General features: G+C 38.3%; 3 protein-coding genes and 1 non-coding gene across 10 annotated transcripts in view; 2 read left to right on the top strand and 2 right to left on the bottom strand.

The window, feature by feature from the left end:
- PROKR1 (prokineticin receptor 1) overlaps positions 1-11,697 on the bottom strand; it is a 13,400-nt gene extending 1,703 nt beyond the window's left edge. Inside the window, exons 1-2 of one of the 3 annotated variants that reach the window (XM_019440572.2) lie at positions 11,631-11,697; positions 8,442-9,084 (exon numbers count right to left, since the gene is read on the bottom strand). In XM_019440572.2, the coding sequence (XP_019296117.1) occupies positions 8,442-8,926 (485 nt within the window). In that variant the 5' untranslated portion in view covers positions 8,927-9,084; positions 11,631-11,697. The other 2 variants (XM_019440562.2, XM_019440568.2) reach the window with 2 other exon arrangements.
- Positions 11,698-41,486: 29,789 nt separating this feature from the next.
- On the bottom strand, positions 41,487-124,330 carry APLF (aprataxin and PNKP like factor). 3 transcript variants are annotated; one of them, XM_019440534.2, is made up of 10 exons: positions 123,993-124,330; positions 110,117-110,188; positions 99,611-99,783; positions 90,212-90,359; positions 89,755-89,887; positions 82,112-82,257; positions 70,353-70,711; positions 69,574-69,699; positions 51,453-51,499; positions 41,487-41,926 (listed from the first exon to the last, which is right to left on the bottom strand). In XM_019440534.2, the coding sequence occupies exons 1-10, from the start codon at positions 124,086-124,088 to the stop codon at positions 41,796-41,798; spliced, it is 1,431 nt and encodes a 476-aa protein (XP_019296079.1). In that variant the 5' UTR covers positions 124,089-124,330; the 3' UTR covers positions 41,487-41,795. The 3 variants fall into 3 exon arrangements, with proteins under 3 accessions (XP_019296079.1, XP_019296062.1, XP_019296073.1); XM_019440517.2 differs by having other exon boundaries at positions 41,487-42,001; positions 123,993-124,328; XM_019440528.2 differs by lacking the exon at positions 110,117-110,188 and having other exon boundaries at positions 41,487-42,001; positions 123,993-124,329.
- On the top strand, positions 92,011-92,134 carry LOC128773569 (small nucleolar RNA SNORA28). The gene has a single exon (XR_008417932.1). It is a non-coding gene; the product is annotated as a small nucleolar RNA SNORA28 (small nucleolar RNA).
- Positions 124,331-124,512: 182 nt separating the features above from the next.
- Positions 124,513-129,638, top strand: FBXO48 (F-box protein 48). 3 transcript variants are annotated; one of them, XM_019440553.2, is made up of 4 exons: positions 124,513-124,620; positions 125,166-125,405; positions 126,679-127,020; positions 127,503-129,638. In XM_019440553.2, exons 3-4 carry the CDS (start codon positions 126,715-126,717, stop codon positions 127,662-127,664), a joined length of 468 nt encoding a protein of 155 aa, XP_019296098.1. In that variant the 5' UTR covers positions 124,513-124,620; positions 125,166-125,405; positions 126,679-126,714; the 3' UTR covers positions 127,665-129,638. The 3 variants fall into 3 exon arrangements, with proteins under 3 accessions (XP_019296098.1, XP_019296091.1, XP_019296106.1); XM_019440561.2 differs by having other exon boundaries at positions 124,552-124,620; positions 125,260-125,405; XM_019440546.2 differs by lacking the exon at positions 125,166-125,405.
- Positions 129,639-144,179: the final 14,541 nt, after the last annotated feature.

The following is a 144,179-nucleotide window of genomic DNA, read 5'->3' as shown; positions in this document are numbered from 1 at the left end:
TACATGAATGTTTTTTTTTTTTTCAACCACAAAGCACCAGACAGTGAAAGATATTGCTTTTGTTCTTTCCCAAAAAACCACACTGCTGTTGCCACAGTGGTCCAGGAACGAAGAAAGAGCACTTTCTGGGGGATGTGAGTCATTTGTGTGGTATGAAAGCCTCCTTCCCAGAGAGAGAGCACATACTTATGCAGAGAGCTCTGGTTTCCTGGAAGGCTTTCCCTGTCTGGCAGGGGGTAGAAGTTGGAGAAGGAGAAAGACGAGGAGTGAAGTGGGAGGGAGTGATAAATAATGCTGGAAATAAACACATTCTCACGTGTCCATAGCTTATCCCAGGTAGAGCCAAGAGCAAATGTGAGAGAAGCCTGAAGGAAAGCCAGACCAACTTTATTTCCTTTGAAACTAATCCCTTTTAAGTCATCATTTTTAGGATTTTGATTGGAAGAGGAGGTTCATTCCTATTTTTTTCCTGATTATATTCCTGATGTGTCTGTCCCTCCTCCCCCCAACATAGGCAGCCAACTCCATTGAGTGTCATTTGGAGAGTTTACAGGAGTGAGATTCCTGCTCTCTTCTAGAGATGTCAGATTAAGTTGGATGGGTTGTGTCCACCCTCTGGACACCTAGCGGGCTGCCTGACATGCTGTGCCACCAACAGAAATCTCTGGCCTCTTGCCAATCTCCCAGTTGCTGAAGGGTGGAATGCGAATGTCTGCAGGGTGTTGGCAATGCTTCTGTCAATGCACATGTATGGACCCTTCATAAAGACCACAGTGCTCCTGCTATATTAAGTGCACCAAACTTGCTCAGACTTATAACAAAAACTAAGAGTTTAGCACCTTTGCTCTCACTCACTCTCTCCCTCTTTATCTGCCCTGCCATGTTCTATTGATTACTTTGTCAAAGAATATTTCCATATTTATACTTGTTAACTATATGAATTTTCACTATATTAATTCTATTCCTTCCTTTCCCAATAACAACTTCCTAAGTCTTTGTGATGTTTCAAGGTCAGAGTGTTTTTTCAATGAACAAATAGGAAAGAATGCCAATCTAGCAGAAGACCATGAATCCAGTCCCAGCTTTGCCACAAACTTGTTATGTGATTTGAGTCCTTTTTCTTAGCTCTGTGGGCTCAATTTCCTCATCTGTAATATGGAAATATCACCGGCCTTGCCAACCTCACAGAGATACTACGAGGCTCTAATTAGACACTATGAGGTAGGGAAATTGAAAGACTCCATAAAAATCTGCTTTTTGCTCCTTTTCTTGCTTCTATTCTTGCTAGACACTGCACCCCCACTTTACATGTGCCTCAGAATGCAAATAGTGTATGTCCTCCTTATAAGGGACAAGGAGTTAATGATTTCTTCAGACTAGATAGCACCTAAGGAAGGACCAGGTGAGAATGACCTGGCGAAGCCATCATATACATATTCCAGACCACCGGCTCTAAACATCCCGATCCATCATTCGAATAACACCTGGGCCCTGGTCTTTGTTCTAACCAGTTCCTGGATGCCTGACAGGGCACGTCCAGCAGACCACCATCCCCAGTAAAAACCCCAGACCCTAAACAAAGGAAAGACTCTCTTTCCTTTCCTTTCTGAGTCTCCCACTCTGTACCTGCATTCTCTCTAAACCTTCAGTAAACTCTTTCACCTCCTTCTGGCTCACATTTGCTTTCTGTCCCATGTGCAGCCAGGGACCCCCTTGGCTGGTACTGCAGGACCCCTTCTGGGTCCTCAGACCTGGTCTGCTGGCATTAACTGCACATAAACAACCACAGACTACTAACATACAAGAAATGGTTAGCAGCCTAAAATGTATTTTTTCAGGGGCACCTGGTGGCTCAGTCAATTAAGCGTCTGACTCTTGATTTTGGCTCAGATCATGATCTCATAGTTTGTAGGTTCAAGCCCATGCTGTCAGCACAGAGCCTGCCTGGGAATTCTCTCTCTCCTCTCTCCGCCTCTCCTCCACATGCTGGCGTGTGCGCATGAGCACGCTGGCTCGCTCGCTCTCGCTCTCAAAATAAATAAATAAACAAAAAAATAAAATAACATGTATTTTTTCAAAGCTATTCTGTATACACAGCAACTTTTTTTACCTGTTATTAGCAAATACTTCATTTTCAAGTTCTCTGCTACTTTTTATTTCATTGAATCTATTTATTTTTACATAAAAATTAATCTTCAGGGTAATCTGTGACTCCCCATCAGAGGTTTATTTCATCTTGGCTCTCCCTGCCTTCACCCCAACTCCATTCCCAGGGTTAGAACCAGGAGCTGTGCAAGAGTCCTTCCAAATACATTTACCAAAAGGAAAATTTCAAAAAAAAAAACTGTTTCAAGGATTGCCACCAGTCTTGGCTTGTGCTAGGATCAGAACTCCAGAGCTCTAGCATTAGTAATACTTGCTTATGTTTGTAAAACAGCTTGTAATTTACAGAGCATTTTCAAATCAACTTTCTCATTACATATCCCCAAGTCTATTGAACAGGTAATACAGCAAAGATGGCCATTTCACAGATGAGCAAACTGAAGTTTGCAGAAGTTAAATAACCTGCCAAAGGCCACACAGCTAGAAATTGACAGAACCATGGTCCAGGATCATCCATATCTTGCTCCAAATCCAGTAGGGTCTCTAATATGACATTTGTCCCCTCCCTTTCCAATCAGAGCAAGCAATACCCCTTTTTCCTGGCATCCTAGCAGAATCGTCGCATCCTTTTCCTCTTTTCTCTCCATCACAGTTGGTTTCTGCTTATTGATGTTCCAAGAAGGAGTCGGGCAACTGGCAGCTACTTTCTCTGCTTATGCATATGCCCTTGGCTTGCCCTGTGTCTACCATTATAATGGCTCAGGTCCAGATCTACTTAGAGCCAACATTTCCCAGAGAACAAAGAATAAAGGCTGCTGGACAAAGAAATATCCAGGCAGTGATTGTGTGACGATGGGGAGCTTGGTGATTAAGCAAAGAATATTTGGGCTCCCTCTGTGCCCAGGACCCAACCCCAGATCAAACACGGAAATGGTGTTTATAGCAGCTTCTAAGCCAGTCATGAAATGGTCAGGGAATTCAGGACCCACTCCTCGGGCTGGTCAGCCCCATCAGTGAACTCACTGGGGAGGATTTGTGATTTCCTAAAGCTGAGCACAAGTACTCAAGCCTTAGCTGGCCCCAAGCAGCAGAACAGAAGAGTGGTCAGTGGGCAGGCTGACCAGCCATTTCCCCTGGATTTTGGATAAAGAAGGGAGTGTCACCCAGTATCCCACATGCCCTGAGATCTATGGGTTCACATCAAGGCCAGTGCATGTGTCTCCACATCTAAGGGGAAACCCAGACCTTGGGGAACACAGTCTTCTGATAATCTTTTTCAGCTCCCTGCTTTATCAGGTTTGACTTCCTATATGTAGATTTTGAGATCTTCTGAAATTTGACCCTATCTTTTGTGATCTCTACTCGGCTTATGTTCCTTGTCCCCAAGGGTCCCTTAGATCTCCCCAAGGGACCTCATACCTCAAGCATTCCCACCTTATCTTTTGCAAACACTGCCCCACTACCCTCCTGGAAAACTTTTCCTGTCCTTTGCTGATTACCACTTGTTTAAGGCCAGTTAAATGTTCACCTCCTCCTGGAAGCCTCCTCCACCTACTCCAGTATACAATGACCTCATGCTTCTGTAAATCCCATTTAAAAAAATTTTTTTTAACGTTTATTTTATTTATTTTTTTTTATTTTTTTTTTAACGTTTATTTATTTTTGAGACAGAGACAGAGCATGAACGGGGGAGGGTCAGAGAGAGAGGGAGACACAGAATCGGAAGCAGGCTCCAGGCTCTGAGCCATCAGCCCAGAGCCCGACGCGGGGCTCAAACTAACGGACCGTGAGATCGTGACCTGAGCCGAAGTCGGACGCTCAACCGACTGAGCCACCCAGGCGCCCCTTAACGTTTATTTTTAAGCGAGAGAGAGAGCATGAGCAGAGGAGGGGCAGAGACAGAGGGAGACACAGAATCTGAGGCAGGCTCCAGGCTCTGAGCTGTCAGCACAGAGCCCAACACGGGGCTGGAACTCACAAATGATGAGGTCATGACCTGAACCAAAGTCGGATACTTACCCGACTGAGCCACCCAGGCACCCATGTAAATCTTATTTAAAATTTGTCCTTTACTTTATGTTGTTTCCTAAGTGTTATCCACCGTCCCCCACCCCCTCCAGATGGTAAGCTCCTCGAGAGCAGGGATCGCCTCTTACTTCTGTTATAACTTTTTGATGTCAGTGAATTTGGGCACCTAGGATTCCAGTAAAACTTCACTCTCAGCAAGTGCTTGGCACCAGATGAATAGGAATGGAATGAGTCATCGTGACAATTCTCAAAAAGATTGCAACCTCTTTTGGAAACAGGACACAAATGTGTTTACCTAGCCTGAGACTGGGAGGCAGTCTGAGGCTCAATAATAAAAGGTTGAAAGTGCAGGTGAAGAGGTTCGAGCCTCATTTTGCAGACAATGGAGTTAGTAGAGGTCTTTTGAGCAAGAGTGGGGAGACAAGCAGAAGATTAATTTAGCTGCAGTCTTGCTTTCTTCCCTCAGGCCACAGGAGCCTTTTCTCTGTTCTTAGAACACTTCATGTTTGTTCCTGTCTTGGGGCCTTTGCACTGATAATTTTCTTTGTCTGGAATGCATTTTCCCTATCTTCCTAAGGCTGGATTTTTTTTTTCTTTTTTTTCCAGAGTTCCCTTCAAATGTCTTCTCCTCAGAGACACATTTCCTACGTACCTGGAGTTAACTCCCACCCTGCATCATCCTCGATGTTCTCATGTTTGTCTTTTTTGTTCAGAGTATTTGTCACGCTCTGAAATTACCTACTTTGTTTGTGTGCCTGACTGTTACCTCTCTCCAAGGCAAGGGGCTTATTTTTCTTATGCACTGTCATATCCCCAGTGCTTGGAATGCTATCTGTCACATCATAGCTGCTCTACAACAATGCTCCGTTTGAATGAATGAATGTTTAGCATGGATTGTGAGGGGTGGAGCTTTGGCAGAGGGGCAGAGCTGAGAGACACTGAGGCAAGGAGCCCAAGAGGAGGCTCTGACAGCCAGGCCTGAGTGAACAGGGAGGAGGTAGCCATGAGCATTAGCAGGTCCTATAAAGGAGCTGTGTTAGCGCAGAGGGAGAGCCATGGAGCTAGTCACAGACATAGAGAAGATAGAAGATAAATAGTTCTGTTGCGCCACATCTTCATAGCTGCATGTCTTAGAAACTTTTATCATGTTTTTTAATATCACATCATAAAACAACCACTTCAGTGAAAATGAAGAGGTCAGCCAATCGAAAACATTCATTAGTTTACCTGAGTTTGTTTTGTTGTTGTTGTTCCTTTAAGGATTAATTTAAGAATTATACTATCCACTTTTTATTTGGTGCTTACTCTGGCTTATGCCTTGTTCTAAACAATTATATATTATTTCACTTAATCCTCAAAGCAACCCAATATATTAGGTTTTCTTATTATTCCCTTTGTATACGTGAGAAAATTGAGGCAGAGATGTTAAAGAGCTAACATGAGGTTCTAGGGTTAATAGGTGCTGCAGCAGGAGTTTAAACCCAGCAAAATAACCACTAACGCTACCCCTGCAATTTCATTAAATAAAAACAAAGGTATTTTTATAACTGTAGTGTATTTGGTATATTGAGATAAATATGAGTTGCTCAAGGGGGTGCCTGAGTGGCTCGGTCGATTAAATGTCCAACTTTGGCTCAGGTCATGATGTCATAGTTCTTGAGTTCCAGCCCCGCGTTGGGCCCTGTGCTGACAGCTCGGAGCCTAGAGCCTGCTTCGGATTCTACGTCTCTCTCTCTCTCTCTCTCTCTCTCTCTCTGCCCCTACCCAATTCGCACTCTGTCTCTCTCTCTCTCTCTCTCTCTCTCTCTCTCTCAAAAATAACTAAACACTGAAAAATACTTTTAAAAAAACGAGTTACCCAAAACTAACCAAATAGAACATGAAAATCACTGATCAAATCCTGAACAACACATGAGGCCAGACAAAAATCAGTGAAGTCCTGCACTGCAAAACTGAAATTAAGTGGTAAAAACACATAAAAATAGTGGGAAGCAAAGATCAAAACATCAGTAAGGGAACTTCACACCTTGGAGCAGCTGGTTAGTTGGTCAAGGCCACTGGATGGCCTGTGCAGGCAACACTGCTTTCCTCCAGTGTCTGGGTTCAAGTTTCTAATCACAACCCCACTGTAAACAATCGCAGTCCCAAGATACAAAGCATGTTCTCCAATTAATCTTTCTTATTGTATCTAAACTGCATTACATAAACTCACAGTGCATGAGAAGTGCCTGTAGGATTTCAGACAGCTGAGTTTGATATAAAAGTAGTGTATTAATGTGAAAAAGTTCAATAGAACAAGGTTGATTCACACAGATATTACCTCTTACATGTTCAGAAGAACCTAGTACCCCTTAATTTATCCTGGCTCCTGTCCCCCTTGAAGCTACTCCCTTCTGCAGTGTTACCCCTTTTGACAAGTGGCCCCCTACATCGTAAAATGGATGGCACCCAGGAGTGGGAGCCTGCCCTGTCCAGGGAACAAACACTACCATACCCCATTTTTAGTGGCTGAGAGCACCCCCTCTGCAAATATGTCTTGCTGGAGTGAAACTTCAGGAAAGGGTCCTCTATGCTTTCAGCTTCTACTTTCAGAAAGGTCAGAGACAGGGTTCCTGGAGCTCTTCCTTGACAGCTCTAAAGGGCACTTAGAGCTGTTTGACTGGGCCCCTCCTGATTCACCTAAGGTCTGTCCCTGGGTGGATAAAATACCGTGGGGCTTCCAGACTGCTGTGGAGGACCCTGGCCAAAGTAGCCCTCTGCAGGGGTGACAACTCTGAGTACCTTCTACAGGTGACAGAGCCAGGGCTCTTTAAGCTGCTAACTCCTTGACATTCCTCCTGGGAGAAAAGAGGCTGAGGCCCCAGCTCACAATGCTTTTAAAGCCAGGTTCCTTCTCAATCTCCCCTGGAGAGTGGCCTGTTTCCAGGTTATCCAATCTCTGGTTATTCTGACTTTGGCTTCAGAAAACAGGTTCTATCTGCTGTGTTCCTCCCCGGAACACTGCCCGGGATGTCCTGATTGCGGGGGCAGGCTAGACTCCACCAGAGCCCTGAGGCCATGAAACAGGTTGAGCATCTGTGCTCCAGGCTCTCTGGGTTAAGGGAGAGAGACGTGCTGTTCAGATCCAAGTACACGGAGGCCCTGACCCTCCAGGTAACTGGCTCTGGACTGTACCAAGGTGCTCTGGAATGAGAGTCAACTTTGGGCAGAGGAGCTTGCAAAGTTTTTCCTGAGGGAACAAAAACTACCCTGGTTCATTGGCACAGATGATTGTCCTAAATGAAAAGACTGAACATAACAGAAGAAAGATTTTCATAGACTGCTCTTATTGCGTGTATTTCCCATCACAGAAACAGATCTACATTGTCACATGCAAACGTATGTAAAGGAGCAAAGTGATTAATGCAACAACCAAAAAGAACAAGTAGACATTTGTTCTCTTTTTCTTTCTTTCCTTTTTTTTTCAAATCAAATCTGTCAATCTTATTTTAAAATAAACCGGTTTGCAACAACATGGATGGAACTAGAGTGTATTATGCCAAGCGAAATAAGTCAGTCAGAGAAAGACAAGTACCATATGATTTCACTCATATGTGGAATTTAAGAAACAAAACAGATGAACCTAAGAGAAGAAAAGCAAAAATAAGATAAAAACAGAGAAGGAGACAAACCATAAGAGGCTCTAAAATACAGAGAACAAACCATGTGTGGAGTTGCTGGTGGGGTGTTGGGTGGGGGATGGGCTAAATGGGTGATGGACATTAAGGAGGGCACTTATTGGGACGAGCACTGGGTGTTATATGTACGTGATGAATCACTAAGTTCTATTCCTGAAATAATTATTACACTATATGTTAACTAACTTGGATTTAAATTTAAAAAAAAAAAAGAAAGAAAAATTGGTGTTTGGGGTTGTGGTTGAGGGTGCTCACGGTTTAGTAGAGAAAATCTTCCTCAAAATTCCCAACTTGACTCAAGAAGTACTTGCCTGGAACTTAAACTTGAGCCTCCACATTTCTTCTTACCTATGTACCTCTAGACCTTGAATATCTAGGATACATCTAGGAGCACATCCATAGCAGAGGGACCACAGGCCCTTCCCCCTGCCCAACTCTAGGGAGCTCTGCTACCTGTGCCTGCCCACAGCTGGAAAACTAGAACTCTCCTTACAGTCAATGGACCAACTTTTGAACCTCCACGCATCCACACCTATAGGAATACAGATACCTCTCATCAACCCACACCTACAGTAAAGGAAAGCACAATTCCAATGTTCCTTTCCTTGTTGTCTCCGGCACCCTCTTACTCACCTGTCAATGGCGATGGCCAGCAGGGCATTGGTGGAGACATAGAGAGAAACGGTGCGCAGGTAGTTGACAGAGGCACACATGACATGGCCATGTTCCCAGGACAGCTGGCGCACCACATAGTAATCCATCTCAAAGGGGCAGCAGACAATGGCCACCAGGAAATCAGAAATGGCCAGGTTGGCAATGAGCAGGTTGGTAAGGTTGCGCAGCTTCTTATAGCGGGCCAGGGCGGCAATGAAGATGAAGTTGCCAATGCCACAGACCAGCATGATGCCCACTAGGGCCATGCCAATGACGATCTTGGCAGCAAAGAAAGTCCTGGAATTGGTCACATCCTCATCTTCATCCAAAGGCATATCATAGTCACCATAGCTGAAGTTGAATGGGAAGGAAGCAGCTTGGGCTCCGTGGGGGGGAAACACAGAAAGGAAGTTGGTGGAGGTGTTGGTGGTATTCTCATCCATGACCCCTGTGGTGATCTCCATCTGGCCAAATAGTGCTCTGAACAACACTGCTTAGAATTCCTCTGGGATGATGTGTGGGAGGCTGTCTCCCCTCTCTGCTCACACTCAGTTCTCCCTTAATGAGTCAGAGTGTCTTTGCCAGCATCCTTGGGGTACAGTATCCAAGCTCCATCCTAAGCCTTTGAAAGACATACAAACAGTTGGCTACATATATGAGTGAACTTGGCCAAATGTAAAGCCATCCTGTAACCCAAGCAGACCCATTAGCCACCTGCTCAGAATGAACATTGAGTGATGGAGTGGAAATAAAGGAACCAGGGAGAGAGAACAAATGAATAAAAACCACATACCCACTCATACAGGGAAGGCTGGATTGCTATAGAGACAACCAGGTACTGGCTCAGTTTATTTCATTTCCACTGAAGATCTGAAATGTTGCAATTTTGCTCAAGGACCTAAGTTGAGGGTGGGGAAGCTATGGAGAATGCAAGCGACCTGCTCCAAATGTCACTCCCTGTCCTAATAGCTTGAACTTTGTCTTTGTGAAATTGTCCCATTCTGTGACTTAAAAGAAATTATTCTGAGGATCAGCAACCCTGTCTGAGACAACCCTGTCTGCTCCCCACGAGCTGGTCTCCCTCCTCTGGCAGAACACTTCCTCTGGCAAAATCCCAGAACCTATCTAGTAGCCCCCTTTCCCTCTCCTCACTAGGTTTCCTGTCCCCACATCCAAGTCAGCTATGACCCTGGCAGACAGGCACAGCATTTACCAAGGCCTGTCCCCAGGCAGAGGCTGCAGGGTTGAAGTCACAGCCTAGTCACTGAGTGGCTTAGAAAGGGGGCTTTGGAGCAAAATCCTTCCTTGGCTGGTTGTGTGTCCTGAGGTAAAGAGCTTAAACACTCAGAGTTTCAACATCCTCCAGGCAGCAGATCAATAACATCTGTAAAGTGCAGAGCTCCCTAGAGAGGGAGGCTGTTACACCCTAAGACTGCAAAGAATTACTCTGGAGTGCTCAGGCCTCCTCAGTCAGCTTCAAGGAAGGGGAGGGAAATCCTGACCCAGATGACCCCACCACATCACATAAAGGGGGTGGGAGTGTGGTTAGCTGCACTGCTGGAGACCAAAGCCCAAGAGGGACCCTTGCCCTCTCCCTGCAGTCCTACTCCCTCCCAGAGCCTGAAAACATCAGACCAAGTTGCTGGGATGTAAGAGGGCTGGAGTCTGGAGAGGGCAGGAAAGTATGGAAAACCTGAGGTTCCTGGAACAAAAGACACATAGCAGCCCCCCCCACCCCCCCGCACTCCTCAGCGGCAACGTAGCCAGAGCTTGTCTTTGGGGAACCCGCACTAAAATCCCTCTGCACCCCGATGAGGCCCAGCCACTACCTGCCTCTCTCCCCCAACTCCTCACCCCCATTTTTCTCCCCCTTGTATCCCTTCCTCTGAGCCATCAGTTCTGTCCTTCTCAGTCCCTGCCCTTTGTCCCTGTCAGGTGTGAGAAGCACAACCGTGGTCTGAAAGGTCAGAGGGGGCCAAGTCTTGGGGTCTGGACAGGTACAGCTGCAATCCTGGTGAGACAGTCCTCACTCCTTGCAGGCCCTGTGTATCTCGGAGGCACGCCCCCTCCCCCCCCCCCCCACGTCTGCTCCCGGAGGGGTACCCTCCGAGCATGTACCTGGAAGGCTCCAAGTCAGGTTTTAAAAACAAAAGGTAATAAAAACTTCTTGGGGCACCGGGGGTGTTGGGAAATTTAGCACTAGGGGAGAAATTGTCCAGCGCTCTTTTTTCCAGTGTTCTGGAGAGGTGTCTCAAAGACGAACTCCCTTCCGTTCCCACCCAGTGTCCTCTGGGGCCCCTGTGGTTTAGCGCTCGCCCCGCGGCCAGACCCTGCCCAAGGCTGGAAGCCTCTCTGCAGCCCCTGCCGAGAAGCCCGCTGGGGCTCCCAGCTTTCTCCTCGGAGTCGCGGAGGCTACTCCAAGGGCAGAGGGACGGGTAACCGCCCGGCTCCCCTGAGGAAATGAGCGCGAAAGCGAGTCTCTGGAAAAGCCTCCTCCCCACTCAAAAAGCCCCCCCGCACCCGGTGGCCGCGCGAACCGCGTAGGGTCCTCAGAGCATCTCTCCGGGAGGGCGCGCTCCCTACCTGCGGCATCCCGGCGGGCGGACCAGGTGCGGTTTTTTATCCGGGGACGGAGACAAGAGCCCCTGCGCCCAGAGGCCCGCAGGCACCGGAGCGGTCCCCGCTCTTCCTTCTCTTCTCCGGGTTCGCTCCCTGCCCGGGCGGGAGTTACGCTCGCGCGCCGCCGCAGACCCCAGGAACGCAAGCCCAGCGGCAGGGCCACCCCCGGCCCGGGCCCGCCCCGCACTGGCGCTCCCCGCCCCCGGTGGCCGCGGGGCGCCCTGGGCACCGGCGGCTGATTAGAAGAGGCGTGCTCGGGCCGGGGAGCCGGACACGTCGGGGTCGCTGCGCGGGCGCGCGGCTGGCGACCCCGGAGTCGCCGCCGGGCCGGAGTGTCGGGGAAGCAGAAGCGGCAGCTGGCAGCGAGGACACGCGGGAGGGAGCCGGGCGCCGGGCGGCGCGCGCTCCCCAGGCTCAGGCTCCAGAACGGCCGCCACGGGCAGGAACGGGGGCGCTGGCGCCCAAAGCTGGGCTCAGCGCGGCTCCGAGCGAAGTACCACCCGCCCGCTGTGCCCGCCCCCGGGGCACGGGACTTGTCCGCCGGCTCACCTGGTCAGCCCCGGCCGCCGCCGGAGGGCGGACACGGCCGGCTTAGCTGGTGGGATTTCGAAGAACCCAGAGGAGGCTCCCCTCCCGCCCACAGCACCGCCCTCGCTCCACACGCTGGGACCGACCCAAACCCCGCTCCCTCGGGCAAGCCCAGCTGGACGCCAGGGTCAGCTTCATTTCAGCAGCTTGGACCTTTGTGTAAAAGAAGCTCAGAGAACGAACTTCCAGAAAGCAATGAAGTGAGGGGATACGGACAGTGTGGATGCTAGAGAGAAGGAGAAGTCCCCCGCCCACCAGGGATATCTGTTCAGAGGAAGGCTAGGATGACCAGAGTCAACTTAACAGAGCACAGATCTCCTTCAAGTCTAGATTTCTCAAGAAGTTAAATATAGAATTACCCTATGATCCAGCAATTCCACTTAAAAAAAAAAAAAATTGAAAGCAGGAACCCAGATACTTGCACACCGATGTTCATAGCAGTATCATTCACAATACCCAAAAGATGGAAACAACCCAAAGGTTCATCAACTGATGAACAGGTCTTTTTAAACGTGATATATACATAACTTAGAATAGTTCTCATCCTTCAAAAAAGGACAGAAGTACAAGTGTTGGTGAGGCTGTGGAAGAATTGGACCCCTGGTGCACTGTTGGTGGGAATGTAAAATGATAGAGCCACTGTGGAAAACGGTATGGCAGTTCCTCAAAAGTTAAAAAATAGAATTATGTCATCAGCAATTTCACTTCTGGATATATACCCAAAGTCATTGAAAGCCGTCTCTCAAAGAACTATTTGTACACCTACGTTTATGGCAGCATTATTCAAATAGCCAAAAGGTAGGAGCCACCCAAGTGTGCATCAACAGATGAATGCATAAACAAAATGTGATATATACATACAGTGGGATATAAGTCAGCCTTCAAAAGGAAGGAAGTCCTGGCACATGCTACAACATGGATGAATCTTGATGACATTGTGCTAAGTGAAATAAGCCAGGCACAAAAAGACAAATACTGTATCATTCCACTTATATTAGGTACCTAGAGTAGTCAAAATCATAGAGACAGAAAGAAGAATGGCAGTTGGTCGCCAGGGGTGGGAGGGATAAGGGAAGGGGAAATTATCACTAAATGGACACAGAGTTTCCGTTTTGCAAGACGAAAAGAGTTCTGTAGATGGATGGTGGTGATGGTTGCACAATAATGTGAATGTGCTTAATTCACTGAACTGTACACTTCAAAATGGTTAAGATAGTAAGTACTATGTGTATTTTACCACAATAAAAAATGAGGAAAAAGGAATAAAGTATGAATTCATGCTACAGTATGGGGGAATCTTGAAAACATGTTACATGAAATAAGCCAGACACAAAAAAACACAAATATTATATGATTCCATGTATATGAGGTAGCTCAAACAGGCAAATCCATAGAGTCAGAAAGTAGAATGTTATGTACCAGGGGAGGAGGAATGGGCAGCTATTGTTTTGTGGATACAGACTTTTTGTTTGAGATGATGAAAAAGTTTTGAGTATGGATGTGCTTAATGTCATTGAACTATCCACTTAAAATGGTTAAAATGATCTACAGAATAGCTCAGACCTCCCTTAGCAAGGCATCTAAGGTCAATCCCAGTTTGGCCTCCAATTATCCACAATGGAAAGGGGGAGTTCAGGTTCTGGATCTCTACTCCTCTTTGCTACTTTCAAACCTCAGGCAAGTCACAAAACCTTTCTGAGGGTACCTTTCTCCATTTACAAAATGAGTTGAGCTTACACCAGGAAGTCACTAGCAGGTTCCAGCACTTCATGCGGTATCTTCCCCTGGCCTATATCCCTCTCTGAACACCTTCTCCTATCATTTGCACAAAACTCCTATCATTTGCACAAAACTCCTATCATTCACAAAGATGTCACAGCCCTTTCACAACTCCAAGTCTCCTGTCCCCTGGGACACGGAACATGATGGCTGTTAAGAGCATCGCATATGGAATCAGCTGCCTTTTTTCCACCTAGCTCTGTACAGAGGAGCTGTGTGACCCTGGGCAGTGTGGTAACCAAAGCTTAGTTCTCCCATTTGTAAATTACAGATGACAATAGCTCCTATTGCATAAGGTTGTTGTGAAGATTAAATAAGATAAAACAGGTAAAGTATTTGGCACAATGCCTGATGCTTAGCAGGCTCCTGATAAATGTCAGCTGTTACTATCACTCTGTGATTCTTTCTGTACCTTGCTCCATGAGATCTTAACCAACCAATTTGCTTTCCACCTTACACTGTTACCTGAAGAAGGGCTATGTCTTGTTCATGTTTGAATCCTTTCTTGCAATACTTCTCAGACTTGCCTGATGTAGAATTATGTGGGGTCCTAAACATACTGATTCTTTGGTCACACCCCAAACCCAGATAATTCTACAAATTAGGTGATTCTTACTATCAAATAAATTTGGGGATCTAGGGACCTAGAACAGAGCCTGGTACAAGATAGACAAATACTGATTTGTCATTCCACACAGCATATGCGGTCATTCCATATAAGCAAATGTCTTCTTGATGTTATTTATTTCTACTCAAAAATAAAAAGCAAAGCCCACAGTTATCTATTGCTACAAAGCAAATTACCCGGAAACTCAGCACCACAAAATAACAAACATGTATTATCTCACAGAGTTTCTGAGGGTCAGGAGTCTCCAAATGGCTTAAGCTAGGTGGATCCAGGCTCAGGGTCTCTCATGAGATCGGAGTCAAGCTGTCAGCCACGCTGCAGTCTCATCCGAAGCCTCAGCTGCAGGGAGGATTCACTCCCAAGCTCACTCATGAGGTTGTTGTCAGCCCTCAGTTTTTCCCTGGCTATTGCTGGAGACTTTGGTTCCTCATCATGTGAACCTAGCGTAGGCTGCCTGAGTGACCTCACAACGTGGTCGCTGACTCTCCCAGATGCTTCTGTTATATATAATTCACCAACAACAACAATAACCCTGGTACAATATGGGAAGGGACCACTCAAGTGTGTGAATATCAAGAGGGATCACCGGGGACTGATTTGGAGGCCATTTAGGGACCGGCTGCCATATAGAACTTAGAATTTTTCCTTTCAAAGACTTGACAAAAGATGGTACCTGAGGCAACCAAGGAGGCTAGCCACAATGAAGAAATTTTTGAACTTCAGAGTAGGGAGGTCCTGCAAGACCTGTGAAGTTGGAGGGCATAGTAGGATGATTTACTGGCCCAAGAACCCCACGAAAGAAATGGAATAACAGAAGTAGATACAGTCTGGCACGTCATGTTTCGCACTCTTTTGGAGAACCGGATCCTTACATGCCAGTTTCTGCCAAAGACTTCAACAGATCTCCCTTCCATCTGAGAAGCAGACATCCACCAGATGCCCTATGTTAACAGTTTATCTCTGTGACAGAGTTAAACCAGGGTTACTTTAGCCCCAAGAATGCCAATAGCCTGGAAAATTTTTCCTGTGATGTCTACCGCCAGGAGGAGCAAAAGTACCTGGCCTCATCCTACCTACAAAGGAAGCCATAATATCTGAGAGAATTTGCCATCCCAGGGACCCTCACCAAACAAGATCAAAAATCTCATTTATAAAGCACTTTCTTTGGAGATAACCCTCAGCCCTAAATAATGTCCTTAGGCTACTTTAGATTTCTTTTCTTTCCTATTCCACTGGCAGGAATCATCCCAAGCACACTCCAAATTCTCAATTTTTCATCATTTTCTATACTTATGTCCTTCAGTTTAGACATGGACGTTTGTAACATCTTGGGGCATTTTTCAGTCATGCAACTCCTGTGATGCTCTAGTAAATACCACATAGAAACTCAGCTCAAGAAGGCCTCAGTGAGCTCAGTGAGCAGTCTTAGGTCGAGCAATGCTCAGGAGGGAGCCCACTCACTGAAGAGAACAGAGAGGGCTGATTTCAGAGTCCAGACTGGAATCCAAGTCTGACTTTTAGTCCCGCCTTCCATCTCTGGCAGCCACACTCACAACACCTATTGCTACCTGTCTTCATTTGCCCCTCTCTCCATGATCCTTGGCACCATGGGTCCTTGGCTCCAGTCACAATTCCCCCTGGCTGGCAAATTTACCAAATCAGCTTATTTTCTGCTTTCATCAGATTTGTTCTCTCTGCACACACTCTCATCCATCGCTACACAAAAAAATCAAGGATTCCTGGAAGATAGCCAGAGCTGGCTCAGAACCCATCTGCTTCCTTTTCCAATTACCTCTGTAGCACTCAGGCCAAGCAGTGTTTGATGGGCTTACCAAAGCCCACTCAGCGGGTCATTTGGACTGCTCTTTGCCATTCCTCTCCACCTCCCCAAATCCCTGTGGAGGAGATGTGAAGGAAGATTCAGATAGATACAGAGACATGACCTCATGCTTGATGGAAACCCAAACACTTCAAAGATGTCAATTCTTTCATTAATTTCATTGGTTTAACACCTTTGCTAACAATTTCTTAATGATTGACAAAACTATCCCTATATTTATCTGAAAGAATAAACAGTTAATAGCATACATGGATTTTTTTTAAAAAAAGAAGAGTAATAAGGGGAAATTTGACTTATTAATATTAAAATACTATGGAAAAAAATAAAATAATAATAAAATAAAATAAAATAAAATAAAATAAAATAAAATACTATAGAGTTTCAAGAAGACAGCACACAATGGGTTTGAGCATAAGTCATCCCCACTCTTGAGATCTGGATATGTCTTGACATGAAGTCTGATAACTCAGTGGACTCACCAGTCTGGCATATTTCACATGGGGATGGAGAGGGGAGAGCTGAGGGCAGGGATGGAGCTGATGCATGGTATCTGACTCAGATTCTGGTCTTCCTGACTAAGCCCCAGGGTGACAGGGCTAAAGGCAACGGGACTCTGGAAAACAGGGGACTTTGGTAGTGCTGGCTTGGGACCCCTGATATGGAGTGGGGAGAAGAGCCTTCTCTCCTTGTTGGAGAAATGTGGCCTGGTTCTAAAGCAATGAGTGCCACATAGAATGTCATAATGGCCTGGCACCATGCAGGTTCTGAGACCCTTAAATGGGTCTTTTCCATTAACATGGTGCCCTCTCAAGAGAAGTAGCACAGCCAGGCCCCCAAAGTCTTTATGGGTGGATGTGTTGAGGGGTTGGGCAAGAGGGGAAGCATGGGAGAGGATTATTCAAGAACCTCCCCACCCCAGAGACTTCTAGAAATAAGAGTCTGGGATTTTCTGCTTTACGCAGATGGAGTCAGTTATATTGTTATGTGAGCCAGTTGTACCCACAAGTTAGGGAATCCTGGTGAAACTGGAGTTACATGAGAACACATTACAAAGGAAGCAGTCCGTATCAACCATATCACCAAGTACAACACTTAAAGAGAGTGCTTTGATGGTTCATAGCCACTGTCTTACTAATATTCCCTATTAGGGGTGCCTGTGTGACTCAGTCAGTTGAGCATCTGACTCTTGATTTTGGCTCAGGTCATGATTCCAGGATCATGGGATCGAGCCCCAAGTCAGGCTCTATGCTGAGCATGGAGCCTGTTTGAGATTCTCCCTCTCTCTCTCTCTCTCTCTCTCCTCTGCCCCTCCCCCCTGCTTGTGCATGCACTCTCTCTCTTTGTCTCTAAAAAAATATTTTTTTAAATCCCTATTAATATTCTTTGATACAGAGTTCACTTTTGTAGTTTCTTCTAAGAAAAAAAAATTAAAGGAATATTCATAATAGTATAAAAATAATAAAATGTTAAAAGACTCCAACTCCATCAAAATTAAGTTAAGTGTCTATGAGTTTCCTAGGGCTACCAAAAATCTAGGTGTCTTAATACAACAGAAATGTATTCTCTCACTGTGCCAGAAGCTAAAGTCTGATATCAAGGTGTCAACAGGGCCAGCTTCTTCTGAGACTATGGGTGGGATCATTCCTACCCTGTCCCCAGCTTCTGCTGGTGGCCCACAACCCTTGGTGTCTTTGGCTTAAGCCATGTCGCTCCCGTCTCTACCTCTGTCCTCACATGCTGTTCTCCCTGTGTGTCTCTGTCTTCATACGGCATGTCCGTCTCATAAGGACACTAGTCATACTGGTTTAGGACCCATCTACTGACTTCATCTTTACTTGATTACATCAGCAAAGGCCCTACTTCCAAATTACATCACATACTGGGGGTTAGCATTTCAACCTATCTTTTGGGTGGTCACAATTTAACTCAAAACAAGCATGTTATGATACATTTATGCGTGACAGAATACTAGGTAGCTATCAAAAATGGGCTGTGAAATGAATCTATGCTGTTAGAAGTCAGGATAGAAGGATAATGGTTACTCTCAGGGAAGGGATATCACTGGAAGGAGCCATTTGGAGGGCTTTTGGGGGGCCAGTGATATTCTTTTTCTTGTTCTGGTAGATGGATACATGGCTGTGTTCAGTTGGTAAAAATTCATCCAGCTGTACACTTATGCAACATGCACTTTTCTGAATGTATAGCACATTTCAATGAAAAGTTAATTAGGACACAGTGCTGTAAAAGTATATTGATTGACATGGAGAGATAGTCATGATATATTACTGAATGGAAAAACATCAAGTTACAAAACCATATTGCAATATGATTCCATTTGGAGGGGAAATATATAGGAAATATCTGGAGGATCAAAGTAAATTGCTAACATTCAAGTCAGAGTAAAAAGAAAATATAAGTTTTTTCCCTTTATTTCAATTATTTTTATTTTCTGATTTTTTAGGATGAAACTATATTATTTACATGACACTTTAAATTTTATAAGTGAGAAAAGAGTGAATTAATCAATAATAATGAATAGATTCAACTCTTAGGGGAAATGATTAATTTAGATCTTTATCTCATACTACATTCTAAAATGCAATATGGAAGAATTAAAGAGTTGAATTCAAAAAATTTTAAACTAAAAAAAATTGATAAAATTTATCTGATTTCAGAGTAGTAAAGGCTTTATTAAGCAAAAACAAAACAAAACAAAAAACACAATAGATGATATCCCAAAGGAAAAGATGAATAGATATTTATTTCTACATTAAAACTCAAAACATTTGAAAGTCAGAAAAATCATAAACAAAGCTAAAATATAAATGTCAAACCAGGGAAAATATTTATGGTAAATATTGCAAACAAAAGGTCAACATTCTTAATATATGAAGTACTATTATGGTGTAATAAGAAAAACACTAGTACTTCAGAGGAATAATGGACAGATACACAAATAGGTAATTCAAAAAAAGAAATGTTATCTTAAAACAATGAGGTACCATTTTGCCTATCAAATAAGCCAAGATCGCAAACTGTAAAAATTGAAATGGAATCAGTAGCTGAATTTAAAAATTGAAATAAACTCTCTAACTTTGGAAGAATCTTGAGCTTTCTGAGATTCTTCAGCCTCTACTGCATTGTGTCAAGTTGCTTTGTAATGAATATGGGTTATTCAGTTGATCTCACATAACCATTTTCTCCTCTTCTGATTTTAGTTCTGCCTGACATTTACTTGAGCTGCAGCCAGGAACAGACCCAGGCACAGGGCCAAGAAGATGATGTCATTTGAAGTAAGGTCAAGTGTCAGAGTTCTGTGCCCCCTATACCTATAGAGAAACCCACAGGAGAAGGTTGAACTCAAATTACACCTAAAAATGTGTGATCAATCTTTTGCATGGTTTATTGAAAGAGTTACAACACTGTCTTATATTCAGACCATATCCAAGTTGTGTGTGTGTGTGTGTGTGTGTGTGTGTGTGTGTGTGTGTTAGACAGTGGGAGACAAGTGATATGCATGGCAAAGCCCCAGAAGCACTTTATCCCCAGCCAAAGGCCAGACTGTGGTGACCCAATGGACCTAATGAAACCACTTTTAATGTTGATTAACCTAAAGCACACTGGGGGAGGGGGCAATGAGAGGAGGACAAATATGGAGACAAGGGACTAGGACTTTCTGTAGAGCAGCTGAAGTAGAATGGAAGCTACCACTTAGTAAAGCAGGGTTTTAGAAGAGTTGAAGGTGCTCAGACAGAAATGCCACCTTGTATGGCAGCACCTTCTCTTTGACTCCCTGGCCTCCACATCAGCCTTTCCCCATTGATGACATCACCTCACCTATGCTCAGGCATGTGTCTTGGGCTTGTGCTCACTTGTACCTGCTCTCTGTCTCAATCTCTCTCTCCCTCCCTCAAATCAAATACTATTCTCAATAACAAGAGGAGATATATATATATATATATCTGATATATATATCAGCTACTGATTATATATTATATATCTTATATATATACTACTATATATAATATATAATATATAATGTTTAATTATATATTAATTATATTAATTATATTATATATTATATATAATAATTATATTAATATAATTAATTATATTAATTATATATAAATTATATTAATTTAATGTATAATATATATTATATATATATAATATATAATGTTTAATTAGGAATAGTACATGAAGTATATATTTTTAACATCTTTAAGTTCTGTCTGATCACAAATGTAACATGTGTTGCCATTAAAAGTTTTTTAAACTGGGGCACCTGGGTGGCTCAGTAGGTTAAGCGTTTGACTTCAGCTCTGGTCATGATCTCGTGGTTTGTGGGTTGGAACCCCACGCCGGGCTCTGTGCTGACAGCTCAGAGCCTGGAGCCTGCTTCAGATTCTGTGTTTCCCTCTCTCTCTGCCCCTCCTCCGCTCACTCTCTGTCTCTATCTCAAAAATAAATAAACATTAAAGAAAATTTTTTAAGCTTTTAAACCATATTAAGTATAGATAGCAAAACCTCTCACATTTACCTTTTTTTTTTATTTTTTATTATTTATTTATTTATTTATTTTTGGGACAGAGAGAGAGCATGAACGGGGGAGGGGCAGAGAGAGAGGGAGACACAGAATCGGAAACAGGCTCCAGGCTCCGAGCCATCAGCCCAGAGCCTGACGCGAGGCTCCAACTCACGGACCGCGAGATCGTGACCTGGCTGAAGTCGGCCGCTTAACCGACTGCGCCACCCAGGCGCCCCTCTCACATTTACCTTTATCCCTAATCCCATTATTAGCAATTTGATATAGATATTTTCCTAAATATAGAGTGTTTTAAAATAACCATATACAAAATCATTAATGTGATATTACTGTATGTTAATGTATATTTTAACAAATAGGATAGACTATAAAGTCACAAATGTTCAAAGTACCTGCCTCAGTGTCAGAACATTATTTTTTTTCAAGGGTTTATTTATTTTGACAGAGAGAGAGAGAGCGCACACACAAGCAGGGGAGGAGCAGAGAGAGGGAGAGAGAGAATCCCAAGGTGGCTCCACACTGCCAACGTAGAGCTGACCCAGGGCTCAAACCCACAAACCATGAGATCATGACCTGAGCCGAAATCAAGAGTCAGACACTCAACCAACTGAGCCACCCAGGCACCCCGTCAGGACATTAATTTAACATTCTAATGGTATATGTGGTTTGTTAGAACACTCTCTATGTATACATATCAAAGAAACTAGATGGAAAACTGAACAATCCGTGCTTTGGTAGAATTTCCAACTCAGATTATTTCCCTCCAGGGAGACTGTCTCTCGGAACCCAAGAGAACAAGACAATAATTCAGTTATTCTGCAATTCAGTCATACCCAGGCAGGAAATGGATGGGCATTCAGCTTGTGGGAGGGAAGGACTTCTTGGAATGGGTGGTGGGGAGGCACAGAAAGGCTGTATGGAAGATTCAGTAGTAGTAGTGAACTGCCCTGGTTTTATTTATTTAAATTTTTTTTGAGGCTTGTAAGAGCAAACTTTTTTTTCCTCCATTTAGTTGTTGTTGTTGTTGTTGTTGTTGTTTAATACAATTTATTGTCAAATTGGCTAACATAAGGTGTGTGAAGTGTGCTCTTGGTTTTGGGAGTAGATTCCCGTGGTTCATCGCTTATATACAGCACCCAGTGCTCATCCCAACAAGTGTCCGCCTCAATCAATGTCCATCACCTATTTTTCCCTCTTCCCCACCCCAGCCCCATCCACCCTCAGTTTGTTCTCTGTATTTAAGAGTCTTTTATGGTTTGCCTCCCTCCCTCTCTGTTTATAACTATTTTTTTCACCCTTCCCTTCACCCATGGTCTTCTGTTAAGTTTCTCAAGATCCACATATGAGTGAAAACATATGATATCTGTCTTTCTCTGACCGACTTATTTCACTCAGCATAATACCTTCCAGTTCCATCCATGTTGCTGCAAATGGCATGGATTTCATTCTTTCTCATTGCCAAGTAGTATTCCATTATATATATAAGCCACATCTTCTTTATCCATTCTGCCCTGGTTTTAAAGAGGCAAGATGATCGTGTGGCTAGACTCTTCCTCCACTGTCCTAACGGATGATGGGAATGCCCATGAGAAAAGCCCTGACAGTGTGCTGGAAACCCCTTCAGTCTTGGTCCCAAAATGAGAAGACAGAGCAGACCTGGATCTTTCCCACATGCTGGAGCCAAGTCCAACACATCTCAGCAGCATTTAACAGAGCCACAGCCACAGACCCATGAGTGAAACATAAATGTTTGTGGTTTAAGCTGCTGAGTTTTGGAGTTATTGCACCATTATTGCAGCAAAGGCTGATTAATATAGCCTGTAACGGTTCACAAAGACCAGACTCATGGAATGCTGGAGTATCCAGAGATACTCCTAGAGATACCATTGAGCTCAGTGCTTGTGTCAGTTTGCTAGGGCTGCTGTAACAAACACCACCTGAGTACTTCAAAAAACAGAAATTTTTGTCTTACGTATATTGTCTTCTATATCTTAGAGGCTAGAAATCCAAGATCAAGGTGTAGTTAGAGCTGGTTCCTGCTGAGAGCCGTGAGGAAGAACCGGTTCCATGTCTCTCCCCACTTCTGGTGGTTTGCTGGAAATCTTTGACATTCTTTGGCTTGTAGAAGCATCACCCCAAACTCTGCATTCATCTTCACATGGTGGTCTCCTTGTGTGCTTGTCTGTGCCCCAATTTTTTAATAAGCATGAAATCTTTTAATAAGGATATTAGTCTTATTGGATAGGGGCCCACTCTACTCCAGCATTACTTCATCTTAACTAATTACATTTGCAATGGCCCTGTTTCCAAACAAGGGCACATTCTGAGGGACTGGGAATTAGGATTTCAACATATGAATTTGGGGGGACACAGCTCAATCCTTAACAGTGCTTTTTATACTTGTGCTCCTTGAATCAGGGGAAGAAAAGAGACCGGATAACACTATGGCTTACCTTCCCCACCTGGTGCCACACTGGCCCCTATTGTAATGATTCTCATTTTGAGAGCAGTGAACTATTCATGGCACGATATGTGTTTGGGGCTTAGAAGTTCTGGAACCAGGATGATCTTGGTATCTTGATATTAGAACATTTCCCCCATTCCAACCTGCCATTTTAGTGGCCAGTGATTCAGGGTGGTAGCCAAAGCAAACAGAATAAAGCAAATAGGGGCACCTGGGTGGTTCAGTCGGTTAAGCATCCCACTTCAGCTCAGGTCATGATCTCACAGTTCGTGAGTTTGAGCCCTGCATACGGCTCTGCACTGTCAGCACGGAGCCTGCTTCAGATCCTCTGTTTCCTTCTGTCTCTGCCCCTCCCTATGGCCCCCTCTCTCTCAAAGATAAATAAACATTAAAAAGAAGAAGAAGAAGAAAGTAAGTAGCCAGGTACTGGCAGGAAAACAAAAACAACAATCATACTCGGATCACCACAAACTCCATCCACTATTACTACAGCAAAGTTTCAAAGGCATGAAACCTCTGAAGGAAATAAACAGATCAGTTGTAAAGAGTAGCTTTAGCAATCAAAAAAAGGATATCAATATGGTTGCATAGGAGATTTTTATGATATGAAAGTAAATTTTTCTAAATTTGAAATGTCTGATTTTATGGAAATTGTAAAAATTGACTCAAGAAGAGGTGTAAATCACAGTAATTATAGATAAATGAGAAAGTAGTTAAAGGTCTCCTCTTGTAAAGGTGCCAAACCCAGATTTATGCAAAAAGTCCATCGAACTGTTGAGGAACAGAGGAGGGAATTCTCCCCAAATATTTGTCCATCACCATTATGAACAAAGATCAAAAACTTTTCATAAATATTACCAAAATAGAATGCAGCAGGAGAATCATCAGCAGGGATTTATTCCAGGAATACGAGCATAGTGCAGTATTAGAAATATATTATGCAGTTCATTACATTAATACATGAATGGCAAAGAAATATATGTTGTAGATGCTAAAAAATTTGATATATTCAAAACCATTCTTTTTTAAAAAAAATTCTTTATAAGGTATGAATAAAAGTAAACTTATTTAACTAGAAACCTATTTGCAGAAGAAAGCAGACCCAGTAATCAATAAAATATCATGTCACATATTCTAAATGTTAACATCTCAAAGGATTACTTAATATTTTACTCCTATGGACCAACTCTGGGATCTCTTCATAGATCTTCCATGTTTGACTCCCTTAGAAAAGATGTTGTGGTGCCTCTCAAATACTTCCCTGGAAAAATATCATGTATGTGATCAATGACCTTTTTTTTTTTTTAAATGTTTATTTATTTTTGAGAGAGAGACAGAGAGTGAGCTGGGGATGGGCAAAGGGAGAGGGAGACACAGAATCCCAAGCAGGCTCCAGGCTCTGAGCTGTCAACACAGAGCCCCATGAGGGGCTCAAACTCACAAACCATGAGATTACGACCTGAGCCAAAGTCCCACGCTTAACCAACTGAGCCACCCAAGCACCCCCCCTTTGAGTGTCATGTGTCATCTCTTTCCCACTTGATGTCATAAGACCCCTCTCCTCCTTGCTTACCTTGAGGCAATTCTTTTTTTTTAATTAAAAATGTTTAAACAAAAATTTATTGCACTCTAGAGAGCTTCTATTTATGTCATTTTATCTTTTTTTAATGAAATTTATTGTTAAATTGGTTTCCATAGAACACCCAGTGCTCATCCCAAAAAATGCCTTCTTCAATACCCATTACCCACCCTCCCCTCCCTCCCACCCCCCATCAACTCTCAGTTTGTTCTCAGTTTTTATTTATTTTTCCAATATATGAAATTTATTGTCAAATTGGTTTCCATACAACACCCAGTGCTCATCCCAAAAGGTGCCCTCCTCAATACCCATCACCCACCCTCCCCTCTCTCCCACCCCCCATCAACCCTCAGTTTGTTCTCAGTTTTTAACAGTCTCTTATGCTTTGGCTCTCTCCCACTCTAACCTCTTTTTTTTTTCCTTCCCCTCCCCCATGGGTTTCTGTTAAGTTTCTCAGGATCCACATAAGAGTGAAAACATATGGTATCTGTCTTTCTCTGTATGGCTTATTTCACTTAGCGTAACACTCTCCAGTTCCATCCATGTTGCTACAAAGGGCCATATCTCGTTCTTTCTCATTGCCATGTAGTACTCCATTGTGTATATAAACCACAATTTCTTTATCCATTCATCAGTTGATGGACATTTAGGCTCTTTCCATAATTTGGCTATTGTTAAAAGTGCTGCTATAAACATTGGAGTACAAGTGCCCCTATGCATCAGTACTCCTGTATCCCTTGGGTAAATTCCTAGCAGTGCTATTGCTGGGTCATAGGGCAGATCTATTTTTAATTTTTTGAGGAACCTCCACACTGTTTTCCAGAGCAGCTGCACCAGTGTGCATTCCCACCAACAGTGCAGGAGGGTTCCCGTTTCTCCACATCCTTTCCAGCATCTATAGTCTCCTGATTTGTTCATTTTGGCCACTCTGACTGGCGTGAGGTGATATCTGAGTGTGGTTTTGATTTGTATTTCCCTGATGAGGAGCGACGTTGAGCATCTTTTCATGTGCCTGTTGGCCATCCAGATGTCTTCTTTAGAGAAGTGTCTATTCATGTTTTCTGCCCATTTCTTCACTGGATTATTTGTTTTTCAGGTGTGGAGTTTGGTGAGCTCTTTATAGATTTTGGATACTAGCCCTTTGTTCGATATGTCATTTGCAAATATCTTTTCCCATTCCATTGGTTGCCTTTTAGTTTTGTTGATTGCTTCCTTTGCTGTGCAGAAGCTTTTTATCTTCATGAGGTCCCAATAGTTCATTTTTGCTTTTAATTCCCTTGCCTTTGGGGATGTGTCAAGTAAGAAATTGCTACAGCTGAGGTCAGAGAGGTCTTTTCCTGCTTTCTCCTCTAGGGTTTTGATGGTTTCCTGTCCCTTGAGGCAATTCTTGATGAGCTCTTAGATTATGCTTACATTATAAAAAAAGACCCTGTGGTTTTAATGCATAAAGGACCAAGCTATTGTTTTTATTTGCTTCATTTCTTCCTCTGTACAATTCTTTAGATAAGAGACAAAAGCTCCATTTGTAAAATTCTAATGCTGTGATTTTTTTTCTATAATGGCAGCAGGTTCCATACCTCATGGTGAAACATTAGAAGCACTCCCATTAAAATCAGGAACAAGAGGGGTGCCTGGGTGGCTCAGTCAGTTGAGCATCCAACTTTGGCTCAAGTCATGACCTCACAGCTCATGAGTTCGAGCCCCACGTCAGGCTCTGTGCTGACAGCTCAGAGCCTGGAGCCTGTTTCGGATTCTGTGTCTCCCTCTCTCTCTGCCCCTAACCCACTCTCATTCTGTCTCTGTCTCTCTCAAAAATAAATAAACATAAAAAAAAATCAGGAACAAGATAAGGATTCTGGCTGTCACTCCTACTACCAGTTCTATCCTGGAAGTTCTAGCTAATTCAATACAGCAAGAAAAATTAATGAAGTACAAATATATATAGCTGGCAGATTACATCATTGTTTGACTAGAAAATCTCTAGAATATGTTGAAAGAAATATTAAAACTAATAAGACAGTCCATTAGATTGGTCTGATAAAAGAGCAGCACAGGAAATGGAGTTGTTTTCATATTTATGGCGATAGCAATAACCAATGAAGAAAAGGCAAAGAAAAAAAATATTCCACTCACAGAGGCAACAATAATTATGAAGTACTTAGAAATAGGGGCACCTGAGTGGCTCAGTCGGTTAAGTGTCCCACTTTGACTCAGGTCATGAGTTTGAGCCCCGCGTTGGTCTCTGTGCTGACAGCTCAAAGCCTGGAGCCTACTTCAGATTCTGTGTCTGTCTCCCTCTCTCTCTGCCCCTCCCATGCTCATGCTCTGTCTCTCTCAAAAATAAATAAACAGAGAAAGAAAGAAAGAAAGAAAGAAAGAAGGAAAGAAAGAAAGAAAGAAAGAAAGAGAAAGAAAGAAAGAAAAGTGACAGGAAATATGCAAGGCCTATTAAGAAAAACACTAATACTAAAGGTCATAAAAGAAGAACAAAATAGGTAGAGGGCTGTTATGTTTCTGGATGAGACTGAATTTTGTAAATATGTTAGCAGTCCCCAAGTTGAATTATAATGTGGTGTACTCCAATTAACAGTCTTTCAGATTTTTACAGAATCTTTTAGATTCTGTATTGAATTTGGAAATTTGATTCTAAAGTTTATCTGCAAGAATAGCTGTGGCAATTTCAAAAAAGAAGACGGAGGGCTGTGGTAAGCAGCTTCTATGATGACCCCCAACCACTCCTGGAACTGATGTCTCTGGCCAATCGCCGGTGGGGACCTAAGGCCTGCAACCAGTCACACGAATGAGTTTGGAAATGGATCCTCCCCATCTTAGCATCGAGACAAACCCAGCCCTATATGACAGCTTTTCTTGTGAGAGATCCTAACCTAGAGGCTCCCAGCTAAGCCACACCCAGATTTCTGAGCCACAGAAATGTAGAGAAATAAATGTTTGTTGTTTTGTGTAACATTTGGGCAGTAATCAATAATAATATACCTATAAATATTTGATTCCTTTCTTTAACCACCACCACTTCTATCTCATTCAGCTTCTACTGAAACTTAAAACAGAGAACAGAGGAGTCATGGGCTCTGTGGATTCAAGGTTCCCCCCAACCCCATGAAAGTTAGGCTCCTCAAGACTCCTACTTACTCCCAGGTTGCCACATTGAAGAGTTTTATGTCAAAAAGCAGGCGCATTCACTGAAGGAATGTTCTGAAGGCTGTCCCACCCTCCCAGGGCAATCATTAACTTCCCATGTTCACAACCACTCAGGGTATGGCCAGCAGCCTCATGGGCTCACCAACCTGATTTCGCAGCCAAAACGAGGGCAGGTCCGTCTCTTAAAAGTGGACTCCTGGGGCGCCTGGGTGGCGCAGTCGGTTAAGCGTCCGACTTCAGCCAGGTCACGATCTTGCGGTCCGTGAGTTCGAGCCCCGCGTCAGGCTCTGGGCTGATGGCTGGGAGCCTGGAGCCTGTTTCCGGTTCTGTGTCTCCCCCTCTCTCTGCCCCTCCCCCATTCATGCTCTGTCTCTCTCTGTCCCAAAAATAAATTAAAAACGTTAAAAAAAAAAAAAAAGTGGACTCCTATCATTTCCAGCAGGTGAGACTGAAGAATAAAGTCAACACTTTCAGTGACAAACATTAAAGAAAAGAAAAGAAAAGAAAAGAAAAGAAAAGAAAAGAAAAGAAAAGAAAAGAAAAGAAAAGAAAAGAATTCTAACTCCCATGGGATCTCAGACAAGCAGATCCCCAGGAATCATCTCTCTTTGGGTTAGTTTCTTGGATGGCAGTGGAAGCTAAATTAAGTTTGGTTAGTTGGTTAAAGGAATCGAATTAAACATTAATTACATTAATTATCGATCGCTACATAAAAATTACCCTGATTTAGCAGCTTAAAGCAACAACACTGAGACACTGAAGTGCTCCAGAACCTAAAATGCTTACCACAGACCCTGGCGGCTCTCAACAGCGACAATCGCACTCATCCATCATCTGTGTTCCCACCAGTGCGCAGGTGCAAGAGGGGCGGTGAGGAGTCTTGGACAGAGCACAAGCCTTGGAATCAGTTCCTGTGCTGCCATTTATTAGCTGTACTTTCAACTTGCACTGCAGGCATGGGAGGGGCACTTGGCTTCTGTCAGAGGTATTTGAGAAAGTAAGAGGATGCCGAACAGAGGTATTTGAAATCCTCTACATGCAATGAGTACCGAACAAGCCCTAGAAATACAATGCACCATCCAGTAAACATAGACAACAATACCATGTTATAATCATCGAACTTGCTAAGAGACCGGAACTTAATTATTCCAACTGCTGAAAAGAAAGGATAATTACGTGATGTGTTAGAGGTGCTAATTATTGCCACAATGACAATCATATTACAATACATAAATATATCAAATTAACATGCTGTACACCTTAAATTTACACAATGTTATATGTCAAATATATTTTAAATATATGCCAAATAAAAAAAAGTAGATAAAATTTAAAAGCTAGACAAATCTAGTTACGTAATCATCTAGAGAACCCCAAGGATTATAGACAAAAATACACCTTAACAAGGCTGGAGGGCAAAACCATTTTAGAACTAGGGAATGCAAAGTCAAATGTCTGCCTGGAATGCAGTGTAAATAAGTGAAGCCTCAAAGGGCAGATAAAACCAGACCTGAAGGTCATCTAACTTCTTCAGCTTTTCTGGTGGGAGAGGAAGTCTTCAGTGCTTCTGTTTATGCTGGCTACTTGGTGAAGCAGCCAGCCAGTGGTGCCATGGCCCCAATGCCATGGCCTGTGAGATGCTCCAAGCTTCCCAGACAGCAGCTGACAGGGTTCCTGGGAAACATGGGAAATGATAGGATAGGAGCTGGGAGCAGAGGCTGAGCTGCCCTGCCAGAGTATATAGAGGAGACTGAATGCTTGTGCTACAGTGCTTTGATCATTTCCTGTGTAAATCTAGATTTGCCCATTTATTTTTAATGTTTGTGCATTATACGGAATAATTATGTTATTTAAAATGGTGTTTTGGGATAATCAGTCTGTTATGGATATGGAATGACAGAAGGACATATGAAAGTCAGAGAGATTTATTATACTCACAGGTCCTAAAAGAGAAAGGCACAGTGCTCCATGAAGGGGGCCACCGACAGGAGTGTCTAGGGAATGGGCTCAACCAAGCAAGTGGGGAGCCAAGAGAGAGTGAGGACATGTGGACAAGTGACTTTATTGGGGTCAAGGTGAAGTACACAAGCAAAAGGCATGAGGGGATTTCATCAATGCAACTGAATGCCACCAGGTCACAGGGAGGGCAAGAAGGGGAACCTGTGGCAGGGACCAGTGCTCTCATGCTGGTGCAACTGGTCACCTGGGCAGGCTGCCCTCAGCCAGTTTGTGTAATGTTAAGGCATCAGAAAAATATGAAGTTTTAAAAATTTCCAATAAAGGTTTAAAAAAAACATTGTGCAATCATCCTCTTGGTAGAAATGAACTTACAGAAAGGAAAGTACTAATTCTCATTTTTTTTAAGGGAAGTTGATGATACATGTCCACTCTGGGGTTCACGGTGATATCACTGACCACATGAAAACAAGAAGATACACATCTGCCAGAAAGCGTCAGCATCTACTATGAGAATTAGAAATTATTTTAAGAAGACTGTGGAATTTTCTGTCTGAATGCAGAAGGTGCATTTAGTTACATTCTGTGAAGTAGGACTTTCCATTTAGCTCAAATGACCATTCTTTTAAGTTAATTAACTCTGCTTTAGTTCAGTTCTTTTGGTCTGTGCAAACAAATGAAGCAATAGCCATTAGTGTTCTGGCTCCATTTATAAAAGAAAAATTCTATATAAACATTTCATATTGGTGTCTTCAAATGATTCTAATTAAAAGTCAGTTGAGCTGATTCCAATAATGGTTTGATCAGTTTTTTTCAATACTTACAAACTCATAGTAAAACTTGAGGAAGTTCATTCTGGTAGACATTTGACATTATAGTAAATGCTATTATAAATCCAAGTAGTAAGTTCAACATTGATGATAAAATTATTTGGGGTGTGTGTGTATGTGTGTGTGTATTGATAATCAGAACTTCAATGCAGCACAGTATTGTGATAAAAACTATGTTCTTATTAAATAAAGAAACTTATGGAGCAGAATTCTATCTCTAGAATTAGTTTTGTTGCATGTATAATTCATAGTTCTCAAACTTCAATATTTTATAAAACCACATAGACACTATAGTTGTCAACATTTATAAACATTATATACACAGAATAACAAAATTTTAAAATTAATTTACTGTTAAATACAAAAATAATCCCTTTAGTTTGGTAGAATTTCTCTGTTTACTTCCTGTTATCAATCAGATTTTAGAAATGTCTGTGCCTTTGAAAAACAATTTTGTCAATTGAAGTGTCTTACAATTACATAAAACCTTTTTAATAGGCCCTCTAAACTTTGGCTGCATTTTGAGCATAAACATTTCAGAGCTTCAGTTAAAGTATTCAATACTGTAACACCAAAACAACTTAACTTTTAAAGCTTTTAGAAAATTGGATTTATCGAAAACAAAGCCTATAGGCAGAAATGTTGAAATTTATCCCTATAAAAGCTAGAGGATCTAAAAAACTTATATAGGAGCTTTAATTGATATTCTCTAATTGTGCTTTGGAACATCTCCACTTGTCAGAAGAATTTCTTTTCTTAAATTGTGATAAATTACATATAATATTTACCACCTTAGCCATTTTCAAGTGTACATTTCAGTAATGTCAAATACCTTCACGTTGTTTTGCAAACAATCTTCAGAACTTTTTCATCTCGCAAAACTGAAACTCTACACCCATAAAACAACAATTGTTTATTTCCCACCTCTTCCCAGCTCCTGGCAAGCACCATTCTGCTGTCTGTCTCTATGAATTGGACTAGTCTACTCCCTCATAGAAGTGGAATCTTACAGTATTTGTCTTTTTGTGACTAGCTTATTTCACTCAGCACAATGTCTTCAAGGCTCATCCATGTGGTAGCAGGTGTCAGAATTTCCTTCTGTTTTAAGTTGAATAATATTCCGTTGTCCATAATACAACATTTTGTTTATCCATTTATCTGTCAGTGGACATTTGGGTTGCTTCCACCTTTTGCCTATTGCGCATAATAATGCTGCCATGAAAATGTCTTTGAGACCCTGCTTTCAATCCTTGGGGCAGATACCCAGAAGCGAAACTGATGGATCATATGGTAATTCTATTTTTAATTTTTTGAGGAACCACCATGATGTTTTCAACCGCAGCTGTACCATTTTACATTCCCACCAAACAGTGCATTAGGTTCCAATTTCTCTGTGTCCTGACCAACACTTATTTTCTAGGTTTTGTTGTTGTTGGTTTTTGAAAGTAGCCACCCTAATTGGTGTGAGGCAATGTTTTCCTGTGGTTTTGATTTGCATTTTACTAGTGATCACAGATATTGAGCATCTTTTCATATCCTTGTTGGCCATTTGTAAATCTTCTTTGGAGAAACGTCTATCCACGTCCTTTGCACATATTTTAATCATGTTATTTGCTTTTTCTGTTAGAATTGTAGAGGTTCTTTATATATTCTGGGTATTCACTTCTTATTAGATATAGGATTAACAATTATTTTCTCTCATTTTACAGGGTGACTTTTCACTGTGTTGGCTATGTTCTTTGACATGCAGAAGCTTTACATTTTTGTGTAGCCCAATTTCTCCAGTTTTTACTTTTGTTTTCTGTGCAGCTCCGCACTTGCTTGGTTGAGCGCACCCCTTTGGCACTCCTCCCCAGGCGGCCCCCTGCATGGAACGGAGCTGCTGCACCACCCAGTCTTCCCCAGTAGAGGGGGATAGAGAGCAACAAGGAAACAAAAGGGCCAGTGAAGAAAGGCAAGAAAATCAAGGCTACAACTTGACAGACTTATTTGTTCATGTGAACCAGCATCAACAAAGACCTTAACACAATATGAAAAATCGAGGGGGTTCAAAATAAATAGGTTTTGGAGGCTCTTGAGAACAGCGATCAGCTAGAGCCTTCATTCATTCCATCAGAAACAAACATGCCCCCTTTGGGGTGACACATGCACAGAGAGACAAAGCTGGGCACTAATTACAGTGGGGCTCTAACTACCAGGCATCCTGCAAAAGTCCGCTGTGAAGTGGAATGTAGAAATAACACAGGTAATCAGATCCACGGATTGCTAGGATGATGCAAACACATTATTCTCTTCAAATTAAAGCACTTTATTCATGTCCAGAGCTTGAAAATCCATTTCTCAGTAAAGGTCAAGGAACGCAAACACAGCTTGAATTTAATTAGTAAGCCAGCTGTCAGTCACTGGCAGTGACAGAGGCCGGAAGACATTTTGAAGCAGGAAATGAGCTAACATTAACATGACAAGGTCCTTGCATCTTTAATCATGAACTCCTCTTTCAGAAATACTTTATCACGGAAAGAATGACACGATTTGGCATGTATTTTCTCTCCTGATTTATTTCCTGAGTTCTCATTCTTCTAAGTAGCAAATCTAGCAAATAAGAATTTAGTTCACTAGAAGGGGGGATTCAATACAGCTGGTCCTTGTATTAATATGCTGTCATTGATTATCCATTCTAAAGTAGTGCCCTGAAGCAAGATCGAAGCAGGAGATAAAAATCAGACCACTTGGCACTTTGTTTTGTTTATAAATTTAGGTGTGAGAGAGTTGGTCCAGGCATCAGGTGAACTGGTTCTATCCTTGAACCCACCACTACTAACTAGGGGCAGCTTCAGAAGGTAGAAGGGACTCGGTAGGTTGGAAGGGAGTTCTTGAACTATTGACGTAGAGTAAATGTGGAGAAGGCCTCAGTCACCTGCCATCCCCCTTAGAACCACTGCTGCTACTAATTTTTACTCTGCAACTTTGGAGAACTCACTTAAACTCTCTAATCTTTAATTTACCAATTGCAAAGCAGGAGTAGGATACTCAGAAAGGGAATTACTAGTGATGGTCTGAAGGTGGTGACTGCTATGGGTGACTTTTCTGTTGTTCTTTCTGCTTGTCTATTTTCTGTGATTTTGTTTTAAGTCTTATTTATTTATTTTGAAAGAGAGTGAGCAGGGGGGATGGTGGGCAGAGAGAAAGAGAGGAAGAGAGAGAATCCCAAGCAGGCTAAACTCTGTTGGCATGGTTTGTCAACTCACAAACCATGAGATCATGACCTGAGCTGAAATCAAGACTCAGATGCTTAACTGGCTAGCCACCCAGGCACCCCTGATTTTTTGGAGAAAAAAACACTAAGGGCTGTAATTCATTATGAAACATTAAATAAATACAAATCTGAGTACCTAGAGATACTACTGCTACTATTACTAAATAGGTATTTTTAAAAAGCAAAAGAAAGAAAGGAAAAGCTCATTTCCACTAACTTCTTACTCTGGAAATTTAAAGAAACACTTATTCTGCCTTTGGAGAAGAACTATATTTCATCTCCAGTACATGAGAAAAATTTCTTCTTTATAGTAGGATACCAGCTAATACATGGGAAAGGAATGAGAGAATTAGGAAATAACCATTATCTAACCCTCCAGTGTAATAATTGATTCAGGTAAGGATCATCAATAGATCCTGAAAAGCCTCCTCCCACAGATAATTTACACATGAGAAAACATAACTTTATAAAGGAGATGTCAGGTGCCACCCACCAATAGTGGGATAGCCTGACATGTGCTTCAATGTTCTTGCCAAAAATGTTTTACTGAATTTAATCAAGCTTTGAATTTAACTTCCAGGATACAAAAAATAGTGGATAGAGGAACATGGTAAATGACACCACAATAAGATAACCAGATAAATTCAAAATGTGGGGCATTCTACCTTGTCTCTTCTAAAAAGACAGTATTCTAAAAAGATAGGTGGGGACCACTCTGGAACTAGCATAAAGAATCTTAACTACCACATGCAATGCATGAATCTTGATTTGATCCTTGTGAAAAAAAAAAAGAAAAGAAAAGAAAAACAGCTATAAAAGATATATTTAGGACTATTGGAGAAATTTGAATATGAACTAAATTTGAATATTAGGTGATATTAGGAAATCATTGTTAATTTTCTCAGCTATGATAACAGTATTTGGACTGTGAGGGAGAATGTTCTCAATTGTAGGAGATATACACTGAGGTATTTATAGTGGAAGTGGCATAATAAATTAAGCTTATTTTCTAATGGCTTTGTTTATACACACATACACACACACAAAAATGCAAATATGGTAAAAATGTTAATTTTGAATTTAGTTGGTGAGTATCCAAATACTCATCATACTATTATTTCAACTTTCTGCATTTTTGAGATTTTCCTTTAAAAATATTAGAACAATTTAAAGGAAAAGGAACATGGGGATAATTTCTTAAAAGATTTCTTTAAAAAAAAGATTTCTTAAAAGGAAGTGTTGAATAGCTCTATCTTAATCTGAAAAGAATCCTATGTTAGCAAATATTATTTCGAGTTGACCTCATCCTTTTAAATTTTTTATTTTGTGTTTTATAGTGTATATAATATATTAATATAGTGGCACATATAAATTTGTTATATAAGGATTTACATAAATACTTCACATTTACATAAATCCTTGATATAAAGAAATATGCATGCTCAAAATTTCTTGCTCATGTACTGTGCATCAGTAATATTTGGAGACTACTGCCATGCCTATAATTTCTCATGTTTCCAGGTCAACTTTTAAACTGCTACCAAGGTAGGTAAAATAATCCCATTGCAGATTTACCAAGCAGAGAGGATGTAAGCAAAGTGATTAGGATTTGCTAGGGAGGCTTCCATCAGGATTGAGTGCATTTTGGCGGGGGGGGGGGGGGGGGGGGCACTTAAACATCAGAAGTTATCATTGTGGCTGTGCCAAGATTAAGTAAAGATGGAGAGAGCTCTCTAGACTGCATTTCTCTGCCTTCCAAGACTTTCACTTTGTCTAGGAAAAATTTGGAATCTATGAAATGTAATCAAGATATCTCCCACAACACAGTTCCCCTGGCCTCAGCCTCTGGCTGCAGTGTTCCCTGGAATGAAGACTGCACAATGATCTTGGGGGGGGGGGGGGGAGTAACAAGTTGCAGTGGCAAGCAGATACATCCTCACTCCTAACAGTGTCCTCCAACCCTCACATCCTACAATGAGGAGGACAGCTTGGTGTTGGGAGGAAGCTGGAATGGGGCAAGATTGGATGATGCTGTCCTGGAGGTTTCTGTGATCTATGTGAGACAAATTTGGGTGTCACATTGCTGGTTACCATGTGGCTCTTGGGGTAAAAAACTCCCATCTGAGGATCACCTGGGTGTCTCAGTCGGTTAAGCATCTGACTCTTGATTTCAGCTCAAGTCATGAACTCACAGTTTGTGGGTTCAAGCTCCACATCAGGCCCCAAGCTGACAGTACAGAGCCTGCTTGGGAGTCACTCTCTCTTCCTCTCTCTCCCCCTCCCCCTGCTCTCTCTGTCTCAAAATAGATAAACACACACAGACACACACACACACACACACACACACACTCCTGAGTGGCCACCAGCAGACTTTTTTCTTTCATGGGAGTCCAGGTTGCAGATGCTCAGACTGTGGAGAGTGTTTTAGCAAATTGGAGGCAGGAGGAGAAAGAAAGGGAGCAGGGGATTGCCTGGAAGTCAGAAGATGTCATTCTCCTCCTAAAATATCCTCAAGAGATTTCCATAGCCAACAGCAGCCTTTCCCAAATGGAATTCTGATTTTATAGGATGTTTATTAGGTGAGGCTCAAAAAGGAGTAGAGTGGTGATAGAAGTTTGTGAAATGCTGGATTAAATGTGCTTCTCACAGGGAGACATGGCATAGCCTTTTTTAAGCAAATTTGCACCGTGAATCTTCAAAATTGGGTTCATAGTATTTATGGCTTCTGAGACTTATATAAACATGATTTTTTTTTTTCCCTAGAGCATCCTGGAAATTCTAGAAAATTCATTCACTCTTTCATTCAACAAATATGTGTTGAGTAGCTGTACCCATGGCAGACATTGTTCTTGGCACTGAAGATGCAGAGATAAACAAGACAATGTTCTTTCCCAAATGGAACTTATATTCTAGTGGGATGACAGCAAATAAACAAACAACTGGGACAATGAAGGCAGTATAATAGGTGCTATGAAAATAAAGCAGGAAAAAGAGACAGTGGGGTGGGGGCTTGAGGTAGTGGCTATTTTAGATCGGTAGTCAGAGAAGGCTCCCTGTGGAGTGATATTTGAGTAGAGGCCAAGAGTGAATGGCAGTGGCCATGTGAAGATGCAGAGGAAGAGTATTCCCAACAGAGGTACCTGGTACAAAGGCCACAGGGCAGGAGGGGGAGCTTGGGGAATTCCAGAAACATGAGTCTTAAGGTAGAATGAGCAAGATGGGGAGGAAGGACAGGAGACCAGGAAGGGTAAGAGAACTCTCCCTTTAGTAGAGGTAGGCAGGAGCCCATCATGAAGGAGCATGTCATGAGAATGTTCAGGGAAGAGGTGATCATTTAGGAGACTTTACGTATCACAGACTGTGAGTTACAGAGGGCAAGTTCCTGACATCTCTCTTCTCTAATTCCTTCAATGAATCTTATCTTTCTACTCCTTAAATAGTGAACTCAAGCTCTTGTTCCCATATCTCTTTTCCCTAATATCACCCACTCCTTTAGTGACTGTGGTGGCCAGGACTAGTCTTCACTCTATCTGGTTCTCATCTTTTCTGGGCACCCCTTTCAGTGGGCAGGGCCATGTGACTACTTCTGACCAATGGTCTACGAGCAGGAGTAATGAGTTCACTTTCAGTCTGCAGCATTTGATTAGCAGGGCACAAGCCTCAATTTCCCCTATTCCCCTTGCAGTCGTGGTTAAGACAGTTTCAGGTTCCAGATGGTACAACTACAAGATGATGGAGGCTCTGAAAGCCTGGGCTACCAAGTTGCCACATGGAAGTCCATGCCCCGGAGAGTCACCCAACACAGGAAATCTGGGCATAAGAAAATGCACCTTTTGTTAAAGCACAGAGATTTTAGGATTATCCCACCGTAACTGAATGGTACACTGATATAATTGAGTGGCTCTCAAAATTTTGAGCCTTAGGACTTCTTTTACTCATAAAGATTAGTAAGGACCCCAAAGAGCTTTTGTTTATGAGGGTCATACCTATAGTTACATATCATTTTGGAAATTATAATTGAGAAATTTAAAACATTTACTAATTCATTTGAAAACAACAAACTGATTTATTTTGTATTTTATGAAATGTATTTTATGAAAATGTATTTTATGAAATGTATTTTATGTATTTTATGAAAAACAATTAGGTTTATTTTTTAATTTATTAAGATGAGTGGCAATGTTTTATACTTTTGTAAATCTCTCTAATGTCTTAAGAGCATTATATGATATTACATTACTAACAATACCATGATAACAGTTTTTAAAGCTTTGGGAAGCTACCAAGCTCATAGTGACAAATATAGATTTTCCAAATTTCTAATTTTTGCTTGAAAGCTCATATTTTACAATTATAACCAATGCTGTTGGTTGTTTTCCTTGAAAAACAGGCCCACTTAGTACATTTTTGAGGAAATGTCTGTCAAATACTCAAGTTTGAATAACTGTAGTATATCTGCCTATAATTCTTTCAAGTAAAAATTGTTTTCCATGAAAAAATCTACCAACTCAGCTTGCAACTCCATCATACAAAGGCTTTTCCTCAAGATTGAAACTATATTTCAATATGCAGCAAGACAGGATGCTTAAATTGTAATCCAGCATGCCCTTCTCTGACTAGTCGCATTCTGTTGTTTTTTGGGTAATTGTCTCACTGCCTCTGTAAGCTCTGTGACTGCAGATCCCATGGTCTTTTTCTCCCTTGTAACCTCCATATTATTCAGTAGTCATTACTGAATGAGTATATTCTATCTTTCCGAATAGACCAATGGTAAGCACATTGAAATAGGGATTCTATGCTATTCTTCTTTGAATCACCAACACCTAAGACAGGGTGTTGGGCCCAACAGAGCACAACTGCGGTTCTTTATGATACTAAAGTTTATTATGTACATTATATTAGGAGAGCCAGTAATAATGCCAGCAGTAATGAATCTTTATTTTCTTTCAATATCTATTGTAGAGGAGCTGAGTATGGTTGCAGATTGGCAGAAGCACGCACACACACGCACACATGCACACACATGCGCGCACCCACACACCCATTAGAGATTCCTACTCAAGAAAGAGAACTTTATAGGAACAACGTGGTCCCACAGAGCAGGGTTGGATGCAGGATGTCAGTATGCATTTCCTCCCACCATGGGGTATGTTGGTGACACTGAACTCTGCACACATCAACTGGAAGAAAGTCATCACCCATTTATTCTCAGCTTTATGTCATCATTCTGGAAAATTATGCTCACAATCTATTTGCTCTCACTACATGTAATGAATGCTTACAACCACTAGGATCTTCTAGTTCTAGAAACCAATAGTATCAACAAGGCCATCCTCTACCTGGGGCAAAAACAGAATCAGTGTCCAGGGGTCACTGAAAATCTTCATGTCTCAGCTTCCCAAGGTCCCAGAAATACCCCACCCTCACCAAGAAATCAACAGAAAACATTTGCTTTTAGAATTAAGCACGTTGGTGAGAAATGTATAATGTGAGACACAGATATAGCTTAAATTCTGTGAACCCACATGATAGAGAGGGTTAGCTCCTATACACTGTTTGGGACAGCAATTATTTATCTATTTATTTATTTATTTATTTAAAATTTTTTAATGTTTATTTATTTTTGCAAAAGATAGAGACAGAGCACAAACAGGAGAGGGATGGTAAGAAAGGGAGACACAGAATCCAAAGCAGGCTCCAGGCTCCAAGCTGTCAGCATAGAGCCTAACATGGGGCTCGAACTCACGAACCGCGAATCATGACCTGAGCCAAAGTCCGACGCTTAACCGACTGAGCCACCCAGGAGCCCTGGGACAGCAATTACTTTTAAAGAACCAAGTTTTTGTTAACATTGCTCTTGCTCCTGAGCCCACTGACAAGCTAATGTCATCAGTTTTCCCTCTATTTTGTAAATCACAAATTTAAATATTATCCAATTGCGAGTGTCAAATTTACACTACACTCTAGTCAACTGAGTTATAGATAGAGAGAGAGACAGAGAGAGAGATATGTTATACTCAATAGTGTCTTCAGGATGAGTAGGTAAGCCACATCAAATTATCCTTAAAAAACAGCCATGAGCTACTACACTATTGCCAAGAACACATTCTGACATTAATGCTTTCTTCTTTCTGAAAGACTAGTGTCACCTCTTACATTCTCTTTTTATAGCAGCTTTATTGAAATACATAAACCCCACACCATAAAATCCACCTTTGAAAGTGTACAATTTGGTGGGTTTTAGTATATTTATAGAATCATGCAACCATCGACACTAACTTTAGAACATTTTTAACAACCATAAAGAGACCCTGTACCCATTAGCAGTCACCCTCTATCCCCACCTCCGCCAGCCCCTGGCAACCACTCATCTACTTTCCATGGATTTGCCTGTTTGGGGTATTTCACACAAACAAGTTCATATACTATGTGGCCTTTTTTGTCTGGCTTCTTTCAATTAGCACAACATTTTCAGGTATGTTATAGCATGTATCAATCCTTCAGTTCTTTTTCATAGCCAAAAAATATTCCACTATAGAGATATGCCACATTTTGTTCATCCATTCATTAGCTGATGAGCATTTACGTGTTTCCATTTTTTGACCATTATAAATAATGCCTCTGTGGACATTGCGTACAAGTTTTTATGTGAACACGTTCTCAATTCCTTTGGGATTTATCTATGAGTGGATTAAAAAACACTTTAAGGATTGAGTCAATGCAGGGATGAGAATAAGTCAAAAGGTTTTTTTTCACAGATCTGTCAAGCTCCCGAGACTAAAGGGACATTAGAAGGGAAAAATGAGTTATTAAATAACAAAGGCAAAGTCAGAATAATAGGTAATAATAGCCTAAAGAAACATTTATCTTGTCCTGGTCAGTTTAAATTAATTTTAATATTACATAATTAACTTGGAAAGACATTCAAAAACACTAAGAACAACTATAAATCTGTCTTGCTTTTTTAAGATATAAATTTCTAGGTTCTTTTAGAATAGAAAATATTAGTATTTAACAAGGATACTTTTGGCTTAGTGATTTATGATTTCAATACTAAGCCTACTGCTGTGTTCGGATACCCACCTGCTATTAAAGATTCTAAACTGTATTTCAAAAATTCTAAGTCACCTAAAATGAAGAGTACTACAGGGCTTAAAGTCGTTTGAGAACAGAGATATACTTCATAAAACTGGAGAATAAGGGGGTTATTCTTGAAATAAAAGGCCAGAATCTTGAACACTAGCAGACAACTTGCTGCTTTCATCTGAGGAAAAAGAACTAACGTCATCTGAGAAAATTATGGTTAAAAATCATTTCTATATCTTTTAATGTAATGAAAGAACATTGAGAGTTAAAATAATCAGGCAGGACTTCAGGTTTGAAAAAAAACCCAAAACTGTCAAATCCTTTGGGTTTTTCTACTTTCAAGTTCAGACATACAGTAAATTACAGATATGGGGGACAAAATAACATTCCCTGTATGGTGAACATTTCGATAGTCTAGTTGAATCTATTTTCAGTATCCATTTGGTACTAATTTCCCCAAGTTTCAAAGCATAAAAGTAGTAAATGAAATTGTAAAGCTCATATGCAGGGTACCAGAAAAAATAACAGCCATTATATGATGGCTGTCACTTTTTAAAGCCTGGTTCTGCTTGAAGAATTACTGCAATAGCAATGAAAGAGGCATGCTTTCCCACCCATGATGTAATTTGCCTAGTTATGCTTGCCTAGTATTCTATAAAGATAGAATCTTTGGAAAAAAGAAACAAGGCCAAACTTTGTGCAACCTATGGCTTTTACTTTTTATTACCAACACACAAAGTAAATGAAAAAAATATCAATTGTTTCTCTTTAACTCTCGGCTTCCTATTTCCAGATGCTTTAAATAGGATAGAAAAAGCAAGGCAACAAAACAAATTCCATCCACTACATGAAGGTTGACCTATCAATGTTTCATTTGCAAAGAGTCAATAATAAAGTCATAACTATAAAAAGAAGGAAAACAATTATCGCTTAAGTGCCTCCTTAGTTCCTGAATTTTTTCCAGAAAGAAAAATATGAGCCATATATTAGCACAGCAAAAAAGTTACTTTTTCCTTTTCATAAATTTTTTTGCTTCTTTCAAAAGCTCTTCCATATCTTCCTTCTCTTGGTCTTCCTGCCCTGGTTCCCAGTCAGAATCTTCATCTGTTGGCTCATATTCTTCTTCCTCATCATCTAGAAAATGGTCATTGAGGTCATACTCATTGGATTGCCCAACATTATCACTATCTTCATCTGATATGCTCCTCACTGGAAAAAAAAAAAAATTTTTTTTCGGTACACAACAGATCAATCACCACTCAAACCTGAGAGTAGAGATATCTAACTATAAAATGTCTTTCTCTGACAAGAAGTATTGTTACTTAAGACATTGCTAACCACCACAAATTTCTAGAAAGAGGGCTAAAATTATTCTTTGTTAGAATTCTAACTTTTTAAAAAACATTTGTTTAATTTTAACTCTTCCTACCAAGAGGATCCTGAAACTAAAATGTCCTGTGAGGGCACCTGGGTGGCTCAGTCAGTTGAGCGTCTGACTTTGGCTCAGGTCATGATCTCACAGTTCGTGGGTTCAAGCTCCACCTTGGGCTCTGTGATGACAGCTCAGAGCCTGGAGGCTGCTTCAGATTCTATGTCTCCCTCTTTCTCTGCCCCTTCCCCACTTGCACTCTCACTCTCTCAATAAACATTAAAAAATTAAAAAATAAATTAAAAAAATTTTAAATGTCCTGTGAGATTCCTAATAATGGTTCCTTAATAATATAATCAAGCGTGCCTGGGTGACTCAGTCGGTTACGTGTCTGACTCTTGATTTCGGCTCAGGTCATGATCTTATGGTTCGTGAGTTCAAACCTTGCACTGGGCTCCATGCTGACAGCACAAGCCTACCTGGGATTCTCTCTCCTTCTCTCTGCCTTTCCCCTACTCTCTCTCTCTCAAAATAAATAAGTAAATAAAATAATAATATGATAATCATATTTATGCTCTCCTACCCTCCGGGGCGGTAGAATGTATTTTTGTCCCAGTTATTTACTATCCGTCCCTGTCATATGATTATATTTAACCACCCCACTGACATCAGACTTGGCCAAAGAAAAGTAGGTGGAAATGGTGTGTGTCACTTCCAAGGAGAAGCTTTAAGAGCCTTTCTGTAGTTTCTGCTGCAGCCATTTTCCCTCTGCCACAGTCTCCCTCATCCTAGATACAGGCTGATCCTTTAGTTCAGCTTCCAGGATGAGAACACACATGGGACACACGAAGGAGAAATACACCTATTTATTGTTGTGAGGCGCTGAAATTTGGGGACTGTTATCACAGTAAAGCTGGCACAATCTGTGATCAAATAAGAAAATATGAGTCTACACATTTTGTAAAGTTTAGTTTTATAGATCTTCCAGTTCATGTTTCAGTGACTGGGATTATTGAAAATATCAGGATGACTATGGTAACACCATTAGAATTTATAGGTTTCTAAATAATACTAGAATTATAATAGAATTTTTCCATCTCGAAATCCATTTCTTCCCTCATCCCACTTTTTTATTTTCATTGCAAGCCAACAGGCTTATTTTAAGATAAGCTCCCTAGGATGATGTGGAGCATTTAAGAAACAAGTAGGAAGATTCTCTCTGGAAATCTATGAATGGCAGAGGACAATCCCTGCGTGAACACCAAATGTAAGAGTTAAAAATATTATTGTTTGTACTTCTGTATATGCTTTACTTCACCTCTTCCTAAAATGTTCACATGCAATAGACAGTTAAAAAACACAAAAAAACACAAAAAAGTAAGGTAATTTATCTGTCCTCTTAATTGCCATAGTCCGGACATTTACATTTTTCTTAATATCGCTATTCATTTCCAGAGAGGATTTGAGCCAGCTTATATTAATGACGTCATAAAAAATACAAAGGAAAGTAGAAACTAAGAACATAAAAACCAGAATGTAAACATGTCAACCTTCATTTTTAACATAATTATTATAAATTGAGCATCAGGTTTCTCCCCAAGTTTCTTGGTAGCCAAAGCTAAAAAGGCTACATAATGATTTGCACAGTGCTCATTAGCATAAGAAGCACACTAGTCCCTTAAGGGAAATGTAGCACTGTATTTATTTGTATACATTTCTCATCTCCTGTAAGTATCCTGAGGGCATGTTTTACATCTAGCTAATCTCAACTCCCCATATAACTTTTATGACAGAAAACATTTAAAAAACATTTAGAGGGCAGTTTGCAGATGGCAAAAGGAGGGAGGGAGGAGGGAAGAACATCAATATTCTTCTTGGCCATTCTGCTTTGGAAGTATTTCATATACATAACTAGTGACATCTCAGCAAAGCATTTCCTTTCAGATTCAGAAATTACCCTGAAGATTTATAAGAGAAACATACATAAAGCTGAAACAACTTCAAGTTCTCCTCCTGCTTTATTGGCTGTTCCACTTCTCTAACATACTCCAGTCTTATATCCTAAATTCCCAAATGTATATCCTAAGCCCTGACCAACACCTGAATTCCAGACTCCTTTATCTCACTGCCTATATACTCTCTCTACTTGCATAACTAACAGGCATCCGAAACATATTCCCAGAACACAACTCTTGAGGTGCTTCACCCAAAACCTTTCTCTTATCAGTCTTAGTATATGACTTCTCCAACCTTGACCTTCTCCAAGAAATCTTGGAGTCATCCTTGAATATCCCCCACTGAAAACCCAATATCCAATATCCAATATGTCAAGAGATCCTGTTGACTCTGCCATCAAAATCTATCTGCCACTTCTCACTACATCTACTCCATACTCTGGTCGCCATACCATCATCTTCTTTTTTCAACCAGTTCCAATGTTCACCCAACTGGTTTCTGGCTTCCACTCTTGTCTATTCTCCACAGAGGAGCCAGAAAACCTTCCAATAGCTTTCTATCTCACTCTGAATTAAAACCGAAGTCCTTACTTATAGGTCCTGGCCTCTATTGCTTCTTGGCCTTTTGACTAAGATCAAGTGTATAGGTCCTGGCCTTAAGACCCTACACAACTGGCCCACAGCTAGCTTTTCTGATCTCATCTGCCACTCTTCACTTACTCGCTTTGTTTGAGTTCTACCCTTTCTCTACTGCTCCTTGAATAGTACAAGCAGGATCATCTCCAGGGCTTTTGGAGTCACTCTTCCCCTTGACTAGCATGCTCTTCCCCGAGATAATCACCTCTCTTACTCTCTCCTCCAAGTCTCTGCTCTAATATCAAATTTTCAGAGTCTGTTTACCATCCTACCCAAAATGGCACCTGCCTCCCACCACACATACCCTTGTCGTTCTGTCTGTCCTCTTACATAACTTTTCTTCTTAGCAGTTTTCACTACGTGACGTCATATAGTTATTTACATGTACATTGCCCACCTTTGTAAAATTCTACAAGAGCAAGACTTTGCCTCTATTGTATCCTCAGCTCTTGTAACAGTGCCTAACATATAGAAGACACTTAATATGTATATTTGTTGAATATATGAATGAACAAATCAACTGCTGAACACCTTTAGTTTTACAGAAATCCTTCATATTATAACCTACACTTTTATCACTAACCTGTCTATACAATGAATTACAATAAAGACTTTTATTTAAATCCTGCTAATTGAAGGGGCTTTAAGCTTCAATGAACCCTGGAAATCTTTAGCAACTTATTGGGCAGGCTCATTTCTTGAGCAATAGGCCATATTATTTGTTTCCTCAAAAAATTGTTTACATCTATCAAATTGTCATTTACATAAACATTACACTCATATTCTTTTAATAGGAGGTTCAGAATCTAAAAAAAAAAAAAAAAAAAAAAAATCTATAACAGAACTCCAAGTAGCTGGTAGTCAAATTTCATCCATTTTACTTCACATGAACAGGTATTTTGTGCTTTAAGTAAAAGCACCTGAAGAGTCAAACTCAGCTCTAGAATCCAGCTCTATGTCCTTTGTTAGTAGTGTCATGTCCATACTTCTTAACAGGGTTTTAAATGCTGACATGTGATTATCTTTCTGGAATCAATTATAATGGACCCTCCTTAGCCAATTAATGCATGACTTTAAATATTCCATAGTGTAGGGGCACCTGGGTGGCTCAGTTGGTTAAGTGTCTGACTCTTGATTTCAGCTCAGGTCATGATCTCATGGTTTGTGACACAGCCCTGCATCAGGCCCCATACTGACAGCTCAGAGCCCGCTTAGGGTTCTCTATCTCTCCCCTCTCTGCCTCACCACCCCCTCCACTTGCACACATGCTCTCTCTCCCTTTCTCTCAAAATAAATAGACATCTAAAAAACAAATAAAAATAAATATTCTACAGTGTAAATGCCATCTAGATGGGCACCTACTTTTTTTTTTTTTTAATTGCTGAAGGTGTTTTTACAAAACGTACAGTTTCTGCCTTTTGATGTAACCATGCAGATAGTGAAACTTTACTTATTTGGAAAATGCTCTGAATCAGCACACCTATTGATGTGAATTATTATATGATTTCCTGAATCATGGAAACAATCTCAACAAGCCCGGTTCTTAACTAAACATGGCTACCACCTAACCTAGGAATAAAATGCCTATCTTTACCACACAATTAGTAAGTTTTTATACAAAAGGGATATGAAGAACACTGAAATCAAGGCGGGAAAAAAATCCCATGCATGTACTCTCTAACTGGGCAAGCTGAAACACAGTATAGTATCTGGATATCTGGATTTAAAGTGATGCAAGTAGTCACGTTCACATAAACCTTGCTAGTAGCACTGTTTGCTATACAGAAATTTCAAAGAAAGCTTCTCATACAAGGAAGCTTGTTACTAGAGAACCAAGCAACATTCGATGAGGAATCCCATCACAGAAGATCCCAAGCCAAGACTCCAGTATTGTCCAGAGAATGCCGTGGTTGGTGAAAAGCTTATTAACATGCTAAACTAAACTAAACTAACAGGAGATACAGCAGTAGCTGTTTAACTGTTTACTCTACAACAAAACATAATTTTTTGTAGTGTTATTTTTTGTAGTTAAATTTCCACAGAATTAAATAGCATAATGCCATTTTTGAAAAAATAAGTGCCTATATGTAGCATTTTCTTGTATTACAACTACCTGATTTGAAATATAATTCTTGAGTGTGTCTGAGAAATCAGAAGTGAGCTTGTTTAGGGGCTCCTGGGTGGCTCAGTCAGTTAAGCGTCCGACTTCAGCTCAGGTTATGATCTCATCTCATGGCTTGCGGGTTCGAGCTCCGCGTCGGGCTCTGTGCTGACAGCTCAGAGCCTGGAGCCTGCTTCGGATTCTGTGTCTCTGGCTCTCTCTGTCCCTCCCTACTCACGCTCTGTCTCTCTGTCTCTCCAAAACAAATAAATATTTAAAAAAAAAAAAAAAAAAAAAAAAGAAGTGAAGTTGTTTCTTCCAAATCAAGGCGAACTCAGAAGTCATTTTTTCCCCTACCTTCACTTAGAAGCTTCTTGCTGCTAGTTTTCTGTTTTTATGTGATAGGCCATCCCCTTCATTCAACAAAAAGTCTCTTTAAAAAGCAGCATGGTAAGAGAAAGAGGCTAGACAGATGGGAGGGTAGAAGTCCAAAGATCTGGGTCATCAACAAGCCCATAAAAAATGAACAAGTCATTTAACTTAATGGCTTAATGGAATTTATGTTTTTATCTGTGAGTCAATGGATGTTGATTAAATTACTTCAAAAATCCTTTCTGAATTCTGATTTTAAAACTGAAGTTCTAATTTTAAGGCCAAAGTAGAAATCTTCATTTTCTCTATAGATCAGTGAGTAATATGAAATGTAGGAATGGACTGACAGCTTGACTGCACGAAGCAGTACAAGAGAAATAGGCTGCCACTTATTTTTAAAAATTGATGGGTAACATCAGACTTCCATGATGGAAAATAACCACCGTTAGGGAAGAAACAAACTCTTAACACGTTTAAAACAACATGGTATTAACTGGTTGGAATTAGGCTACAGCAATTTCTGACTTTTCTATTTATGCAGAGGAAAGTGTGATATGAAACTGACAATTCCTAAATTTGTATCTAATCTTTCTCTTACAGTTTAAAATTTCATTGTCAACTCTTACCCCAAGAACATAAGTCTGAAGAGTACAGTGTCAAATACATGTTGGAAGAAATGCTGGTTTTACAGAAAGAAAAGATTGTTCCAAACTGCTGATTTTTGCACACAGATTTCGGGTGTTAGGATCTAAGATGCCAGATGCCTCATAGCAGATTTACAGCTTAACGTCAATAATTTTTCAGATTTTATTTTCCTTTACCATTCTGATCTACTTTATTATATATGAATTTCTTTTTTTAAATACCATTGCACTAGCCTTTTTCATATCCCCAAATCTCTCAGCTTTCCCCACACTAAGCGGCAGTTTATATAATCTCATTTAAGTTCCATTAATTTTCACAATAGCTTTTAGAGCTTTTGGGTTCTACTTCTGGGGAAAAAAGCATATATAAGCAAATGTGCGCATACAGTGGCAGAACTAGAGAAATATTAAAATAGCTATCAGTAGAAAATTCTAAATTTCCAGGCATGAATGGTACTGACAGCACGGAATAATGCATATCACATAATGATAAAAGCCAGAATGACTTCAATAATCAGACGACAAAATGCTAATGATAATTTCTTTTAAATATCTCAACAGGTAAGTTAACTAAGAAAGTATAAAATAAAATTTTCCTGGCACTGATTACTCTTGCATTCAGTATCTTGTGCCAAAACCCCAGCACTTTAAAAAAGTGTGGGAAGTTAGTGAAATTTTAAGCCAATTAGATATGTAAGAAGTTTAACACATGGTTGCATCAAACCTACAGAAAATAAAATGCACTACATAAATTGTTACGTGTGTGGAAGAACTCTGCAGACAGAAATGTTCTAGGAGTGCTACAAATCAGAAGTTAAATAGTAAGAGTTCAACGCAGTTATTTTAATAGTGGTACTATATTAAATTTTATTGTCTTATTGTGTAGTTATGATACCCCCACCTCAAATTCAACATGCTTAAACTTTAAAAAAAGGAGACGGGGTGCCTGGGTGGCTCAGTGGGTTAAGTGTCCGACTCTTGATTTCAGCCCAGGTCATGACCTCACAATTGTTTGATGTTCTCTTTCTCTCACTCTGCCCTTCTTTTTTTCTCTCTCTCAAAAAAAAAAAAAAAAACGCAAACAAAAAACAAAACAAAACAAAACTACCTGGTTCTTCCTCCTGATCTCTACGATATGTAAATGTCATCCCCAGTCACCTGATAAACTGTATCATAATTCTGAGTCATCATTATTTCCTTTATGTCATCCCAGCTCCCACACCATAACCAATTAGTTGGCAGATCTGATTTTTCCTTCAAACTCTCACTTGTATCCAATTCTATTTTTCCATTCTCATGGTGGCCACTCTAGTTCTGGCCCTTTATTCAATTGCCTAATTAACACCCAGAAGACTTCTCCCACTCTAATTCAGACTGTTCATTCTCAGAAGCTTGATTTGGATAAAATACTGCCTCACCATTATTTGCCAATGCACCCACACCTTTGGTCTAACTTTCAAGAGCTTCTATAATCTGGCTTTGATATATCTTTTCATTATCATACACAGTAACTACAGAGACTCTCCACATTAGTTAAACTGATCCACTTACTAACTCCACACACAACTTACCATTTCTACCTAGATGTCCTTGATTGATCTATTATTTACTTTGACTGGGATGTCCTATACCTACCAGCCACAAAGTTAAGAGATAAAGATGATTTAAATACAACCAAGACCAATTTCAAGAACAACTTAGCATAAATTCCCACATCATGGTCTGCCCTGATAAGTCCCACTAGAAAGTGCTCCTGCCCTTTCCTTGGAGATTTTAGACCATCTCATCACAAGCATATAGAGCCAGAACTGGTTCTCATGGATCTCTGTAACTCTGCTCACTTGGAAGACATAATAAATGAATAAGCAAGTGTACAACAAATTAGTATACAAACACGATTAAGAACTTGGGCTATGTTAAACTTTAAGGATTTGGGAGATGAGAAAAACAAGGATGTTAGAATTCAGTGTTAAATATCTCTAAGTTAAGAAATACAATGAGACCCCCCAACATTCAATTTAATATTTGAAATACTCCAGACAACCTAATTTGTAAGTTTTAGAACAGGAGGAATGTTCTGACTACATTGCCATGTAACAACCCTTGAAAGTAGATTAAAAATAAAACTATCTATACTTTAAAAAAAAACTGTCTTTCCAATGAAAAGTTTTTCTTATAGCTGTTGCAAAAATATGCCTTCCTCCAGAAGATTCTCTAATAATAATTCAAAGAGACTTTTCAAAGAAAATTCAGATATTTTTAACTATGCCATCTGATGCATATTGATAACTTTTAGGAAAATGGTTCCCATTTCTATAAAAATACAGATGTGTCAAATGCCTTTTCATGGGACAGTGTTAAACTTTGTCAGTGAAATATAGCTCTAATTGCTATACATTACATGACTCCTGGAAGGAAAGTTCATTTAACCACCATACATGCTATATCACTAGATATAGCCCCAGTAAAAAAAAAGTGTAACATATAACCTCTGTACCCTATTAGCTCAGATAAAATGAGTTATTTGTGTCTGGAGTACTAAAGCATGAAAGTGTGTTTCAATGAGAAATTTCAAGTGGAATTCTCTTATGGCGAAATTCATTATTTTCATCACTTGGTTACAAGGTGGTTATGTTTACGCACACACAAGTGCATGGGGTCATAGCCTGTATAGTATGCATTTTATTCTCTCACTCTGTGAGCAGAAATACTGTATGCTGAATTGGCCTCTGCACTATATAAATGATATGAAGAAGCCAGAATCTGTTAAAGGTAAAAAATATTAGGGTTTGGAAGCAGGGGAAAGAGAAGGTAAAATAGAACTGCTGTACCTAGGACTGAAGGACACTTGATCATTGCTTCTCTGGTATCTGTCCTCCCTCCCTCTCCTTCTTCCAAAACTTTAGTTTCTGTTGGGGATCCCTGCAGTGACCCTACCTTGGTTCCAGGGATGGTACAAACTAATCAGTGGTCATAGTGATTGGTCCAAGAGTAAGATGTGATCTAAACCAGTAAAAAAAGCGAATTTCCTGATTCTTCATAGGAACAGTGAGAGCTAAAGTTATTCATCCTCTCTCTCTCCTTACATATAAACATGGGTGCTGAATAAGGATGCACATAGTTCCTTCGTTGGGACAGGAGCCAGTCTTAGGATAATAATGACGCCTCTCAAGACAGAATGATGAAAGGATATTGGGTCACTGGTGACAATATTGACATTACTAATGAGTCAAAGCAGTAAATCTTATCTAAATCCATCTCTACTTCTGGATTTTTCACTTAAAGAAGTCAGTAAGTTCTCATTACCATTTGGGCTAGCTTGAGATCATGTTTTCAGGTACTGGGAAACAAAAGAATCAAAACAGATACAAGGATACATATACATTGTTATGCAGTGATTGTAGAAAACCTCTGCTACATAAAAAATTTATCACTATTTTTCATCTAAGAAAAATCATTAAAATCAGCAAATTCATGGAGGCAGAGATAAAAAAAAATTCACATAAGTGGAAACTACATCTAGGTTCAACAAGAGAATCATTTGACAGTTTCATTTTGAGTTTACTCAAGTAAAATTACTTACCTGGATGTGTACTATGTCTATATTCTATCTTGTGCTGGGGATTCTTCCTAAAACAAAACAAAACAAAGCAAAAAAAAAAAAAAAAAGGCAAATATAAGATTTTTCCAATCACTAAATATTAGTAAAGACTATTTAAATTAAACTAGAACACTCACTAACCTACAAATAAAAATTAGGTCCCAATAAGTGTTTTATTGAAAAGCATTTGCTTTTTTGTTATTGTTGTTAACTATAGTCACTATGTTGTATGAAGCATCTGCTTTTTAATTACAACATTTAATAAGTGCCTACTACATGCTGGGCATATTTCTGGGGAAATATCTTCTGGGCAGATATCCTGTTGAACCAAAATTTTTACCTCAAGACTTACTAGAGAAAAACAGTATAAGACAAATAAAATACAACATATCATATTCCCAAAATACAATACTGTATTTCTAAAATGTCAATGCCATATATCATATATAAAAATATAATGTAAAGTAGTGTATAAAACTTAGAACACAAAGTATCAAATATGTGTGTCTATGTGTGTATGCATGTAATGTCTAAGAGGATACTTTTAAGGCTCTTCTTGAATCCAAAGACCAAAGCACTTAAGTCATATCTCTAAAGATTTCCAGTTGTTATGAGGATACAGAAAAGTTAATTTGCATTGAGAAATTCATATGACATATTCCAAAGTCAAACGGAAACTACTGTTTGGATATCTATTTTTTATTATACGTACTCATGATCTCTTCTATTATTTTATTAGCTAAACGCGAATAAAATAGCATTTAGCTAATAAACTGCCCAGGCAGCACAAAATCCAAAGCAGTAACTGGTCCATCATTACCAGCTTGATGAGTACCTCTCTATGGTGGGCTAATGTGGGAGAGCTGGGGGACACTGACAATAGGTATGTGCTGAGGTGCACCGCTCATACGAAGCTGTTGTGAGAATTCATGAAGAATACGGAGCAAGTCCTTAGTCTAAGGACGCAATAAGTTGTAAGTAATTAATGTTAGCCATTGACACATCCATCACTGGTTCCAGAAATAGTCATGGGGCACCAATTGCATGTCAGTCTCTGTGTCAAGTGTCAGTGACATTGCTTATTGCTAATATCTCTTTTTAGGATAGCATTTAATACAGTATAAGATTGCAACCACACAGTTAATTAGGGCCATAACTCAACAGTTTTGAAAAGTGGAAAAAAGATTCTACAAAAGACTGTGTATTTGGGATAATTAACCTAAATGTGACCTTTTAATGGAAAAGAAACTTCAAAGTTGAGAGAAATAAACTGGACAACTTAAATGCGGCGAAGAGAAGTGCAAATGAACAAAGCTGCTGTGATGATTTGTGGGAAGACCTTTCCTTACTGACGTGTTTAATTCAGACTGAATTAAAATTCAATTAATGCTGGACAAGTCAGGGGAGGAAGAACAGACACATGAGGGACATTAATACCAAAATTATTCTTCATCAATAATCTAGAAAAAGACCGTTGGTCATCTGAGATTATTTTGGGTAACCTTTTAAAAACTCTGTGTGTGTGTGTGTGTGTGTGTGTGTGTGTGTGTGTGTTAAAATTAAACACACTGGTAGCTTTTTGTTTTGAAAAAAAATATCAAACATACTAAAAAGTAGCAAGATTAGTACCCTGAAATTCCATATACCTTCATCGAGATTCTTCAAATGTTAACCCTCTACACAGATGCTCCATTGTTGTTGTTGTTGTTGTTTTTGTTACTACTTATGGTCTTTTGAGATTTAAAACTTTTTCTTTTTTTAAAAAATTTTTTAAAAGTTTATTTATTTATTTTGAGAGAGACAGTGCAAGTAGGGGAGGGGCAGAGAGACAGAGGAGACAGTGAATCCCAAGCAGGCTCCATGCCATCAGTGCAGAGATTGACACAGGGCTTGAACCCACAAAACTGCAAGATCATAACCCAAGCCGAAACCAAGAGTCAGACACAACCAACTGAGCCACCCAAGAACTCCTCTCCTTCTTTTTAAAATGTATTTTTTTTTCAGGTCTTAAGCAGTCCTGTCTTTTCCCACTTTGCCTTTAATAATTAAGAAAAGAAATATTAAAAAGTTAAATACAGTCTTAATTGTTTGCCACCAGAGCCTCTTCCAAAACGGTATGGAGGTTCATCAAAAAATTAAAAGTAGAAATACCATATGATCCAATAATTCCACTACTGGGTATTTACCCAAAGAAAGAAAAACACTAATTCCAAAGGATATATGCACCATATGTTTACTGCAGCATTCTTTACAATAGCCAAGATATGGAAGCAACCTAAGAGTCCATCGATAGACAGATGGATAAGGAAGATGTAGTGTGTGTGTGTATATATACATATGTGTGTGTGTGTGTGTGTGTGTGTGTGTATGTGCGTATATATACGTATATATGTATATATATGTATATATATATATATGTATATACGTATATATACGCACATACACACACACACACACACACACACACACACACACACACACACAACCAGAATATTACACAGCCATAAAAATGGATGAAATTGTGCCATTTGCAATAAATAACATGTATGGCCCTAGAGGCTATTATGCTAAGTGAAATAAGACAGAGAAAGACAAATACTATATGATTTCACTCTCACGTGGAATAAAAAAAAAACCAAATGAATAAACAAACAAAATCAGAATCAGACCTATAAATACCAGGAACAAACTGACAGTTACCAGAGGGGAGGGAACTGGGGGATGGACAAAAATGGGTGAAGGAGAGCTTCCAGTTATAGAATGAACAAGTCATGTGAATAAATGGCACAAAATAAGGAATATAATCAATGATACTGTAAGAGTGATGGTGACAGATGGTGACTACACTGTGGTCAGCATATATAAACTTGTTAAATCACTAGGTTGTATACCTGAAACTAATGTAACATTGTGTGTCAATTACACTCAAATAAAAAAAGTATAGAAATGAAACCAAGGACTTAACAGAGACTCAAGTACAGTTTACGCACCAAATACCAGTGAAAAGACTGCTGATAACAGTTGTCAATGCCAGATAGACTGAAAGTGAAAACATTTTTAAAAGGCAGATGTGGGTGGGGAGCAGGTAGTGATTCAACCTCAAGTTTGCAGAAGGTGGTTCCCCTTCTCTATTATCTTTTTTATTTAAGTTTATTTTATTTATTTTGAGAGAGAGAGAGTGAGCGCATAAGCAGGGGAGGGGCAGAGAGAGGGAGAGAGAGAGAACCCCAAGCAGGCTCTGCGCCATCAGCATGGAGCCCAATGCAGGGCTCGATCCCATAAACCATGAGATCACGACCTGAGCCAAAATCAAGAGTTGGACACTCAATCCCCTGAACCACTCAGGCGCCCCCTGTCTTCTCTATTATCCTGAAACACATCCATAATTGCACTCATATACCCAATCTACATAATCTAACCTTATATACTACCTAGGCAAACCATTTCAGAATGAAAGATTTCTGAAAAAAAAAAAAAAAAAAGCTTAATATTTATATATTCCAAAAAGAGCAGAAAAATGTATTATGAAACTTTGTACTCAGAAAACAAAAAAAAGATTTTCAGCTCCATGGACAGATTTTCATCTGCCTTAGAGAGAGAAATGTTTCTTTGAGGCTCTGATAATAGTTTCCACCCTCTCACAGAACTTGCTATTTTAAGACAAGTGTAAGACTGCAATGGAGGCCAGAAGCAACTAGTTGATTTGGTACTCTTCCACATTTAGAGGCCAAACTCTATCTTGAAAACAAAGAAACTATCCTCTGTGATAAGTTCAAAAGTTTCCTGTTTAGGAACTTTAGGATATATTTCCAAATATATTTTCTTCGTTGATGATAAATATAACTCTCAGAATAGACATACTTCAGGAGGAAAATGAGCCGAGAAAGAAAAGATAGTATATCACATGCAAAAGTACATACTCAAAATAAAAACAAATTTTAGACATGTTTTGTTTATGCAGCAATTTAAATGTTAAAAAAAATAAGTATTCTGAATGTTAAACTCTTAAATTCTCTTCTTCTTCAAGGTGCCCCATAATCCCAGTCCCAACCTTTATCTGCAGCTCAACCCTTCCTTCATTTCTACTCTGGGGAAGTAGTTTTTGATTCTTTGCCATTGATAGATACTTGCTCCCAGCCTTTTTGCCAAGAATATTCTAAGTATACATTACCTAAGTTAAAATCACCTCCCTCAGAAAGGCAATGCCGATAATCACTGGGACACAGCCCTAGAATATGTCGTCTATATCTACTGTTTGGTACTCACTACATAATTTCTTATGTTGTCATCTAAATTTTCAACACAAATGTGTGTGTGCATGTGTATGTTTTATCTCTATCATCCATCAAATCAGTCACTGGAAGCCACAGAGTTTTTCTTATACCTTTTAATACCTTTTATAGCACCTTCTACAAGGTGGCATTCAACGGTAATCTTAACAAATTTATCTACTAGAATATAATCAACTCTTTTCTTTGAAAAAAGTTTTTTAATTAAGCTTTTACATGAGTTCCCAAAATGATGGAATATTTTATATTTTTCTATTTTATAAGAAAAAAAGAAACTTGTTTTTGCTAGCTTTACTATTATTTCTTAAGAAAATAATTGTTGAGGGGTGCCAGGGTGGCTCAGTCAGTTGAGTGTCCGACTGTTGATTTTGGCTGTGATTATGATCTCACGGTTCATGGCTTGGAGCCCCGTTCGGGCTCTTCACTCACTTAAGGTGCAGAGCCTACTTGGGATTCTCTCTCTCTTCCTGTCTCTCTCTGCCCCTCCCCCACTGATGCTCATGTACGCACATGCTCTCTCTCTCAAAATAAATAAACTTAAAAATTATTTTAAGACAATAATTGTTGAAAAGAATGTGAAAGAATCATTTGCAATACAAATCGAAGTTTAAAATTCTAATTGGTTGGAATACAAAAAGCAGTTTCTAGCAATTTCTAAACTGATAAGTTTTTTCAGTTCATGTTCATACTTAATTTTTTTTTAAATAAATCCTAATCGATGGATCCTGATGTTTTCAGACCTCAGTTTTGAAAGGCAGTTTTTCTACTGTAAAGATCCCAGAGAATGCCTATTCTATTAGGTTGGAAACAGTGTCAATGTGCTGAAACTGCTTTACATTCACACAAAGTTAACAATCCAAGTACTCACTGAACCTTTTTGTACAAACCTAAGCCTACAATGTGTTAGAATTTCCTGCCATTAACAATTCATATTACTTCCCCAGGAAACAATGAAAATCTAACAATCATATTAAGCAGACTCCACTGTAATCAGTTTCCTGAGATACCGACTGCTCAGCATAAGACACTTAGCTTTGGTCAATCAACTGTGCAAGGAACACAGGAACACAGAGTCACAAATGCTTAAGAAATGGATGCCATGTGTCTTGGACCTGTTCTGACCTGGCTTGTTAAACGCTGGATCACTGGCATCGCTATGAAAGGGGTTCAGGTTTCAGGATCAAAAGAGCTGATTTTGAATTTGAACTATACCTTTTACTGGTTATGTGATTCAGGACAAGTCCTATAAACCAAGCCATCATTTACTCATCTGTAAAGCAGGGATAATACTGCTCACCTCACATGGGTTTGTTCCAAGGGTTAAATATGTATATATATGTATAAACACTTGTAGGCTATTAAGCATATTCCAGGTGTCAGCTATTTTTATAGAAATAGAAATTAATGGGGCGCCTGGGTGATTATTCGACCTTTCTGGCTCAGGTCATGATCTCACAGTTTGTGAGTTCAAGCCCCACACTGAGCCCACTGCTGTGAGTGCAAAGACTGCTTTGGATCCTCTGTCTCCCTCCCTCTGCCCCTCCCCCACTCATTCTCTCTCTCTCTCTCTCTCTCTCTCTCTCTCAAAAATAAACATTTTTTAAAAATTAAAAACAAGAAATAGAAATTACTTTTGCTTTTAGATAGCCAACAATGTTTGGAAACTCTATATGTTAGTAAAAGTAATTGACAATTAATACTAAATACCTGATTTGGCTTTCAATAATACATATTATTATGATTGAATATTTTCCCCATACTTCTCACACTTATATAATATTTTCTAACACTTACCTATGCATATCTCATTTTCAAAAATCAGTCATTTCATAACAAAGCAGAATGTCTTTTTCATACAACCCTGGGTTGAGGCTAAGTGGCAATTCTGTGCAGCTCCATGGGAACATATTGAGCATCTGAAATAACTTTCAAGAATAATGCCAAGTTCCACTAGGACTTTTTCCTAATAATGAATGGAAATACTTAGAGTTCATTCATAAAAGATTTACATGCATCTTATTCACAAATGGCATTTTCTGTAACTTAGCAGGCCTCAAAATCCTGAGGCTCTGAGTTGGTTTTTTTTCATTATTATTAATTATTAATGGTAATCTTTAATTTCTACACCTAAAACTATAGACCCATAACCACACTGGGTTTAAGGAGCTGTTATATTTTAAAATACACATTTTCGAAAAAAAATTTTGCTTTTTATGATATTGGTATTTGATACATATCGGAAGGAAGAACACTCTAGGAAGAGGAAATAGAAAATGCCTGTAAATTTGCTAAGGCCCTGAGGTAGGAAACAAGCTAGGATATCTGGAAAAACACACAGATTTGTGTAGCTCAAAGAGAATGGGTGAGAAAGAAAACAGCAGGAAATGAAGTCAGAGAAGGGCTTGTAAGCTATTATAAAGAGTTTTGTGGGAAAGTATTGGGAGATTTTGAGTACGAAAACATGACAGGACTTAATTTTAGAGAATTACTCTGGTTGCTTGGAAAATGAACTATTGGAGGTCAGGAGGAGAAACAGGGGTATCTGTTAAGAAGCTATTGCAGTAGTTCAGGTAAGAGATGATGGTGGTTATGACTCAAATAGTAGAGGTAGGGGAAGTAAGAAATGGTCACGGTCTTAATATGTTTTCAAGGCTGAAATGGCAAAAACCACTGATGGACTGAATGAGTCATGTGAAGGAAAGAGAAGCATCAAGGCTGCTTTTAGGTTTGAGGCCTAAATACTGTGTGAATGGTGAAGTCATTTACACAGGTGAACACTTGGGGAAGAGTTGTTTACTAATGATAAAAATCAACAGTTCTGTTTCAGATGTAGTAAGTTTGAATTACCAAAGTGTGAGTCTGGTGTCATTAAATTGAATTAGATCTTCTCAGGAGTAAGAACAGAATACAGAAGGGCTGCAATCAGAGAACCGAGCCCTGTGGCCCTGTGATAATTACAGGTAGGGAAAAGAAGAGACAGCAAAGAAGGTTAAGGAAGAGCAGCCAGGAATATAACTGGTCTGGCTTTACGAATATGAATAAATTGCTCTGTGTTCTGGATAACCCCACTACTGAGTGCAGGACCCCAGAATACAAATGATCCAACCTCTGTGTTTTCCATGTTTTCATGAGGAGTTGAAGCCCAGGAAAATCAAATGACATGCAAAGTTATGCCACAGAGTTAGCATAACCATCTACAACCTAAGTCTGCCGACTTAAAAACCCATTATCTCTCCACTGTATGCAATACCTAAAGATTAACTAGGCAACAGTAACAAAAACAGAATAATACTGTTTATTTTTGTTTACTTCCAAAGATTTGGTAACTTAATACCAAAAATTTTAAATGAACCTGAAGTACTATTTTACATCAGCTTCTACAATAGTGACTAGTACATCGGATGCTCAATATTTGCTCAATAAGTGATCATACTATTATTTTTGTTTTCATTACAAAATAATTTATCTTGCATTTTTGAAAGCCACCATCTATTTTAAAACCTAAAGCAAAAACATGAATCCTATGTTACCAAATATCTAAGTCTCAAAATTTAGGGAAAAAAAAGTTACCAAATACAGTCTTCATTAAACAAAAAAAGAGAGTAACCAGCATGAGATAATAGAAAGTAGCCAATTTGTTAATTGAATATCATTACAATTTACTATCTGTGCCAAAAGAACTCTGAAATTCTTATATATGTGCAATTAACACTAAACATAACAAAGGTAATCAAACTTCTTATTATGAAAATAGATGCATATTCAAATAAAGGACCAAGAAAAACAAAGTCACAGAAGACGTTCCAGTACATTTTTTCAAGGCTACATAGATATAATTGATGTGGTTACTGCTACTTCTAAATGAAGTTTAAAAAAAAGTATAGCCATGTCTTATGTAACACTGCACAGCTAAGCAGTGTATTTAGTCTAAGATACTTTCTTCTAAGATTATATTCTTACACATGATTAATGAACTGCAAGCATCACAAACAATAACAGGTTACTCCCTCTGTGTGCAGATCCTATAAAAGTGGATAAGACACTATCAACTTTGATTATTAACTAAAAATGATTGACGGGTCTCACATGATTGATTCTGGAAATCTCAACTACCAGACAACTGAGTTTTTCCTTATTAAAACCTATTCATTTTGCTTCAAATAAAATAATAATGGATTTACACTAAACACACATTCCTAATTTTTATGAAGCAACTCCCCAAAGTCAGTATCTCCTAGTTTGAAGCATACGTTTGCATACATGATCAATTAAGATAATATTGCAATAACTTGGGACACTTTTCAAAAACAGGAGATAGAATGAAATTTTAGAGCATACCTATAAATTTGGATTAGCAAATAACAAAAGATAATGAATTTACTATCAAATATACTTTTTTTTTTTTTAACGTTTATTTGTTTTTGAGGGACAGAGACAGACTGTGAGTGGGGGAGGGGCAGAGAGAGAGAGAGAGAGAGAGAGAGAGACACAGAATCCAAAGCAGGCACCAGGCTCCAACCTGTCAGCACAGGCCCCGACGTGGGGCTTGAACTCATGAACTGTGAGATCATGACATGAGCCGAAGTCGGATGCTCAACCGACTGAACCACCCAGGCACCCCTCAAATATACTTTTTTAACAATGATTTATGCTTGTTGCAAAACACTGTGTTCTTTCAATTATAGAGATCATGTTGTAGATTCATTACAATGAGAACACTTATAGTTGATAACTAATACACTTCCTTACATCATCCCTCTTAGAAGGTATTATAATTTTAAAAATTAGAAGTAGGTCATTGGCTTCCAAAAAACAACAAGGCACCGACTTTTTCATTTGCATAATACATACCTGCCTTAAGTTTTGTAAATCTAAGTTAATGTATGTGAGTTTGACTTTACATTTTTGTACTAAACTGACTGAAGATGGACTCTATTCATTTGTGTGTGTGTGTGTGTGTGTGTGTGTGTGTGTGTGTGTGTGTACACACACACTAGGGTTAGTGCTTAATTTAACAAACGAGAACAGGAATAATGCACTGCATTAAATCCTATTACACACCAGAGGAAATGAATGTGTCAGAGGCAGACGCAGCAATCACTAGGTTATATTAGATATTAAGTATCTAATGTTCTAATTCAGACAAGTACCTTAACCTAATCAAAAACATTAAACTGAGCAAGTCTTCTGACAGACTGTAGTAAACAGCTCAAAAGGAATAAATCAGATTAAATGGGCAAGATACTTAAAACAACATCAACTAGTTCTTTTTGTGAGGTTTAAAAAAGTAGAATGTCAAACAAAATTTTAGTAATGCCTGTTGTCTAGAAAAGAGTAAAATTTAATAATTAAGTATCTTTTTAAATTATCTATTTATTAAAGTGTATTTATTTTGAGAGAGAGCGAGCAAGAGAGAGCACACCAGTGGGGAAGGGGCAGAGAGAGAGAGGGAGAGAGAGAGAATCCCAAGCAGGCTCTGTACTATCTAAAGCCTGATGCAGGGCCTCAACTCACGAACCATGAGCTCATGACCTGAGCCCAAATCAAAAGGCGAACACTTAACTGAGCCACCCAGGGGCCCCTATATCTTTTTTTAAACATCAACCTCTTATATAGGCTTTAGGAATCTTTATTTTTACTGTAGTATGCATTTAATATGGGATTCATACTGGTTTTTCTGTTTTACTCATGGGATAGAAATGGTTGAAAATGACATATACCTATATATGTACATTTTGGTGTTTTCATATTTGCTCTATCATGATAAAAACTTTGGCTGCAGACAACAATACTTAGAAATACAATACAATACCATATAACTTTAGGTAGCTGACATAATATTATAAGACTAATATTATTTAGTCTTATACACTAAGATTATTTAGTGTATTGTATGCAGTTGAATATCAGAAAGAGAAACTGACTTGCACACATTCAAGGAATTAGAAGGAAAAACTAGAAAGCAAAAAGAAAAAAAAAATCAAACTAGTATTTCACTTGAGAGACTGATTGTTTTCACTTGAGGATAACTCTTATCCTGTTTTGTGAAGGCAAATTTTCAAAGATTGAAAAGCAAACAAAGATGTTTCAGCTTGTAAATTTCATCTCCCAAATGTAGGCTTATCACAGCTCTACTTTCAGAAAACATACATATATAATTTTCTAAATGTAATAATTTCTGGCTGATTTTTGTGGGTTATTTTATGATCTGTGAGACTTCAATATTTTTCTTCTGTGGCTCTAGGAAAAAATCTAGCACGCATTTACATAAAAACTTGCTTTCAAGCAAACTAAATTAGAACATTTTATCATTCTGATACAGTAGGCTTCTATTCCAGCATTGTAAAAGTAAGGAGCCCTGAGACGGTGCCGCTCCTGCCTGAGGTATCACGTCAGCAAAACAACATTTAGATAATGCTCATGTCTCTATAAATGCTCTGCTTGACCACAAACACAATATATCCAGTCTGCCAATCCCCAAATGCCATACCAACTCTGTCTGGGCTCTATACTTATTTCCTTGTTTCTTCTTACCTCAAATAAGGTTGACTAAGTGGCCCCAGCCAATCAGATATTTTCAATTTTTCTCTTCCTTGTTCTTTATTCTTTATCCTCTAAAAGCTTCCCACCTTCCAACCCATTTTGCAGTTCTCTGAATGGAGACCATCTGCTTCATGAAGTGTTAAATAAAATTTGTTTGTATTACCTAATTGTCTTCTTTAATCATTTTTAATAGCACTAAATGGTATACAGCTTAATAATGATACACTCCTGAAAATCAAGACTGTTAAAGAGTAAATTGCAAAACTAAAGTGATGTTATATTATGATAAATGACATATTTACTACATCGTGTTTTTTGCCTAATAGTAATAATGTGACCAGAAAAAGTATATAAATATATACCATGCTTCAGTAACTAGGCGTGATCCAAAAAATTTTCGTTGATCCAACAAACTTACAATTTCTTCAAAGTACCTTATCTGGAGTTTTTTTTTTTTTCCAAGTCCAAAATAATACTTTGCCATTTGAATAAAACATAACCACTACTGGGGCTCCTGGGTGGCTCAACTGGTTAAGCGTTCGACTCTTGGTCTCAGCTCAGGTCTTGATCTCAGGGTTGTGAGTTCAAGTCAGGTGCTGGGTGTGGAGTCTACTTAAAACTTTAGAAAGCTATGCATTACAATGGTGGAGTCAGGCCATGCCAAGAGAAATGCTGGAGCAGAGGAGAGAAGAAAGAAACTTGGTTTTGATCTCACTGGCTTTGGAGTCTTAGGTAACTCACTTAACCTTTCTTAGTTCCCATTCCCTTATTTGTAAAATCGTAGTCAGAGTAAGCAATCAGATCTAACATTCTCCAAGAGTCTCTCTGTACTGTAATTAAAATTAACAAGGGAAAAAAAAAATCTTCAGATTTTATCTCTAAGTTAAATCAAGACACCAAGCAGCTCAACAGATGAAAAAAATACACCCTGTGAATATATAAATATATTTAGACATAGATCTGGAAGTTTCTATTAGCATATGTGGATCACTGGCATTGGAGTATTTTCTCTTGACTACTCTCTCCTCTGACCTCTCTTAAAGAGACCGATGACATGAAGGTAGCAATTTTTGACACTATTTTTGACAGTATTTGACATTTGATTATTCTTAAGAAGGTTTTGTATTTTATGTTCATTCTTCTCAAGAATAGGCACATTTGGATTTTGAGAAGGATATAGAACATCATCACAGGCCAATACTCTTAAGAAGTAGGAAAAAACTGACAAACTATAAAAATTATTTTTATGAGGGAACTGTGGGAACAATGAGAATTTTGGACTATTTAAATTCCACAGAGAAAAAACCCTTCCAAGGTTATCTGACAATCACTGGCTGTTTTATTCCCTAGAGGTCTTTACCAATTCTTAGTGTGGGCTGAATAATAAGATTTGAGTCACCTGGAGGCACTCTAGTTGAGAGAAGATAAACGAGTAGAGCTTTTCATGGCCTCACAGGGTTGTCATGACACCTTGAAAACTAAAAGAACCCCAAACACAAGGCTGATTCTTTCTTTAAAAAAAAAAAAAAAAAAAAAAAGAATCATTTATTCTTTAAATAATAAATAAACATTTATTTATTTTTTTTTTTTGAGAGACACAGAGAGACAGAGCACAAGCTGGGGAGGGGCAGAGAGAGAAGGAGACACAGAATCTGAAGCAGGCTCTGGGCTGTCAGCACAGAGCCTGACGCAGGGCTCGAACTCACAGAGTGTGAGATCATGATCTGAGCCAAAGTCGGACGCTTAACCGAAGGAGCCACCCAGGCGCCCCAAGGCTGATTCTTCCTAAGAAACATTTTCTAAGTTCCTGGGAAGTATGAGAGGTTTAAGGTCTGTGTCTGAAACTTCAAAAAGGCAGAATGAAATCTCTAATTCATGTTGTGCTTCACAGATAAAGTCCCACTAGGGAGAAGGGATTGGCAACAAACACATAACTAGTCTCCCCTCAAGAAACATGTCAGAATTTAGGATGCATGGGGTGGTGGTAGCCTAATTGGCTAAGCTCAAAATCTCCAAAGGGAAGTTTCAGAGCTGAGAAGACAGAAACCTGCTTTTCCATCAAAAGTCTAGAAAAGTTATGCCAAAGGAACAGGGACAAACCAAAGGCAGACTGAGTTTTATTAAAATATCAACCTAGGTATTACTTATCTAAATCTCTAACTGGACAGAGATGACTAGCTCCTACCCAAACAGAGGGGGGCCCTCACTGATGAAAGATAACATGCACAAAATGCAATATCTGCAATTATGAACTTTTTGGATAGGTTTATTAGCAGACTAGACACAAAAGAAGAGAGAATTACTAAACTCTAAGACAATCAATAGCAAATATCCAATCCGAAGCACAGAAGTGTAAAAAAAAAAAAAAGAATGGAAATAATAAAACAATGTATAAGAGACATATGGGGCATGCTTAATTAGAGTAGAAGAATGAGACAGGACAGAGAATGGGGCAGAGTAATATCTGAGAAACTAGGTAACAGCTAAGCAATCTCCTCAAACTAACGAAGACATCAACCTTCAAAAAAGTTCAGTGAACCCCAAATAAGATAAATGTAAAAAAAAAATCATATCTAGAAACACATTATTAAACTGTTGAAAGTAAAAGCAATGAAGGGAACCTGGGTGGCTCAGTCAGTAGAACATGTGACTCTTGATCAACTTTTAACAGAATCTATGGATGCAAGAGTCAATGGAACAACATCTTCAAAGTGCTGAAAGAAAACAGAACTGTCAAGTCAAATTCTACACCCAGTGAAGAGTCATCAATCAAACAATCAATCAATCAGGACATTTTCAGACCCATCAAAGCTGAAAGAATCTTCTTCCATAAGATTTTCACTAAAGAAATATGAAAAGAAGTTCCTACAACTAAGAAAATTGTCCCAGATAAAAGGATAAAACTTCAGAAATAAATGAAGGCTACCCAAAATGATAAATATGTCAATAAATGGAAGTGAATGCTAATGCTTAAAACTTAAGAAAATAATAGCAATGCCTTACAAGTTGACACATGTAGAGGTGGAAATATATGACAGCAATATTTTTTCAAAAAGGGCAAAAGAGAAAGTAAATGAATTTAAATTGACTCGTAGGATTACTGTTCTCTTTGGGAAGTGGTAAAAGAACCAACTGTATAGTAGACTGTAATAAGTCAATGATGCCTATTAAAATCAAATGTAAGTAATGAAGAAAGAAAAAAAGAATATATAACTAAAAAGTTAATGGAGGAAAAAAATGGAATGAAAAACACTTGATCAATCCAAAACAGGTCAGGAAAAGAATAAAGGAACAAGGAACATGTGGGACAAGTAGAAAACAAATAGTGAAATGATAAAATTAAACTTAAAAATATCTATAATTAGGGGCACCTGGATGGCTCAGTCAGTTAAGCGTCTGAGTCTTGATTTGGGCTCAGGTCATGATCTCACTGTTGTGTGACTGAGCCATGTGTTGGGCTCTGCCCTGGGTGAGGAGCCTGCTTGAGTCTCTGTCTCCCTCCCCCTCTGCCCCTCCTCTGTTTGCGTGTTCTCTCCCTCTCAACACACACACACACACACACACACACACACACACACACACACACACAGCAACTGTATTCAATGTAATTGGACAAGCAATCCACTGAAAAAGCAGACTGTCAGACTGGATTAAAAATAAAACCAGTGAGCCAATTATATGTCATTTGCAAGAGACAGGCTTTAAATATAAGGACAGAGGGGGGCACCTGGGTGGCTCAGTTGGTTAGGTGTCCGACTTTGGCTCAGGTCATGATCTCACAGTTCGTGAGTTCAAGCCCCGTGTTGGGCTCTGTGCTGACAGCTCAGAGCCTGGAGCCTGTTTCTGATTCTGTGTCTCCCTCTCTCTCTGCCCCTTCTCTGCACGTGCTCTGTCTCTCTCTGTCTCTCAAAAATAAATAAACATTAAAAATTTTTTAAAAAATAAAATAAAAAGTAAATAAACATAAGGACACATGTTGAAAGTAGAAGGATGACAAATGACATCACACAAACACTAAGCAATGAAAGCTGGAGTGGCTATATTATATTACACAAAATAGAAGTTCTACTTCTGGTAATGACAGAGGAGATCATATCAGACTAAACCTCCCGCAGGTAACAATTATACTCTGTTAAAAATATAAAAACAATAATCTTGGGGTGCCTGGGTGGTTTGGTTAATTAAGTGTCCAACTCTTAATTCAGTTCAGGTCATGATCTCAGGGTTCATGGGTTCGAGCCCCATGTCGGGTTCTGTGCTGACAGCATGGAGTCTGCTTGGAATTCTCTTTTTCCCCCTCTCTCTTCCTTTCCCTCACTTGCTCGTGCTCTCTCTCTTTCTGTCTCTCTCTCCAAAATTAAATAAATAACCTTAAAAAAAAACAAACAAACAAACCATAACCTTAAGCCAATGGAAAGCTACCAAAAGCAGAGGGGAGTCAATACATGGAAAAAGGGAGCAGCTTGAGTGAGTTTCCCATTTTTATGGCTTTTCCACTGAGGACAGACCACAGGTGGTACATTAATTAAAACTGACAGAATTAAGAGAAGAAGTAGACAAACCCACAATTACAGTGGAGATTCTCACATCCTTTTCTCAGTAACTGATAGAACAACTACAGAAAAAAATCAGCAAAGATAATAAATACATGAACAACACTATAACTACCTGTCCAAATTGACACTTACAGAACCTTATTCCCCCAAATCACAGCATATATAAGTGCACATAATATGTTCAACAAAAACAGACCATATGCTGAGCCAAAACCAAATTTCAATACATTATAAATTCTAAAAAATGTATGACCACAACAAAACTAAATTATAAATGAATAATAATAGTATATCAAGAGCAACCCCTAAACATTTGTAAGTATTAGACAAAGGAGACTTTATAGCAAGAAGCATTTTAGAGACTAAGAGGGACATGATATTCATAGGACCAGGCAACTTTTACAATTTTTAGAACTGATATCTGATCAAGTCTCTAGCTCTAAATACCAATTATTAGGAAATACAGGAAAACATAATAAATGACAATTTGGTAATGCAGTCAGCAAAATCCAGACAATCAGACACTCCTAAGAAAAAATGGTTAGCTTTCTTCAACAAATACATTCAAGGAAAAAAAAGGAAGAGGAACGTATTGATTAAATAACTTAAGAAACACGGCTGCCTTTCGCCATATATGGACCTTAACTAGCTCCTAAATCAAAGAAGAAAAAAAGAGAGAGAGAGAGAGAGAGAGAGAGAGAGACAGACTATAAGAGAACTGGGATACCTGATAGGATCTAAATGATATTTATTTAATAATGGTGTTGTAGTACATTTTTATAAAGTCTTTATCTTTTAGTGATATACCCTAAGATACCTATGAATAAAATGGGATGAAAAGATACAACATCAAGGATTAACTTCAAAATAATCTAGGGGTAGGGATAGCAGGTGGAGGAGAGGGAAGTATAGAGGCAACAATATTGGCGAATACTTGAAAATAAATTATGGCTTCATTGGAACTTGTTCTACATTTCCCCCACTTATGGATATGAATAAAATTCTATATTACAAAAGTTCCCTAAAATATTCCCTAAAGTTCCCTAAAAAGGAAAAGGAATATCACCATGGCACCATGAGCTGTGAAAGGTATTTTATTCTAAAGATAGACAGATAGATAGTCAGACAGACAGACACACATTTCTTCTACAAGTCATCTCACTCAACATTGTTTCATCAGTACTTGGCATTTAATGATTCTTTGGGAAATATCTGTTGAATGAATAAAAGGGAGCAAGGAATTAGTTACTTCAAGGGTGTGTGTGTGTGTCTGTGTGTGCATGTATGCACATGTGTGTACATGCTTGTGTGAAATTTCCCTAATTAATAATGATACTGAGTACTTTTTCATAAGTTTATTCACTATTTGGATTTCCTTTTGGACAAAAAGCCTGTACATGTCACTAAGAGAAAAACAGTAGCAATTGGTTAAGTCCTCTTTCTGTACTCTGGATATACACCAACTATCAATTATGTGGTTGCAATTTTTTTTTTCTCATTTTGTAGCTTATCTTCACTTAATAGTGTCTACTGATGTATAAAAAAAAATCTTAATTTTAATGTAGTCAAATAATTAAATGTCTTCCATTTTAGTTATTGCTTTTTTATCTTGTTCTAGAAAACAATTCCTAGTCTGGGACTATGAAATAATGTTCTTACACATATCTTTAAAGCTTTATTGTTTTTTTCTTTCATGTTTTAGTTCTATGATCCATCTGGAATCCAGTTTTTGACTATGGTGTGAATTAGGATTCCAATTTTCTCTCTCTAAATAGATACCCTTATCGCAATAAAATTAATTTTAAACTGTCATACTTTTATCAATGCCTGCAATGCCCCTCTTCATAAATATGTCACCTGCATATGCAGAGGTCTGCAAGATGTTCTGCTGGAATGAAACAAAGCAATTTTCAAATAATAAGGCATAAGCTTTCTGATTTTTCTTTCTAGCCTCAGAGGATTATCCTGCATTCCAACTGAAAACCACAATCATAGAAACAGTAACAACTTCAAATAGAACTGCAGGTTCTGTAAACTGTTCCAAATTTATCTAAGAAAGATAGCTGTTTGGAATTAAAGCTCTCTAAGATTGGAATCACTACTACTTTCTTTGGTAGTTTGATTTATTTCTAGTTCATTCATTCATTAAACAAAGTTGCAGACACAAGGATAAAATAGTCCTTGCTGTTGAGAAACTTATTGTCTGGAGGAGATGCCATTCCAGTAAAGAAACAAATGCAATCTCATAAGGTAAATTCTACTGTGCATGACACAGACAGGCAAAAGATGCTATGAAAGGAAAGAGAAGAAGGCACTCTTCTATGAGGATCGAGTTTCCTGTGTTGGCAAGAATGGTGGAGTAGCAGGAGTTGAGGAAGGCAGAGATAACATCCTGAATTGATTTATGTCACACTAAGGAGTCTGGATAGAGTGTACAATGGGGTAGCATCGACAGCTTTTCAAATACCTGATTTGCGTTTTGGAAAGTTAGAAATGAGGAACAAATTCAGGCACTTACTAGGTTAATAACTTCAACAATTTATGTTTATCTAAAAGAAACATTATAATCCTACTTTTGAACAAAATGAAAAGCTGCTATCTATGGACGTTTAAAGAGTAAAAGGCTTGAAGTGAGAAGTTGCCTGCAATTGCTTCTGAACATAGAACAGAGATTAAGGAGAAAAGGAATACAGCTAACATTTCAAGTGTACATACCTATAGCAAGATGCTCCATAGGGACATTCAGGCCGCTCATCAGCCTCATCTTGACACGTGACTTGTATGCCTCCATAATCACTATCTCCAGGGTGACTGAAGTGTTGAAAATGGACAGGATTCTTCCTAGGAGGGTGGCAAATATACAGAAAAAATAATTAATAGGGTGTACTAGAGTTCTAGATATACTACAAAAAATAATTTGTAAGATATGGCAGGAAACCAAGCAATACACATCTAATTATTCCAGAAATTGAATCAATGAGCTACATTGTTAAAAACAAAACTCATGACATCTACTCGGTACAGAGCTCTCCTGGTCCCAAAACAAAGTATCATGGTGATTCACAAACACAAGTAGAAAAATATAAAGAAAAAAGCACCAGCAGAATGCCTTAAACACAACTTACAATTCTCTTGATAGTTACATTATATACTACAACTGTTTATGAAGTCATCTTTCTAATATCTAAATAAGACATTACATAAGCAAGTGTTTAGGTCTGGGTGATTAAATTCTCAAGTCTGGACTGCCTAGTTGATGTCCTTGCATTAATCAGCATGTCTACATAGGAAACATTTAATTCCCTCACAGTATCTTGAAAGTCTCTAGCAGGATTTGCAGGAATGAATACTGAGACAGTGCAAACCAGTAGAAACATGATAAAGCTCCTAACCTTTAGGCCAATGTATTTTATTAGGCTTTTAACACACATGTACCACATAGCTACATGCTATGGAAACAACAGAATTTCGTGCTACCTGTAATTTCATTTTACCTGTAGCAGTTTGCCCCATACATACAGGATGTCCTCTTGATCTTGTTTTCTTCAGAACCTTGTGGAACTGAATCAGTTGCCTTTGCATGCAAAGTTTCAGGATTGGAGAGATCAGAACTGGACTCAGGAGGAGATCCTTGAGACTCCTCGTGGAAGGACTTGTCCTGGGCAGTCAAGTAACCCTCAGAACTTGCCTTCTTTATCTTGCCTTCTTTATCTCGTGTTCCTTTCATAATAATCTTATGTTCAGGAACCTCACCACGTTCCTCTATTGGGATTTCACTTCTTTGTGTATTAGCCTTCTTATTATTTACTTCTGCATTATTTAATATGATTGCAGAAGATGACTGCGGCATTTCCTACAAGGTAAATCAGAAAGAAGATACTAGAAATAAATGAAACGTACTTTAAAAGAAATATGTAAACTTAATAAAAGGCATGAAATTGCAAGATTCATTCAATATTATATTTTTTAAACTTCAAGATTCACATTTTAAAATTATTTAAAATGCTGTTTTCCATGTCTCTAATTTGGTAGCTTTAAAACAATCTACAGTTATTAGAAAAGGAATATACAGCTGTATCAAACCTTTACAATTATGTCAAACATTCACTGAAAAATAACCAGAAAAATACAAATGAAACATAAGAAAATACAACTTTGCTTCCAATTGAACATAATCTTTCCCCCCAAAACTACTAGTCTTTTAAATTCCCCATTCAATAATGTGTCATGCTCTTAACTTGAACTGTCTTTATAATTTCTAAGTTATTGCAATACTTTATTTCTGCCCTCTAAATATAATCATGACTTTTTTCCTTTAGCTAAAATAAAACTGCTCCTCCCTCACAGAAAAATTGGTATGAAGGTGTGTCATGAAAGACTCAGAAAATAAATATGACTCCCTTGAAGTGGTCTGAACAAAAGTTTCAGTTTAACCAAAGGGTGTTTTGAACCAAGTAAATATTCTCATTAGCACTGCAGAACCTTTTTAATCTGTACTTACCACCAGGAACATTAAACCTAGTCATATCCTATTAAAAACAACTTTTTAATTACTTATACATCCTGTGGAGTGGAAACATTGTCAGATAAACTTCGGTCTTGCTGGTAACCACTTCTAGGATGTGATGACAACATAACAGGTATATATGAAGGTTCACACCAATTTATAACCAAGGACTCATGTATGCTGGCCTGCCATCTGGAGAAAGCTGGTTTTAATATTACTTAATAGCCAATGGCTCAAATTTCCTGAGAAGATACTAATTAGCATGACTTTTTTGGGACTAATTACTTAAATGTTTTGATAGTCTTTTCTTTTTTAAGAAACATAGTATGTAACTTTAAAATGCAATCCAAACTGACTAAAGACCTTGCAAAAGGAACCTAGTTCTTATGTTTCTTGTATAATAATAAACAACCCATGGGAAAGGCAATTGTTTGGGTACCTTTTGGAGCTGACCCTCAGCTGGTGGCATTCATGCCACACCTGTCTATAACACACACTCTTTTCTCCCAAGCTGCTCAGTTACAACCCAATCTCCTCTCCCTCCAGTACAGGACCAACTGACAAATGCCAGAGACTAGAACTCTGGGGTGGGAATGGGGCAATCCTGCCCCACCTCCCCACTTGGCAGTTCCCCACTGGGTCAACTCACCAATTTTCTTTCTCCCCGTTTAAGTAGAAGCAGGGCAGGTTAGCAGATGTTCAATAAAATGCCAGTCTCTTATTCCCTGTTGGCATCTCTAAATTCCACAATGAATTCTCCTGCACTTTGGGTTTTCAAAAGAGAGAACATAACGTCTCCCTACAAACACAGCACTCCCTAAATCTTAAAATTTTCTGGCCTCTCAGTTCTGTTTGTATAAAGCCTGGGGGTTGGGTAGTGGACACTTCTCAAATCTTTCAATAAGCTTCACAAGGAAAGGCCTGGCTACCACTGCTGGGGGCTCCTTTCAAACATGAGATACCTACACTTAGTACTTTTGTCCCCAGCTCTGGGCCTCAGCAGCAGTTCTCAGATGATAGAGGGGAAAAAATCCCACTCAACATCCTGTCAGTCATGATAGGGAAAAAAAAGGACACAACTGGGGAAGTAGTTAAATAAATTAGAATCCATTTTTACCATGAAACACTGTGCAGAGGTGGAAAATGAATAGATCTCTCTATATATGTATCTAAGGATTTTTAAATTAAAAATTAAATATATGTACACACACACACACACACACACACATATATATATATATATATATATATATATATATATGTTATGATTCCATTTAGCTTTAAAAAAAAAACCCTATATACCTATGTGTATACTTACTTGTACAAATCCAAATAAAAGGTTTAGAAGGATACAAACCAAAATATTAGTAAGGCCAATGGGACTGAAGGATAAGGCAAATCAAGATTTTCACTTTATACTCCACATGCTCTGACATTCTATTTTTTGACAATAGCATGTATTTTTTGCCATTTAAAAAATAAAAAACAAACCAAAGAAAATGAAATATAAGATATGAAATGTTTAACATTATTTCAACTGTCCCCACTGTTTCTTAAATCTTCACAAAGAATAAGTTTAACATGATAATTTATTCTAAAAGAAAAAGGAGTGATAAAGACACAGATATCAATACTATGGATCAGGTGTTCTCAAATATATTTGAAGAGGCACAAAAGCTGGAATTCATAATGTTCTTTATGGAACTTCATGAAATATTGATACTCAGTAGACTTTTGGCATTCAAGAATTTAACATTCATGATTTCAATTATTTATAAATGATCCCCAAAATCCATTACATGCAGTAATTTGTAAGTTTGCTGAGACACAAATTCAACCTGTGCCAGTTACAGAGCTCAGGAGCCAGAGTCACTGAACTGGCGGGGGAGGGGATAGGAAAGATGGAAGGTACTCTGTACTTGGAAGACGCAGAAGAAAGGCAGAGAGGTCCATGTGTTATAAGAACCCACACTGCTTATTTCTTAGATTTGATGAAAATATGAAGAATGAAATGTGGGAGGCTGAAGATTCATGATAGAGAACCCAGGTTCCCTTTGCTATAAAAATATACGCTAGAGGCCTCAGGGATCAAGGAGCATGGAGTTAGTGTAAGGTGATCTTGGACTGGGAGGTGGTTGGAATGTACTATTAAGGCTATTAAAATAGTCTTGTTAATCCAGCATGCCCTCCCTTGCCCCTAAACCATCTGAAGTTTTAACGTACCAGAAGAGACAGGTTAAAGAACTTCTTACCAATTCAAGTTCATTGAGGTAATTTGCTACCCTTGGAAAGAATGTCTGTATTAAGCTGCCTTAAAAGTCCTGCATTAGTCTTATTAGCACCCACATACTAAGGATTCAAAAATCCCAGCCTCCAGCGGCACCTGGGTGGCTCAATCGGTTAAGCATCTAACTCTTTATTTCAGCTCAGGTTATGATCTCACACTTCATGAGTTTGAGTGCTACATTGGGCTCTGTGCTGACAGTGCAGAGCCTGCTTGGGATTCTCTCTTTCTCTTTCTCTTTCTCTCTCTCTCTCTCCCCCTCCGCCCTCCCCCCCCCCCACCCCCGCTCCTCCCCTGCTCATTATGTGTCTCAAAAAAAAAAAAAAAAAAAAAAAGTCCCAATCTCCAGTCCCAAATTCATTCTTGAACTTCAAACTTATACTCAACCACTAGCTAGACATTGCTTCCTCAATATCCTTCCTACATACTTTGAACTCAAAATGTCAAAACTGAAATCCTTCCCTGAATTCTGTACCCAAGATTCTGCCAACAAGACTTCTCCATCTATTCTAGCCAGAAACTTGGAAGTCTGTCTTTCACTCCTTTCCCTCACTCTGCCCAGATCCAAGCAACAAGTCCTGCAGTTTTGTTTCTTAAAGATTTCTCTAACCCAACGACTTTGTGTCATCCTTAATGCTACTAACCTCGGTCACATTCTCTTAATTTCTTGACTGAGATGTCCTGATCTCCTCCCTCATCCCCCTGTCTTTTATTTTGTTCTCTTTCCATCTCTCCTCTAAAGAGCTGCCAGGATTATCTTCGTGGCCAAAAACATTTCAAGGTCTTCCCTCTGCAACTGGTCCCCACTGCCAGCTCCAACCTCATCTCACATTGTTGCCCAGCTTTACACTGAGAATTCTAAGAACAACAGTTCCCAGCATACTATTTGTACCCTCTTTGCTCCTGTACCTGCTACCCATCTACTTGGATGGAGTCCTACCTCTACCTCTTCTGCACCTGGTTCATGCCTACTCCTCTTCTGTTAAGATTCAACTCAGATCACTTATGCGAGGATCCCTTCCCTAGAAGTTGGCTTAGGCAGTCCACAAGGCCCCCAGAAAAATCAATGTGGTGTCACGTTATTTCATGATTTTGAAGTATGTCCCCCACAAGACTATGAACTATTTATCAGCTATCTTACTCACTTTTTATCCTACATTCCTTGCATATAACAGAAAGACTGCTGGTGTAATGATTATTAGAAAGGTCTTTGAAGTAAAAAATCATATTTTGATTATCAGTTTAGCCATTTCTTAACTTTTGAATATGAACAAGTTGATTTAAATTCTCAGAGTCTTGGAGCACGTGAGTGGCTCAGTCAGTTGAGTGTCCAACTTCAGCTCAGGTCATGATCTCGCGGTTCAGGAGTTCGAGCCCCATGTTGGGCTCCGCGCTGACAGCTCAGAACCTGGAGCCTGCTTTGGATTCTGTGTCTCCGTCTCTCTCTGCCCCTCCCCTGCTCACACTCAGTCTCTCTCAAAAATAAATAAAAACATTAAAAAAATACAGTAAAATAAACTCTCAGAGTTTCAGGTCTCTTGATCTCTATACTGGGCATATTATCAATCAACTTTCCAGGATTTTCTAAAAATTAAATGAAATAAGTATATCTTAATGGTGGGTCTAGCCCATAATTAGGGCCCAATAAATGCTTGTGTGTATGTGTGTGTGTAAGTTGTTTTTATCAATGCCATTATCAATGCCATTATATTACCACTATTTGTTTAATGAATGCTTACTGAATAAATGAATGAATAAAAAGATGTTTCTGTGGGGCTCATCAGAGCCATGCCATAAATGGCATTATATGGCTAGTCAGAAGCAAAGGATGTAGGATTCTTTGATGTACTAAACCAGTATCAAGGAGCTCTGGGGCATATAGCCTTACTTAAGAGATGGCTGCACAATAAGAGTTACATTCTTCATCTCCCCTGCTATTTTCGTAAAGAAATAGGAGTAAGACTCCACAGCAGGCATCTGTATACAGAGAAATGAAATACCTAACAGCCAGCATACTCACGTCAGCAATTCTTAGCACAGGGGAAGCTGCATATACATACAGAACAGGCAGTGAAACCAGAAATGGCTCTCACTGCCAAAGCCTCCACCTCCATATATTCCTATACTCTAAATGCTCTGTTTCCAAGTCTGCTTCCAAATAACACAGATATAACAGAACTCTCTCCTTAGTGCTGATTTTTACCTCCTCCGTGAGACAGACTTTCATTTCAGTCTATTAGACAGCTTTCAGAGATATGCTACCACTGCCTCACTGCAAGCAGCTACTCCTTTCCCTCCCCCAACTGTCAAACCTACTCCTCTGTTGTGTTGAGAACATTTTCAATACCTTCTCCTCGATATGCCGTTAAGTCACTGGTTCTGTTAGTTCTCTCTCCAAAATGTGTCTCCTATCCCTCACTCCTTTCTGGTCCCAATGCCACCATTCTAGCTCAGGCCTTCATTCCCTATGGCCTCCCATGGCAGATTCTTAGGAGGTTCCCACCTCCATCTTACATACCATTGCTATAGCCATCTTCCTGACCATCTTACTCTCCTTCTCAAAGTCTCTGAGGCCATACGATACAGTCCTGATTTCTATTCAGTCTGGTGTCAAGCGCCATCCTGATTTGTTCCCCAGTCTACTGCAGTGGCTTCCTCCCCTTATCCTGCCCACCCACATCCACACACACGTCCATGCAAGCATGCAGGTGACACTCCAGTGTACATGTACACTAACGGGCCGCACACGCTTCCCTCCCTCCGTGCCTCTGCTCACACTGTGCCGTTCACTGACACTTCTTGCTGTCATGCCCACTTGCTAGCATGCCAGCCATCTTTCAACACCTAATACAAAATCTACTTCAAAGAGATTAAATAAGCATCTTTCTCCTCCCCCCAAACATACACCTCCCCCCAAACAAACTATAATATAAGCAGCCAAGCCAACGTATCTAATGTGCTCAAGACAAATGAAGATAGTTTCCAAATACCACCCCACCCCCCCCAACCAGCTTTCAAGAATAAACAACCTATTTTTGGTAATGCCTTAAAGACTTTATTGAATACTTGGACCTTTTGATATTCTGGATGACTTTTTTAAAAAATTCTTTCTGAATAACCCTGACTGCAGTCTTCAAGTTGGCAGGAAAAATGATACATCCAAACTACCAATAGGCCTACATTACACTCTATGATCAGTTGTTCAGATTCACACTTTCTGAGATAAACACTTGTCAAATTGTTGGTTTTGCCAAATAAATCACTAAAGCATCCTGATAGGGCAGAATAGCCTTTATCTTCAGGATGCTCTAAATTGGGTATTTTTGTTCTCTTTATATCTCTTTAATATCTTACCGCCTGAATGGACTTCTGGGATGCTCAGGGTTAACTGGCGAAGACTCCCACTATGACTTAGGAACTTGTGACCCCTGTAGCTAGACTGAGAGGTCAATATCATTCCACCTGCTGTATCACCTATTACTATCAGTCCCAAGGCTCAATAAGGGCATATTACTAGAAGTACTCAAAGATTTAAATGTGAAAGTTAGATTTGGGTCAGACAAATATGGTTGGGGGGGGTGGAAATGGAGGTAAGATTACATTATTGTAAATTGTTAGCTTAATATGCCACATTCTACGATGTCTAGTCAAGCCTATCAAACAGAAAAGGAGATGGGATTCAATGTGGGAGCCCTAACTCAGATTAAAAGGAATAGACAGCAGTTGGGTGGAGTACGCTCAGACCTCTTGGTCTTTCTGGAACTCATGTGAAACAGCAGTCAGTAGAGCAAGGTGCAGACTGAGGAGTCTGGCTCTAGGCCAAAACTCTATATGTGATCTTTCAAGTGCAAGTTTAGACAATCACAAGGCTTTGACTGGCAGGCCTCATGGGGGAAGCTGCCCTCCCCACATCAGACATGGTACACAGCCAGTATGCTACAGTTTCCTGGAAGGAGCTGTAAGCAGGGACTCAAGCCGTGCTGGACCAGCCATACTTATGGGACATTCCTTGCCCAGGTGCCTCCATCCAGAGGTCTCTTTGGAGAGGTGTGTGGGGGAAGGGGGTGATTGGCTAAGGCCCTTCTCTGGGATCTCCACTGAGATCTCCCTATGGGGGGCCTTGGCTGAGGCACAGGCACTTTTCTCTACTTTGACTCTGTACCTTTCCACTCCTAGCTCTTCCTCTTCTTCCTGCTGGTCTAGAAAGAGGCAGAAGCCTCTGGTTCAGGGCTCCTCAGCAGTTAGAAGATTCTCCATACCTTCTTCTACCTGACCCTTGCCAAGTGCCATTCCTTGGGACAAAATGGAACACTGGGAAGCTGACAACTCATTTCCCCCTTTGCTTGCATCGTCGCACTAAGTGAAGAAAGGCTTGAGTCACTTTCAGTTCAGCTCTTTGTCCTAATTGACCACCTTGACACCTGACTGCTCAATAGAGGCCAAGTCAAAACAAGAGAATCCCCTCTAGATACACTGAAATTCTGAAAGCCCTTTCTTCCTCACATCTGCTCTTTCACCTTATGGTATAACCCAAGTGTTCCCAACTGTTCCAAATCTCATTTGTTAGGCTGATCTCGACCAACTTAAAAACTACCAGTTTTCCTCCTCTGAATTTATCCAGATCTAACTATAGTATCCCCCCCGCAAAAAAAATACAATGCCTAGTATTTATTTCTTTATCAACCCCCTTTCCTCCATCTGTCTGATAATGAGTGCATATATGACTCAGAAAGGGGTAATTAAACTACTTCATTCTCCCCAACCACTATGAAGGACCTAAGTGGAGATTTCATGATCCAAGTCCCTAGAACTTAACATAGAAGAAACCACAGAGAAACTCTCATTTTTCCTCTTCAGCTGAACAACTAGACGACACGAGCCTGGAGCTACAAGTGACCATGTCGTACTCCAGGTGAAACAAGCCTGCTGACAACAGTGAAGAACGATTCAAGAGGTAAAGGTGGGAAAACCACAGACCAACATGATTGTGATCAAGCCCCTTGTCCCAGCTGGTCTTTATGATCCATAGTTCTTGGTATTTTCCTTTCCATTCTGGAAACTGAGTTATTCCTCATCTTTGTGTGACAGTCATCAAAGATGACTGCCAACAATTCCTTCCATCCTTTTATCCATTAAGCAGAGGAGTCCTTATCCCCTCCCCTTGAATCTAGGCTGGTGGTAACTTGCTCTGACCAAAATAATGCAGCAGAAATGATACTGCACCAGTTCCAAATGTAGGCCTTAAGAGAAGGATGCTTCTACTTTCACTCCCTTGGAAACCAGCCGTCAGGTAAAGATGCTCAGCCTAGATTACTTAATCATTAAGTGGAGAAAGGGAGGCCCAGCCAGCAGCCAGTCATTCAGTCAACCATTGTGGAAGCACTATTCATGCAAGCAGAGCCATTTTGGATGTTCCAGCCGCTGCTAAGTTCCCAGCTGAAAGCAGCCCAGCTCAACACCAAAAAGGTGTCACAAAAGAATTGCCTAGTTGAGCCCAACCAACCCACAGAATTATCAGAAATAATAAAACACTGTTAAGTCACTAAATATTAGGGTAGCTTGCTTACCAGGAACAGACAATTAACACGCTTTATAATACTATTTGCTTAAGTTGTTTCAGTTAGGCTTCCTTCTGTTTTTTGTAACACAGCCCTAATTAGATTATGTAAATCATGTAGATTATTTCTTTAACGTTAGTAGATTCAAGCACCCTCATGTTCACTCCCAAATTGGACAATTACATAACCCGTAAGGAGCTGCAGAAAGATGTAAGAGAATTAATGAGAAATATGGACAATTTCAGAGCAATTATCTTCATGACCAGACATTGAGTCACAAAGCCTGTAGACAGTCTAATTTGTGTGGTAGAGAAATCCATTATACCCCAAATGGAAAGACTTACATTTGAGTCCCGAGATCTCTAGCAATATGACCTTGGTCCACAGTTTCCTCTAAGGTGTTGAATGATGGTACATCAGTAGCTCTCACCTTTCAGTGCCATTAAAATTGTGGGAGTTTATTTACAATAATACTGTTGCACAGGCCCTGCAGATCAACTGAATCAGAATCTCAGGAATAGGGCCCAAGAGGGTGAAGGTGATTTCTGTCCCTTCTTTCCACTTCCTTTCTCACCAATTCTCCCCAAGAGAATGTGATCCTTTCTAAGTAAATTGACCTACGTCTACTCTATAGTCCTGGCCAAACCATTCTTAGTCTCTTGTAACTGGTAATCTCCTGCCATTAGACTAACTAGGTGGGCCCAGACTCTTGTTTTCTCTCACTTTTAACTTTTTCCCTCCCCTGCTCCACGCTATAGAAACCCCTCAGGAGCAGCTGCCAACCAGTGTTAAAACTGAAAGTGGACAGGGACAGAGCATGGAGTTTGGAAAGGCTCTGCTTGGCTTTTTAGTCTAAGTCACTTTTTCTGGCCCCACTTTACCAGAGAGCCCTGCGTAAAGTGTTATGAAAAGGTTATGGAAAATTGAGGCTTATTTCTCCTGTACTAGGGGAGATGAAGCTCCCTCAGAAACCCTAAGGAAGGAGAAGTAACGCTCCAGCATTCCTGGGACCTGGCTCCCCAGCAACAGTTAACACGCCTTATAATACCACCTGCTTAAGTTGTTTCAAGTAGGCTTCCTTCTGTTTATAACAGAGCCCTAATTAGATTATGTGAATTAGGTAGATTATTTCTTTAAAGTTAGATTCAAGCACCCTCATGTTCACTCCCAAAATGGACAATTATATAACCCGTAAGGAGCTGCAGGAAGATGTAAGAACTAATGAGAAATATGGACAATTTCAGAGCAATTATCTTCATGACCAGACATTATTAGAGTCACAAAACTCGCAGACAGTCTAATTTGTGTGTCTTCAAAATCTCACAAATACCTCAAATATCTCGGATCTGTTTACTGCTTGCTACTCTCTGCAATCTATCAATTAAGAAAGTGTTCTTAAGTTTTACTTGTAATTACCAAGCTTGGGTAATGGGTTGGGATAAACATAGCAAAATATGTATACTACAAATTTTCTTCTGAAAAAAGTAATTTTTCTTCTTGGAAACAAAAGGCAGTCACATTAATATGTTCAGAGAATAGAGCATATTAGGGCTCAAAGTAAACAAGTTTTATCTTAATAGCTTTTTATGGTCAATACATGTGAGTTAGAAAACATTTTGTTTTCATTTATTAAACCTCACTCCATAAGTAAGCAAAGGAGTTGAGCCCATGGGGATTAGACCTCACTTCCCTAGCTGGAAGAAAGGATCCAGTGAGAAGCCAGATCTTTTCTAATGGGAGAGGAAGCAGGAGTGAGGTGAGTACTATAAAAGGCCTGACCCTCTGGAAGACCTGATTGCATTTCAATCATCCCAGCATACACTATTCTAAAACCAATCCTACTCCTTTGGCTCCTGCTAAGACTAAAAAGATGGACACCCACAGGGCTTAGCCACAGAACTACAGATCAGGAGAACTGTTACCTAAAGCCACCCTTTTCTGAAGAGGAAAAATACCTGAACTTCCTGCCTTGCTCGCTCACTCATGCTTTCTCTCTTTCTCTAATTCTCTCATTTTAAATGCATCCAATAATAGGTCCCATTTTCATTAAGTACCCAGTGTTAAAGAATGCTTAAGTCAGCCAAACCATTATAATGAGTTAGCAAAAACTGAAAGAGGAAAGAGAAGTTTCTAAATATTGTAAATTAGCCCAGAAATAATCCTGCAACAGACTATTAAGAACCAGCCTATCAGTTGTTCTTCACAGGTATCAAGAAAAAAGTGGCTACATATGCAGTCTGAGGATGACCAATGAAATAGAAGAAACCGGGTTTTCAGAATGGAGGTGCCAATTACAACCAGAGTCTAGTGGTCTCCACTTTCTTTCCAGTCTGAAAATTTCTAAATTAAATAGATATGTTTTCTACAAAGCAAGTACGAATTTAGTTTTTGTAAGCCAAAAAAAATCTGGGCTAGTTTTTATCTTCATAAACTCAGTAATAAATAGCAGTTTGGGTTTTTCCTTGCTGCATACAACATATAATTAATTCTTACCTAGAACACTTGATAAAGAAAACAAATGATCAAATAATAAATTCTTTTAAAGATTTTATTTTTAAGTAATTTCTACACCCATATTGGGGCTCAAACCTACAACGCCATGATCAAGAGTCACACACTCTAGGGGCACCTGGGTGGCTCAGTCAGTTAAGCATCCGACTTCGGCTCAGGTCATGATCTCGGTTCATGACTTCGAGCCCTACGTCACGATCTGTGCTGACAGCTCAGAGCCTGGAGCCTGCTTTGGACTATGACTCCCTATCTCTCTGCCCCTCCCCCGTTCACCCTCTGTCTCTGTCTCTCAAAAAATAAACAAATGTTTTAAAAATTTTTTTAAAAGAGTCACACATTCTACCAAATGAGACAGCAAGGTGCCCCCAAATAATAAATTTTTTAAAAAATCACCTTGGATGAAATGATAGACTCTTCCTGATCAGCATTTTTGCACTTTTTCCCTGTGTCTTGCTCTGCTGATGTACTTTTTGAACTTCCTGATGAATTTAATCGCTTTCTGCAGATTCCTTCTTTTCCACTTCCCTGGATTATATTACCTTAAACATATACAGAAGGAAAAAGAAAAAATTATCTTTTATCTTCAAATGTCAATCAGAAAGAAAGAAGAGAAAGAAAGAAAGAAAGAAAGAAAGAAAGAAAGAAAGAAAGAAAGGATAAAAGGGCAATTAAAAGTAAAAGTCCATTTACATTAATGCCAACTTGAAAACACTTATTTGCAAACCTCAAAAAAGTATTAAGCAGCACTTTGGCCAGGAGCTCCAGCCCTGGAGACAGTCAGGCCAAGATGCTAATATGAACAGGTGCTATCCTTGAACTGCTTCACCTTGCCTCTCTGAACACTGGTTTTATCACCCCAAAAAAGGGAATTATAATAATAACTCAGAGTTACTACGAGTAAATGAGGTTTGATATATAAACTATGTATCACAGTACATAGTTGTGATACTATGAGAGATACTGTGATACTATGTGAGATGTGTTAAATATTTATTTTTTATTTTAGCATTGAATTTCCTAACAGAAAATTTAACATATAGTCAGCCAATGAATTTTACATATAATTATTGAGCCCCTAACATCCACAGTGAGAAATTAAACTTAATAACAGATTAAGAACCCAAAATTACCCAAAAGGGAGAGTGACCTCTACAAACTTCACCAATATAGAAAATAAGTCTCAATAACAATGGACACTGTATCCCATATAATACTTAGCCAAGGTGCAACATATTTGGCAAACCTAAGTCGGTATCATATTTTGTTAATAAATCCATGAGCCCTCTAATCAGAAAAAATAAAAAATCTGCTCTTTTTAAGAGGACAATCTTCATGCTTAATTATCTGTCTCCCCTACACTCAAATGGCAACTTCATGAGGGCAGGAACTTTATGTGCTTTGTTCATTGTTCCCTCCTTTTGTCTCCAGCACCTAGAAATGTGCCTAGCATAAAACTGGTGCTTGGTAAATGTTTGACTAAATGAATTGTGAACATAAACAGAATTGGCAACAATCACCAAACTAAAAGGCAACCGACAAAATGGGAGAAGGTATTTGCAAACGACATATCAGATAAAGGGTTAGTATCTAAAATCTATAAAGAACTTATCAAACTCAGCACCCAAAAAACAATCCAGTGAAGAAATGGGCAAAAGACATGAATAGACACTTCTCCAAAGAAGACATCCAGATGGCCAACTGACACATGAAAACATGCTCAACATCACTCACAATCAGGAAAATACAAATCAAAACCACAATGAGATACCATCTTACACCTGTCAGAATGGCTAACATTAACAACTCAAGCAATAACAGATGTTGGCGAGGATGCAGAGAAAGAGGATCCCTTTTGCACTGCTGGTGGGAATGCAAGCTGGTGCAGCCACTCTGGAAAACAGTATGGAGGTTCCTCAAAAAATTAAAAATAGAACTACCATACAACCCAGAAATTGCACTACTAGGTATTTATCCAAGGGATACAGGGATGCTGTTTTGAAGGGGCACACGCACCCCAATGTTTATAGCAGCACTATCAACAATAGCCAAAGTATGGAAAGACCCCAAATGCCCATTGATGGTTGAATGGATAAAGAAGATGTGGTATATATATACAACGGAGTATTACTTGGCAATCAAAAAGAATGAAATCTTGCCATTTGCAACTACGTGGATGGAACTAGAGGGTATTATGCTAAGGGAAATTAGTCAGAGAAAGACCAGTATCATATGACTTCACTCATATGAGGACTTTAAGAGACAAAACAGATGAACATAAGGAAAGGGAAGCAAAAATAATATAAAAACAGGGAGGGGGACAAAACGTAAGAGACTCTTAAATACAGAGAACACACAGAGGGTTACTGGGGGGTTGTGGGAGGGGGGATGGGCTAAATGGGTAAGGGGCATTAAGGAATCTATTCCTGAAACCATTGTTGCACTATAAGCTAACTAAGTTGGATATAAATTAAAAAAATAAATAAATAAAAAGAATAATGATATGGGAACATAACTGCAAATGTAGTGAACATAGACCATGAGGTAATGATTTTTCAGTCAGTGTGGCATAACGATTTTATGTTCATGATGACATTAGTTAGGAAGCTAGGAATCCATTGTTCCCACTGGAAGACATGTGAAGCAAAAATGTCACCTTTCTTCAGCAGTCCCCCTCTAAGTGTATTAGTCAATGTTCCATTCATGCAGTTATTCTCAGCTTCAAATCACTCTTTCTAGAAATAGGCAGGTTTAGGCACACTCTTCAAGGTGATAACACGTTTTTTTTTGTTTTTTTTTTTAATGCACACATATCTTTAAGCATTCCAGTCTCTGGGATTTAAAAAATAAAGTATTTTGCTCTCCATTTCCACAACTAAAGTGTCTTCACTTCAACACCTGTTCAGTTTTCTTTGTAACAAATCTGTGAATGTGTGTCTATGCTACTACAAAATTGTACTCACCATGTGACTGATACATTTTAATAAATTATTTTCTGAGAATTAAAAGAAAAAAAAAAGACAGAACTGACCCAAAGGTTCCCTTGAGAGCCTGAAGAGAGGTTTTGTAACGCAATCCACAGTGACTATTCTAATGTTCTAAAGCATGGTTTAGCAAATTTTTCTACAAAAAGCCAGACATAAATATTTTAAGTTCCATTGGCCATATAGTGTCTGTCACAACTACCAACCTCTGCCTTTAGAATGCAAATCAGCCACAGACAAAACACACATGGATGAGCATGGCTGTATTCCAGTAAAACTTTATTGACAAAAACAGGCAGCATGCCAGATTTGGCTCATGGGTTGTAGTTTGCTCAAATCTGAACTAAAGGATATTCAAGTGGTCTGAAATAACACTCCTTCATTAAGTAAGGAAAGAAATACTGTCCATATTATTTAACAGGAAAATCAATTGAACCAATATAAATATAATGTATTTATATAAGAAATTTATGAATAAACTTTTCAATAACTGAACTGCCTAAATTACTTAAATATTTGCTTTGAATCTAAATTAGGAAGATTTCATATCATTTTAGAAACTGTGAGGAATAAGACTAAATAAGACTACACAGCTTCATGCAGCAAATGTCTAAATGCTACAAGAGATAAGAATTAGTCAAATCAAGAGAAATAATCAACTAATGGTACTGCTTACTATGCTAAGAACCAAAAATGTAAATTAAGCAAGACACAACATCTGCCCAAATGGCAGTTTACCACATTCCAAGTGTCACACATGTACATAAAATCCTAAACTTAAAAAATATATATTTAAAATATTCTTCAAAATTCCAAATTTTCTACTACAAATATTCTTCTAAGGACCAGAGCTAATTTCTTTTTGCATAGGAAGAAGCCACTTTGATACTGTTGTAAAAATGCTCTTTACAAAGAGTATATAAAATAAACAGCTTAATTAGCTCATAATAATCATAATATCTGGCATAGCAAATACTTTTCTACATCCCAAATGGGTACAGTTAAATGATCACAATCTAAAAGAAAATAACTTAAAACAAATTATTCTTAATATTACTAGTTTCATTTACTTGTATGAGCTGTTATACTAACAGCTATATGCAGATGTCATTAAAATTACAACCATCCAACTTTATCCTCCAAAAGAACCACCGTAACAGTTACATTAACAATTTGAAGTGTATCCTTCCCAACTTCCTAAGGTTAACCAAGTATACAAATACATATGTGCAAACACACACATGACTAAAATAACAAATGCAATCATTTTTGTGGGATAAAGACACAGAATTGGAATTTCCGGATCCAAGAGTGTTGTATACTTAAATATGTAAGAGATACTGCCAAAGTAGTCATATATTTGTTGCCTAATGATTCTTCTGTAGTATGCCCCAAATTTCTGAGTTTTACCTTCTTTTTTGTTACTAAATAATTATTTAAAACCTTCTACCTTTTATAAGTGTGACAGATAATATCTGCCAGTAGGTTTGCCACTTTGCTCTTTCCCTTTAACTTTGTTTATAAGTGTCTTATGCACACGAATTTTTTTTTTCATTTTTAATCTAAATGTAACTGTCAATTTTTCCCTGTTGGTTCTGGGCTTCCTACCATCTTAAGAAAGCTCCCCAGAAGTAATAAAAATATTGTCCCCATATGTTCTTCAAATGCCTTAATAGTTAATTTTTACATTAAGATTATTAACTCAATAAAAATTTATTTAAGAACATGGTATGAGGTAGTGCTCTAATATTGTTGTCTTCCAAATAGAAAGCTAATTTTCCCAACATTATTTATAATAACAATGCATCATTTCCCGAGCAATTTGATCTAATAATTTTGAATATATTAACTGTATGTTATTTTGGTCTGTTTCTCAGTGTTCTGTTCATTTTTTACTGGTCTAACTTATCTATTCCTACTCTGGAATTATCAGCTACTTAAAATAGAAACCAGACCCAGATTGTGATGTAAAAAGGTTCTCTAAAGGAAGAGGTATTTCTGTTATTCAAACTGTCCTTGAGCATACATGGAAAAATCTCCTAATTCATTTTGTACAACACTGACATAGCTCAACGCTAAAATCTGACATAGATGGCACACAAGGAGAAAAATACTAATCACACTTAGGAATATAGATACAAATGTCCTAAACTAAGCAACTCTAACCTAACACAACTTAAAAATAATAAGCCATCATGATAAATTAAACTTATTCTAGGAAACCAAGCATGGCACATTAGGAAATCTACCAACATCACTAACTACACTGACACAAGAAAATGCAGGACTATTTCTTTTTGTTTTTTCTTTTTTGTTTATAGCCCTGCCCTGACCCCACTGCTCACCTATGCCCTCCCCTTTCTCTGTCCCCACCCACCCCTTGACAGGACTATTTCTATACCAAAAAATTTGTCAAAGAATTCAACAGTTATTCCTGAAAGAAAAATAAAGAAATAAAACATCCTAAAAATGACAGAGTATCAGAACTGAATTCCAATCATTTTAAAGCTGATACACTAATAGAATTCCTATTAAAATCGGGAATAAGATAGAGATGCCAATTTTATCCACTTTATTCAAAATTTATAGGGTCTAGTTCATTAACTAAAAATGTTTTAAAGGCAGTAGAGCAGAAGAGCCAGAACTGTCATAATTTTGTAGATATGACTATACAGCTAGATAATCTGAGAGACTTACAAAACTACTAGAGTTAATTAGATAATTTAGCAGGGCTGTTGGAAATAAAGGAAACAGAATAACTAGCACTTTAAGTAAATTTTAAACTATAGTCGAATTAATAGAATGTCAGTCCAGCATTTACAGTCTGCATTGAGCAGTCATGTGGAAAATATTCAGAGTACAAAATTAAATGCAAACCAGATGATTTGGGGACTACTTCAATCTTTTTCAGCATGTGCCACCTTTCATGACTCCATGTTGGAGGGTTAGAAGACGGGAGAAGAAGGGTACTGCAGAGTAGCAGACACCAGTGAAACTATAAAAGCTCCTTTTTCAATCTAGCAAGAATACCCTAGCCCAGGAATTGTGACTACTCCTAGAGCCTAGAAGGCTGAGGGAACAGAGATGACTGGCAGTCAGGAGAGGGCAGGCTCTGACAGCCATGCCCAAATCTATTCACTTGCCAATTACCAAGGGACACAGAAAAAATTTTAACCCAGGCCTGAGAAACTCATGATAATTTCCAAGGGCTAATATCTGGGGACCCAGAAAATAATCTAGAACTATTCTGGCCAAAAAACAAAAGGACAGCCTGAACACAGCAAACATTCAGGTACATTTAAGGATTAAACCAAGAGTTAAACTGAGAAAAGATCTAGGAGAGGATGCAAGAGCACATTAAAAAAGAAAAGAATAAAAACACCAGAACATAGGGAGGGTAAATTTGTGGGGCAGTATAGTGACACTGCTCAGAGCATGGGCTTTAAAGCTCTCAGCCAGAGCTAGGTCTCAATTACGGCTCTGGGATTCATTACGTGATCTTGGAGAAGTCATTTAACATCAGTGTACATCATCTGTTCTCTACCTAATGACACAAAAGGCTCTAAAACATCACGTTAATCAGACCATCTAAAGAGATATGAATGAACAAAGTACAGTACTAAACCTGCAAAAGACTTAGGAAAGTAACCGACATCTAAATGAGTCCAAAATGCATCCTAGAAATTGATTTTTTTAAATCTCTAGCATTGATACGTTGACCTGAATGATTTATTACTTAAACAAATAAAACAACAACAATAATGATAATTATAAACTGCACAGCAGAGAAAGTCAAATTATTTTGATTTTTAATTAGCTGGATTCAAGTACTAAACTGTCCTACAGGTACTTCTAAATCTTCGTGTCTCTGAAGGAAACAAGTAACCTAATTTTGTTCTTACAACTACCCCCAAAGTCTGTTTACAAGAAAGAATTCATGTCAGAATCCAAACACTTTTCTATCTTATTTTGAAGCTTTAGCATTTTAAGAACACTGTGTATTATATAATACTCCTATCCAAATCAATGTCAAATTGTTTTCCTTTGCATGTTTAAGGTGAAGTACTCAGAAAGGTGCTTCAGATTTTACATGGTACATCTAGCTAGTGAAAGTTAATAGCTATTTTTAATTTGCAGCCAACTATATTTTGGACTATTAAAGGCAATATAATAGTGGCAGCACAAAAGCAGGCACCATGCAAAACAACTCTGAAAGAAAAGGACTTGCTTGCAGGGAGGCAGTTCACATCGGTCCAAATTTTGGTCAAGTAAAGTTATTCTTTCTATATTAGAGAAATTGTTCTACTGAGAGAAAGTACCTGCCCCCTCTCCAGTACCATTCCCCACTCCCCATTTCCTTCCTGCCAACTGAGGAATGACCACGCCTAATGAGAAATGTTACTGATAAAAACATATTACATATGTAATGATGGGTCTTGGAGATTGAAAACCACTATAAAACTCTTACCAGGAAATCTTAGGTTTAGATATGAAAATTCTCCAGATCACATCTCCCACAATACATAATATATAACCTACTTTTCCCATGAAGTCACTCTAATCCTACTAGATCTAGTTTTAATCATCTTGATTCAATGGAAATGCCCAGCAGGTGACATAAATCATTGTGGTATCTGCCATGACAGTGAACTGTGCCAGGGCAGAGGTGCCCTCTTCTTTGAATTTTCCTGCTCATAATATTGTGTGCTCGGCAGTTTTTTATTTAATTAAATTAATTTAGAAAGCTCTTACTGTACTGGCCTTTTATGTCCTGTCATGGTTGACACAACAACAACAGGTATGTTTGAAAATCTATATTAACATAAGTCTAGCACATAAGATAAATAGCACTTGTTAAATCAAATGGTAATTAGCAGGATGGTATATGATAGATATGATAAATGGCATAAAATAATAATTTATGTTTTAAATTAGACTTCATGTACGTGTCTAAAAACGTTAGGCTAAGTTATATACTAACATAACCACTAGTCTATCTCCATGAGTTCAGAAAAAGTTCCAAATTCTGCTTACTGTTTTCTAAACAAAACCTACCCCCACTGCTGGCTGGTGCTGAAAGGTCTTGGTCACTTCGATTGTCTGTTAACATCCATGCTGGCAGGATTCTTCTCCTCTGGGCAGGGTTTGACTGTTGCTTACTGATGTCTCTACCTTCACCTAGGAAACACTAAAAAGGCATCTATATATTAGTTACTAAAAATAATCATTCAGCCTTAGTGAAACTGTAAGATTATTTACTTTGCAGAAAACTACCATTAAAAAAAACCTATCTGCAACCGTGGACTGAATTAGTCAAATTTCACAAAGAAAGAAATTCATTATCTCTATTAGTTGATGTGTTAGACTAAGCTCTATTCTGAGCTATTCTATTTAGCTTAACCTAAAAATGGCAATGCCAGTAATATTGTCATGACATGGCTAATTTCAGGTGTCTTTTCTCTTCTTGAAGTAAGGAATATGTTACAAATGGATGGGGTCTTAAATTTCTCACCTCACTATTTGCAGTGGCAGTTTGGGTCTTAACTATTTCTGTGCTTCTTTCCAGCTGTGGGTTACCAGTTCTCTCATCAGGCGAATTAACCGAGGATGATTTTGGTGTTTCATTTAGAATATTATCTTCATCAAGCATCTGACTATTTCTATAAAAATAAAATAAAAGTCATTTAAAACACTTCTATTATACCACATCATTATAAATGTGATTCTCCCAAGGACATCTAACTAATGAATTGTGTTCCTTTTCTTGGCCTTAGCAAGACAAAAAAGCAGACCATAGTATACTAGAATAAAATATATAGATGAAAATATGTTCTTCATCTTCTGCCCACTGTATCAGCATAAAATGCATTTATCTTTCTGAATCATGGGCCTAGTAGCACAGCTATTTATGAAGATGGGTAGTGGCCATCTCTCTTAAAGCTTAAGAGCTATTTACTTAGTATTTGTCAGATAGCCCATAAAAGTTAAGATCAGCACCCAGCATCCAAAGACAAAATGCAAACTGCAAAAATATCAGCTAAGCTAGTTTGGCTTTGGAGAAAAAAATAAATAAAATCCTAATGTCATGTTCACACATGGCTACTACTGGAGTTCTGGACAGGACAGCCACTTGTAAAATCTCCCCAAACCTGTAGTCCAACTGGAAGCTAAATGTTCTGACACAGGAGCATCTACAGTCATATGTGGAACATACTTAGCAGAACCAACTACCTCGCGCTTGCTGCAAAGTGCACGAAGATCATCCAAAGCTGATGGGTCATTATTCATTAAATATGCTTAGAGACAATCCAACAAACGTATTTTTTGAAAATTTGAAAGTATAGATGGAAATACTACTCAGAAATAAAAAGGAAAACTGATATACAACAACATGGATGAATCTCAAAGGCATTTTGCTAAGTCAAAGAAGCTGACACAAAAGGCTACATATCATATAACTCCATTCATATGACATTCTGAAGAGGTAAAGCTACAGGGACAGAAGTCAGATCTGGATGCCCAGGCCCAGCATGGGGTGAGGGGAATGACTACAGAGTGGCATGAGGGCGCTTTCGGGGGAAATGGAAATGTTCTCTATCTCACTCACTGTGGTAGAACTTCCATAACCACATACATTTATCAGAGTACACTGAATTATACATTTAAAAGGGATGGATTTCACTGCGTATAAAAACAGAAGATAGAAGATTTCAGAAATGTGTCTAGCTGAGAAGATAACAGTTAATGGCTTGTTTTGTTCGAGTATTTCTTATACGGGAATAATCTCTTTCAAAGGCAGACTTGAATTTCAATGGCAGAAATCAGCCAAAAGAGAAAAACTTAAGAGTAAATCACTGTGCAACATGACAGTGTTTGTTCATTCAATAAATATTGCTTAAGTTCTTTTGACTATAGTTGACACACAATGTTACATTAGTTTCAGATGTACAACATAGTGATTCAACTTTTCCAAATTGCTATGCTCATCCCAAGTGTAGCTACCATCTGTCTGTCACCATACAATGCTATTATAATATCATTGACTGTATTCCCTATGCTGTGCCTTTTCAATCAATATTTTAAAAACACCTATGGTGTGTCAGGTACTGTGCCAGATGCTGAAGATAAAGACTGAAAATGTATGATTATCCCATCTATGATACCTCACTCCCCTTCTAATATCCAGATCCATTTTACTCAGAGGACACAGGTGTGCTTCCAAACAACGATTTTTCCCCAAATTTTCTTCATATTTAATCTGAAAAATACTAAGAAAAATTCACTAGCGCAATAGCTTTTCACAATTTATAGTTGTGACACTCTGTGTCAGATGATTGAAGTTGTCTGATGCAATTGGAGCTTGCTATAGCAAGAAAGTCTAACCTATTCCAGTGTTCTCCTCCATGAGACCAACTGTTATACAGACTTAAACAGTGAGGGGGGGGGAGGGGGGAAGAAAGAAAGAAATTAAGCAACAATATCCATTCCATTTCATTTATTTTCTATTGTGGCATAAATTCAAGACTAACATAAACACACCCTATGGATCACAAATAATTTTTTCTTAATATTTACCAAGAATAAATGTGACAACAAAAAAATCCAATCCCAGAACAAAATTGTAATTAACATTTAGTTCCCAATAGGTCAAAGTACAAATTATTTTATTACACTTTTATTTAAATATCAAACACTGTCACTGTGATATAACTGTATTTTTATTTTATCTTCAAAGACTTCTACAAACAATCAACTATCACAGGATTTATAATGCAGGGTTACCAGAGTTTGCTACATGCAAAAATTAAAACTTGGAAACTTATCTAAATACAGTATAATAAAGGTAACTGAGTTATCTTTTTAAATAGCTTTATTGAGACATAATTCACATAACAATAAAATTCATCCTGTTAAAGCATACATAAAATTTAGTGGTTTTTAGGATATTTACAAAGTTAATCTGTAATGCAGCCATCATTAGTATCTAATTTTGGAACATATTCATCACCTCATAAAGAAATCCTGTGTGTATGAGTAGTCACCTCCCATTCCCTTTCCCTCCAGCCCCTGGCAACCACTAGACTACCTTCTGTCTCTATGAATCTACATTTTCTGCACATTCATATAAGTGGAACTATACAAGTTTTTGTGTAGACAGATGTTTTCTGTCCCATGTATGGACAGAGTGGAATTGCTGGACCACATGTAATTATATATTTAAAATTTTGAGGAACTGTCAGAATATGTTCCCAAGAGGCTGTATCCATTTTACAAACCCACAAGCAGTGCATAAGCATTTCAATTTCTCTACATCCTTGCCCACACTTCTTATTATCTTTTTAAGTATAGTCATCCTAGTGGACGTGAAGTAATACCTCATTGTGATTTTGATTTGCATTTCCCTAATGACCAATCATGTTGAATATCTTCCCATGAGTTTGGATATTGGCCATTTGGATATTTTCTTTGGAGAAATGTCTACTCAAATCCTTTATGTATTTTTTAATTGGTTTATTTGCCTTTTTACTGTTGAATTGCAAAAGTTCTTTATATATTCTGGATATAAATTCCTTATCCGACATATGATTAGCAAATATTTTCTCTCATTCTGTGAGTTGTCTTTCTACAATCTTAATGGTGTCTTAGAAGATAGGAAGCTTTTAATTGTGATGAAGTGCAGTTGATCTACGTTTGCTTTGCTTGTGCTTTTGGTGTTATATCTAAGAAATTACTGCCTAATCCAAAGTCACAAAGATTTACACCTGTGTTTTTTCCTAAGGATTTCATAATTTTAGCTCTAATATTTAGGTCTCTGATCCATTTTAAGTCCATTTTTATATGGTGTGAGGTAGGAGTCTAACTTCATTCTTTTGCATGTGGATATCCAGTTGTCCCAACACCATTTGTTGAGAAGACTATTCTTTTCCCCATTTAATTGTCTTAACAATCTTGTCAAAAATCAGTTGGCCATAATATAAGGACTTATTTCTGGACCCTCAATTCTATTTCACTGATCTACATGTGTTTTTTCAAGCTACTATCATACTGTCTTCATTACTGTAACTTTGTAGTAGGTTTTGAAATTGGGAAGTGTGAATCCTCCAACTTTTTTTCTTCCAACTTTTAGGAACTGTTTATTTTCCATTAACCTTATTTCCATTTTGTTTGCCTTTGTGGAAGAGTAGCTTAAGACCACTTGGTGGTTGTTCCTACCCATTGAGTCACCTGAGCAGTGGGAGCGGCAGACTAGTCTTCAGGGGAGGGCTGAATGGCCCAGTCTTCAGTACGGAACTGCTGAATAGGCACTTGCATACCTTTAGACCAGTCTGCAACTTCAGATTGAGTGGCAGTGAACTTAGGAGCTGAAGCAGTCCATTCACCCTGAAATTCCTCCTTGGTCATAGCCTTTTCAGCAGTGGCCTGCTCTTCCTTTTCAATCTCTTCAGGATCTCTGTAGAAGCACAGATCAGGCATAACCTCCCAATGCTGTTCATGGGAAATGGTTCCAGGCATGCACAGAACTTCCCATCCCCCACATCTGACCCACTGAGTGAGCTCCCTTGTTGTTTCAAGAGATGGCAATGTCAACACAGTGCAGAGGAGAGTCTGTCTTACACACAGCAACGGTAAGCAGGTTAACTTAAGACCCCTCTGTGAAAGGCTGGTGGTCAGCCTTGGGATCAGTAAACACCAGAAGTCTCAGCTCCCAGAAGGCTGCCTGGGTCTGGTTAGGAAGACAGGAGTGAAACAGCCACAACAGGAGTGGCTCCAGCAACAGCAGCAAACTTCAGCACAGCTCACTGGGCAGTATTCCTGGATGATATGACATATCAGCCAGGTTTTCAATGGCAACAATGGCACAAGCCGCCAGCAGAAGCTTCTCCTAGGTTCTCTTCAGATTTATGATGCAGATACCATTACTTTTCCTTTTGTAAATACACTGTTCCATCTGGAAGTCAAGATTGGTGCCACCAAAGTGGATCCTGCTACAAGGAATTTGAGAATATCCTTCTTCTTCATTTGTAGGACATCAAGGGCTCCAGATATTGTGAAAGCTTCCCTTTAAATAATGACAGGAATCCCCCACTCCAGCAGGAAGCTTGTTCCGGTGGCTTTGGGGGATGCTGGGGACCCCTAAGGGCATTCTTGCAGAACAACGCTGTATGAACCCCTCCTTGGGTAGCACAAAAAGCTCTATTCTTCTTTTTTTTTCTTTATTATTATTTTTTTAATGCTTATTTTTGAGAGCATGAACGGGGGAGGGGCAGAGAGAGAGGGAGTCACAGAATCTGAAGCAAGCTCCAGGCTCTGAGCTGTCAGCACAGAGCCTGATGCGGGGCTTGAACTCACAAGCTGTGAGATCATGACCTGAGCTGAAGTTGGATGCTCAATCAACTGAGTCACCCAAGTGCCCCTATTCTTCTTTTTAAAGCCTGTTTTAGCAATTAACTTATTCTTAAATCTTAAAAATAAACTCCAAATTAGAGTTAAATATAAACCATGTATTTTTCATCTTTAATATAAAATATGCTACTAACATAAATGAGCTGGATTTAGAAATAAGTTTTAAAAACCATAGGGGCACCTGGGTGGCTCAGTTAGTTGAGCATCCAATTCTTGATTCATGATCCCAGCATTGTGTGATGGAGCCCTGTGTCACGCTCTGCACGGAGTGTGGAGCCTGCTTAAGATTCTCTCTCCCCCTCTGTCCCTCTCCCCCATCTCCCACCCTCTCTCCCTAAAATAAAAAAAGAAATCATATACGAATTGTAAACATCATAAAAAACACTAAAAATGACGATTACACGTCAGAAATCCAATGTATTATGAAAGTACCTGAAAACTCTAAATCATAAACTGGAAAAAGCTAAAAGTGAAATCAACACCCTGAAAGAAATTTTGCACCAGTAAGCTAAAAGCAGAACATTTAATTTTCAAATATAAAATAACACAATTAATTTGGTTACCCTAACCTAGGCACACGATTACCAAAGCATACACAAAATACTTATTACCTCTTTCAACACATAGCTTGATACCAACAGTACACCAGATACTACTACTCATAATAAATAGCCTACAAAAAGTACAGTGCTGCTAAAGTGGGTTGTATTCTTAACTTTTATCAATACTACAAACATTCAAAGTTTTTTTTTATTTGTTTTTAATGCTTGTTTATTTTTGAGAGAAAGAGAGAGAGAGCGCGAGTGAGCACGAGTGCATGAAGGGCACAGAGAGAGGGAGACACAGAATCTGAAACAGGCTTCGGGCTCCGAGCCGTCAGCACAGAGCCCAGATGTGGGGTTCAAACCTACGAACTGTGAGATCATGACCCAAGCCGAAGTCGAACGCTTAACCAACTGAGCCACCCAGGCGCCCCACAACAAACATTCAAAATTCACTCTTCCCACAATCTGATTTATCTGAGTTACAGCACTGGTCTTTCACGTTAAGGGGACAAGCCTGTTTGAATGGATATATATATAAAATTAAAGTTGACGTATAATACTTTAAGTATGAGGCAATGACTGTATTTTGTTTTACACAGATGTGCAATATTTTCCAGATTTTTAAAAAAGTATATAGGGGCATTTGAGTGACTCAGTCGGCTGAGTGTCTGACTCTTGATTTTGGCTCAGGTCATGATCCCAGGGTAGTGAAATGGAACCCCACATCAAGCTCTGTGCTGAGCATGGAGTCTACTTAAGATTCTCTCTCTCTCTTTCTCTCTCTCTCTCTCTCTCTCTCTTTCTCTGCCCCTCTCCCTCCTTGCACTCTCTCTAAAATAAAAATAAATAAAAATAAATTATTTTAAAAAGCATATAATTCTACTGTGGAAATTTACTGTAACAAAAATATTAGTTCTTTATATTTCTCTGGTCAACAGCTGGTTAAAAATAATGTTCTTTCTACAGTGTGATAAGAGAAAAAGAATAGGAAGATATGTAAAGTAGCAAGCAAAGGTTACTGAATTTAACAAATCAAAAAACATTTCCTCACATAATTTCTTTTCATTCACTAGTTTAAGAATTGTAGATGTAATTTATATTTACTGAAATGCACAGATCTGAAGTGCACAATTTGGTCATTTTTGACAAATGCATACATCCATGTAACCTAAACTCTTATTGAGACACAGAATATGTTCATCACCAAAAAGTTTGCCTGTGCCTCTGGAAATAACCACTACCATCATAGTTTAGTTTATTATAGAACGTAATATAAATGTAATCATACAGCAGGTACTGTTTCGCTTCTTAGAGTAGATACCTCAGCATTTTCTAAATCCACAATCATGTCATCTGTAAATAAAGACAATTTTTTTTATACAAAGAAGTTTCCTTCTTTTTCTGTTTTTTTTTTTTTTTTTTTAAATCATGAACAGGTGTTGAATTCTGTCAAAGCTATTTTTAAGCATCAATTGAAATGACAGTTCTTCAATCTGCCGCAGTGAAATTCATTGATTTTTATATGATAAATCCACCTTGTGGTCTTCAAATTCCATTTGGTTATGGTATATTACCATTTCTACAAATTGCTGGATTTGACTTCTCTATATTTTTATGAGGAATATTGGTCTAGTTTTCTTGTAATGTGATTGTCTGATTTTGGTATCAGGATTATGGAAGCTTCCTAAAATGAGTGAGAATGTATACCCTCCTCTATTTGGAGGAGAAGAGTATAGTATTGGTATTACTTTCTTGAAAGTTCATAGAACTCACTAGTGAAGGTCCTTGTGGCAAATTCTTAAATTGTAAATTCAATTTCTTTAATAAATATAAAATTCATTAGATTTTCTATATCTTCCTGTATTAATTTTGGTAAATTATGTTTTCCCAGGAATGCATTCATTCATTTAGGCTGTCAAATTCACTGGCATAAAGTTTTAAATAATACTTCTTCATTATTTTTTTAAGGCCTGTAAAATCACTAGTGATACATTTATTCTATTTCTGATATTGATAATTTGTATTTTTTCATTTTGTTCATTTTTTTTCTTGGGAAGCCTAAGTTTACCAATTTTATTAATCTTTTCAAAGAACCAACTTTTGGTTTTGTTGATTTTCTTTGTTATTTGTCTATTTTTATTTCACTGACTCCTAGTCTTACTCTTATTTCCTTTTTTCTATTTGCTTTGGCATTAATTTGCTCCTGTCTGCCTATCTTCTTAAAGGAGAAGCACACATCATCGGTTTTATAACTTTCTTCTCTTCTAATACAGGCATTTAATATAAATTTCCCTCTACTTCACCTCACAAATTTTTATGCTGTTTTCAGTATTTGTTCAAAATCTTTTCTTTTTTTATTTTTTAAGTTTATTTATTTTTGAGAAAGAGTGTGTGTGTGCATATGCAGGGGAGGGGCAGGAAGAGAGGGAGACAGAGAATCCCAAACAGGGTCCATCTGCACTGTCAGCTAGGAGCCCAGCACGGGGCTCAAACTCACGAACCATGAGATCATGAGCTGAGCCAAAACCAAGAGTCGGATGCTTAACTGACTGAGCCACCCAGGTGCCCCAAAATGTTTTCTAATTTTCCTTGTGATTTCTCTTACACATGTCAGTTATTCAGAAGTATGCTCTTTAAGTTTGGGGAGATTTTTCTATTTTATTGTTATTGATTTTTTTTAATATTTAAGTTTATTTACTTATTTTAAGAGAGAGACAGTGGGGGAGGGACAGAGAGAGAGACAGAGAGAGAGAATCCCAGGCAGGCTCCACACTGTTAGCATGAAGCCTGACTCAGGGCTTGAACTCACAAACAGTGAGATCATGCCTGACCTGAGCTGAAATCAAGAGTCAGACGCTTTAACCAACTGAGCCACGCAGACGCCCCTGTATTGTTATTGACTTTTAATTTAATACTACTATGATCACAACACACACTCTATACTTCTGTCCATTTACTTCTATAAGTCCAGTTTATGTACTCTATAAAAGCTGAAACAGCAGTAAATAATCTGCTAATGACTGCCTGAACAAAAGTAGTGCATTAATTTTAACTTTACATCAGATGTTTATTGTAATACCTCATTTCCTCAGTTTCTCCATTCTATATTTTCTGGGGTTTTTTTTTCTTTTTTTAGAGAGAGAGTGAGAGAAAGAGCTGGGAGAGGGGCAGAGGGACAGAGAGAGAGAATCTTTTCTCTTTTAAAATTTATTTACTTATTTTGAGAGAGAGAAAGAGAGACAGAGAGAGAGCGCAAGCGGGGGAGAAGCAGAAAAAAAGGGAGAGAAACAATCCCAAGCAGACCCTGCACTCTCAGCTGTCAGCATGGTGCCCTACTTCGGGCTTGAACTCACAAACCGTGAGATCATGATCTGAACCAAAATCAAGAATCAGATGCTTAACCAACTGAGCCACACAGACCCCCTGAGAGGGAGAAAGAATCTTAAGCAGGCTCCATGCACAGCATGGAGCCCAATGCGGGGCTTGATTCCACAACCCTGGGATCATGACCTGAGACCAAATCAAGAGTCAGATGCTCAAACAACTGAGCACCCAGGCACCCCATTTTTCTGTTATTTTTATAAGAAAGAGGAGTTATATGAGTGTAGTCTAAGCCAGAGGTTAATTCGTTAATAAAATTTCAAAAGCTAAAAGAAAAGATTAAGAAAATGTAGTTGGTTTCAAATTAACTATCCTAGTTACTATTAAATGGAAAATACATTCTGAACACATTGGCAAAAGACACACTGCATGTGAGCAATCACTATTGAGACCTAAGTTTCCAGTGTCAAATGTTCTCTAGAGAAATACACACACACACACACACACAAACACACACACACCATGTAACTCCTATATTGCCAATATAGTTTAACCCTAATATGGTTTCTACTGAAGCATTTGTGGATGGCTGAGGAATTAGATTACAAATACCATTACTTAATTTCATCAGGCATTCTTACCTTAAAGTACATTCCATTTCTGTTTCAGAGTGTGTAGAGAAAACACAAAAAATGTATTTGTCGACCAGCAAAGAAAAACTGTCTCCAGGATTCAACCAGCGCCATAGATTTCTCTTCAATGGTAAGAGCTGGCTCTTCTCAGAAGACTGATAAAAACATGGATTTGTGTGTATCTAACAAATAAAAAAGAATATAGTGAAATAACTCTAAATTATGAGAAAAATACAGCTAAATACAAACTGGTCCAAAATTTCAGTATCAAAACAATTTCGGTACAAACTTAGACTTAAAAGTCTAATAAATTTGGCACTTGTAAGTACCATAATCATTATCTATACATAAAAAAGGGAAGAGAACTAAAATATACCTCCCATTTCCCTAGGAATCAAAGAAAGAAGCAAAGTTATCAATTACCTGGTAAAAAACTACTTCTGCTTTGCTTAAGAGGCGCACTCAGACATTGGAAAGAGAAACATGAAAAATAATTCTCAGTATGGAAACTGAGTCCCCTAACTTTCATATCTGTAATTCACTAATCTCTTGGAAATGGCTAGCTTCTTTTATACTTATTTTCTCCTAGTAATTTCTTACTATGATTAAAAAGTGAGCTACTATGAAAAGAGAGACTTTGATCAAGTCTCTCAAGCAAACAACATAGCTTGTTTTGATTGGTTTTGCTCCTCACTGAGGAGTTTTCTAACATAGATTAATACAGAAAAAGAAGCATTAAGACAAAAGGTCCAAAAACAAATAAATAAATAAATAAGCATTGTTGCCTACATGCCCAAATTAAAACAAACACACAACAACAAAAAAAAACTTTGAAAGCTAGAATGAATATAATTTATCTAGTTCTGGCAATTTAATTTCATGAGGATGTGGCCATAAGACCTTCCTATACGTATCTGCAATTGAAAAGATTTCTATTTCTTTTAAATCTGTTAAAAGAATGCCGTGAAATAAAACGTGGAGACAAAGATTAGAGGTAGAAATTAAACACAGAGACTATACAAATTTGGTAGGCAATTATTTTATAGGTCAGAGTTATTTTACAAACTATATACAAGACTTCATAAGAATGGACATGCAATGTAACACCTATTTATGCAACACCATATCGCTAAAAAGAGTTGTGAATGCTTCATTTTTAAAAATCAAGTTATAATTTAAACTATGTTTAGAAATCTTTCATTACAGTACCAACCACCCCTAACTTATCTCTCAAAGTGGCTCTGGCTCATGGCTAGGGTTTTTGAGCGAGGACAAGCCACCAGATTCTGAGCTTGTACATACTGCTGGGCTTGGAAATTCTTCCCTGTTACTCCTCAGACTTTTAAATGAATCTTCCCCTTCCTTGAGTATACCATGATCACCAGAGTCAGGGATGTTAAGTAGCAAGGACAAGAATCAGGATAGAAATATCAATAGCTTCTGCCTGAACCCCAAATATTCTATAAACGAGGTTTGCTTCTAATAGGCTAAGATAAGACCATGCTCTTATTCATTAGTATCTTAAACATTCAAGTGAATCTCTAAACATTAAATAACATAGTTCTAAATAAATAACATAGTTTAAATAACATAGTTCTAAATTTTCAAAGGCTAAGATGTTAAATACAAAGGCATAATATTCTAAAAGTAGAAAAAGTAAAATACTTTTGGAAAAAGAAACTAATTACATTCCTTTAATAAGACATCACAAGCCCAAAGTCAAAACAAACATTCATTTTTCAGTATTTTTTACTCAGTTGAATGCAGTTAACATTTTTTAAAATTTTATTTAAAGTTTGTTTGTTTTTAATTTAAATATGAGATAGTTAACATATAGTATAATAATGGTTTCAAGAGTAGAATTTAGTGATTCATCACTTACATATAACACCCAGTGCTCATCCCAGCAAGTGCCCTCCTTATTCCCCCAACCAACACCCCACCAACAACCCTCAGTTTGTTCTCTGTATTTAAGAGTTACTTATGGTTTGCCTCCCTCTCTGTTTTTATCTTATTATTCCTTCCCTTCCCCTATATTCATCTGTTTTGTTTCTTAAATTCTACATGAGTGAAATCCTATATTTATCTTTCTCTGACTTACTTCACTTAGCATAACACATTCTAGTTCTATCCACATTGTTGTAAATAGCAAGACTCCATTCTTTTTGATCTTCAAGTAATATTCCAATGCATATATGTATCATATCTTCTTTATCCATTCATCAGTTGATGGACATTTGAGCTCTTTCCATAATTTGGCTATTGTTGATATGCACTTAACATTTAAATTTCAAGTGGTCAAATATCAGGTATTTAGCAAATCCAGTCATAGAGAAAGTGGATCAATGTATGTGGCCTATGATCATCTTTTTCTTTTCCTAAAATTGTTCATACAGGGGATTCCAGAACCAAGAGCAAAAACGACATTCCAAGAAATCTAATATTTGGTCCTACAAATTAAACCTAAATAAATATTACTTATTGAATAAATTTTTAAACGGCTTTGAGAGAGAGAGAAAGGGAGTGTGCCCATGAGCCAGGCAGAGGGAGACAGAATCTTAAGCAGGCTCTATGCTCAGCATGGAGCCCAATGCAGGGCTTGATCCCACAACCCTGGGATCATGACCTGAGCCAAAATCAAGAGTCAGACCCTCAGCTGCCTCGGTGGCTCAGTTGGTTAAGCAGTCGACTTCGGCTCAGGTCATGATCTCACAGTTCGAAGGCTCATGAGTTCAAGCCCTACATAGGGCTCTGTGCTGACAGCTCAGAGCCTGGAGCCTGCTTTGGATTCTGTGTCTCCCCCTCTTTCTGCTCCTCTCCTGCTTACACTTGCTCTCTCTCTCTCTCTCTCTCTCAAAAATAAGTAAACATTTAAAAAAAAATTTTTTTAAAGAATCAGACACTCAACTGACTAAACCACCCAGGTGACCCAGGTTTTTAAAATCTATGTCAAATTACATATGCTTCAACTAAAAAGCTACACAGACATGAAGTCCAAAACAAACAGTAGTTTTTTAAAAGTTATAAAGTAGACAAAAATCTAGCAGTATTAAGAAACAAAAAGGGAGAAGATACACATATACACACACACCACACACACATACATTTTGGAATGAAAAGAATGACATTAAATACACACAAAACTTAGTAGAATACTGCAAATACTTCATGCCAATATATTCGTAAAGAAGGCCAAAACTGACAATCATCTTAGAGTATACACCAATTGACTAAAAAAAAAAAAAAAACAAGCACGCATGTGTGTGTGTTTCTTTTGGATTAGACCTACAATGTTTTAACAATATAATCAGTAATTAAAAATCTTTCTAATCTCTCCCTAAACAAGATCCAAATGGATTTAAAAATTTTCTGAATATTCAAAGTCTTCCCGAGACCGGAAAAAGATGGAAAGCTCTCCAATTCCTTTAATAAGATTAAGTTTACTTTGATTCTAAAAGTGGGTAAGGGCAGGCAAAATACCGGCAAACCCAAACTCACAGTAAATAAAAGATATGAGCTACCTATATGAGAAGCATATTTTTGGTAAGTGCCTTTTAAAATATCCATGGGAGTATAAGTGCAAACTTAAATATATTATGCTATAATTTTAGAAGTGGTGCAAAGGATGCATTATCCCTGAAGAAATGGAACTAAATAAAATACAAAGCAGTTTTCTACAGCTTTCTCTTGAAATTATCATAAACATTAAAGAAAGATTAATGTGTACACCCAAAAAAAAATTTCCTCTCATTTTCAATTTTTTTTTTAATTTGGGAAGCCTTGTTTTTCTTTTCTTTCCTTCTTTTTTTTTTTTTGTTTACAAAATGAGCTGTGGAAAAGCTATTGTAGTATTTTATAGCTTTTTTCCAACTACACTCATAATTTCATAGGAGGAAAAACAATCACAGCTCAGGAATTTTATTGCACAAAAGAACACAGTCACCTAAAGATGGATATTTTAAGGATTAATACCAAATGGCAAAAAAATATATTCTTCTGCAATTTATATGTACTTTTAGAACTACTCCCTCAGTCATCCAAGAACCAAAAAGAGTACGATTTTATTAAAATGAAATAAAAGCATTGACAGCTATGAATTTACCCAGAGGACATATCTAACTGCTGGTGATATAGTCATTTACAGAGAACATTGTCGTTTTGCCTTTATAATACATTTTCTCCCTGCTGATACCAGACTGGAGATTAAATTTAAATGACTCACAAATAAGCTAACATCATCTCCTATGAGCTAACATTATCTCCTCATGCACTATTTCCAAGAACTGCTGAGAGCTAGAGTTTTTTTTAAAAGGAAATATTAGAGGGGGGAAAAAAAAGACAAATTCATCCAATTTAAAAGTACAAATTAGTAATTGCACTAATTGCATTCATTCATCATTGTCAAAGTTATGTTTTTATTTGATTGGATTTCTAATTTGAAGGAAAGTAGAAAAAAATTTAATCACTTAAACATAATTTGGAGTATAGAGCATACAGAAAGGATCATAATAAAACATTTGTTATAATTCATTTACACAATTTTACAAAAAACTTTTAAACCATGGCTTCTCTTTCAAAATTTTATTTCAGTTGTACATATAACCTGCTTTAATAGATCAATTTGTGATTGACTACAGAACAGAAGGTAAATGATATTTAGCACATGTTAAGATTAAATGAATGAATTAGAAGTTACTTGTCTATCTCTTTATTTTCAAGACCTTAACATTTCTATTAACAACTATGGTCAGTTTAGAATTTCTCTAAATTTCCCTAAATCACACCTTGATGGTGCAGCTACATTAAGCAGGTGAATAAACAAATACACCTATTTCAAGGAGATAGGCATTTTGTTGCAACTACATTAACATAAACAAGAAATCAAGCATTATATAAAGCAAAGGACCTATATGTATATCACCAAGTCTAAGAAGCAACTTTCCTTCGAATGGTATGGTGTAAATAATTCTCAGAATAAAATTCAAAACCCAATTAAATACTATTCTAAAAAATCAAATTCAAGTACTAGAGTTGTACATTTCCTTAAAAATAAATACATTTTTTTCATGTCCTTTCATGTTTAGTAGTTTGGCATTACAAAAGTAGCTGCATCACATTGTACTATTATTCACTACACCTTTTTCATGTCATAAGTGTTCCATAATAATTTTTAAAGACATAATACATGTTAGATATTATGTGTGGATCCACCACCCAGTTTCAGAAAAAGAATATTAACTTTTTAAAAAAAATTTTTTTAATGTTTATTATTTTTGAGAGAGACAGAGACAGAATGCGAGTGGGTAAGGGGCAGAGAGAGAGGGAAACACAGAAGCAGAAGCAGACTCCAGGCTCTGAGCTGTCAGCACAGAGCCCAACGCAGGGCTCGAACTCATGAGCTGTGAGGTCATGACCTGAGCTGAAGTTGGATGCTCAACCGACTGAGCCACCCAGGCGCTCCAAGAATATTAACTTTTGATGTCCCTTTTGAGTCATCCCCTATCCCATTCTCTTCTTAGTTCACTCAAAGGTAATTATTATACTGACTGTTGTATCTATCACTTACCTAATGTTCTGTATTATTTTGGCACTCAAGTTGATGATCATGAATATACTGTTTATTTTTGTAGAATTTTTAATCTTATATAAATGAAACTATACTGTATATATTCTTTCAATGTTGCTTTTATCAATGTCATGCTCCTGATTCTAATCTATATTTTTCATGCTTTCACTGTAATTTATCTTCACTGTTGTAGTGTATTTCATTAAATGAATATATCACAATATATTTATCAATTCCATTATTGATAGAAATTTATGTTGTGTCTAGTTTCTTGCTATTATATAAATAACTTTGCTTTTCAGGTTCTTGTACACATCTATGCGTGTATGAGATCTGGCTTGTAGGAAATGCACGCCTTCATTTTTACGAAATTAACGTCAAGCTATTTTTCAAAGTGGCTACAACATTTAAGCTCCCACCAAAAGTTTATAACTGTTCTACTTGTTTACATCCTCATCAATACTTGAAATTGTTAGACTTTTCATTTTTGTCAATCTGTTGGGTGTGCAATGGTATCTCACTGCAGTTTCCTTACATTTTTCTGCTTAATAAGAAGGCTGAGTACCTTTCTCATGTTTACTAAACAGTCAGGTTTCCAATTCTATAATGTGCCACTCAAGTAAGTCTTTAGCCCATACTTTGATTGGATTGTTTATCTTTTCTCATTGATTGAAGGCATTTGCTATATATTTTGGATATCATTCCTTTGTCAACTATTTGTGTTTTAAATAACTTTTCCCTGCTATGTTTTTCATTCTCATTATAGTGTTTTGATAAGCAAAGTTTCTTAATTTTAATGTAATCGGATTTTTTTAATCTTTTTATAGCCATTTTAAAACTTCCCTACTATAATGTCACAAAGGTTTTTTCCTATATAATCTAACAGTTCTACCGTCTGACTTTCACATTTAAGCCACCAAAAACTGATTTGTGTGTATGGTTTGAGGCAGGGGGTCTAATTTTTTTCCCCTAAACAAATAACAAACTATCCCAGTACCATTTATTGATGAAAACTCCCCCTCTCCACTGATAGCAGTGCCAGCTCTGGCCCAAATCAAATTCCCACATACATAAGACTGGATCTAAGGGGGCTTTCAGTTGTAAACTTCTATTCAACTGAAGGAACCAAATCATCTTGTGAAGAAAACTCACCAGTTAGTCTTACCTTCAAGAAATTTTTTAAAGAAGAGAATATCAAACGGCAAAGGAATCCTGACTTGGGAAATATAATGAAAAAATAATAATAATAATGCATAGGGTTCAAAGAACCTGAGTTCTAATTCCCACTTAACAACTTGCCGACTTTGTACAATTAGGTATTCTCCACAGGGCCCTGATATTCTAAATTGTCAAAAACAATCCTGCCAAGGAAAAGTTAAAAAAATATTTATCTTTCTCCCATGTATATAAGGTCATATTTACTAGAAAGTTCATAAATTATACTAATAATATTTGAAAGATAAATAAGAACAAAAGTATAATTTTAAAAAACCTTATTACACCAAATTTTAGTTTTATACCTATAATCTAATGAGGAATTTTTTTCTCTAGTTTCTAATTTTGTACCTATCACAGTTTGGTACTCAAAAGACACTTGTTGACTTTAAACAATTGTTTTACAGGAGTATAATCTAATTAAAGACCAAGTAAAGATGAAGAATGCTTTCTAAAAGATATCTTCTTTTAATGGAAAATTGCTCAACTCCCATGCAGAAATCTGACCCACTTCACAAAAGATAAAGTTTAACTTGGGGCACCTGGGTTGCTCAATCAGTTAAGCATCTGACTTCAGCTCAGATCTTATCTCTCAGTTCTTGAGTTCAAGCCCTGCATCAGGCTGTCTGCTTTCAACACAGAGCCTGCTTCAGATCCTCTATCCCCCACTCTCTGTCTGCCCCTCCCTTGCTCACACACACTCTCTCTCTCTCTCAAACACAAAACAAATATTAAAAAAAGGGGCGGGAGACACCTCAATGGTTCAGTCAGTTAAGCATCTGACTTTGGCTCAGGTCATGATCACATGGTTTGTGAGAACAGCTGACAGCTTGTAGCCTGCTCAGGATTCTCTCTCCCTCTCTCCCAGCTCCTCCCTCACTCATACTCTCTCTTTCTCAAAATAAATAAACATTAAAAAAAGAAATTCATGGGCATTTGTCAATCTCAATAGCTCAACATAGGATAATAAAAGTACTTTATGTGTAAAAGAAAGCACTGATGATACAAAAGGCAGTTGTACATATAAGATGAAAATACATATAAATTTTAAATGTTATAAATTTATTTTATATTGTTATATATTTTATTATATAATTTATTATATAATATATATTTATTTTTATATATAATATATGACATATAATTTCATGCCATATTAATTTTACTGCCACAGCATGCAGTCCAAAATAGATGGACTCTCATACACATTTTTTATTCTCCTACACAACTAATTTTTCAAATGAAACATCAGAAACTGATATCCCTACAATATATCAGTACTTAACTATAAAGCAAGCTGTTAAAATTTTAGCCCTCAATAAGAACTTTCAAATTAAAATACAACCCTAAAGAACAAGGTCTAAATTTTAGAAATATTCCACTCTACACACAGATATATAAAAATCTATTAAAATACAATGCTGTAACATTTATTTAAAGGTTATTTACTTATATTGAGAGAAAGAGAGAGAGAGAACAAGCAGGGGAGGGATAAAGAGAGAGGGAGAGGGCTTCAAGCTGCATTACAAAGCTGTAATCATCAAGACAGTATGGTACTGGCACAAGAACAGACACTCAGATCAATGGAACAGAATAGAGAACCTAGAAATGGACCCACAAACGTATGGCCAACTAATCTTTGACAAAGCAGGAAAGAAGATCCAATGGAATAAAGACAGTCTCTTCAGCAAGTGGTGCTGGGAAAAGTGGACAGCGACATGCAGAAAAATGAACCTAGACCCCTTTCTTGCACCATACACAAAAATAAACTCAAAATGGATGAAAGACCTCAATGTAAGACAGGAAGCCATCAAAGTCCTTGAAGAGAAAGCAAGCAAAAAACCTCTTTGACCTTGGCCACAGCAACTTCTTACTCAACATGTCTCTGGAGGCAAGGGAAACAAAAGCAAAAATGAACTACTTGGACCTCATCAAAATGAAAAGCTTCTGTACAGTGAAGGAAACAATCAGCAAAACTAAAAGACAACTGACAAAATGGGAGAAGATATTTGCAAATGACATATCAGATAAAGGGTTAGTATCCAAAATCTATACAGACCTTATCAAACTCAACACCCAAAAAACAAATAATCCAGTGAAGAAATGGGCAAAAGACATGAAGAGACAGTTCTCCAAAGAAGACATCCAGATGACCAACTGACACATGAAAAAATGCTCAACATCCGTCACCATCAGGGAAATACAAATGAAAACCGCAATGAAATACCACCTGACACCTGTCAGAATGGCTAACATTACAACTCAGGCAACAACAGATGTTGGTGAGGATGCGGAGAAAGAGGATCCCTTTTGTACTGCTGGTGGCAATGCAAGCTGGTGCAGCCACTCTGGAAAACAGAATGGAGGTTCCTCAAAAAATTAAAAATAGAACTACCCTACAACCCAGAAATTGCACTACTAGGTATTTATCCAAGGGATACAGGGATGCTCTTTCAAAGGGACACATGCACTCCAATGTTTATAGCAGCACTATCGACAATAGCCAAAGTATGGAAAGAGACCAAATGTCCATCGATGGATGAATGGATAAAGAAAATGTGGCATATACATATATATATGCCACATATGGCATATGTATATGTATATATACATACATACACATACAATGGAATATTACTTGGCAATCAAAAAGAATGAAATCTTGCCATTTGCAACTACACAGATGGAACTAGAGAGTATTATGCTAAGTGAAATTAGAGAAAGACCAATAACATACGACTTCACTCATATGAGGACTTTAAGATACAAAACAGATGAACATAAGGGAAGGGAAGCAAAAATAATAAAAAAACAGGGAGGGGGGGACAAAAACATAAGAGACTCAAATATGGAGAACAGAGGGTTACTGGAGGGGTTGTGGGAGGGGGATGGGCTAAACAGGAAGGGGCATTAAGGAATCTACTCCTGAAACCACTGTTGCACTACAGGCTAACTTGGATGTAAATTTAAAAAAATAAATAAAAATTAAAAAAAAGAGAGAGAGAGAGAGAGAGGGGAGAGAGAGAATCCCAAGCAGTACAAACTGTCAGCCAGTCTCACAAACCGTGTGATCATGACCTGAGTCAAAATCAAGAGTCAGATGCTTAACCAACTGAGTCATCCTGGCACCCCCAATCCGGTAACATTTAAGTAACTCTGGTCACTACCCCACTCCCCAAAAATAAACCATTACATAGTTACAGGCTTCCTTATAGGATCTTATTTGTAATATCCAGTTATGAACAAAATCCTAATTTATACATGAACTGGTGGTCATCTTTCGCTAAAATTCTAACTATGTAAATGTAGCACTGTCTTATGGGAAAAAAAAATACTTTAAATAGTTTAGATTTTATCTCCCAATTATCCTCTGGAAATAAGAAGGATATATTCTGAAATTGATTCTCCATTTGCATAACCTTAGAAAATAAGCCCTCTAACCAGGAGCTGGAAAAAGGTGAGAGACAAAGAGTTAAAATGAGTCATGAATAGGGGCACCTGGGTGGCTCAGTAGGTTGAGCATCTAGCTTTGGCTCAGGTCATGATCTCCTGAGGTCCATGGATTCAAGCCCTGCATTGGGCTCTGTGTTGACAGCTCGGAGCCTGGAGCCTGCTTCAGATTCTGTGTCTCCCTCTCTCTCTGCCCCCACCCTCACTCACACTCTGTCTCTCAAAAATGGATAAATGGTAAAAAAAATTTTTTTTTTTAAATGAGTCATGAATAACATATTTACCGGTTTGATTCGAAGCTGGCCACCGACCACCTCAAGAATTGCATGTCTTCTGGACACTCTCTTGTCTGTTATCTACAGGGGGAAAAAAATAAACATTTCTAATGCAGCTACCTCCATAAAAAAAAAAAAAAACCAGTAACAACAACAACAAAAACCCACAGCAATGTTTCTGAAATTAGTAGGCTACATATCAAATACTCATTCAGCAACTGTATATTAAAATGATTGTCCTCATTGAACAGATAACAAAACAACTCAAGAGATTAAGGGACCTGCCCAAGATAACAGGAAGAATAAATAGCAGACCAGAGACTCAAGCTTGAGATCTAACACATCCCAAAATTTTCATGATGGCTTCCATTCAAGATAGACATTTAGTGGAGATTCTCATCAATAAAACTCATAAAATGAGAAAAAAATGTATACAATGTGTACTTATTAGGAAACTTCTCAAGTACAAGAAATATGTAGCATGTTACAATGACAAAGGTTTTAAAGAGCAGCAGTCTGGTTAAATATAAAGGTGTGACGACCAGGTTTGGGGTCAGGCCCACCTGCACTGGAGCTCTGGGGCCATCAGCAGTAGTTAAGAGAACAGGAAGGTGGGAGGGGGAGTGGTGTAAACCAAATATTTACAGTGAATAAGAGATTATCATTTATGTGTATGTGTGTGTGTGTATAATACAATACATACACATGTTAATTTTAAAAGGTAAAATACATATATTTGCTTCCCCTTTTGAGTCAACATGCTTTAGTTACACACAAGCACTTCTGCATACCAAAGTTTAGAAATGGCTTGTACTTTAAATCTTGAAATTGCCAACTGAGTCTTCCCTGCAGAACTATAAACATGATGGTTAAGACTGCCTTTGTTATTTGTGGTTGATACATAATGAAAATGTTTCAAGCACCAACTTTACTTAACATCATAATTATGTGGCCCATCTTTTGATTACCTTAGTATCTGTATCACTTCAACTCTGATATTAATCATATCAGTACCAAAATTATCAGTAAAAACAGACTACAGCCATGCCCAGTTCAATTAAACTCTTTAGTTACGCAAAAACTTGCAAAAATGTCAAAGTGCCAGGAATCAGTAGTCATCTTTTTTAACCAGAGAGCAGTTTCACATATAAGACTATGACTATATAAAAGTAGTAACATCAAGCATCACAGTGGAATGAATTCCACATATGTGAATTTTTGATCGCTACAGTTGATTTTTAGAACATTTTCTAAAATGAAGTATCTTAAAGGTAGCCCATTTAAAATATATACACTATTAAACTAATAATCTACCAGAGAGGGGAGAAGAAACTCAGAGGTTCCTGTATTCTTTCCCATAATGTGCCTTGTGGACATTATCAGGTGATAACGCACTTTACCATTTATAAAAATGATTTATCATTTGCATAGAACTTTCCCTTAAATCTTAAGATTCACCACAATACTGTCATAGCTATTGTTCACATGTTATGAACTTGGGAATTGAAAGTCTAGAGAATTTAAGTAACTTGTGTAGGCCACTCCTCGAGTAGGTGGCCTACAAATCCATATTCATTAATAAAAATAAATATGTGAGAAAGAGAGTCGTATATGACTCTACATCTGCATATAATCAGTCAGAAATAGTTTCAAGAAATGAAAATTACTCTGCATCAGGGAGTAAGAAATTTCTAACTCTAACTTGGGTAGTAAGATCTCATTGTGAACTGCAATAATACAAATCGATTTTCTAACCGACTGAGTAACAGACTGCCAAATATAAAATCATGGCAAGCAATGATGGTTCCTGTAATAGTCTAGCTTGGGTTTCTTTATTTTTCAAACCATATTTTTGCAGGAAGCAATAATGGACTTTTCCTATCCCAGTCTTTCTTTGAAGGAGGCTTTCCAGACCCCAGCATGAAAAAAATGTATAAAAGCATAACATGACCTCTAGTGGACACATGATTCCACAACAGTGTAATTACATGGCAAGCTGTGCATTTCTATAGTATACCAAAAAAAGTGGTTTTTTTTTTTTGTTTTTAAATGTTTATTTATTTATTTTGAGAGATGGGGGGTGGGAGAAGAAAGGGAGGAAGACAGAATCCCAGGCAGGCTCCGCAGTGTCAGTGCATAGCATGACACGTGGCTTGAACCTATCTATCAACCATGAGATCATGACCTGAGCCAAAATCAAGAGTCAGACCCTTAACCAGCTAAGCCACCCAGGCACTCCATGTATTATCTTAAGTCTTCACAAAACCTGAGGAGAAGACATTATTACCTTCATTTTGTAAGTGAGAAATATAAGTGCAGAGAGGCTAAGCAACTACTTATAGTTACACAGCCAATAAGCAGCAGGACCAGGACTTGAACCCAAGGAATCTGATTCTAGGGACAGGACACTCTTGCTTTTAACACTGTATTGCCTCCCTCATTATCATTACATAAAATACAATTTTTTAGATTATTTACCATCAGCTTAACTATCTAAACTAGAACATACCAAAGAACTGGAAATAAGGTAGAATGACTATTTAACAAGCAAGTAGACATTCTGAGAAAATCAAGCCCTAAATGAAATTCCAGAAGGTCTTGGGACACCTGGGTGGCTCAGTCGATTAAGCGTCTGACTTCGGCTCAGGTCACGATCTCACAGTTTGTGAGTTCAAGCCCCACATCAGGCTCTGTGCTGACAGATCACAGTCTGGAGCCTGCTTTGGATTCTGTGTCTCCCTCTCTCTGCCTCTCCCATGGTGACGTCCTGTCTCTCTTTCTCTCAAAAATAAATAAACAGTAAAAAATTAATAAAAAAAAAATTCCAGAAGGTCTTCAGGTTTCCATTTATTCATTTATTCTAATGTCATACCCAAATCTAACAAGCTGTGTTATATGAATTTGCAATTCTCTATTCACAGCAAACAATAAAGTGGATAGGGTTTAACAGGCAGTGCATTAACACTGGGGGAAAATGATTGCTATTGGTCTGTAAGTAGAAAGAGAAAGGCTATGGAAAAGCAAAGAAACCCAAAGACTCAGAAAGAATGTACTGGCTAGAAGCTACAGAGAATAGGGACAAATGGCACAGCATACTTCAAAAAGTACTACTTACACTTACCAGGGTCTACTTATTGATTACCCTATTTAAATGAAAATTTCATTTGACAGTCAGACATTTCACATCTTAAGAAAGCCATAAAAATAGTTAAAATAGAGGAATTCCCATTTCCTAGCAAATAACTGCAGTCACCTAAATACTAATCATACCATACAAAAAAAATCAGAGATCAACAAATAAACACATAAAACCACCTACATTCCATATGTAAAGCACAACTAGGAGACAGAGATTACCACAAACTTTACATATAGGAGGGGAAAGAAACACCAAGTGCAGATCAAGCTTCAAGGCAAGTGATAACTGGGAGGAAGAGAAGAGAGGGAATGAGAACCTAGGGGTGGTGGGGCACAGATAGTATCACTCTCAGAAATAGTCACGCCTTGAGTAGGAAATAAAACACATCTCACATCCAGCAGTTCAGTGGTCCAGCAAAACTGGAAACAATTTGGGCATCAATAGGAATAATGGTAACAATGGAATACAAACACTGAATACAAAAATAATCCATGAGTTCACAATGAACTCAAAAAAAGGGCCTGGGGCTAGGGCTGGGAGGAAAAGCCCTTCTTCATAAAAGAATCCCAGCTAATGAAGAAGAAATGATCGAACCAGAAAAATCACTATTTTGCAACTACAAATATAATAATTGACTCAGTAACGGACCAGTGGATGTTAACTTTCAGGTGAAAGCTTGATGAGAAAAAGAATATTCCTGAGGTCTCAAAGCATCATTGCACAGATTACTCACAAAGGGAACTGTGTCTTTTTTGGGGAAGTCTGATAGACACCACCTTTCCCAAGTGACCACCCAACATCGCCAACAACAGCACAAACTCCTAGCTGGGCCTTGTGATAAGCTGCTTCAATTTCACATCGAATATGTAATATTCTTGCCCAAAATGTTTAACCTGAATCCTATTATATAGAAACAATCAGACAATCAAAATTGTGGGCCTTCTTTAAAACAACTGGCCTGGACTCCTAAAAACATGAATGCCATGAAAGACAGAATAGTTCTAGATTAAAGAAGATAACGTTTGATTGGATCCTAATTTTTTTAAATGCCAAAAATGGACATTATTGGAAAAGTTGTGTAAAATTAAATATAGGACCATTAAAATTTACTGTCCAATTATAAATTTCTCAAGTGTGGTAAGTTTATATGTATGTACATAACAGTTTATATATACTTATGTATGTATATATACATTTTATATAAAAATGTTCTTGCTCTTAGGTGATACATGTTGACATATTTAAGGATGAAGAGCCAAAATCCATACAATGTACCTTCAGAAGGGTTCAGAAAACAATACATATATGAGAAAAAAACAAATATATATATATATATATGTATATATATGTATATATATATACATATATATATATAAGTGTGTATATATGACAGATAAAGAACATATGGCAAAATGTTACCATTAATCTGCTAAAGACATATTAAGTGTTCATTGTACTATTCTTTCAACTTTTTCTGCAGGTCTGTAATCTTTCAAAATGAAAAGTTGAGGGAAAAATAGTTACATTTTCAAATATGTTGGTGCCTAAAAGGTTTATTATCAAATTACCTAGAAAATGTAGTATATGATTGCTAAATGACATAAATACACCATCTCAGTAAAATTTATTTACAGTCATCTCAGTAAAATTAATAAGACTCTTTCTATAGTAAATTTTTCTAACTTCTTCGCTTGAGACTGGGTACCACAAACTGGTAGCCGATTGGCTACAAATCATTCAGGCTGGTTTTTTTCTCTCAGGTTTTGAAAAGTGTATGCACCCTCCATCTCACCACAGCGCTCAGCACCCGTACAATCTCCCACCGAACACCTTTCACTCTTTAGTGTATGCCTGGCCTCTGCAGGCATTTGAATTTGCAACTTATGATTTGAGGCACACCTTTTTTAAGACTTTAATTTTTTTTCTTTTAGATATTATTTTAAGTCATCTCTATACCCAACATGGGGCTCGAAATCATAACCCTGAGATCCAAGAGACGCACGTTCCCCCAGCTAACCAGCTTGGCAGCCCCAAAACTACACCTATGCTTTCAGATGCCAGTTCTTCACATGTGACATCGTATACCAGATGCTACTAGTCGCTTGATCAATAGCTATTCATTTCTTCGTCCATACTAATATCTACTCTCCTTTTGTTTAGGCCAACAAGGTACCCATTTAAAAATATCCAAATGCCCAGAACTCCTCATAGCTATGGATAGCCAAACGACAAGTTCTAGGAAAGGATACGAGAGGGAGTGTGTATTAACGACGTTTTCTAGTTTCCGTATCTGATGTTTTAATATCTGGCACCTTGAACTAAGGAAGGACTACCCCAAGGGTTATCAGGTTCTTAGAGACAGTAAATGACTCACCTGCAAGTATACCTTTCATATGCAAAATAACCAATCTAAAGTCTGTACCCCCAATTATGGCTTTACCTCGCTCTTATGCTGTGCTAATCACCCCAGGACTAGGCATCAGACAACTAGGGACAGCCCATACAGCTCAGAGCTCATAAAATTATTCAAAACTAGACCACCCGACACCTGTTTATCTTGCCTTGCCCATTCATTCCTAAGAAAGTTGTGAGAAAGGCTTTCCTGCAGTTCCCCTAGCTCTCTCTGCCTTCTGCCTCCCACCAATCTCACGTGGCCCTGCATGGCATGGTGTGCCTTTCTTTCTCTTGGGAACTGTGAGTAATAAATTATCTTCAGTGGCAATCATCTCATGATCTGTTGGCTTCACCATTCCTGAACAAAACAACAAAATCTCCATTTTAAAACAGTGGAGCTTCTGGAAAGATTATTGTCTTCAAGATAACAAGGAACAGGCTCGAAAGGAGTGGACCTTTTTTTGCCCTGTGCCTTTCTCTTTTCTTCCTGCTTAAATGGGACGCTTCAAAGTACAGCAGCCATCTCGACTGCAGGCATGAATCACGTGCAAAGGATGACCAAGGAGGAACACAGAAGAGCCGGTTCCTTGAGTATCTGCAACAGCCCCGGGCTGACTGCCCCTGAGATTCTCTTACAAAAGAAAAATCAATTTGGTTTGCCACATCTCGGTTACCTGCAGCCAAAAGCAATTATGATTAATATCCTTTACTTCAACAATACTGGACATCTAATAACAAATTTATTTATGTTCAGCCAGTCAGAGAAGGAATAGTAGAAAACAGAGAAGCTAACCAAATCTGTGCATTCAAGCACAAGAATTTTTTTTAGTATTAAAAAAACTGCACAGCATACAGCAGGAGCTGAAGCATACGCAGGCTACAGGGTAATGCTGAAATCACTCCTATCCTTTGTTAACAACAGCTGAAATGACAGAAATTCTCCTTCAGACACTACAGAACAAATGTTTTTTACTTGAATTCTTCATACTGTTTCTTGAATGGGGACAGGACTCTGTCTTTTGTATTGATACAATGTGGATCCCTTCTCTTTGATTTTCTGGTTCTGAATTGAATGTTTCCTGATAAGGACAAGTCCTTTCGCCTTGTCTTCATGTCTCATTTTTAAGACATGAAGTTTGTGCTAGAAGAAAAGATAAAGACATGAAAACATAAAAGAATTGTTTGTGAGTTGTTTGACAAATACTTATTTTTGACATCTACTGAAGTCACACAGAATGAAGATTTTCTTACGCTACTAGCAGAAATGCTTGGAGGTCTCTGACCTATTTGTTTATTATTTCCAAAATTCTAAAAATAAAAAACAAACCTGAATAAAATAAAAGCAGAAAAGTTACTGGACCCTGAAATAGAATAGACTGGTACCTTTCATTTCATTTTTGCCTATATATATTTACTAAAAAACCAACAACAGTCCATTTTTCTTAAAATGTTTTCCTACAGAAATTTCTGAATATCACAGGCAAGTATAATGTATCTCGTAAATATAATATCCCCATGTAGCCTGGCTCCTATAAACACAAGAACAGAGAAGAGGCAAGATTTGCTTTTTCCAATATGAATTACAGAAGACACCAAAGGGTAAGGTAATAAAATTTTTCTTGTACAATACTTAATAACTTACAGTGCTTTCACACAAGATTGTCTAGTTTGCTCTATTAACAACAGACAAATAAAAAATAGGCAAATTCAAACTTCCACGGTAGAGAAAAATTAAAAAAAAAAAAAACCCATCTGGTAGGAGATTTGAATCTGTATCATGAGAAAATGCATAAACCTAAAGAAGCATAGGCTCTACTTTAGGCATAGTTTGCATAAAATATCTTCCTCAAACTTTTGTGTATATATGTGGCAAGTACATAAAACCTAAAATTAAGACCCAAATTAAACAGACTCATTGTTGACAAACCTGTTGATGAAGCATAAAAGTTTCGTATCTAGAGTGCTTCCCAGTTACCAGATCCAAGATCCACTCCCCAGAGCTCAATCTACCTTGAGACTCTGTCAAAACATTAGATAAGTCAATCTTATTCCTCAAAATTGCAAAAGTTAGTTGACACAAGGTGTTTAATGTTACCATACTTGGAATGTACCAAAGTTCATTTTTCTGATATTAACAAAGGGCAAGTTTGAGGAAACAAACATAGGCTCTCTAGAGAGATTCCAGTAAGCTCTCTTTAAAAGGTTATTAAAACACTGGATGTGAAATGGTCTTTGAACTTGTGAAACACTTTCCCATAAGACCAATGGTATAATAGTAGTTAGGCTATCAGGTTACCTCACAACTATCTATTTAATCCACAATACTGATGAAATATGGATCACTTAGATTTTAAAAAGTAAAATGCAATACCTGCTGAGCTCCTAATTCAAGGTTGCTGAATAGCCAGCCAATATGATAAAACTGGGCTGACTTAATGCCACTGAGGTTTCAACTCACCCAACCTGCTTGGCTTGCAATGCTACTTGTGAAGTGAATGCTATACAAACATAAGAACATTATCCTCACCAATGATATGATAGATGGCATCATAATAGAGACAATACAATGAGTAAAAACATAAGCAGAGCTTAGGAAGACAAAACTGGGTTGAAATCTCCACTTGGGACTTCGATAAATTAAAGTTTCTCAATAAAATTCAGTTCAGCAAAAATGTCTTAAAAGACTTATTCTGTGCCAAGCATTCTTAGTGTGTCCAGAAGTGGTTTTCAACTCTGATTTCACAACAGAATCATCTTCAGAGCGTTTAAAAATACAGATACCCAGGGACGCCTGGGTGGCTCAGTCGGTTAAGCATCTGACTTTGGCTCAGGTCATGATCTCACGGTTCGTGAGTTCAAGCCCCGCCGTGGGAGCCTGCTTCAGATTCTGCCTCCCTCTCTCTGCCCCTTCCTAGTTCACACTCTGTCTCTCTCTCTCAAAAATAAAAAACATTAAAAAAATAATAATAAGTAAATAAAAATACAGATACCCAAATGCTACCTACAAGAATCAAAATACCAGTGGAAGGAACATAGAGAGAGGTACAAAAGCATGTGAGAAGATGGTATATTCAGGCTGAGTAGTACGTGGGAGATAATTTGGAGAGATTGATTTAGAAATAAATATATGTAAAATATACAGGAATATACATACATATGAAAAGTAATTCACTATGCACCTATTATAATGTCCAAAACCCAAAGCACTGAGAACACCAAATGCTGGTGAAGTTGCGGAACAACAGGAAATCATTCATGGATGGTGGGGATGCAAAATGGTACAGCCACATTGAAAGACAGTTGGCAGCTTTTTACAAAACTAAACACACTCTTAACATATGGTCCAGCAATTGAGCTCCTTGGTATTTACCCAAATGAACTGAAAACTTATGTCTACACAAAAACTTGCACATGGATGGTTGTAACAGCTTTATTCATAACCGCCACAACTTGGAAGTAACCAAGATATCCTTCAGCAGGTAAATGGATAAACTATGGAACATTCAGATATTGCAATATTACCCATCATTAAAAAGCCATGAGAAGACATGGAGGAACCTTAAATACCATTACTAAGTGAAAGAAGTCAGCCTAAAAAAGTCTATATTTACATACTGTATAATTCCAACTATACGATATGCTGGAAAAGGTAAATTATGGAGACAGTAAAAAGTTCAGTAGGTTGGGAAAGGAAGAAAGAACAGAAAGAGCATAGAGGATTTTTAAGGCAGTGAAACTATTCTGTGCAATACTACAATACCTGATATGTGTCATTACACATTTGTCAAAACCCACACAATGTGCACCAGGAATGAAGCTTAGTGCTAAACCATGGACTTTGAATGATAATGACAAGTCAATATAGGTTCATTGGATATACCAGTGTGGTGCAAGATATCGACAGCGAAGAAAGGTGGGGTGAGGAACAGAGATGAAAACTCTCTGTATTTTGTACTCAATTCTGCCATGAACCTAAGACTGCTGAAAAAAATAAAGCCTATTTTAAAGAAGAAAAATAAATACTGTAAAAGCAAAGTCCATAAAAGTTAAAAGGGGATCAGTGATGTAATGTGATTATCCCACAAGCCTGGTCAGCACTTACCCAATCACCCAATCGGTCATACACTTTCTGTCTTGGACCCGGGAAATCATACATCCACTGAGCCTGAAGGGCCTTTCCCTCTCTACCACCCACTCTCCACCTACCAAACAGCTAACTGTTCTGACACTCCAAAGACAACTCAATGTCACTGAGTCAGGAAGCCTTCCCTAACCCCTCATCTTAACTGTGGGTTCCTTCCTATACCTCTCTGTATCATGTAACATCCTTTTCTGTTTGGCTCATAGTACTGAAACAAAATTTTTAATTAAATGTGACCTTTCAGAAGTTGGAGGTTATATCTAAAAATCCAGATTTCTTACTACTATTTTTTTTTTCATGTTTCTTACTAATCTTGAAAATAACCATAGGACTTTGTTACCAGGTGGGCATAGGGGTGAGTGGCAGGGACCACATTACAGGTCATTTTCCTTGTGGCCTTCCCAACATTTAGGCAGCTGTCATCTATGACACTGCTGTGATTTATTTACCATCATCCCTGTGCTGTTTTTCCTACACAGTCCCATTTCATTCACTCAGGTGCCTGCCTGGTTCCAGTTCCCATTTGAGGTGCCAAATGCTATTTAGTTACTTGTTTCTCTGACTCTCATACCTAGGAAACTAAGTTTCTTGAGAGTAATGACTTGTTTCTCTTTCATCCTTCCATTCTGACTACAGTATATATTGAACTATTTTCTGAATTCACTAAATGAAAATGAAATAGGAAATGGAATACAAAAAAATGCTAACATTCAATCCATCATGAATGTTGCTCTGAAAGCTTTAACAGTTGGTAGCACTGCTTCTTTGTTATGCTTAAATTCACTTCAAAATTCTATATCCTTTTCAAACCTAAGTTACAAGTAGGCTCTTTTTGAGGGTTGGAAGAATGAGAAGCAGAGACACAGAAAAGGAAGAGATCATGTCCTTTGAAGGCCTACTATGTGCCAGACACTGTACTAGACTAAAAAGGTGCAGGAGATGGAGGGGATACCCAGCAGCTAGGAGTGCTTGGCACATCCCTAGGGACCAGATAGGACTAGGTTCCAGAAAGGCCAGTGAGATTCTGCAAAAGGCACAAACAATACAGAGTTGCCAGGCCAGGGAGTGGTTACTGGCTACTTTTGTATAAACTTTGTAGGACACTTATAGCATTCTTAGAAATGGTGAACTGATACCAGGGAAGGTCTATATTAGAGTCCATGACTATCCCCACCCACAACCAAGGGCCTCTTCTCTTTTCAATTAAAGCAGTAGATTCTATTACACCTGCCGTTAAGACTCACTAGATAGCTGGCATTGTCCTTTTTCCTTGGAGGAAACAGATTAGAAACGAATGTGTCATATAATCCCCATCAAAACAGAAAAAGGGAAATTTGAAATTAGAAACGGTGGTTTTCATTTAAGAGTATAATCAGCTTTTTAAAAAGCGTATATAATCAGCTTTAGAGAAAAACTATAAAGCAAATAATTTGGCCTAAAGGTACTCTTGAGATGCTATACTGTAAAACCTTAACTAAAGTTAAATTTTTTACTTAAGATAAATTATAGTTTCACATATAGTTGGAAGATATAATACACAAAGATCTCTTGTACCATATCTCCAGTTTGCCCAGCAGTAACATCTTGTAACACTATAGTCCAGTATCACAACAGGATACTAATATTGATACAGTCAAGATACAGAATATTTCCACCACCACACAAATCCTCATGTTGCTGTGTTATAGCCATACCAGTCTCCTTCTGCTCCCCTCTCCACTTCTTTTAACTCCTGGCAACCACTAATCTGTTCTCCATGTTTACAATTTTGTAATTGCAATAATGTCATGTAAGTGAATTCATACAATATGTAACCTTTGGGATTGGCTGACTTCAGCCAGTATAATTCCATGGAGATTCATCTTGGTGTAAAACCTTTAACTGGTATGGATCATAAAACACAATTACAACCTGGTAAAGTAACCAAGACCTCAGGTTCCCTGATGACTCCCACTAAAGTAAATGTCACAAGAACATTAAATTTCACCGTACTCTGTTATCTATAAGTGGTCTTTATATGTGCTCTCCTGCCACTGTAAAGACAAAGACATTCTCATCAATTTGTTTCACCACCAAGCCCATTTTACACATTGGAATTAAAAACCTTTATGTTTGTGTGGCCATGAACGCTTGTGAAACTTGTCTCCAAAAAAACATAACCTGTTAAATGAGTTCAAAAATCATTATTAATCATTAAATATTAATGATTAATAATCACATTATGAGTAATTTACAATGAACATCCTGAGTTTTCCCACTTGAAGTAAGTCTTTGCTCTCTCACACTACAAAAAAAAGCATCACTGGAATAACTGCTGTTTGAAATAGCACCTTCATGTTGAGTTTTAACCACTGCAAAGAAAGAATATCTTTTTTAAAAAACCACAAGCTGATTTGTTCTTCAAATTTTTCCTTTAACACACTTAGGACACTGTTCATAACCACTTCTAATATCTGCCAAACTTGGCAAGAGAATGTCATCACAGAATGATTATTCGAAAAGGAGAAGCAAAATTCTGACCAGACAGACTAACTTTCTACTCCTTACTATTTGAAGACAGGAACCAAGCAGGCTCATCTCACATCAGCAAGCCTATAATACAAAGATCAAGCTACAAGTAATGAAAGAGTCTGCAACCTGTTGCCATGTTTATAAAACACAGGCCTAAAATTCATCGACCCTTAACCAGAAACACAGTACTCTGTATTGGTGATACAATTTGTTAAGCAAATCAAAATTCACTTGTGAACAGACATAAGGTTTCTAGATGAAGCACATACTCTGTTAAATTTCATATGTATATATATGTATACACACACACATATATTTAAATATATATGGAGAAAGGAGGAAGGGAGGGAAGAAGGAAACAAATCTCTCAGGTAGTTCTCTCAAATTCAAATGTTTGTGTAAACTAACAAACTATGGGGGAAAGTAGCAATGTTATTTAAACATTTAAGTAATTATTTGTCCAGTAAAAAAAAATAAATACCAGGTGAACTTCAACTGTCTCAATAACCTTACTATCCATATATGTACACACACACATACACATTGATTAGGACTGACCTCTGCATCAGAACCCCCAAGTACCACTCCTTTTCCTGTGCCAAGAAGGAGCCTAAGGCTAATAATATCAATGGTTCCAGGTAGACACTGGAGGCTAGCCAGGATAACAGTCCACACTCCTCACTGGCTGGCATTAGCTCACTGACACAGGTTTGTCTCCAGAGGCCAAGAGAAAACTCCTAGAGGGCAGAGACCTAGATCTCATTCATCTTTGTAACCCCACAGTGCTACCGTCTGCAAAGGTGCTGCGCAAAGTGGGCACTAAACAAAATATGCTGAATGTTACAAAAAATAATATATCTGTTTTAGGCAGAGATCTATAAAATTTAAGAATGCAACAGGAAAATTTCCTAACTCCTAAACATCCCAAAGAGGGTGGAGAATATATAGCTTAGTGGCACTACATGTCCAAAAGCTTATTTATAAGCACCCTTTAAATAACCGCTCTATGGCTCAATTTTCTCTTCTGAACAATGAAGATAATAAGAGCACCTAATTCCTAGGATTTTGAAGTGATTAAAAAGTTGGGACACGTAAAGTCCTTAGATCAATGTCCGGAACACTACACTCTACTTTAAGGGTTAGCTGCTGATATTACTGAAAAAGACTATTCCATAAAAGTAAGGCCCATACAGTCCCACAAGAGGCCAAAAGCTTAAAAGAAATCATTCTAGGAAAGAGAAGATCAGGGGTTGGCAAACTTTTCCTGTAAAGGGCCAAATTCTACTGTAAATACTGTGGCTTGTCAGGCCAAGAGGCAATAGCCTCAACTCTTGGGCCAATTGTTCTTCCTAAAAGGCTAATAGGTTTTTTGTTTGTTTGTTTACATTTCACATTTTAAAACTTAAGAACCATCCTTAGTACATGGCTCCATACAAAAACAGCCTGGATTTGGACCCAGGGCCATAGTTTGCTGACCCCTGGATAAGATTATAATGATCATACAAATCAGTGCTTATTAAGGGCACCACTATAAAACGTTTGTGAGCTGTTTAAAGTTGACTGAAAACCGTGCTGCTCCCTAGCTTCTAAAATCCAGACAGGCAGGGCCGGGTGGTAGGGAAGCCAGAAACGGGGCTTCAGGAGACAGCCAGGATCTCGCACGGCTCTCCGGGTCCGGCCGAGCCCCCTGCCACACTTACTCGCAGCAGCGGCCCGCGGCCGATCACCGTCTCCCCGGGCGCCAGGGCCACCCGGGGGCCGCCGTCCTGCGGTTGCAGCTCGAAGCCCCCGGACATGGCGGCGAAGACTACACCCCTTGGCAAGGAGACGGTCCCCGCAGCCGTTTCCGCCTTCCATGGACACGCACAGGGCCTAGGCAGGCCCTCGGAAAAATGCAGGGGGAGGGGGAGCACAAGCTCCGCTCGGGGGTGTCCAGGCCTGGCACGGCAGGAGCTCTGGCGCCGCAGCAGGAGCCCCGCCTCTCCTCTCCGGCCAGTGACGCGCTCCGGGATTCCTCCAACACTCCGCCTCAAAATTATTTTTTAAAAGCCCCGGCTAACCACCCCACCACCCCGCTTTCTCACCGCCCACCCGTCACAGGGGACGTCGGGCCTTGTAGTCCGTGGCGCCCTCCTTCTCCTCTCTTGCTGAGTTGAGACGCCCAGATAAAACTACCACTCCCAAAAGGCAACGCGCGCTCCTCTCTACGCCTGTGCGAAATCCGTGTCAGTAAGGCGGGACTACAGTGGGCGGAACTGGAGGGACTATGGCGAAGGATTCGAATTCCGGAGGATTTAATTTGCCGGAGAAGCTACCGCGGCCCTGGAGGTAGGGAGTTCCCGCTGACGTCTGGACTACGCAGCCTCAGCTCAGTCCCCTGGAGCTGCGGTGACAGTCAGTGCTGACGGTTGTTATTGTCGCTTTTTTGTCATTGCTCCGTGTTCTTTGGACTCGGGCAGCTGCAGACTGCGCGAGATCCTCAAGGAGGGCACTCAGATGTGGAGTTACCTGCGGGGTGTGTCTGCGCCGCCTCTCGATCCCTCCCTTCCTGTGACACCTGAAAGGGGGGGCGAGCTCTTCCCTAACTCGAGAGATAATTCAGCAAAGTTTGGTTCATAAAGAAGGGGCAGAAGAGGGATAGTTTTCCAGGTATCCAGGCAAAACTGGCCTTAGAAGAAGATGCCTAGCGGGAATTTAGGAACCTCACCGAGGCACCCCCCCAACTGTTAAACTCAAAAATTCGTTTGCCTCCTGGGAAAGAACTGTAACGAGAGGACGCGTTTTATTCCCCAATGAGATTCTGGGAGAAGTAACAAATGTTTAAATGCAACAGTAACGTTCTCCACATTAATGTGAGATTTTTTTTCCCCCAGAAATACAGTAGTTCGGCTTTGGTTTGTATTGATATTGAGAGAGACGAGCTCCTGATAAAAATTTGCTCTTGATTCATGAACTTGTTTCTATCAGTTTGCTTTCTTACTTCCCCAAAACTTCGAGAGGAAGTCCTAATGTCTGTTGAACACAGACATTAAAATTCTTACTATAGCTAATTTGGATCATAAACAATCAAACGAATGGGGGCGATTGTGGCCTTGAGAAGTGCAGAAACATAGGTAAGTAGCATGTTTAGAAAGGGGAATCATTAGCTGAGTTAAAAAGAAGTATTTAGCAAACCCTTCTTCCTGCACTGTAACCCACCCCCCACTATAAAAGGAAGTGCAACATGGAGTAAACTGATTTTGAGTAATCTGAGCTGTCTTTATATGCAAAAATAGCTCATGCTTTCAACTGATTTTGGAGCCTAGACCATGCACTTTAGGTAAATTAGCCGAAACTGGACTTTCAGTCTGTAATTATATGCTATACCTAACTGAATTATAAACATTGTTTATAATTGCTGGTTACTGTTGCTTTATGGCCTCAATACCTAGTGTTCTTCATTCATAATTATGCATGTAGGATACCTTCAAGAGGCCATTTCTAAAACACTGATCTAATAACTGAATTGAAAATGTGAGGCTTTGTGTTGTTATAACCTGGACTTCAACCTCTTTTCCATTGTGTCAACTGTGAGCACCTACCCAGTAGGTACAAGTAGATAACAATTATCATATAAACTACAAAAGTCCATCAGGGTTGTGGTTAAGTCACAAACTGTAGATGAAGAACTTAATGACAAGGCATCAATTCCCACAGACAAGTATTTAGGAGTTCAAGAGATTGAACCATACACATTTTCAAAAGTATTTTCAGCAAATGCGTGGAATCAAACGTGTTCCCACAATAGTTATTTCTACTACTAAACTCAAAGTATAGTTTGTGAGGTATCATTTCACTTTTTTAGATAATGTTCTTTGGGAGCAGAAACATAAATGTTTAGAAACAAACCCATTTAACAAAAACATTTAAAAAGAAGAGAAGTAGGGAGCGCCTGCATGGCTCAGTCGGTTAAGCGTACAACTTGGGCTCAGGTCACGATCTCCTGGTTTGTGGGTTCGAGCCCCGCATCGGGCTATATGCTGGCAGCTCAGAGCCTGGAGCCTGCTTCTGATTCTGTGTCTCCCTCTCTCTCTGCCCCTCCCCTGCTCACACTCTGTTTTCTCTCTCTCAAAAATTTAAAAAAAAAAAATTTTTTTAAAGGGAAGTAACATGTGTTGAGTGTCTCCTATGTGCAATTTAGATGAAGCTAGATGGTTTACACATTATCCCTGTTAATCCTTGTAAGAACACACAGGAAAGGAGCATCATTGGCCCCATTTTACAGATTGAAAACCTCAAGTCATGAAAGTTAAGGTTCTTGTAATCATACGCAGAAAATATCTGGCTCAGAGTAGGTTCTATAGTCTGATCTGAAGAGACTGAGCATGTTTAAACTTTGCCTTTTAGGTTACATATGTGGATAACTTGCTAAAACATCAAGCTATGCAGAAAAGCCTCAAGAGGAACAATAATTCAAGAGTTTCTGGCATAAAATTGAATTCTGTGGATGCTGAGAAGGAAAAGAAAGAGAGTCAAAAGACCTTTGTTGAACTGTTGCCTCCAGAAGTCACTTTTAAAATTTTCAGTCAGCTGGACATTCGGAGTTTGTGCAGGGCTTCCATAACTTGCAGGAGCTGGAATTACACAGTAAGAAACAGTGACTCCTTATGGAAACCTCATTGCTTGACCTTAAGAGCTGTGTGCCAAAGAGAAGTAGACGATGATCTAGAAAGTGGATATTCCTGGAGAGTAAGTTTAGTGTTTGAAGTCTGTGGTGTTCTTGACAATATGGTGATAGGTTTGAGCCAACTCTGCCTTCTGCACAGAGGAGGTAGGATTTCATATACAGAGTGACATACAGAGTGTGTTGGCTTTTGGCCTTGAAGTTGAATTAGTATTTTCCTGCAAACCACATCATTCCATCCATCCTTTTACATTTTTTAAATACTAAATTCAGGCATATTCCTCTGTTAGCTACTTCATTCCACCTTTTCCACAACTCACAGCAAACTCTGTGGCTCACTCTGTGTGTATACACATATACGTACACCCACACCCACACCCACCCACCCACACACATATGCTTACCACAAATGTAATAGTAGATGTGTATATCAAAGTAAATATTTAATCTTCTTTTCAGCCCTGTCATTCAGCTTCTCTAGTTTTAAACAAACTCACCGACCAACCACCTACTCCATTTTTTAACAATGATGATTTACCTCTTTCAGGTAATACTACTGAGGAATTACCAGAAGAGTAAAGTGAAACACGAATGGCTAAGTGGCAGATACAGCAACATATGTTCTCCTCTTAGCCTACCAGAAAAAATCATGTACCCAATGGATGTAGATACATGGGGGGAAATTCTAGAAGCAGAACTGGAAAGATAAGCTGAAAAATTACAAACACATCTTGTAACTTTGAGAGTTTAAAACTAAAATGACTCTTAGGTTTGTTTTTTTGTTCGCCTTTTTAATGTTTAACATTCAAAAGAAAATATTGTAAAAGTCCAGCTTTGTTTTTATTCTGCACTTTCATAAAAATTCTGGCTTTACTGTAATGCAGAAAAATCATGACATGTTATTTATGTAAGAAATACTATACTGATAGAGTGTTTTAAATGTATTGCTTCATGTATTTATATTAGTATATTGCAGTACTCTAATGACAAAGGAGTTTGATTGGTATTTCCTGCTTAATGGTAATTCAAAAATTCAGGAAACCATATGAAGAAACTGATTAGTGATTCATTAAGTAGTAGACATAACCAGGCTTATAACTAGAAGTAGACATAATTAGGAAGACTACCTAAAATGAAATTAATAGTAACATGTTGAAATGTAGAATATAATAAATTTATATTTTGATAACTTTGAAATGTCCATTTCAGTGGCATCAGATTGAATTGTCAAACACTGAGCCCATTTTAAAATGTGCTAAACTTGTGGTTTAGTTTAAAATTAATCTGACTGGAAGGCTGAAACTTGTGAGATCATGATACCCATTACTTGCCTACAGACCTGGAACTGCTCTCAGGGACAGCCATCAGCACCGCCAGTTTTTCTTGGCAAACGCTTTCCAACAGCCTTACAGCACCATCTAGTGTACTACGTGTAGATAACCAAGGCAAGGGACTTCGATCCTTTTTGTTTTCCCACATTTAAAAGAAAAGAAAACGTGGGGAAAAAAAAAAAAAAGGAGGAGGAGAAGAACTGTATTATTTTAGAGTACGCTATATACCTGACTTGTTTAAATTTATAGCTTTCCAGGAATCTTTAACTTTTGTTTTTCTTTTTCTTAAAAGTAGATGGTATAGTACTCACTATACCAGATTGTTCATTCTGAATCTGTGGTCAACACCATAGTAAAAAGTGTCTGTGAAACATTTTAGTCAGTGTGGCATTTTCTTCTTAAATTGTGCTCTGTGGCACAAAAAATAAGAATCCGGGAAACCAGTATTTAACAAATAGGCACAATATTGGAAAGATGCCTTACTCTATGCAGATTCCTTGTGTTGGATCAAGCAGGTGAGGATCTGTTGGAAGGAACCTTAAAGACCAGGCATCATTCTCTAGGACTAGTTGACAATCCCTTTTAGAGGAATACCTTTCAGCCACCATTAACTCTCTTCTTGGCAAACTCTTTTGTAAAACTTATTCTCTGGACCTGGAAACCATCCCTAGACTACACCATTCTGGATTAAGTGGCCCTCGTTAAGTAAGGTTCCCATAGTTCTTTGTACATACCATTCTCAAAGCTGTCTACTGCATTAAATTGTCAGTCTTATTTGTCTGTCCCCCTTGCCCCCACTGCCGCTTTGGACTATGAGATTCTTTTTTTTTTTTTTTTTTTCCTAGTTTATTTATTTTGAGAGAGAGAGGTAGAGACACAATCCCAAGCAGGCTCCATGCCGTCAGCTCAAAGCCAAATGCGGGGCCCTATCTCATGAACCGTGAGATCATGACCTGAGCCAAAATCAAGAGTCAGATCCTCAACTGACTGAGCCACCCAGTCACCCCAGGACTGTGAGCTTCTTAAAGGCAGGGACCATTTATTTATTTATGTGTTCTCAAAACCTGGAATATAGTAGTTTTTCCCTAATGATTTGTTAAATTATTCCTATGTTATTTATTTTAATCCTACCCAGAATGTATAATAAAAATAATTTACATTACCGTTAGTGGACAAAACTGTATTGAAATGCAATATAAACCTGTAAGATAGATGGGATGCTTACTATTAATGCTAATATATGAATGATTGTTTTAGTCTTCTCAAAAGCTATAAGGGAAAAATAAGGAAATAGAAATGTTTTGTTTTATGTTTTTGAATAAACACTTGAAAATAAACTTAACCCAAAAATATCACTTAATTGTAATTATTGGGTCACTCCAATGAGTTTTCAGTAATACTTTGTAAGCTATATGAACAATCTAGTTGTTTTTAGTACTGTAACATTAAAATAATTTTTTATATAATAAGCTATAAGCTATGATCACAGTCTACAGAAAGGAAAGTTTGGAAACTTAATGATAACTTTTATGGTATGGTCTTAGAATGAACTGTACATTTATCAGACCGAGCCATTAGCATCTGAGAACATGAGTGGGTGGAGTAGAATGGAGAGAAGACGTACTCTTACTCATAGATAAAATAACATGTTACATATACACAGTTTGTAAAAAAGGCAAGATTAGTGGAATAGAATATTGAGTTTCTAGTGTTGTTTATTATTTAATCAGTTCAAGATCTAATATATATTTTTTTAATTTAGAAATTTTTCTTTAGTTGCTTCTAGTTTATAACACAATCTTACTTAAGCCAGGACATAATCATCAGTAAAAATCTATATGAATATAAACTTCAGATCTTAGAATACTCAAGTATATAAAAGCCTAATTTGAAAAATATACCCTAACCACTTTAATTTCATCTTTGCTTTGACTTCATATAATCTTTCCAAAACTTCAAATACCCTAATAATATTAACAATGAGCAGTAACATCAGGAAGTGGATTGGGAAGAATAGATGGAAGAGCAGAATTAAAAGACCAAAATCATCAAATAGACTAAATTAGATCAACAATGGACAAAGTTGGTGAATTATAATAGCTAACATTTGTTGAGTGCCTACTCTGAACCAAGCACAGTGCTAATGCGGGGGATACTATTACTCTATATCCATTTTATGGATGAGGAAACTGAAAATTGGAGAATGATCTTACCTATCAGTTCATCACCACTCCCCAGCACCTCTATGAGTATGTAACATGTAGTAAGTGCTCAATACATTTTTAATGAATGAATTAAAAGCTTATCTGAGAATGAGTAACTCGAATAAAAAAGCCAAGAATGTTCCTCCAACTTTTATTTTTTATTTTTCACTTAAAAAAAATTTTTTTAAGTTAATTTATTTTGAGAGAGACAGAGGCAAGCGGGGTAGGGGAGACATAGAATCCGAAGCAGGCTCTCGGCTCTGAGCTATCAGCACAGAGCCCGAAGTGGGGCTCAAACTCAATGAGCCATGAGATCATGACCCAAGCCGAAGTCAGATGCTTAACCAACTGAGCCTCCAACTTTTTATTTTGAAAAGATTTAAACACACAGAAAAGTAAAAATACATGACAAAAAACTCTTATGTATATACTTCACTTAGACCAGTTGTTAACATTTCCACATTTGTTTTATTTATTACTTATTTTAACTGAAGCATTTGAAACTAAGTTGCAGACATGATAATACTTTACCCCTCAATATTTCAACATGTATCTCTTAAGTACATTCTCCTATGTGCAATACCATTATCACGTATAAAATTTTTATATTGATTCAATAATATAATTTGTAATCCCTATTTAAATTTCCTTAATGGCCTCAAAAATATGTGGATTTTTTTTTCCAATTCAGGATCCAAACAGGGTTTCGAATGCATGTCATTTTTTTATGTCCCCTTAATCTCTCTGAACCAGAAGTATCCCTCTGCCCTTGGTTTTCTTTTTCAGGATATTGACTTGTTGGTTTTTTGGGTTTTTTTTTAAGTTTATTTATTTATTTGAGAGAGACAGAGACAGTGCAAGTGGATGGGGGGGGCAGGGAGAGAGGGAGAGAGAGAGAATCCCAAGCAGGCTCCATGCTTCCAGCTGCAGAGCCCAACACAGGGCTCAGTCAGACCCACAAATTGTGAGATCATGACCTGAGCCAAAACCAAGAATCGGGAGCTTAACCAACTGAGCCACCCAGGTAACCTGATTTGTTGGATTTTTTAAGAATTCTGGTTGGTTTTGTTACAGAATGTTCTGTAAATGATTTGTCTGATTATCTCTTCATGATTTGATTCAGGTAAAACATATTTAGCAATTATACTACATAGATAAATGTAATATGCTTTTTAATGCACCACATTAAGAGGCACATGTCTGTGTGACCAGGTAAGTCTGATTATTTGATTGAGGTGGTAATCCTCAAATCTCTCCATTCAAAGAATATTTTCTTATAGAGTCAAGATTTCTTTTTTCAAGAACCCATTTCTAGAGTATTTCCTGTTGACTAAACCCTATGCTAAATGCTTTATAACATTTTCATATTCCATCTTCATAATTAGACTTTCAAAGAACACAGGAAATCATCTCCAAGTTATTTTCCATATCAACATAAGGAGATGCAAAATCACTATTTAAACCCAATTCTCTTTGATTTCAGAGACCAAGTTTTTAACCACTAGAGTAGAGCACGTTTTATAATTTTGGCAGTCCTTACATTAAGGCAACATAAAGGACTAAGACTAACAAGGAACACCTCCCAATACAAATATCTAGAAAATCAATATCTAGAGGAAATCAGTATTAGATGTATAGAACTTGACATTTATGCTAATAGCAGATCAGGCAATTCTGACAAGTCTTCCTACTTAGGACAACTTGAAAACTTGGGGCAACAAAAATTAATTCCCTGTAGATAGAGCTAACAAATAGTAAAGAAATATTTCACCTTTTGGGATGAGCACTGGGTGTTGTATGGAAACCAATTTGACAATAAACTTCATATATTGAGAAAAAAAAAATATTGGACCAGTGTCTGGGGAAAGAAAGAGAACCAGAGAGGTAAGTCCATGATTGAGGTTAATCTTGCCATGGAGCATTTGCCAATTTCTGCAAGACCAACTGAGAGATGAATACATTTTTGCCTTGTTTCTTACCTTCATGGGATACTTTCAGTGTTTCTTTATTTCAACATTCTCCAGTGAAAGCATCCCCATGAAGGTAAGGAACAAGGCACAAATGTCCACAATCTTCATCTTCATTACTATTTCACACCATACTGGATGCATTAGTCGCTGTATTCATTCAAGGGGGAAAAAAATAGAGGCATAAGAATTGGAAAAGAAGTAAAATTCCACTTGCAGGTGGTATGATAATATATCTGCAAAACCCAATAGAATCAATGATAACACTAATATGAACAAAATAATTCAGTAGTCAGCAGGCTACAAAATATATATAACTATGTATATAGTTATAGGACAATATATAATAATTATGCAATTTAGATTAATCACATCAAAGGAATATCCATTAATTTCAATTTTTTTCTAATACTTTTATTAACAATGGATATTGAACTTTATAAAAGGAGTGTTTGGCACCTGCGACTTAAGTTATACACCTAAGAATTTTTAAGAACTTTACAAATATTTTGTTATTATTCTACATGCTGTGACAATAGCTTCTTAGGTTGCTATAACATGTGCATTTTTTCTCACATCCAGAAAACCAACAATATTGAAAATCATATTTTACAACATTGAAAAATTTGATGAACAGGCTAGCTTTCTCCCTTCAAATTGTCTTATAATAATAATAATAGTAATAATAATATCTTCCGATGATTGAGTACATTTTACATGTACTTGAATCATATAGTCTTGAAAGTTAGTTTTTTATCACTAATTTTTTGAAATGCAAAAATTGAGATTCATGGAAGCAAAGTAAGTTGAGTAAGGTCAAGCAGCTTGTACCTGGAGGAAAGGACCCTGACCTCAGGACTGGTTCAGGAAGCTGTTTCTGCTACACCATCCTTGAGACCTAGTAAATGCTAATAAACTGCCAGCAGAGGGAGCAATACTTCTATTGAAACTGACAAGAGCTTGAGTGTGGGAGTTCCACATTTCAGCCATGTTAGCTGATTGGAAAATCTCAGACTGAGTCAGAATTTGTACAAACCCTTTTGTTGTAAGTGACAGAACTGAAACTAGTCCTGCCCATCTTCTGGGCCTTTCCAAGAAGAGAAGACTGGATATAACTTAAAAATCACAATCAGCCTTTCTAGCTAGAATGTTAAGATGTCAGGGAATATAACCCTCCAATGAAGAGAATTCTTATCCCACTCTGTCTTTCATTCTTGTCTCCACCACCCAATAGAGTTCTATCTATGTTTCCAAAGGCACAATAAAGAACATATGAATTCAGTTTTGCAGTTTTTTTCCCCAAAAAATATGTCCACATCATTATTCTGTGCAGATGTTTTTACGTGAGGGTATTATTTCATTGTCCACAGGTTTGCTCTCCAAATTTTCCGCTCAGTGTCCATAGATGCTATAGTTCTATGAGGTTGAGCTGTTAGTGTGAGTATATTCTTCTGAAGTAACGGATGTGAGCTCTGAAGTTGACTTCAACAGCTTAGAATTAGACATTTATGGTTAAACAATCTTTAGGTGTCAAGAAATTTCTCACCCTTTTACCAACCTTGTGGGTAAATTCTATGCCCTTATATGAAGAGACTATAAAAAGAATTCACCCAGAGGTGAAGACTTTTCTAGAATTATGTTTTTATTCTTTCCATTTGAAACTCATTTGGGCAGAAAGAATGGGTCAGGGGCCTTGAGGAGTTGAGCAAGGTAATCAAAATTCATGTGCAAGATCCCATTTCACTTAAAAATAAACCTGTCACATGTACATTTTGAAATACATCTCCTGGATTACACATCTTATTATATATACAATATCTACATCTCAAAATGGAAAGGAAAATGTGCTCAAGTACAATGTATAATTTCATATCACTTGTTTTGGATTCTATTTTACTGACCCTGCCTAAAGTATGGTATATTTATGATATTAGAGTCACCACTCAAGATTAATGCCTATGGATAATAATTGCTACCCTAAGGTAAGTGCTTACCATGTACAAGATACCTTTCCAACAACCATTAGGGACAGTCCATTCCTGCATCTTCCCCTTATTAACTGTGTGGGCAAGTTATCAATGCCTTAGTTTTTATCTGTAATATGTTTACAAAAGGATTCATCTCATAGAACTGTTACAAAGATCAGCAGTCATGTTCCATCTCCTCATAGCCTTTTCTCTGCCTCAGCTACTACTTATCAACTTTGTCTCTATAAATTTGCCTATTCTTTTCACTTAAGTTAATTTTTACAAATTTGTGAGGTAGGGCTTCATTCTTCTGCATGTGGCTCTCTACTTGTCCCAGAACTATTTGTTGAAAAAAACTGTTCCTTCCTCATTGAATGGTTTTGGCACCCTTGTTGAAAGTCACTTGACCATAGATGCATGGATTCATTCTGGACTCTGAATTCTATTCCATTGATCTATCTACTCTTAACTCCAGTACCCCTTTGTCTTGATTACTGTAGCTTTGCATTAAGTGCAATTGAGAAGTCTAAGTCCTCTAACTTTGTTCTTTTTTCAAGATTGTTTTGCCTATTCTGAGTCTCAGGAGAATTTTTTTTTTTTTTAACCTTACCTTAACTGGGGGAGTGTTCCATAAGGAGGAGAGCGAAAACTGTCCCAGAAAAAAAAAATACTTCTGGGTGATTGGGCTGTCTTTTCTGCCAATTTCAGCATGGAGTATATCTCTTTTGTAGCTAAAGTAGCAGAAGGCATTTAATAATACATTAATAGTCAAGATATATTGTTCCTCTGGTATTTTCTGTATTATACAGTACAGTATAATAAATAGTATCTAATAAATAATAAATTTGTACAGTAACAAATAGGAACAGAGATAAGGCAATAGAAATATTAATATTGGTTAGTGGTGATGCTCCAGGCTGATTACTTCCTGTTGATGAACAGGCCTGCTGTTGGCATTAAAGAGACACTTGAGAGACTGCAGACCCTGGAAATTCGGGCCATCTCTGCCCTTAAGAAGTTCTGCTGAGGACCCCAACCCCTAGGAGTTACTTTAGCCCAGAGGTCACTCTGAGTTACTCATGTGACTTGTCAGCTTTGTTTCTTTTTAAGTAATGGGAGCTTATTTTTCCAGAACTTCATTCCACAAATACCCTGGGATTTGGAGTTAAATTTAGTAAGGTTTAACATTTTGATTTTGTGCACTTCCCCCTTTAGTCTTTTGTCACCTCTCTATTTTTATTCTCTGTATTTATCCTTCAGCTTATTTATTTTAGCTTCATTTTTACTTTTCACCCTATCTATTCTTGACTTCACAGTGTATATTTTACCCTTTTTCTATCCTTTTTTTATTTAGCTCTAATATTTATCTGTAATCCTTGTTTCTTTAATTTTTTAGTTATAGCCCTTTTACTCTTTTCTTTTTCTTTTTTTAAACCAAATCTCTTACTTTACTTTTCTGAATTATTCTTGGCTCCATCTTGGTTTAAAAAAAAAAAGTCTTACTTTTTAAGGATCCACATAGTGTTTAACCTTCCCCTAAACCCCAAATGGAATAAGGCAAACTCATTCTTCAAAAACCTACTTCTGTGTATTTTTAATTGGATTTGTGTTCATTTTTCATGGAATTACTAAAAGCTCCTTTCAATGTGTGAGTTTAGTGTGTGAATTTTCTTTTCTCTCCTCCCTTTGTGTTCCTTTTAGGGCCAAGGAGTTCCTAAAGAGTCATTTGATTTCTTTAAATACAAAAATACCTAAACTGCAAATGCCTTCAAGGCCCAAGCTGGCAATAAACAGGAATGTAGCAAGCTGAATATAAGAAAAGTCAAGTGAAGAAAGATAACCAAACATGCCTTATTTTTAAAAAATGTTCATTTATTTACATTGAGAGAGAGAGAGCACGTGCTGGGGAGGGGCAGAGAGGGAGACAGAGGATCTGAAGCAGGCTCCTCACTGTCAGCGCAGAGCCTGAAGCTCGTCTCAAATGCACAAACTGTGAGATCATGACCTGAGCTGAGGTCAGGCGGTTCACCAACTGAGCCACCCAGACGCCCCCTAACTTGCCTTATTTTTACAGAACTGTGGCTTAAGCACACAATCTCAAACACATTCATATAATACTGGAGGTTTTATTTTGAAAATGAAATGGAATACAAATTGAAAAATATAAATACTGAATTATCCTGAATATTGTCATAGCTATTCTGATACAACTTGCATACACATAGAAAAGTGTTTTTCCTTTATTTAACTCGTGTACCTGACCAGGTGTCCCTTACAACCTTCCTCCTGCAGCAGAGGAAAGAAGGTTTACCGTTCAATCCATTTCAAGCCTTAGACCAACCCAGTAACATAAAGAATTATTAAATATCAAACTTTTGAGAAAAATGCTCATTATCTTGTGTTTCCATTGCTCTCTGCCCTGTTCTCCTTCAAAATGGTGAAGACACTGGGGGCGGAGGATTCATGTGGTTTTGCACCAGAAGTCATATGACATTTATTCTTCTACCATCATGTGATCTTGTGGCTGCTGAAGCATAGTTGGCTGGTACTGTCCTAGGCTTTCTACTGGCCTCTACTGCTGACTTACATCTATGCACACATGGGCTTTTCTCCACTGTGTCATGCTAACCAGGCCTGCCTTTGGATATTGCCTGGCTGTAGACCTGACCTCCCCAGGTGTCCCATGCAGTCTCACAGCCAAGTAGCTCCCCCTTCAATATCTGCTGTGGGGCAACCTGCTCCTACCAATGGCAGGCCTGATGAGAAGCCCCCTGGCTCTCAGTATGGAACCAAGAGAGGCTTGGTGTCTAAGTGAGAGCTGCTCTCTTCCTGGCCACACCCAACAGCTCTCTAGGCTGTGTTGGTTCACCCATATTGGCACGGAGCCTCTACACAGGAGTCTCCTCCAGAATCTTGACCTGAGCGCAGGGAAAGCCACTCTCCCTTCAGTTTATCTGACTTCCCATTCTCTACACCAAGGGCCAAAGATGGACAACCACAACATACTTCTACTTCTCCTGATTCTCTCTCTCTGCCTTCTCCTACAACCCCAGAAGTAGAATGGGCAGGTTTTGACCACCACCATCCCTTTCTGTGCTCTAGCCTCCCCAGCTGGCTGTCCCAGCAGAGTCTCTCCTTTACATAAACACTATGTTTTCTAAGTTTTCAAAACTTAGAAAAACCTAAGCCCTCTCAGTCTCCCATTAACTGAATTTTAAGCATATTGTCTTTCTGTAAATCCCAAAGAATGCCGAGAAAGGAGTATTACCTTATTCTTGCTCTCACATTGCTTCCGTAACAGATCCAAATCTTCTCCAAGGCTAACCGCGAAAATGGTCATGTACTTGGAAAGGCACAACAATAACTTTTCTTTAAATATCACCACTGTTAAATTACATTTTCCTTTTTTAATTGGTTACTTCTTTTTTTTATTTTTTTTAATGGTTATATTAATTTTTGAGACAGAAAAAGACAGAGCATGAGCAGGGGAGGGGCAGAGAGCAAGGGAGACACAGAATCCGAAGCAGGGTCCAGGCTCCGAGCTATCAGCACGGAGCCGGACGCAAGGCCCAAACTCATCAACCATGAGATCATGACCTGAGCTGAGGTCAGACGTTCAACTGACTGAGCCACCCAGGTGCCCCTTAATTGGTTACTTCTTTAATTTGGAACTAAAATATCATGGATTTTCTTCCTCACTAAGCTGTCCTTGTCAGGTTTGCATTTCTTGTTATAGTTTGCAATGCAGAATTTAGCCTTAAATCATTTAGGTAAGAAAGAGATTTATTTTTATTCATAGTGAAATCAACTGATCACAAATATAGGTACTTGCAAATATGGATACAGTCTTTGCACCATGGTTTTTATACCTAGACTTACCATTCTTAAGATACTTGTAAAATTCTGCTCTTGTGAAATCATTTTATTTCTTTTTTTTTTTTTTAATGCTCTTAATGAACTGAATTTGGTAACTTTCCTTTGTAGCAATTTTCCACAGTATCAGTACTCAGTTAGATGGTAAAAATAATAATCTTAGCTCGTTTTCATAAATTTGAAACCAGAGAACTTTTTGAAATGTAGTTCTTAGCTTCAAAATTACACCTTATACTATGATTTCTATTTTTGGAAACTGACTTCAATGTAGCAAAGTGGGTCAGATTATTTTCCACCAGTTGAATTTCCTCAAGACACTATTTCATGAAGAATGAGTAGATTACATGATATGTTTATGTCACCACCTATGAATGCCCATTCAAGGTTATATTCAGTGTGATGAGTGGAAATGTCAACCAAATGACCAAGTCTTTGATCTGAGCTTGCTGGTTATCTAAGGCAGGGATTTTTTTTATGGCATAAAACAAGTTGGTTGTTTTGTTTCATTTTCACATTTCAAACAATCTCTTCAACATTTTGCAGAACTAACCCATTCAATTGCTGCTACCACATCATGCGGCCAATTTATTAAGCAGAGCATAGGACTGTCTGGGTGTTAAGCAATGGGACCATATTTAGTTCACAGCAATACATCCATAGTCTTTTCCATATTTGATTTTAAGGACAGAGTATTCTTGATGACTCTTTAATGAATATCTGCATGCATTGTAACCTTGCAAAGTATTTTGCCTTTTAATTTAAGTTTCATAACAAGTTCAGCATTAACACCAACCATACAGGAGCATAATCATTTTGATCATCTTACATTAAAAAATTCAAGACTTCTCACAGCACAGGGTTAACTAGATAAGGAAGAGATCCACGAATTAAGCCCTGAGACACTCCATCATTCAGAGGCTGAAGAGGATGAAAAGGAGCCAGAATCTGAGAAGTGAAGTAGAGGGAAAACTAGGGAGTAAAGTAAAATGCTTTAAGGAGGTTGGGGGATCAATGACATCAGATGCCACTGATAGGTGAAATAATAGGGTGATTGTGACCATTGGTTTGAACTATGTGGAGGTCATCTAAGTATCCAATAGGCTGACAGATGCAATTCATTGCATATATAAATCTAACTGGAGATACTGTTGCTCAGGCATTTAAAAAATGCCAGAGAACTTATAGAACACATTCCATAGAAATTTTTACTCATATGTGGTATTATCTTAAATGGTCCTATATGACCTGGACTCCGCTGATGCTTTTATCTTACCTTCAGTACCTTTTTCTACCTCCCACTCATACTCTGCTTTTGCCATTCTGGCATCCTTGATGTTCCTCAAGCATACTGCCACCTCAGGACCTTTGCACTTGCTGTTCTATCTGGAATGCTTTCCCTCCAGATATCAATATGGCTCGCCCTCTTCCTTTAGGTCTCTGCTCCAGTGTCATCTTATTGGAGAAGGCTTCCCTAACTACCTTCACTAAAAGAGTACTACTAGCCACTGACCCTCAACTCTTTATTCTTATTAGCTGAACCTTTATGCAATAACTATTACCACATTATAATTTATCTATTTTGCAAGAATATAAACTCAATGAGATCAGCAGCTAAAACAGTGCCTGGAACATAGTAGTTAATTAATAAATATTTCTATTGGATGTTAATTAAATAAGTGAAATGAGGGGCACATGGGTAGCTCATTCAGTTGAACGTCCAATTCTTGATTTCAATTCAGGTCGTGATCTCACCGTAGTGATATCGACCCTGTGACGGTCTCCATGTGGAACGGGCTTGGGATTCCCTCTCTCCCTCTCTCTCTGCCCCTCCCCCACTCTCTCTCTCTCTCTCTCTCTCTCTCTCTCTTTCTTTCAAAATAAATAAACATTTTTTAAAAAATAATAAAAACAGGGGCAACTTGTTTACTCAGCTTAGTCAGTTAAGCTTCTGACTTTGGCTCAGGTCATGATCTCGTAGTTTGTGAGTTCAAGCCCCACATCAGGCTCTGTGCTGACAGCTCAGAGCCTGAAGCCTACTTAGGATTCTGTGTCTCCCTCTCTCTCTTCCCCTGCCCCACTCACACTCTGTCTCTCTCTCTGTGTCTCGCCCTCTCAAAAATAAATAGTTTTTTAAAACTTTTAAATAATAATAATAAAATAAATAAATGAAATGAAATGAATGAAAAACAATTGGTCAGAATATTTTCACAGTAACTAGTTGCAGCATAATTATTTACCTCCCAAGAAGGGTGAGAACTTTTGTTAAGGGACATATTTTTATAATCTACAAGGCAAATGTCTTACAAATACTCTCACACATATACTTTTATCTAATAAGATATAAATGGCTACATAAGAGCATTCTCTTTAAAGCAGTAGTGTATTCTTTCCTATTCTCTGAGTACCCTTCAGTAACAACTGCTTCTGAAGTTTTTGACTTCACTTTGAATGAGTAAGAAAAATATATACTATAGAAGCTTTTGTTAATAGAAAATCACACAATAATGCCTATATATTACTTTAAATTTACTTCCAGTTTGAATTATTTGCCTAAGTTAACTCTTTAATAAACTGTAATTACTACATTTTCTTTCGAGGCTTCACTTTTTAACTAACCCTTTTATTGATTTTAGAAATTTCAGTTTTGAGGCACCTGGGCAGCTCAGTCGGTTGAACATCTGACTCTTGATTTCAGTTCAGGTCATGATCTCAGGGTTGTGGCATTGCTGAACATAGAGCCTGTTTAAGATTCTCTCTCTCTCTCTCTCTCTCTCTCTCTCTCTCTCTCTCTCTCTCTCCCCTGAACCCTCTTCCTTGCTCATGCTCTCTTTCTTTCTCTCTCAAATAAAAATAATTTAAATAATTTCAAAAAATAAAAAGAAATTTCAGTTTTTTAAAAAAACTTCAGGCTTTGTAAGAGAAAGTACACAAGCCATTCAACCAATTAGTATTTGTAACTGACATCCAGGTGTCCAGATGGAGTAGAGGAGATAAATGGATGCCTTCACTTGTGTGCGCTTTGCCATATGCACAGACACCACGGACTTTGGAACAGCATTCCTGGCACCTTTGAAACACAAGAAACAAATCAAGTAAGGGGACATTTGCATCTTTGCTGACTCACCTGACAACAACAAGAAACCAGTCCCCAAAGGCAAATGCACATGAAGAGTGACTATCTAGAGAAGGTGGGAGGGAATCAACTGGAAAGGTATTTTTCCAATTTTTTATAAGACTGGGGGCCCTGAAGTAGCATCCACATAGAGAGAGAGAGAACATTCAGTACTGATGCATGAACGCATAACGATAGCCACACAAATGTGTGCAAAATGTACAGGTAACAGGATAGCATTCCACATATTAATACACGGTTCCTATGTCAAGTTATAGAACATTCCAGCATCCTACAAGATTCTCTCCTGCAGGGGCGCCTGGGTGGCTCAGTCGGTTAAGCGTCCGACTTTGGCTCAGGTCATGATCTCGCGGTCCGTGGGTTCGAGCCCTGAGTCAGGCTCTGTGCTGACAGCTCAGAGCCTGGAGCCTGTTTCAGATTCTGTGTCCCCCTCTTTCTCTGACCCTCCCCTGTTCATGCTCTCTCTGTCTGTCTCAAAAAAATAAACAAACGTTAAAAAAAATTTTTTTTAAAGATTCTCTCCTGCAATTTTGCAGATTTTATACTATGCCCCCAAAAGTGAACGATATATTCTCCCTTTTATAAACATTAATTTTGCCAGGCCTTAAACTCCACATAAATGGAATCATGCAGTATGTAGTCTTTGGGGGCTGGTTTCTTTCATGTGGCATCCATGAGATGAATCTATGCAGGGTAATAATTTGAAATATTATCAGAAGCACTTTTTATTCCTGGTAATTTGTATTGCCCCCTTAGCCTCTTCAGAGGGGTGAACAAAACCCAGCCACCAAAAAAGGAAACAGTGTTCAGATTTTAGTTCCAAACTAAGCTTTGATACTTATTTTAGAGATAATAGTTATGACAATCGATGTTTTAATTAGCAAGTGCTAGGTTTCACTGAGAGAAGAAAGGAATTTTATGTTCACTTGAGCCAAAGCTATAGGACCAGATAGAGTTCATTTGAAAGTTAACTAGACACTAAGGAAATATACGGGTAAGATATATATAAGAACACTTCCTGAAATATAGGAAAGGCTGTTTTCAAAAAATACATACTAATTCTGCTTGAAGTTAGTGACTCCACTTCTTGCCTGTTGGTCCCAAGACACAAGGAATTCAAATACCCAGGTGGCAGCAACAACTTGCAGTTTAGTGGGAACTTTGCTGCTCCTTCTAGCAAGAATGTGTTCCCTGGGGATGAGAACCTCTAACCTGCAGAGTCCAGAGTTGCAAGGACCAGTAGCCCAAAGTCATCTGGTGGGTTATTGGGCATGATGGTAAGTAAAGCTAACTCCTGCATCTACCCATTGGTTCTCAGACACAGTATCACATAGAGGTCTCTGATTCAGTTGATAACACCACGTCCTTGGTGGTAGTCTCCATCTTTGTGGAGTGTTGCTCTGAACTGTCACTTCAGCTGTGCTTTCAGTAGGCCATTCCAATGTTCTACCATTCTAGAAGTTTCTAGATGGTACCATATGTCATAGGACTAATGGACCCCAGGGTAACAGGTTCATTTCCTCACCTCCCTCATTGTGAAATGAGTCGGCTATTTGGATGCTATGCTGTATAGGGTCCCATGCCTTAGATCGGGCACTCTATAAACCCTTGGATAGTGATTCTGGCTGAGGACTCTGGACAGTAAAGGAAAATTCACACTCAAAACTGACATCTATTCCTATGAGAATAAATCATTGGCCCTTCCAGGATAGAAGGTGTTCAATGTAGTCAACTTGCCAAATGACTTGTTAGCTTCCTTGAAGAACAGTGCCATACAGAGAGCTCAGAGCATCATGCTCTGTTACTGACAGGTTTTGCATTCCCAGGAGGAAGTAGCTAGATGAGCCTTGGAGAGTGGAAGTCTATACTGTTGGCACTAGGCATAGCCTCCATCTCTGCCACTGTGACCACTCTATTCATGTCCCTGTTCTGCCAGTTCTAGAGTAGACCAGGAACTGGCTAACATCAAATAGCCAACTAATTTTGGGGTGAATGTTTTTTGCGGGGTATTAACAAATGATACAAACACCTTCAGACTTCAGGCCCACTCCCATTATGTCCATATGCCACTACCCCAGACTTTCTTGTCTATGATCTTTTTCTTTTTTTTGTTTTCATTTGAATGAGATTGTATTGATTTTCATATTCGTTTCTGAGCATACAAATGTTCCAAAGATATCCTGCAAATATCACAGTAATATGCGTTAATACATTTTAACATGATAGGAGAATATTAAAAAAAGGTGGGTTGAATAATACCATAATTAAAAGGCACACACATATACATACACACATAAACACAAACACCTATGTATGTGTTTTACCAGATAACAATTAATCATATAATGTAGATTTTTAAAAATAAGTCAGGGATATCTAAAAACAATATAGAGCCATGTTCATATGAAGTATAATTCTGTAATAAAATGTAGATAATTGTTCAAATGTTTCTAACTAGTAAGAATTGAGAAAGAAGCAAATCCAAATTTGGGGAAAAAATCACTTTTAATAGCCTTTCAATGTGATATCTAGATTTTAAAGGGCACAGTAGAAACTACCTCACGTAGATAACATTTTTATTGAATTTTTCAACATCTGTGGAATTTCCTCACTTTGAAAAGGTCGTGAAATTATAAGATCAAATTAACATTTATATAATTTCACCAAACTAGAGGTCTATGTTCACTAGCTGGAATTATAGAAGACTACTGTGTGTGTGTGTGTGTGTGTGTGTGTGTTTGTGTGTGTT

This window comes from Panthera pardus, unplaced genomic scaffold (genome assembly GCF_024362965.1).
Source record: "Panthera pardus isolate Hobbes unplaced genomic scaffold, ASM2436296v1 HiC_scaffold_25, whole genome shotgun sequence".
NCBI lineage: Eukaryota > Metazoa > Chordata > Mammalia > Carnivora > Felidae > Panthera > Panthera pardus.
The sequence above is the reverse complement of the archived record's forward strand: the minus strand, read 5'-3'. Positions and strand labels throughout refer to the sequence as shown.

What these genes read in the sequence shown, in the direction of transcription:
- APLF (XM_019440517.2), bottom strand. Translation starts at nt 124,088, where the DNA reads ATGTCCGGGGGCTTCGAGCTGCAACCGCAGGACGGCGGCCCCCGGGTG. An exon ending in CTGCCACTGCAAATAGTGAG is followed by an intron (nt 89,888 to 90,211) that starts GTGAGAAATTTA and finishes ATGCCTTTTTAG; the next exon opens with TGTTTCCTAGGTGAAGGTAG. An exon ending in TATGGGGCAAACTGCTACAG is followed by an intron (nt 69,700 to 70,352) that starts GTAAAATGAAAT and finishes CCACCCTCCTAG; the next exon opens with GAAGAATCCTGTCCATTTTC.
- FBXO48 (XM_019440546.2), top strand. Translation starts at nt 126,715, where the DNA reads ATGCAGAAAAGCCTCAAGAGGAACAATAATTCAAGAGTTTCTGGCATA. An exon ending in AAAGTGGATATTCCTGGAGA is followed by an intron (nt 127,021 to 127,502) that starts GTAAGTTTAGTG and finishes TACCTCTTTCAG; the next exon opens with GTAATACTACTGAGGAATTA.